The sequence below is a fragment of the Lytechinus variegatus genome, chromosome 18 (assembly GCF_018143015.1).
Source record: "Lytechinus variegatus isolate NC3 chromosome 18, Lvar_3.0, whole genome shotgun sequence".
Classification (NCBI taxonomy): Eukaryota; Metazoa; Echinodermata; class Echinoidea; order Temnopleuroida; family Toxopneustidae; genus Lytechinus; species Lytechinus variegatus.
Genome location: NC_054757.1, coordinates 19,674,925 through 19,778,795, shown reverse-complemented (window position 1 = coordinate 19,778,795; position 103,871 = coordinate 19,674,925). Strand labels below are relative to the sequence as shown.

The following is a 103,871-nucleotide window of genomic DNA, read 5'->3' as shown; positions in this document are numbered from 1 at the left end:
ATCCGCCGCTCGAAAATGTTTTACCACGTCGCTCGCTGACTTTTTACTTTCAAGTATCGAGCAACTTTTGAGACCAAAATTGTCACCCCCGGGTACGCGGTTCCAAAATTGCGCAACATTTCGTAAGTGCTTGCCAAATTACTCAAAAACGTGAATTTGTGTACAAATCCAATGCAAATAGTGTTTTTAGCCAAAATTCATAAATGTATCATTGTTTTTCTTTTCACTGCTTAAAATCAATTAATTTTATCTTGATTATGGCCAAGATAAAGTCCCCAATAATTTCCATTGAAAAAACAATAAAAAACAAAGAAATACATAAGAAGTTCAGAAAACAATAGAATACATAAGAAAATAAATGTTTTTTGAATTGTTTGAAAAGTAAATTTGATCAAATGCCTATCTAGAGTATGTGGAACAAAAATTAGCATTTTAGAGGCATTATTTTATTAATTAGAGCAAACTTGTGGTTTTACGCATAAATTAGCACAATTAATAGTCCAGGATAGGCCCCATAAAAAATTGACCAAACCTTGTTTTTTATATATACATATTTTTTATGGTTTCTTGTCAATTCGAGGGTGCTGATTACGAATCTGGATGATGCCACTCGTGTAACCTTGAGCATTTTCCGCAAATTGGCAAAATCCAATATGGCCGCCAAAATATGCAAATTACCCATGAAAATCATAAAATTGTCCGCACATTGGCTGTGAAATGCATGAAATTGTGTGGCAGGAGTGAAATACAATCTTAAAATATAATTTTTGACAAAATATTTCTTTTCCTGATATTTAAAATGGCCGCCATAGGCCACTGTATACACTATCATGTACAATGCCGGTGGAATAGGAAAAACTAATTTTCACAAAAATGAGCACTAAACTGCAAAAATCGCGATGTATGAACGAAGTAATATATGCAAATCATCATTACTAATGAGATATATTATTTATTATGTCAAATATGGGAACATTGCTGTATTTTGATATCTAAAATAGCCGCCACTGACCCAAAGAGTATTATGTACTGTGGCAATGGCCGGGGCCCCAAAAAATGACAAGATTGAGCATTAAATTGCATATTATTAAGATAAACGAGTGAAATAATGACTAAAAACATCATTGTATATATGCCATTTATGTGATAAATGCTGTATTTTGAAATTCAAAATGGCCGCCAAAGCCCCTACATTCATCATGTACAATGCAAATGGAGAAACCAATTTTCACACGAGTAAGAAACATAAAATGCATGTAATTGTGATCTATGAGTAAAATATTGTCTGACAACATGTTTTATAGCAACACATATCATTTCTTTTGTCATGCATGAGATAAATACTGTATTACGAAATTCAAAATGGCCCCTATAAGCCCTCACAGTATTAGCTACAAGGTGAATTGGGACATATAATTTTGTAAGAATTTGGATATGCTTGACTATGACATCCATATAATCCTGTTGTATGAGTGAAACGTTATTTGAAAACATTTTTTTAATCATCGCATTTCTTCTTCCAAAAAGGTGATAAATTTTACTGTATTTTGACATTCAAAATAACATCTACAAGCCCTAACTAAATTATGTAACATGCAAACAGGAAACTAATTTTCACAAGAGTGAGAATCATAAAATGCATATAACTGTGATGTACGAGTAAAGATATTGTCTTAAACATTATTTCTAAATAAATACATCACATATTGGTCGTGGACATGGTGGAGGTAATCAATGCTGTACTTTGAAATCCAAAATGGCTGCCATACGTCCTAAAATTATTGTGTACATTGTAATATGGGACATATAATTTTGACAGAATTTGGTTTTACTTGACTCTAAATATTGCATATAATTATGAATTGTGATGTAAGTGTGAATTATTGTCTAAAACCATGGTTTCTAAAGAGATATTATCACAATGTTGTGTAATTAAAGTGATAAATGCTTTTTTAATTTAAAATGGCCACCATAGGCACTTATCGTATAATATACAGTTTGGGTGGAGACAAATAATGTTCACAAAAAGGGCATATGGCAGTCATTTTGAATATTGAAATACAGTATTTATCACCTAAATTACATAAAATATGACATATTTTGTTATAAATCATGTTTTCAAACAACATTCCACTCTAACCAAGCAAAGCCAAATTCTGTTGAAATGATTTGCTCCCATTCATATTGTGCATAATACTGTAAGGGACTGTAGCGGCAATTTTGACTTTAAAATAACCGTATTTCTCACCTAACTGGCAGAATAAATGATACACCTTAATAGAAATTATGCTTTCAGACAATATTTTACTAATAGATCACTATTACGTGCATTTATGGTGCTCACTCCTGTGAATATTGGTTTCCCACTTTGCATTGTACATAATACAGTTAATGTCGATGGCGGCCATTTTGAAAGTCGAAATACAGTATTTAACACAAACTTGAAACCTGAATGATATATTTCGTTAGAAAATATGTTTTTAGACAGTATCCAATTAATTAATCACATAATTATATGCATTTTAGCGCTCACTCTTGTGATTTCTCTCCTCCCATTTCTCTTCGTGCATAATACTTTTAGGGTATTTGGCAGCCATTTTGAATATAAAAATACAACATTCACCACATACATGGCATATTGATAATATTTCGTTAATAATTATGTTTATAGTCAGTATTCCACCTGTTTAATCTTCATAATAAGCATTTTAGGGATCACTCTTGTGAATTTTTTGGCCCCCATTGCCAATGTACGCAATACTGTTTGGGCAAGTGGCGGCTATTTTAGATATCAAAATACAGCAATGTTTCCATATTTGACATTATAAATGATATATCTCTTTAATAATGATGATTTGTATATATTACTTCGTTCATACATCGCGATTTTTTGTGAAAATTAGTTTTCCTTATTCATATTGTACATGATAGTGTATACAATGGCCTATGGCGGCCATTTTGAATATCAGGAAAAAAGATATTTTGTCAAAAAATTATTTTTTAAGATTGTATTTCACTCCTGCCACACAATTTCATGCATTTCACAGCCAATGTGCGGACAATTTTATGATTTTCATGGGTAATTTGCATATTTTGGCGGCCATATTGGATTTTGCCAATTTGCGGAAATTGCTCAAGGTTACACGAGTGGCATCATCCAGATACGTAATCAGCACCCTCGAATTGACAAGAAACCGTCAAAAAATATTGTGTATATAAAAAAAACAAGGTTATGCCTCTTCTATCCTGGACTATAAGGAGCAATGAGATTTTTCGCAGAATTTGATATTATAGTTTTGTAAATAATGCCATGGGTAACGCGCATGCCAATTTTCGTCACGATCGCGCGATCGACAGCCGAGATCATAAGGGGGGCTGAATCAGCCCCCCCCCCCCCCCCATCTTCTTAGGCATCAAAATAGCCCAGTCTATTCAGGGTTAACGGATACTATCTCTTAGTCCAGAAAGAAACATATGACCGATCAATTTATTTTTTTGTTTTCTTACTGGTAAGATTAGCAACATTCTTCTGCTCCACAAAATATCATAATCTACTAATGATCAAGAACCACCTCAACGACTGATTTATGGGTACGCATTATGAAACTTTGTTTGCCAATTTTGAAACTTTGAATAAACTTGAGCCATAGAATTAACCACAATAAGGTAATACGTAACTCGACTTATTTGTGAACTTGGTTTTAGTACCACTAGTATAAAACATGACGGTAATGAAATGCAAATACAAGCATCAATCAAATGTATGCATTTTATGCCTAATAAAACGATCTTTTGGAAAAAAAAAATAATATGAAAGCCAGGCATGTGGTTTATTATCCGTATGAGGCATACGCATGCCTATTAACCTCTGCTCACAAACCAAGATAAAAAAAATCCGATATTTATCTTAAAAGATCTTTGCTCGTATTAATTTCATCCTGAAATTGTATTTGCATTTTTTGGTGTATGCTTACACTGGATTTCGTTATCACTTTTATCATATTATGGTACACATCTCGGTTTTATTTGTTTAAAGAATGGCAAAAGTATATCATTAAAAGGGACAAGTTGGGACACCTTCAGCCTGCTCGTCAGTATTTCCGGTTTCCAGGGTAAACAGTATTTAATACCAACAAACTTATACACAAGAGAAAATTCATACTGTCTTACTTGAGGAGCATAAGTTTCGGTTTAGTCATAAGTGAAGATAAAGGCAAATAAATAGGCAGGGAGATACAATAAGTACCAAGAACGGTTAGGGTACTAAAATAAGCAAACTGACAAGAAATACAATACGGAATCTGAAGTGACTGATGTGAACAACATTGCGATCGGGTTTTTCGGGAGACGTTATTGGGAACCATGAATCGGTATCAGCTCGCTACTTTCTTCTTTTTAGCAACTATCTCTGCCGTCATCAAGCAATCAGGTAAGGTTGCATCCTCTACAGGTACATAATTTCAATTAATGTGAAATGAAAGAAAACGACAAAATCCCCGTTGTTAATTTAATACGAGCAGCCAGGTATCTGTAACGGGAAAAACTACAATCTTTAAACAGTAACAGTTTAGATTCATGCCGATGTTTAGCTGAAGCTAAATGGAGCTGTTTAATCGTCTAATGTTTAATAGCCCAAAGCCAAATTCGTGGTGTTTCAAAACTTCTCTCTTATTTTATTCCTAATTTCCTATACATGTATATATGATGGGCTGGTATTCACGTAATACCTCATTTTTGCAGCATTGGTTTATGATGGGCTTTTAAATGGTGTTACTGAATATGTTTGAATGTGTAAGTTCTTGCCTTCATAGACAAAGGAATCAAAATTTGACAAATTTACTCGCCCTTACAATGACTAAAACTCCTGGTTTCCGCTCAGCATTGCCCCAATATACTAATCTTAATCCTAGATAATATTGTTAACATCTCGTTTTGTTGATTTCATTTCAATTTTGAACTATATAAAATGCTTTATCCTTTTTTTACCTCAGATTTTGATTTTTTTCTTGTAAATTTTATTCTTCTTTTTTTTTCAAATATATTTTCCGTCAGAAAAGATGTAAGGTACGTTAGTATTATCAATGTATCATTCTAGTTAGTTTTATGATTACTACTAGAAGAAGAAAAAAATAGTAGCAGTAGTAGCAGTAGTAGTAATAAAGTAGTAGTAGTTGTAGTAGTAGTAGTAGTAATAGTAGTAGTAGTAGTAGTAGTAGTAGTAGTAGTAGTAGTAGTAGTAGTAGTAGTAGTAGTAGTACTAGTAGTAGAATAAGTAGTATGGAAATAAGTTTTATCATCATTTATATTATTTCATTTTTATATTCTATTATCATTATCATTTGTTTTATCATAAGTAATACATTATAATAAAATCATCACTAATTATACGATATCTATCAGTAGTACTAGAAGAAAAAGGAGTAGTAGTAGCAGTAAAATTAGTAGTGGTATTAATAGAAGTAATAATAGTAGTAGTAGTTGCATTGGTATCAGTGGTAGTAGTTGCTGTAGTAGTAGTAGTAGTAGTAGTAGTATTAGTAGTAGTAGTAGTAGTAGTAGTAGTAGTAGTAGTAGTAGTAGTAGTAGTAGTAGTAGTAGTAATATTAGTTTTATAATTACCTTTTAAATTATTTTCATTATTGTTATTTACTTTTATTATCATTACTATTACTTATTTGTAGGTAGTAGTAGTAGTAGTAGTATAGTCAACAAAAAAAAGTAGTAGGCATTGTAGTAGTAGTATTGGAAATAGCTTTATCAGTTCATTTACTAGTTCATTACTAGCATTATTTAAATTTATTTTTATTACTATTATTCGTTTTTTGTAAGAAGTGCTAGGAATATTAGTAGTAGTGGTAGTAGTAGTAGTTCTTGTTGTAGTAGTAGTAGTATTGAAATTAGTTTTAACATTATTGTTTAAATTACTTTCATTGTTGATATTTTATTGCTATCATCATTACTATTAGTTTTGGGGAAGTGGTAGTAGAAGAAGTAATAGTGATAGACGCCCAAAACATTAGTAGTCGGAGTTGTAGTAGTATTGGAAATAGCTTCATCATTGTCATTTCTATTATTTTCATTACTGATATCTGTTTTTATTTTTACTATTATTATTATTCTCATTATTATCGTCGTTATTACTATCATTTCTATTATTATTATCATGATATTATCTATTACCATTTTGTAATTGTCGTTTTTAGAATTATTTGATACCAAGGTAATTATACTTTCTGAAAGCGTGTCGTTTATATATTTGTGACCTTTCGCAATCCTCACGGACGCTAATATTAGGGTCCCCTAACGCAAAAGCTAACACTTAATCATACACTTGATTTTTAAGATTGACTGTACATTTAATGTGAATTATTGGTGGATCACTTTCGATTGATTTCATGGGTCAGATCAACCTCTCCAGCCGAACATTTCGCATACGTTGATATGTATACAGCCTATGCAATACGTTTGTACTCATACACAAACGATATGCCTCTAGCACACGATGTAATGGGCATTATGTTTTACTTTCCCAAGAAATGGGGGATTAGATTCAAATTCCGGGGGGACCACTTCCATCGATGAGTGGATACCAATCGAATCTAGGTCTTTATTGTCTGCTGTCACGCGCCTGAGATCAGTTGGCACTTACCCCACCCCCACTCACACACGCTCTCTTAATATGTCTTGTTTTCTCTCAATTTCTTTGCAGATGGAAACACATGCACCACTGACACGGATCCACCGGTTGTGACATGTCAAAATGTCAGCACCCTTCCGGTTTTCCCAAATTCTTTCTTTAGTCTGACGCCGGGGTCTACCTACACCTACACAGATGCGAACTACGACCCGAGTGGGGTTTCGTATGATGTCCCGACTGGCGTTAGTGGATATCTATATCTTCCAGGAGACACGGCTGTGACGTTGATAGCTAGAGATTTGTGTAACAACGTGGAAACCTGTGTGTTCTACGTCACGAACCCACGTGATTAAAATTCCTTTACTTTATCTCCTCATTACTCGTATGTACAATCCTGAAACTTCTGAAGGTTTCCATAGCGAAGAAGAACTAGTGTAGTAGGTTTCACGGTACAACATGTATCTTTCATGGGCAAGTGTTGGTCCTGAAAATGACCCCCCTGGTATGGAAATAATAGTTCTTTGATTTTATTCCGGAGTTTTCATTTTGAAACCTTCCAGTTTCATATTTATGTTTGAATTACTTGTTTCCTTCCTTCCTTGTACCAAATATATTCATAAATACTGACAACGATTCCTATATGCAAACATTAGGTGGTCCTTTTCTGAATCAGGACCAACACTTGCCCAAGAAAGATGCATGGTGTACCGTGAAACCTACTACACTATGTACATATCATCATGTCATGAATGTGATCTACGGAAGTAGGCCACCACATAACATTTTGGTAAAACAAGCCATTTGCGTTACTATTCTTAAAGGGGAAGTTCACCCTGACAAAAAGTTTATTGTAAAAATAGCAGAAAAAATAATAACAAATATTGCCGAAGGTTTGCGAAAAATTCATCAAATAATTAAAAAGTTATCAGAATTTCAATTATTTGATTTGTGACGTCATATGCGAGCACCATTCCTACATGATAGCGAATGGTAAAAAATCAATGAAATGTCATTTTCTCAGAAAATTGAAAATGGTTTTCACTGGAACTTTTGTATATCAATAGACAAATCATTTCACACCCGATCATGAAAAGAAAACAAAATTAAGTCATCAGGAACCATACAAAATTTGAAATTCATACATTTTATATTACATAACACATGGGACAGCTGCTCGTTTATGACGTCACAAATCCAAAATTTTGAACTCTAATAACTTTCTTACTCTTTAACGGATTTTCCTCAAACCTTCACCAATATTTTTTACTATTTTTTCTGCTATTTTTACAACAAAGTTTTCTTCAGGGTGAACTTCCCCTTTAATAAAGGGAAGCCCCCAAAAGAGCAGGCGCGCTCGATATGGGAACAGACATCTCGGGGGCTCAACTTTAGGGGTGGTCCTGGGGAACGGGGGTGTTGGGGGTTCGCAACTTCGCAGCAACCCCTAAAAATCATTTTGTGCTTCTCAATTTTTCCTTGACCAAAACACTTCATGTTGAGTAAAATTCGTTTGTTGCTCGCATGATTATTTAAAATGAAAATCACCTTTTACTTTTCTTTTTTAGGGGACAGGCTTGTCAAATATTTCTTCAAAGAAACTAGCACCACCTTTAAAAAATCGTTTTCAGGCCGCTGGGGGAGGCAATTCGTGCCACAAATTTTCGGCAGCAAAATTTCCCCGGGGTGGGGGAGAGTGTGTTACTTTAAGAACTTGAAAAGGATGGCCCGGGGTGATGCGATCGTGTCGAAGCGGGTGATTTTAACCTTGAAATTTTTTTCTGGTAAAATTGGTGAAACCTATTACTCCTACTACGATTTATATCAAGCATTCTTTTTTTTCATTTCCTGTTTAAGTATTGCAGCTTATTGTCCTTGTATCTGCATTTAATTTATATGTAGTCCAGTTTACCTGACATAGTTACGCTTGGTCAAATTTTAGTTTAAAACAAATGAAATCAGAAGAATATACATCTAGTTCAAAAACTATGGGGTTTCCTCACAATTTAATCATCGAATCATTAAAAGTTATTATTTTTCTATGCGACTTTGATTTTAAAATTTGAATTAGTAATTTTAGAAGAAATAAATCAAACAATACTTTAATATAAACAAATGCGTGTATTAACAACTCCATTCAAAATGACGTCGTATAGATTCTTGGTCGTTGTGTATATTTTGCAATTGTAAAAGCCCATGCATTTTCGAGGAATAAGAGTTCGAATGCTTCTGAAACGAAATACTTAGCTGATGAAATGAAAAAAGTGCATATGTTATTTTTCCACTGAGTATGACTTATCAATGTCATTACTTGTTCCGATCAATTTTGCAAGTACAAAATACTGTGATATCATTGTCTATTGATTTCCAGTGACCGAGCTACCAGTGAACTGCCCAGACCTAGACAGTGATGTCCTGGTAAGCCCTGGACAACAGTCGTACACTTTCACCCAGTATATCTTGCCTGGTGACATCACCAAGACGGTGGGAGGCTATCGGTACTATGGAGGGGGAATCCAGGTACACCTAACAGCTGGAGGCATCGAAGCTGGAGGCACGCTCTCTTTAGGGACCCACGATGTGGTGGCAGTCATCAGTGACGACGTTTTGAACAAGACGTGTACAGGAGTCTTGAGCATTCGTGGTAAGGCTACATAGCAAAAACTGTGGTGTTAACCGTTGTACATAGAGGACCACACCAATTATTTTACACCGGTGTTAAATTGGTGGTGTTAGTTTTACATTTATAGGTGTTATTACAACACCACCTTTTGTTGTTACATTTACACTCTCTGGTGTTACGTTTAATCTCTAGGGTGCAATTTTTACAGTGTACAGCCTCACCAACGGAACCGCTTCCAGACCGATCAAAAATATTTCGGCATTTTCAGTGATATACCATTGGTCGATTTAGATTTGGTTTCGTTTGTGTAACTGTGTCATAATTCTTTGCTGCAGTCAACGGTTTTAATAGTCATGAGGTTACTTGCACATCTACGAAAATTGATGATGACCCCAGACAAAATCACTTTGTTTACCAATAATAAAAGTAATAAAATAATAAAAACACTCAGTACATAGGTGGGTTTATGTCAGTCAATTTGTGAAAGGAGTGTCAAGTCCAAAGTTTAGCTGTAATATTTTCAAAAATGGCGATGAAAAGACGTCAACATAAGGAATCATGGTTCGACCAGTGACTGTTTCAATCTTTGAAAAGGCTGTCATTCGCGAGGGGTTTGCGCTTGAGAAAAGAGAACTGTCAGTATACTCGTTTGCGGATCATTCCTTCCGATTTGCCTGTATTAAATGTAGAATTGCCCTATTTAGGGCTGTGCGCTTTTATTGCTTCATGGGAATATATGCATACAGATTTTCAACAAAGCTAGCAAACGAACAACAGCCATGCACAAATAAATTTGAGCGACGAATCATTTACGTTAAAGGCTGCAGGATTACTCATTTGGTCGTGTAGGCCAAATAAATAGGATAAATGGACCAATATACACTCTTAATACCAAAAAATAGTTAACATGACTAGATTGGTAGTGAGCTACAACTGATATGACTAATCATATTTCTTTCTATATTTTTGTGCGAAATATATGTTTTTAGTCAAATGTGTCGAGAAATCAGTCAAATATGACTAGAATATCAATAACAGTGGTCGAGAAATTAGTTAAATTGTATTTTTGTAATCACATTGCACAATTCTTGTATGTTATTATGGCCAAATGAATAATAATTATAAATGATACGACTATAGAATACCAATAACAGTAAGATGAGTCGAGAAAATAGTCAAATATGACTAGAATGCCAATAACACATCTGACCCTTGCATATAGTCATTGTCACAATTTGAGTTTGGTAGCGTAATGCCATTCATTCCGTCTTTGAATAGGTGTTTTCTTCCCGTTCGGATCGGACGAAGGGGACGATTTCCTACCCGCAAACGATGATGGTTTCACAGACGAGCTACCAATCGCAGTGGTGTTCCCATTCTTTGATCATGACCATACCAGTCTCTTTGTAAGTTCCTCCTATCGTTTAGCCGGTTGAAATTATATCTTGCGCATCAATGAAATACATCAAGAAAAACACGAGGAATTGTAATTTTGGCACCATTAGATTACTCAACCATGAAGTATCCAAGCTAATTCACTCCTAATTCACTTCCTTAAGCCATGGGATCCGTTACGTATGTTTTCAGTGACCAGTGCATCATATCTTGAGATCAGGTCAAATGGACCTAAAAATTCGTTCCCTCTCTCGATCAGTATACATGTAGTTGCTCCCTGACCTTGATATCAAACTTGTACGTTTGTCAGATACTTGAAGAATTTGAAATATCTTACCACCAAGTGATAATTCTTAATTTCAATGTTGTTTGACCCACATCACACTGTTCTATTGGCACCTCTTGTTTTCAATATCTGGTAAATTTCTTTTTTGTCAATTTTTAGCAAATTATCCCAAAATCTTAATGGCGTGTTAAGTATTACTTGTCTGAGCTTACTCTTAGGTTTCTCTAAACCCTGATTAACGAATTTATCTGTCATATTATATTATTTTCCACCATCACGACCAAACTTCCGATCTCTTTTAAACAATCGATGCAGGTTAACAACAATGGCGTAATCTCCTTCTTGATTAGTGTTTCTCAGTACACACCCGATCCATTTCCTCTTGCTGATGGGCGACGGCTACTGACACCGTTCTGGGGAGATGTGGACACCACGAATGGCGGAACTCTGTCCTATCGAGAAGTCCTAAGATTTACACAGGACGAAGGTATATTCATCGAAGCTGATGACATCATCAGATCATCTTTCGTCGAAATGAGAGACTTTGTATCATCATGGATGTACATTGCAACTTGGGACAGAGTTGCCTTCTTCGGTGCATCTGATACCTCAATTGTAATTACATTTAGATCTGAATTGTGTAATAACTTAAAACACTGACAGATTGAACATTGACTGTCTATTTCAGAAAGTAAAGCAACGTAATTACTTGATAATTTATTACTGATGTGTTAATCTAGCATAGAATTCAAACCTTGATATTAATATATTTTAAAGGCCACATTTAAGGGGCACATTGACTAAATGGGATAACTTAAATGGGTACAAGAATTGTCCAAGGTTAGCGAAAGGGTTTTTGTGACCAATTCAATAGGGAAGCCATGACCTTGGATGGCCTTAGATTAGTTCAAGTCCTAAAGTATCTTCGTGACCAAACTTTAAAAAATTAGTTCCATTTCTCTGTACATGTTTTACTTTTGGGCAATATAGTTCTGTTCTAGTCCAGATTACGTTCATGATAAAGACATTTTAGATGTAAACTTCTGGGTATTAATACTTTGATGCATTACCACTCGAATATAATATGTTAAACCCATATAAAACTGACAGTTTACGTATTGGTAGAGTGTGTTGTGCTGGAAAAGAGTGAATGTATAAATCTGAATTCTGATGTTTTGTACAGAGGAATTCTTTCCAGGCTGTGCTGGTTACCGATGGCCGCTATTCTTTCGCCATCTTTAACTACGGTGACATCAACTGGACCACTGGAACTGCCAGTGGTGGTAATAGCTCGACCGGTCTTGGTGGCATACCAGCTCAGGTGAGTCGAAATGGCTTAAATATAAATTCGATGCCCTCATTTTTTTATGGGCTCTGATACTACATTATCTGATTCGTGAATCAATGACTAGAATATGCCTCAACAAATTTATATTAACTTAATAAAAAAAAGTTAATTGTTCATCCACCAAATACCAAATCTCACTCTCAGGACTGATATCATCCCAAATATTTATGGTGCATTTATTAATGATTCTTTCAGTTACTGATGAGTGTTGATTTAAGACTGTCCTTTTCATTTCCAATGCCTTCCACTTAAAGTATCAAAAACGTGTCGAAAAGGCATAATGTGGCAACAGAAAATAGCCAAACTTCATCAGGAAGCGTTCAACATTCCATGCCCACGATGTTTCCCTCTCTTGACAAATACAATAAAGGCTACGACAAAGCCTGAATACATGAACGAATAAAACACACAAATCTCCCGATTCAAAAATAATTCCAATATCATTTTCCAAACCATCATCTGCATACCAGGTGGGATTTAACGCTGGTGACGGGGTGACCCACTACAATGTCCCTGCATCTCGAACAGCGGACGTCGTTGACATCGAAACGACATCGAACATCGGTGTTCCAGGAAGATGGGTTTTCAGGACTGATAACTCTAACATCCAGGGACAAGAATGTACAACCTCAGGTGAATGTTATCCTTTTTTCATAGCAGCATTAGTGGAACATCCTCATTATTCTTTTATACCCAATGCAACGAGCCCTCGGTTTTACTTGTGAAACGACCGTTTAAATCCTCCAAATACCAATATTGCACTCTAATTTTTGCCCAAATGGTTTTCCTTTTTTCATCCTCATAGGCGACATTTCCCTGTTCCCTCTGGTCGGCTCCATGCTCGGAGCAACCCAGGTGCTCATTAGTGGACCCTGCTTCAACTCGACCGTTGTATGTGATTTTGACGGAATCGTGACTTCCGGAAGACTTTTGACCGAGAAGATTGCCCTCTGCGTGTCCCCGACGTTCTACAAAGTCGGTCGAATTCCGTTGCGTGTATCTCTCAACGACGGAGACAGTTTCGACTTCTCCGGCATTTTTACAATAAGTAAGTAAATGCAAGAGAGGGAAAGAATCTTCTTCCTTTGTTGCCCAAAAACGGCCAATCCTACGAGATATGAGCCAGTCGATAGTATGTCTTCTTAGTACGTATTATGAAACCATATTCGAAGGAAGAAAATAAATAGTGCGACAACAATTTTAAGAGGGATGTCTTTGTCAACTTTTCAAAATTTTCATTTTCTAAAATAAAGAATGATGGTTATTTGATCTTGCACCTACACCTATAATTAGCTTTAGCTGATTACAAAATGTAGAGGGTTTTACTAAAACTAGCCTTATTTTATTAATGATGTGTCCTATATTTGACCAGAGGGTGTTTCCTCTAGTTGCGTGCCTAGTTGCGTGCGGTAATAAAATGCCTAGTTGCGTGCGGTATAATGCATGACCGCATTGGTAAGATTATGCCAAGAGAACGCGCACTACTGCTTATCGATCAATAAGATAGCACGCTGCATAATTATGTACGCGACAGCATTTAAGTGCGACTCTAACCCCCCCTCCCCCCGTAGATATTACATGGTTATTATGTACGAGGATTTATCTAAGAGTTTGTGAATAAAAGTTGACGAAATAATGTTGACCATTTGACCTTATGTATAGGACGTCATATATATCATAGCCCTCAGAACTTGTCAAAAATACGCCAGTTGCATATCACCTGTCGAACGCATGCAAGGCAGTGGCTTCATTCTCTCAGATGGCGGCGCTATGACGTCAATACATAAGGTCTGTGACCACTTATTTCCATTTCAGTCAGCGTCGAGGACGTCCCTGATAACGTGTACTCCTCTGTAACGGAAAGCAACCAACGGGAATCCGATTTCGGGGTCATATGGAACACAGATGTCTTCGAAAGCGTGGATGAAGTCGATATCGTTGTATATGGCTACAGAGAGGACCACGGCGGTGTCCAGTTCGCTGGACCGCTGGTAACCCTGGCACAGGGGGTCGAATATGACTTGGGTAACCACATCATATCGGTGTTACAGAACACTGAAATCGAATTCGACGTCGGTGTTATTGGCGTCATTGAGTCCGAAGGGCAAAATGGAAAGTAAGATAATAGTACTAAAATTATGATACACATAAACTTTGCCCAGTATAATTCATCAGGCTTATTGGGACCGCAGAGATCTGCACGACTTAGACAAAATTCACCTTAATTGGGGTACATGACTATTAAGGCTAACACTCGACGTATTGATGGTCGAAAGTACAGTGATGATTATAAGATTATAATAATGATAACCAATGATAACAAGAAATTACAAGAATGCTGATGAAAATTATTTTAATCTTGTGTCAGAAACTAACATTTCTCTCCAACTTTTCTCGACCTCTTAATTCATGACAATGATTGTCAATCACGACGTACCCCCTCCCCACCCAACAAAAAGAAATATAATAAAATTATACGAACAGTATGTCCAGTTCTAATCCATTAGTTTAACAACCTGTGTTTGCTATCATCTATATTATTTCGGTGTCAATTTTTCCATCATCTCCAAGTTCAGCAAATGGCCGTGCTGCCATCTGGAGCGAGGTCCATGTTCTCTGGTGGCTCAATGGTGACGAACTGTTCTCCTGCCTGCGTTGGACTGCGGCAGAAATTCTGGCGGGTCTTTTCTTTCAGTCCGTGACTCCTTCGTGTCCCTGTACTCTTGACCAAGCCCGGGTCGACGTAGGAAGGTTCAGTCCGGATCCGCTGTGTGATATAAGTGTTTGGTCACCAAGCAACTGCATCAGTAAACCGGGAGCTATTCATTGCGTTCGAGCGGATATGCCAAGGTAATGATGTGCAGTCACAGAAACCAGATCCAGATAACCAGATACCTATTAAACGTATTATGTTATATCAATCGACATGCCGTCGCGACGCGTCAGTCGGTTTTGAGTCAATATCAGGGGCGGAAATCTCTCCCAAAAGGTAGGGGGGACAAGGCTCTGGAAAATTTGACAAGCAAAAAAAAAAGGGTATTACCTAAAATTTAAGGTCATTTCGACGAAAATATATTTGACAAGCAAAAAAAAAAAGGTCATCTCGTCCCAAAACGTACGTTTTATTCCCATTTTCAGTGATATATTTCTTAGCATCAACAAAGACCCAAAATAGTAGGGGGACATTTGATATTGCATCCCCCTACTATTTTGAGTAGGGGGGACACGACCCCCCTTTCCCCCCTGGGATTTCCGCCCATGGTCAATATCGTTGGTGTGACTAGCTTAAACTGTCACAGTTCTTATGTCGTCAATGTTCGTGATATGACTAAATCTATAAGACAATGATATAGGGCATACAGTTCAAACAGAGAGGTTGCAGGTTTCATTGGAGAAAATCTCTGGAGAAGGTTCATACATTTTAATCCGTTTACGGACAGCCAAATTAATTTCCGCAGCAAAATCTTGTCTTTAAAAAGAAAAAACCTAACGTGTGTAACAAATTTAAAAAAAAATCACATTTACATCATTCTTCAGTACTCAAACGCTTAAACATGATAGACTAGCTAAATCCATTGCAATTAACAAAGACTAGTCTATAGAGACATTCATCATGTGAATAACATCCTCATACTATAATGGTCGTATAGCGTCCAAGATTTGAAATTGCAGTATGCATCTAAATTATGTATTGGCGTCTATATTTTTACCCAGTGCCATGGGAGGTGGACAAGAGTGTTGCTATGATCATGGTGGCATGATCATTAATGTCTTCAATAGTCTTGGAGGAGGCTACAGTCACCGTTACCATCACGGGGGCGTCGCCCCATATGAAGAACCTGGGAAGGTATGTCCCCTTATACGTTTAACAGAGCACATCCGATGCGCACCCAAAATGGTCATCACGCACCCACATCAATGCATGGTGGTGCATCCTTCCTACCAACGCCATAAAGAAACTTCTGAACTATGAAATATGTTGGCAAAACTATGTACGTTCAAAAAAAAAGAATGAAAGATAGGAATGAAAAGTAGACCTGGTGGGTGTTTCATAAAGCTGTTCGTAAAGTTACGAACAACTTTACGCACGACTGGAACCTGTTTTAGGTCATAAATCAACTACATAGGGATATCACATAGCACAAGATAGGATCACCAGTCCTGCGTAAAGTCATTCGTATCTTACGAACAGCTTTATGAAATACCCACCAGGGCACCGTAACACAAAGATTAGCGATCAATCGCTAAATGAACTGACCTATCAATATCAATGTTATATGCGCGTTAAGTTTAAAATAATGACCTGGGACAAATCAGGGGAGCGTTTCATGAAAGGACTTGTCGGACGTTTTATCCGACAAGTCCCATTTTATCCGACAGTTACCATAGTAACAGTACATTTCAGCCAATCAACATCAGAGAAAGATGTCAGATCTGATAAAAATGTTGATGAAACACTCCCCAGTTCGGTTCTTTCATACTTGCAAGATAGCCACAGGGATGTGTAACCAAGAGATATCGTCAAAGATTCCACCAATGTCTAAATCAAACTTAGTATTACCATGGTTACAAGATACCCTTTGCCATGTTTGCTTAATCCGAGATCTTTCAAATTTCATTGGTATAAATATACCTAATGAATACATTATTTTATAGAAAACAGGGCAATTCTCTATGTTATGTCGCATTTTCGTCACTATAGTACAGAGTAGGCCGACACTTTCTTGGTTCATGTAATGGTTTTAAAATTTGGTTATGAAAATTGGTTGTTACATGTAATTGAGTTGTTGATCAGAACTTTAAAACTTCTTACCAAAGTCGGCGCAGCGATGATATCCTCTGTTTTATAATCTTTGTTCATTCTTTGGACTGAATCCAGACAATGGACTCTAAACGACGAACTGTGATTGGCTGTCGAGGCATACAAATTAGGCTTAGCAACAGCCTTTAATAAGAGAAAAGCAACTAAAATACGCAAGGGTTCATAGGAACTCCTAACGGTACAAAATGGGGTCTGTAAGCTGAATATATTTATGCAGCCTCGAGCATGCGCAGGTGAGTGAAAACTCCTTGCTTGGGTGAGCACCTTAAACCAAGATGAACAGTTTTGTTCCACGCATGCGATTTTATTCTGATTTTTGCATGCTTTAGAGCTTAAGTATGTCCGTTTTAAGGCTATTTTATGTCTTTGAAGTCAGTATTATACATGTTCTCTTAAATCCCGGCCATCGACTTCCAGGTCCCTTACCTGTCGCACTATCTCGCCGACATCTTACCCTGGAGATACTGTTGTGCTTCAGGTGTTCTGCACGATCCTGCATGTTTCCTTTATGGATTGCTGAGACGGTCCCAAACTTGTAACGGATATCAACCTCCTCCTCCAGGTAAATGGCCTCTATTCTACGTAGTGGGTATCCAAGATGAGAGAAACCAAACAATAAAAATAACAGTATTTGCCAAAAAGTCACAAAGATCATGAAGACCACCTTCCCAACGCATGGCCTAAATTCTGTATAGTGGAGAATATCCTTCCAAAGAAAGAAAATGGCCGGATTTCTTGAAAGTCAGAAAGATCATGAAAATGTATCAGCCATCTCTCCCTGGGTAATTATCTTAAATTCTGTTAAGTGGATATCCTTAAGATACAACTCAAACATTGAAAATGACCGCATTTCTTAAAAGTCATAAAGATATCAACCTCCTTCCCCTGGTAGTTTGCTTCCATCCTACAAAGTTCAGACCCTAAAACTCAAACAAAAATGACTGGATTTCTTAAATCTAACTCAATCATCTCCTCCTTAGAATCCCCCCCCCCCTTTCTACATTGTAGAGATCCTTAAGAGAGAACCCAAAGAACTCTTTAACAGTCACCAAGATATCAACAATCTATCCAACATGTCCGAGGTAGTTGGTATCCATTCAACATTGTAGGGATTTCTAAGAAATACGAAAACTATGGTAGGATCTCTCAATCGCCTTCAAGATCAGAAAAATAGTGTCTCTGTTATTGTCTTTGGAAATGGCTCTGAATAAAAATGATTATAGAAACCAACAAAAACACAAATTACAGTATTATATCAATTCTATTGATATCCTCCCGAGAGAGAACTATGAAATCAAATTGAATTGAATTGAATTGAATTTATTTTCATACTTCACAAGATAACAAAATAATAAAATAATACAAGAAATACATTTGGTTACAAAGGAAATACAAAGATAATGGCAGTAAATAAAGTGAAATATGAAGGTCCCTGCATGAAAAGCAGAGCTTGTAATGTCTGCAGGTTCCTTAAAGTAATTATAAAGTTCCTAAGGAGATCGGACACTAAAGAAAAATTAGACTACAAAGGAAAAGACAAACAGCGCAAAATCAAGGGGTAAAGAAATAGAGGAAAAGTGGAAAATGTGAAACATAGGAGGGGGATGAGCGAAGAATGGAAAAAATTAAGAACTATACCACATTATACCTTATAAAAGGTACAAATCAAATACATTATATATATTCAGCCAGTGCGTCTTAACGGTGTCGATAACTGGACAAAAGAAATGATTTCAGTTTACATTTAAACATACTTAGGGATAAACAGCTAATTATTTCGTTTGGAAGATTATTCCAAAGCCTTGGTCCTTCAAATACAATTGTTCTTTGAGCAAATAACGTACGAGTACGTGGAAGGTGAAATGAGTCCCTTTGGCGGGTAGGGTAAGAATGGATGAGGTTGTTTCTTTGAAACAAGGAAGAAAAAATTCCGGTAGAAAATACTGGCAATTTTTTTTTTTTATGAAAAAAACTTACGTTTTGTAATTCCATCTCCATCTCTTTCTATCTCTATTTCTTCCTTCTCTCACTATTATACAGCATTGGGTAATGGAGATCCTCATATTTCAACTACTGACTCGACTACGTACACTTTCAACGGTTACGGCGAATTCACTATGATGACGGCTTTGAATGGCACCTTCATATTACAAGCAAGAACGGCTCCACTCGAAGGTTGGAAAGTGATAACCTATCTTATCAGTTCAATTTTATATGTTTCCACTGACATTAGCATAATGTAGGCTTATAATCATGAAATCAGTTGCATTTCAGAAAAAGGTAAACTGACCCTCGCAAATGTGACCCTAAACACGTAGCTTTCCTAGCGAAATAGATACCCTTTTTTCATTATTTTAGTGTTTTGACACCCTTTTACGTTACGTACGTAACATGCCCTATCTTGAAAAAGACACCCTTTTAACGTGCTTTTTGGTCACGCATGGTATCCACTCGTCAATGTAAGTGCCCCCCCCCCCTCCCCGGGTCGAAATGATCACGTGATGATCAGAATATACATATTACCACACTACATTCACTTCATGCCACTAATAGCGTACCCGACTCGAGGGGGTGCAACTTTGATGATTGTTTTGTTTTCTGAAGTTGTCAGGTGCTTTTCTTTAATGGTGGTGATCTTTGACCTCTTTTCTTGTCTGAAAAAGGTTGCTCCGTACGAGGTCTTCAAGGTACGCCACTGTTACTTTCCCGTTCACCTTTTAAGTCCACATCAACTCTCTGTAAAAAAGATTAGTTACCTAACAACTTGTTTTCTTACTTTAACTTTTTTATCGTAGGAGTGTCTGGCGCAACAGTGTTTGTTGCCATGGCAGCACGCTTCGGCGATAGTGACGTCATCCATGTTCAGACCAATGAGCGAAGGGTTCTTGATGCGTATGTGCGAGTGGCTGGAGATGGTCAAAACTTTACGAGAATCGATTTTGATCAAGCTGCTAGATGGTCATACTCAGGTAGATATTAGCATGAAGAATTTATTTTTTGAAAATCTAAAATATTTGGAAAGCCGATATTCTTTCTTACAATATTCCCGTCATGCAGTAAAATGAATTAAGAGTGATTCAGGTAGGAACTATGTTATTGACAGTGCAGATACATTTTAGCATTTAATTGGTAGACTATTCAATTCTGCGCTACCAGTGAGAATGAACTTAATGAATGTGAAATGTTAGCGTTATTGAATAAGAAAACATGTGGTGAAAAACCTTTAGATTATTTCTGGCCGTTTATCAAATCTCACTTGAATCTTGAGTAAAGAGACCATGCAGTAGCTGTATAAGCCTGTCACAAAGATCTAAAATCATTTGTAAGACTTGAAGCATGAATTCTGTTTGGTTCATGATCAGGATTTTGCAGTGGCGCAATGAGCCAAACCTTTTGAGAGGCTAGATATGGCGTTTCGGGGCCAAATTCATAAAAATCATTATTATACAAATTTGCGAGCGAGCAAACATTTTGACATATTTATTGCAGTCCAATTTTGTGATAGATTTTTACATAATATTCAGAAAATAATATCACATTTCTTCCTTCAGTTTTTCCTTTTATATTGTTTTCTTTGTCGTGATTTTTTTACGCCACTTGGATTTTTAAACAAATGTGTGTGAAGCAATGACCCTGAGTGGGCCGTCAATTTTTCCGATTGATCAATAACTTTGTACGTCAGGCCCTATCCGTTTCATTTTTGCCTTTCTAGGTGTCTCCGTAACCGGTCGCAACATCACATCAGATGGGATTGTTGTAACTTTTGACCAAGGGGTGGGACTGACTATGAAAGCTTCGGAAGGGGCCATGAGCATTCTTCTTGTAGCTCCGGAATCCTTCCAAGGACAAACGCAAGGATTGATGGGTACTTGGAATGGCAATTCCAGCGATGATTTTCTAACTCCTAATGGAACTTTACTGTCACCCGATTCGACAACGGAAGAGTTGCACTACCAGTTTGGAATGTTGTGTAAGGATCACTTACTCAATCTATCATTAAATTTCAATAGTGCAATTACGCAGACGAAATAGAGTTTTCCAAACCTGACAGCGTTTTAATAGATTATTACACCCTACTTATATATATCCTAATTTGTTCGAATTTTTTACTCGTTGATCAAGAAATTCTAGGCTTCTAGAAGATCCAGACAGATGTTTAGAAAAGTGTAGCCCAAAGAAAATTTGGTAAATTTGATAATATACATGGTTTCCTCACTTTTTGGATATCCAATTCCAGAGAGTTGCCCTTATCATAATTGTGGAACGCTCTATAAATGCATATCGGTGTGATGTTGTAAAGCCGTTTAATTTATCCTCCGATTTATATCATAGATTAACAAACTCTTATTTTAAGATCGGCATAATTACATGATTGTCTAAATCACCTTTGTATCGTTACATCTGATAACCATAACAGGGGAAATCGACTCGGCAGAATCTTTGTTCTATTACGAACCGGGCAAGGACCACGAATCTCACACCGACCGAGGATACATTCCTGTCTTCGAGCCTGTCGCCAACCCTTCGGTCAACCAGAGTCTCGTGGAAGAGGTCTGCGGTACGAACCGGGTTTGTATCTTCGATTTTCAGACGACTGGGTCGCAAAGCTTCGCTCAGAATTCGGTGGCGTCACTTTCACAGTATGAGCAGGCAGTCCATAACAGAGCAGTATTCGGTATGTAATTTTTTTTTCATATATATTTCATGTCATGCTGTACCTTGTGTCCATTCATTGTAGCAAATAACATCACCTTAGCAGGAATGGACTTCTAAAATGCACAGGTTAACTGAAAGACTAGCTCTCAATTGAGTCTTCTTTGCTTCTACGTTGGTTGGTTTTATTTATGTATTGAGCAAGTTTGATTACTATTTCTTAATACATTTTTCGTAAGGTGGCCTGATTGGTCCAATTCATAAACCTTCTCCAAAACTCCAAAGAAGAAACGCCAGACACACAGCGTACTATCTTGAATAAAAGTGTGTTTTACTGTGTATTGTAAAGGCTGGAAATGCATTCTGCTTACTATCGTTATCGTGTAGCACACGTGAAAACAAGGAGTTGTCGTTTTTAAACTTCATACCCCATGATTTGTTTTCAGTGAATTCATGCATGTGTCTCTTAATTACTATTTATTAGTTTCATACTGGGATTTACAAGAAACAAAATGACAAATGCCATCACTTCCTCCGAGATCCTCAGCTTTCCGAAACGAAGCTGCGGAGATTGTAGTTTATCAAGATTACCTTTGAAATTCTAACACGCCCTATTACCTTATATTATTAGATTATATCGTATTGGTCTGGTTTATCGAACTCCTTGTCTTGGGAGCTAAGTATATATATTTTCTTCTTATACTTAGTGGGTTGCCCATCTCTTCCCGACCCTCTGAATGGTAGTGCTATCGTTACTGCCTACATCCCTGGAGGTGTGGCCAGATTCGTGTGTAATGAGGGCTTCGAATTGAGTCACGAGGTCAACTTAACCTGCCAATCAAATGGTTCATGGAGTGATGGCGAAATCCCAACATGCGATGAAATGTTGGCATCCACGCAGACAGAGGTTATGACCACTGACGTAACAAAGGAGCATGTCACAGGAACCGTCCATTCCTCCCCGAAGCTGACTGTGACTGCTGACGTCACATTGGAGATGACGACAAAAGAATACAGCCCCACCGACGGAGCGCCAATCGGACCTAGTGAGTAGGACCTCGACCAGAGTCTGGTCGTATCTTAAACGTAGGCCTACCCTTGACTCTTTTTAAAGTTTCTAGTGTTGCTGTTGAATGTCTGTGGTCTATATTATGGTTGTTCCACTTTATATGTTCGTCATTTCGCCTCCGATGAAGATTCTGCAAGGAGCGAAAGCTTAGGCCCCTTTTGACTCTCTTTTTAAAGTTAACTAATACGGATAATGTTTTCGACAATAATAATGATGATGATGGTACAGCAGTCTTACATATCTGCGAAATCTTCCCACCCATTTCCACTTGTTAAAAAAAAATAAAGTTAATACACCATTCTCATCAAGGAGTACACGGAGACATTTTCGTAAATAACTAATGTATTTAGGTTTTCATCACTAAGGACAGGGTTCAAGAAGTTGTTTTATCATCATCTGTGGTTGGATACCAGAGAAAAACGTGGTTATTCTCTTATAGCTACGGCTATAGTTTATTTCCTTCCAATTTTGGACACCAAATCTTTTAACATAGCTAAGTGTTATCAGCCCACAAGCATGATTTTGTTTCTAGACCCAATTCCCTTGATTATAAAGCACCACATCAGAGTAGCCATGCTGTGTTCCCGAGAGAAGTAGAACGAAAATTATTGGACCGAGGACTGATACTTGCGTAACGCCGTAAAGTTCAGGAAAGCCTCCATCGCCACGTTCACAGAATGTTCCAAAACGGAAGTTCTACCACCATGATAACATCATCATTTTTGTTCTCAATTAAAGTAATATGCCAGTTACAAATGATCATTTTTGGAGGAGAGTTAGTCCATTAAATTGAGTCATTACCTTAATCAACAAATATACCAACATAACATATGGGTTGTCGTAAGCTCTTCAAAACCTTTAAAAAATGGTTGGCGTTTTTTAATGAAATACTATTCTGTACCTTGATATTTATTGAAAACATTTTCGAAATGTTTAAAATATTCAACTACGTTACATGAAAATCAACATTCATAATCATGGTAACGATATTCGAATGTCAAAATGTCAAAATGTTTCCTTTCAAATGGGCCTGTCATTCTGCTTGATTATAATAAGTGGTGGATTTTATCTTTTGTGCAGGTCTTTCGAGGTTCGCCATCATCGGGATCAGTGTAGGGTCAGTAGTCCTGATCGTTGTTGTAGTGGTCACCGTTAGTCTTATCTGCAAGCCAAAGAGGCCAACAAGCAGGTGCGTTATTGTATAGTGAATGTGATTGGAAGAATCATGGGCCTACCACGTCTAATGGTCTAGACGAGGCCATACGCAACATTCTGTCCTTTTCTTGCATATGGGGAAATGTTCATGCTCGAGAGGGCGCCGGGCCACCAAGGTTGGCTTGATGTTAATGCGTAACCCCAACAGTGTACTGTCTGAAGACGGTCGTGTCGAGGTCCCCGGGGAAAGGCTTGATGAAGCTTTTCTTTTATTTTTAAAGTTGACACTATTTTGAATGAACTCTTAGATATACATTTTTTTCAAATGTAGTGTTGATGATTCAGGGACGCCTGCCACCCCCAGTGCCGTAAGATATATGCACTACTATAAATGACGCAAAAATTACTTTTCTATAGGATTGTGACGAAATTGCCCTATTCTATTTCATTTTTCGCATTAACAAGGCTATTTTGTTATTCTAATGTATTTGTTTTCCGTTTCTCTTCTCAAGCCCCTTTTCGTGTATGTGCATTATTTCTCACGTTTCGTTCTTATATTTGTATTTTTATTAGGAAGGTGATCACTGCGCCACGGCCCAAGCAGGTAGAAGTCCACAGGAATCCGGCCTTTATTCAGACTTCTATGGAGTTATGAAGCATCCTTGTAATATTGAAGAGACTTGATTTGATGATAATTACGACAAAGCAGTATTCCAGATGATTCAAGTCAAACAATGATCACGAAAGATTATGAAACCTGAATTACCAGATTCAAAACCCCGTAATAAAGTCATTTTTCATCACCCCTATTGAGGAATAATAAAATATTAAATCGTGTTTTCCGTTGCCTAAAGGGAAAATTAGCCTAAAAATTAGCTCTTTTTTAGAAAGACATATCATGAATAAGCCTATTTTATTTAGTGCGAATTTCTGTGTAATCGAATACGCACTCTCTTTCCTGCCTCCAACATTCCAAATACTTATGATTTTTAGAATCTAGTTTTGATTATTCTCTTCAAATCCTAACGCATTTGTAATTTTGTGTTAACTGTTATGGTAATTTATGTGGTGCCTTGAATCTATCAAGCCCATTAGTTACTGATTTTTAACACCTTACAGTCATGTACATTATCAGTAATAAACCATATTCAATACATCATTTTTTAACTGGCCTTCTTTTCTTTTGTCACCAAATAAACATAAAATGCATTTTATGTTTATGCATTATCAATTTAATGTGATTTGATTAATGTGATTGCATGTTCTTAATTTTCGATCTATGGTAACATATTCCTGTCAATCTAGTGAATCATTGTTGTAAAACATTCCTATACTTTATGTTATACTTGTATAAAGATATATTTTAAATGTGGATTGGATGAAATGGGAAAAAAAGCAGTATTATGTATTGGTGGTGGGTAATAAATTCGAATTATTTGTATTAATCAAGAGGAAAACATCTCTTCAGAAAGAAATCCCTGATCCAGTTACTCTGTTTCAGATTCCATAACAGCGCCATCTTACTGAGTTTTCCCTCTGCATTTATATGTAATCATCTTTTTAAAAACTGTTTATTGACACAATAAAATATTCACGGCCACTAAGCAAATACTTTCACAGGACATAGTTCAAAAATGATAAACATATTCAGAAAGTACGTACGTGGAATTTCACATCGAAATACCAACGGGGATGCAATTCCACATGTACTCGTGTTTGCCCATGAAAATAGTGTAACGAATTAAAAAAAAACATATATTTCGAGAGATAATATAAGAAATGAGCAGATGAAAGAAGAGAAAAGAGACGGGTAGAAAAAGAGGGAGAGAGAGCGAAAAGGAAAAGAGTGAATTGAGTCATGATGTCCAGGAATCTGCCTAATTAGGTCATATGCTCATCAAAACAATTCAAAGAAATTATTGATCATATACTGACATGGCCATAGGAAGCGAATGCACCCCCCCCCAAAAAAAAAAAGAAATCATTGGGGGTGCTGGCAGCATCCCAGGTATTCTGAAGGATGTGTAAAAATTGAGAAATGTAGCCCAAATGACCTTAACTTTGTCGTGAAACCGCCCCCCCCCCCCCCCTCTTTTACTTTTCACATTTCTCTGGACAGATTTGATCTCCATCAATTTGTAGTGACAACCTTTTTTTTTCTTTTTTCTTTTTTTTTTACTTCTCAAATTTCTCGAGACCAATTTGAGTTCCATTTTGAACTGAAAACCTTTTTTTTTTGCTTTAATTTAAAAAAATCGCTCCCAGGGCCCTGTTTATTGATTATTAAAATTTATAGCTGTCACCCATCTTAACCCTCCTCTTCCAACTTTCTCTTAGCCTCACCTCTCGATCTGTTCTGAGCCTACTCTTAGTACACTGTAAAAAATGAAGTGCTAATTTAGCACTTACAGTGCTTGTATAGTGACTGCACTACGAGTGCTGATTTTCTAGTTCAAATTTAAACTAGAAAATCAGCACTCGTATAGTGCAGTCACTACAAGCACCGTAAGTGATAAATTAGCACTTCATTTTTTACAGTGTAATTTTCATTAAATATAATTGGTACGTCATTCTTTTTACTCGTGGAAAGTTATAAAATGTATTTAACCTGACGGAGAATGTTAGACAAGCCTGGCTTCTTAAAGGACAAGTTCAGCCCAACATAAAGTTCATTTGAATAAAAAGAGAAAAATCCAACAAGCATTACACTGAAGATATGCAAATGAGGAGACTGATGACGTCATCCACTCACTATTATTTTTGTATTTTATTATATGGAATATGACATATCCTAATATTATCCTCATTGTCAAGTGAAACAACGATTAATTCTTCCCTGAACATGCGGAATTTTTTAACATTGTATAATTCTATATGGTTCGGTCAACTTGGTCCTTATTGTCAAATCTGTAAAAAATGAAATATTGTATAATTCAAACCATAAAAAACAAAAGAAATAGTTAGTGATGGACATCATCGACTGACTCATTCGCATGAAACTGAGTAGTGCATATCAATATCACTGTTTTCTGAAAATATAAGCGAAAAATTAAAATGCCATATCTTTCTTATTTTACATATGATTTTGATGAAATTTTCAGTGTTAATGCTTGTCTGTTTTTTTTATTCATTCAAATCAACATCTTTTTGGAATGGACTTGACCTTTAAAGGACAAGTCCATCCGAAAAAAAGTTCATATTCTCTTTCTATTGCTTACAGTGTATATCCATTTGTATTGATTTGTATGGTTATCATTTTATATCTTTGTAATCATTTCCTGTACTGCATAATTGAGTCGAGGAATGAAATAAACCAAACTTGAAACCACATCAACATTGCTCTATGCCTTGCATCGTCGAAAGTCAAAAAGGGTAGCAGCAATTAACATCGATTTTAAGTCTGCAGCCGGGGTTTGAACCCCCGACCTCCCGCCGGTATATAGTGAGACGGACACTCTACCAACTGAGACAACACGTTTGAGGCAATAAAATCAACCTTTCGTACCTCAGGTCAGTGCATGGCGGATCCAGGGGGAGGGGTACATCTGGCCCGTGCCCCCCCCCCTTAAGAGCCATATTAATAACAAAAAATTAATTTAAATATATGCCGTTCTTACACAAGTGTACCCCCCCCCCCCCCCTTGAAAGTCACAGAAAAAGTGAGAACGAATTAATCGGACAGACTGGGGTTGATAAAAATAGTCTTCGAACGAAATAGCATAACTATGAATCGGTTGATTACGTAACACGCCTTTTCTTTTGCAAAGTCATTTTTGCCACTGGCGTGGAACCATGAATTGAATAGGGGAAGGCGGGGTAAGTTGTGACAGTTTTAGCTTTTTGCATGTTAGAATTGATATGAGTAATAAACTTGTCGAAATAAGTACCTTGCCTTGAAATTTAATTCTTCTGAAATATTTTCCACCTATATATAACTTTCTATCCCCACACTGAAAGTCACCGCGACCTTTGAAAAAAAACGATGTCAAATGGCTCAACTTGCCCCATATATGGGGTAAGTTTGAGCCACCTTCTGGGGTAAGTTGAGCCACAAAAACTATGTACAAAATGTATGAGGGGAGAACCAGCATGTCAATTTTTTGTTTAAAGTTTTTTCACTTGCTAATTCTCTATAAATACTAACATCCTTTAAAAGGAAAAGAGCAGTCATGTAAATTTGCTCCTTTCAGCAAGCATTTCAATCAATTTTTAAGGTGTGTTTGTTTTTTAAGATACATTACCATAGGAATTACCATGGCTCAACTTGCCCCATGCTGTTTGGCTCAACTTACCCCAGTCCGAACTTAGTGCGATAATTTTGTATCCACACATTTATTATGCATCCATCATATAAAAGACTATGACAAGAATGAAGATCCATACCTGGACTAATAATGTTGTTATCATGTCTTTATTATATTTAAAGACGTGTGTGTTTATTAAGCACTTATCTATTTCACACTCTTTTTTACTTTTTTGGCTGAAATTCATATTTTTCCCTCTAAAAAACTACTTTTTGTTTCAAAGTTGAAAACAATGTGGTGGGGTTAGGGGTTATGCTATGGGTCATCAATACATGACACCACCACAATGTCTGACTCATTCATTATTGACCTGGGGCTGGTGGCTCAACTTGCCCCTATGCTCAACTTACCCCGCCTTCCCCTACTACAATTCAGACGTTCTGTGTATTTACTCACGTGTTGTGAAACCGCAGCCACGTCCAATACGATCAATCCAACTGCTCTCATGCTGATAAGAGCCTGCATTTGTCCCTTATACACTGGTCCTCAACTGCAGCATTCGATCTTTGGGAAGTTAATTTTACCCAGCTAGCAGCAGAATTTCTCCGGTTCCGAGAATAGTCGACGGAATAAGTAAAAACAAGGTAAGAAAATCTACTTTTTATGCTCTCATGATATAGCACTGGTGACCAAGACTTTTAGAATATTGCTGCCGCAATATATTCTTATTTGGGCAATGTTGTACAGTATCATTTCTCGTGTATCCATAAGGCTATAGAATCGTTTTTTCATCACGTCTAAGTTGCATTGGTCTTTATCAGGGACGGAATTAGCATTTTACAAAATGAAGGTTATTTTGACATTCGGTCCGTGAAATTTGTAAAGCACAAAAAAGGGGAAAAAGTGTTCCTTTTTTAATTAACTTTTAAGTTGAAGTAATAAGTATACACAACTCTTATTGGTATACCGAGGGCGAAAGATGGGGGTGCTCGTGCACTCTCCCGCTGAGGCAGAGGTGTTCCGACACTGGCAAGCAAAACGAAATTTTTACCCCTTCTTCTGCCTTCAACAGCTGATTTTCCAAACTTAAGTTTCACCTCCCCAAGATGTGCACCCCACCTCGCACCAAATAAGTCCACGTATACCTCACCGTGCTCAGTCCAGCCTACGCTTGACTATTATAGTTCCCCTATAGTTAGCCAGCAGTCTCGATCTCTTGAACATATTGACTTAAGAATGAAACACACCGATAGCAGACCGAGGCCACCTCACATAAAGCTTTATAGTGATCGATCGTGGGCCTGATTTCTACGAATAATCGCATTGATTATTGTGTATGATTAATCATAAATATATAACCCACATTTAATCGCTACGCTGTATGTGACGGGGGCCCAAGAATACATAATTTATGAATGGAAGACCGGGGTCGAAGTCTGAACTTGGCTTCATTCAATAAAATGATATAGCACTTTATTTTATGCCTGCGGCGCAGATACATAAAAGGGGTCGGTTTGCGGCACGAATGTAGTTCCCTTGGTAGTTCCCATATATGGCCCTAGAAAACGGGGATGCACCCCCCCCCCTATTTTTTTTTCTTGGGGTGCTCTATAGGTGAGCTACTATATTATAGTAGGTCCCTAAGTCATTGCAGGCAGTTATGGGGGAAGAGAAAATATTAGAAAGAGAGCAGGGAAATATTTAACTGTAAAAATTCGGAATAGAATAACATGAGGTTTGGTATTTATCGTATGTAATTCAAATGATAAAATACGTCGCCTGTTGGTCGTCTTGTCTCCTATCAAATACCATTCCTTTATATTCTTCCAAGAACGATGGTACGGGGATATGGGCCCATCCGGCACCCCCCCCCCCCATCCTCCTTCCATCATGGATTACAAAAGAGGATAGAGAAATAAATGTAACTCATCAAAATTTCTCAAAAGCTTCCTAGCAATTGATGTTTTTTTTTTATTCGAGTTCTGATTTTTGTTTAATTGATGACCACTTACTTTTATTGATAAGTAATCTGTTATTACCTTTTTTTTTCTTTTCACCCAGCCCAGGCGCTATTATGATATATAAGATTAACAGGGAAATCCTGAACGGATCTTCCACTTTCAGTCGAGTCAATGCCAACGATGAAGATGTTATCTATATTGTTTAACTAGTTTCATATTACATAGCTTCAGATTTATTTTTTAATTCAGGGGGAGCTTAGCGGCCCTTGGACACCCCCCCCCCCCCCCTCCCATAAAAAAAAGGTTCCGCGACAAAGGAAAACATGAAAAAGAAAAGGATGAGAAAAAAGGGGTTAAATATTATATGATTTTCTGAGTATCATGTCGAATTCTACCAAAACATTAGATTTTCAAAATATTTTTTAGAAATTGAAGGTTTGTACCTGGGGAATCTCGTCACGACGGGCATCGAAGTTTGTCGACAACTAAAAAAAAATAAAACGTCAAATATCACCAACATTTCCGAAACCAACACCACTCCATAACACTTTGACAAGCAAAAGCACAAATCTGACAAGCAAAAGCAAAGAAAGATAAAATAACAAATGTCAAAGGGACCATAATTATGCATAATTTATGCCCAACCCCAAAAGTATGTTAGTGTTGTACACCCTATAACCAAATGAAGGAACTTCGATCTAACATAGCTTGTTTGTCTGGTGTCAACACACACTATACATGATATACATTGGGTTTTCATTGAAGTAGTCACGGGCTAAAGTACAGATGAATATAACAGATCAAATCCAGATAATTAAAGGTAAAGTTAACACTGACAATATTTCGGTTCTAATAAAAACAGAAGAAAGATAGTGATTAGGGTTTGATGAAAATCATTAGTCATGCGATTTTACCGTGTTTTTATAATTATTTGTGACGCCGTATGCGAGCAGCTCCCCCACTAGCAGGCATGTAAGGCCTAACATAAATTCGATGAATTCCATTTGTTTAATTGAAAATGACGAGCAAAAAAAAAATCTCGTCGAAGGGGGTATAAATCATATCTAAAGTTTAATTGATATTTATGTGTGTTTTTGTTTTCGTGAAGGAAGTACAGCTAGTTATTATTCAAGAATTTACAGCTTGTATGAATCCGAAAAAAAGTAAAATCATTTCAGAATTCTTAAAAATGCATGACAACAAAATGGATTTATATATATTTGATATATTGTTAACACAGAAATTACACACGTAGGCCTATCCAATTTTTTTGCTGTCAATCAGATATTTTTATGAAAGAGCATCCATTACCAACCGGCATAACATGTTTTGGGGGTATTTAAGGCACACATCTTGGTCTCACTGCCTATGGCCAGGAGTATCCAAATATTAGCATTCTCTAAAAATTCAAATGCTTATGTCCAGTAGCGGACCGTGACCCGGAGGAGACAAAGCATTGGGGAGGGGGGGCACTGCATTGTTTGTGAACAATGCCGTGCCCCCCCCCCACATGGTCTTGGGAAGCAGCTATAGGGGTGCTGAAGCATCCCTAAGATTTTCCGTCGAGGCGCTGCCCCCGCGGGTGGGGGCAGTCAAATATGTAGCTGTAAACATGCATGAACCCCCCCCCCCAAAAAAAAACGTATTAAGGGGTGCTTTTCTCGGTTTTTGACGCGGGCCGCGCGTGCAATCGGGTATCAAAAACTCCGATTTTCAAGAAAAAGGCGGGGGGGTCCTGCGTTCATTATTTTCCAGAGGCAACACATGGAACTGCGGGAGGTGTTACAAAATGAAAAAACGTAAGCAAATATGTAGCGTTTGCAGGGGGTGGTTACAGGAGTTCAACTCCCCTCCCCCTTATTTTTTGTGATACCCACCCCCTAAAATTGTTGTTTTGCGCTTGTTTTTTTTCTTTAGGATGTCAACATTTCATTAGAACCCCCCCCCCCCTCCCTTTCAAAAATCCTGCGTGGGCCTACGCTATACTGAAGCGAATTGACCCATATTTTGTAGTGAAAACTTTTTTGGAGGGAGAGGGGCTTGTCAAATGTACGTCAGCAACCCCAGTTTAAAATAAAATCGTTCCAATGCCCTGTATACCCGACTGTATCTGTCCCTATTGACACCATGCATTACACAGCTAATTTGTGTTTTAAAAAAGTATACCAATATTGTCCTCCTCCCCTCCCCCTATAGTTTTGTCCAAATGCCGATTGGTCTGAACCCACTTCGTCTTCTTTCCGTTTCGTCTTGCCCCACATCACTCAATATCCTAGATCGACAACTAGTTCACCTAATTTACCCAATTTATCATTTTGTTTCTAATTTCTAATTTCCAGGAAGGTTGAAACGATTTCGTTCAATATCCACTTGTTCTGACACCAGTTAAAAAGAATTATACTAAGATCACTAGCGTGACGAGTCACAACTCGTGCAAGGGACGTACCCCTGCCCCCCCCCCCCTGACGAGTCACAACTGTTCCCTGACGAGCCACAAGTGGCCCCCTCTATTGAACTTGAAGACCTTTTTTCTTTTTTGCTTGTTTTTTCTGGTACGAAATCCTTTATTTGTGGTTGAAGACTTTATTTTTTGCTTGTTAAATTTTTGGGCAGACGAATTTGCCCCTCCCCTCCCCCCTTTGAAAATCCTGGGTACGCCACTGACTAAGACTGAAACGGACTCCTTAGCATTTAAAAGGTATTCAAGCCTCTTTTGTAATGTAACATGCTTTTTTTCTCCCATTCTTTTCAAGATGTCTGATTCAAAACCATTCCGGGTCATCATGTGGTGTGTACCACGTTCGATATCGACTGCCATCGCTAAGTGTTTCAGTTTTATTGATAACACGGAGGTAAATATTAATATAATGAAGCTTGTGGGGAAGATGAGAATAATAATAATGATAAAGGTATATAATGGTGGTGGTGATGGTGATGGTAATGATGATGGTGATGTGATGATGATGATGATGGTGATGATGATGGTGATGATGAAGATGATGGTGATGATGATGATGATGGTGGTGGTGATGATGATGGTGATGATGGTGGTGGTGGTGATGATGGTGATGATGATGATGGTGATGATGATGGTGATGATGTTGATGGTGATGATGATGGTGATGATGGTGATGATGATGGTGATGATGGTGATGATGATGATGGTGATGATGGTGATGATGATGATGATGGTGATGATGGTGATGATGGTGATGATGATGATGGTGGTGATGATGATGATGGTGATGATGATGGTGATGATGGTGATGATGGTGATGATGATGGTGATGATGGTGATGATGATGGTGATGATGATGATGGTGATGATGATGGTGATGATGATGGTGATGATGATGGTGATGATGATGATGATGGTGATGATGATGATGGTGGTGATGATGATGGTGATGATGATGATGATGGTGATGATGATGGTGATGATGATGGTGATGATGATGATGCTGGTGATGATGATGATTATGATGATGGTGATGATGGTGATGATGATGCTGACAGCGATGATGGTGATGATGTTGACAATGATGGTGACGATGTTGATGATGGCGTTGATGACAATATGATGACCAGGATGATAATGACGATAATACCATGGTCACATTTGCTCTACGGCGGCCGTACGGCGAGTCGAAAACAGCCGTTTTATTCATTCTTATTCAAACCACCTATATTTAGCTGGCACAAAAATGTTAAAACGGCTGTTTTCGACTCGCCGTACGGCCGCCGTAGAACAAATGTGACCATGGTATTAATGATTGATAAAATTATCTAAAAATTAAAATTTCGACATTCGGCGAGTCTGACATAAAGGACACTTCATTAGAAACAAGAAGCTGTGGTAGATGCAAGGATATTATGTATATCAAAATTTTAAATATAAATATCCTTCTAATTGATAATATTAATTAATGGTGTAATGTTATCCATGGAAATCTTATCTCTCAAAATAATGCCCGATATGGTCAATTCCAGCGTAACGGACATGACGTTCAGACAAATTTTTGTAATTCAAAGGTTTATACAGTAGAATTAGCAGTCTTTTGATAATTGTTACTGAGCTTATCAGACACATTTAAGTATCAGTTACATAAACATGAAATTTCAAATTGTTTCATTGAACAGTTGTTAAGATATTGCACTCTTTGTGAGCGTAACGGACATGACACGAAATGGACGAAGCATTTTTACCTCCAATTGCTTATCAAAATTCCTGTGAATTCTTAGATTACATGCACCTGACATTGGTGTTAATTTAACCTTAAGATCATGCTCTATCCATAAAATGGTGTTTAACAACAGTTTTGCAGTGCATTCTGTATTCATAGCTCAAAATGTAGCGTAACGGACATGACACACGAAGCGTAACGGACATGACAGTTTCGTCCACTTTTTGTAAGCGAATATAATCATTTTATTACAAGATATGGTACAAGTCTAATTGTTTACATGTTAAGGCTAGAGGTTAGAGACACACATCATAACTGGTAATCTGTAATATCTCCCATTATTTTGCAATTTAAGAGGGGGGCTTTTCATACAATATTTATAAAACAAAGAAATATTTAGAAAAATTTATTTTACCTAGTTAACAACAGATAGAGAGTATTTTCCAGTTACTACCATCCTCTACACCTTATTAAAAGAGAAAAAGTTGATAGTAAAGATTATTTTTTATTCATGGCTTACTATCTGATAATATACACTAGCGTAACGGACATGACACCCTTACGAAGTGAACTTCATTGGCACTTCTTAGTTTCAAAATGAAAGAAATATGAATAATGAATGTAATTATCTAACAGCAAAGTACCTTTACTAACAGTTTTAAGAAAAATATGTAGATATTATTGGCAGGTATCATTAATTTAATAGCTATAACCTACATGATATTTTTATATAGAATACGATGTTTATCGTACCACTACGGCACACTGAGAAGACTAAATCTCTTTTTTTGTGGGAAGAAAACAAATGTACCAGACCTGTATAAATCCAAGATGAACATATCATGAAATGTATTTTATGATAAAGAATATGTAGTAGTATTAATGTCAGTTTTAAGATTAAAAAAATGACATTAAAAAGTATTTTAAAATTTAATAGCAGTACCTGGAAACCAATCTTTCATCATCGATTATGTATGAGTTGAAAGGCAATCGGAATGTTTGTAAATTGCTTCTGAAATTATTTTTCATTCGAATTAAATATCATCCTGAGTATAATCATCCTTTCATCAAATCTTGGATGTTCTAAATCTTACGATCTTACTTGCTGACAAATGTGGCTGTATCTAAGTTTGTTGCATTGTCCGTGCTGCTTGTGTACAAATGAAGATACATCATTCAAATCGTGATTATGGCTGACCAAAATACTATGATGACATACTGTAATTTATTGATCGCGACATTCCTTCCACAGCCCCTTTGCTTTGTGATATTGCAAAGAAGTGCCACTGTAGGTTCATGGATTCATAGAGCTACACCATGTAACACAGATATCTGATTCTAAATACAAACTTGTTTTTTTTTATTTGAGCCCGTGCCATCACTGAAGAAGTAGATGTTGGTGAAAGTCAGATAGTTTGAAGCAATACATGTATCATTAATGATCTCATGAATTCACAAGTTGAAGTTTTATCATGCTCCAAACTGTCAGTGCAAGCACCTAAGACAATCAATTGTATTGTTCAAACACAAATGATGCAGATTGTGATCTAAGTATGTTGCCAGATCTAGCTGCATCTTTCCTAAAATTATGTGGCATACCGTTAATTCTCAGAAAAATATACCAGAACAAGAGCTGAACTTTCATCATTCACTAACTTCTAAAAATGGCTTGAATGCATGCAGCTTCTAGGAGTTATTACATCCAGCTATCCTCAAGCAATTGAGACTGACCTCAGTCTGTGACACTGAGCCTAATATTTTGTTTTTGTGAATGCTGCCTTTTGTCATATATAAGGCGTCATGTCCGTTACGCAAATTGTCATGTCCGTTACGCCATTTTTATGAAAATGAGAAGTGGTTAGGGAAAATGATTGCTACACTTGGTAGGGGGTTTAATTCTAACATAGAATCTGAATCTGCAGTACCTTTAGACAAATTTCCTGTGAGCTATGAAAACTTTAAGTGAAAAACGTAACGGACATGACACTGATAATGGTAAAGAAATCACACAAATCTGAAGGCAGATTTTTCTAAAATTGATGAATGGCATAAAATTTAACGATGATATTCTGTTGATTTAAACATTAATCAACTATTCAAAAGTTAAAAGAGACCTCTGGGACCTTGTTTGCTTTTAGTAGAGACAGGAAAGATGAATTGTTTAAAAATAGCCACATTTTTTACATTTTGCAATTTACTATTCTATTTTTTCGATGATGGAAAAAACTACAAAATTTTATCAATATTGCGATTATTCTATTGGAAATTGGTACTTTATAGATTACTTTTTAAGAAAATTTGACTGCTTAAGTGAACTCTGAAACTTCATTTTTTCTCTAAAGTGAACATTTTCCATGGAATTGCCCATATGGAGTTGGATGTCGTTTTTATAACCTTATTGCAATTCTTGGCTTTGCATTGATTTGGACGACTATTTTATTATTTTCCTACTGATTTTTTTTTACCTGATTACTAAGAAAGCATGAATGCTTATAAAGCAAGCAACCAGAGTACCGACAGCTTATAAGTCCTCTTCGAGGGATCTGAGGATCAATGCCTATTCCAAAGGGGAAGCGCACAAAGTGAGTCACAGTGGGGTCACCAGAATCTGAATACCCCGCTCTACCGACTGAGCTATCGCGCCTATTGATAATGCACAGACAAAAAGATGGAAAGCTCATTTAATACACAAATTTGTCAATTATTTTCCTGTAGACATACCATAACCATGATGGTGATTATGCTTGCTTCTGTTATTTTATAAGTATGGAATTCCATGTTGGCGCAGGGAATTTTCATACTTACGACAATTAAGGGCAGGGGGAGACAACCTACATTTTCTCTCGCTTTAATTTCAAGGGGAATGTGGAATAAAATGACCATTATATCCCTTTTGGGATCCTCCTTTTTTCTTCTCTTTCATTTCTTCATTTTTCTGTCTCTATTTCTTTCTTTCTTTGAACTTCAAGAATTGTACGAGGGCGGTTGCCGCTTCCCCGCAGCTCTCTTCCCTCGTAGCGCTGTCCCTGATTGTTTTAAAGTATGTATTCTACAGAAATGTGTCCTCAGCAAATTAGCTTTCTCATGGCAGTATGTCACTGAAAAGTTAAGGTTTAATGCCATCAGTGTGATTCGGCCCGTATCATTCTGTGATAACAGGTATATTTCGAGCCGTACTGCCTGGCCTTCTTTCAAGACTTTACTCTGAAAATGATGGGCATGCCTCTACCAAAGAGCTCTAGTGACTTTCAACCGGAAGCGGCGTTGGCTAGGATAGGAGCGATGGTCAAAGGAACTCCAATGGAGGCAATGTTCATGCCAGAAAAGATCAATATGTCACTATTCATGTAAGTAATGTAGAGGCCCACAGCCTCAATGGTTCCATTAGTAACAGGTTTAATCATCCAAAAGGTCATATTGACTCTATATGAAAGTGATATTATCAGGTATTGAATAAAACAGAGTAATCATAATAACAATGATAAAGATGATTATGATTGTGGTGGTGTTCATGACAGGGACCACGGAACGTTTTCAGAGTGGGAGGGGGATGAATATGCAAGAAATTACAATCATATGGTCATTTTTATGTTTTTGTAACACGGTTTTTGAAAAAAGTGAGTGGTGGGCTGAAGCCCCCCTGCTTCCGCGGCCCCAGCGAAGATGATCAAAGTCTTGGGGCTTCAGAAAGACAATGAATACATTGTACTGATAGTATTAGTAATGCAGGAGTATATTTTTCTTAAATAAGTGATGCCCCAAAATTGGGATTTTAAAATCAGTAGTTCTAGATATATTACTATCCATCTCCACCTTGTGGCAATCTGATAAACCAACAATCATATCCAAACTTATATTGGGGGTTTTCCCGTGTTCTTTTCTAGTCGCGATGGTGTAAGGCAAAAGCTTGATGATCAACCGGCCGACAAACCCACATTCATCAAGGACATGGCGTATGGCATCACAGGGTACCTAGATCTCTTACCCAAGAAAGAAGCAGGTTACAAACACACGTTTCTGATCCGTGATCCTGAGCGGATGTTCCCTTCCTGGAGAACCCTTCTGATGGCTCAGGTCGCCCAGATGCCACAACCTGGACAGAAACCCATCGATCCTGCCACCTTCGACATGACCACAGATGTGCCGTTTATGATGCCAGGCTACACCTACAAATGCCAGTATGACCTCTGGAAGCATGTCAAGGAGAACTTTGATCCTAACCCTGTGGTAATTGATGTCGACGAATTGTTAGCCAATCCTGCAGAGATGCTTCCGAAGTACTTCGAAGCTTGCGGAATGCCCTGGGATGCTAAGTATCTGCAGTGGGATGCTAGTCCAGAGATCGTGAAGTCGTGGCAGTGTCTGTTCCCCATGACAGGGACCAGAGCGGATGATATAGTTGGCGTCACCCACGTGAAGGCCCTCCAGAGTTCCGAGTTTCGAGCATCCAAGCCAAAGATTCCGCGATCAGAGATGACCCCCGACACAATCAAGGCTATAGATGCAACAGCAGACTACTACAAGGAAATGGCTGAAGCACGGATCAAATTATAAATGAGTGAAGATATAGAGGAAATATAATTTTATCCTAATTATGGTACTTTGACAATGAAGTTGAACTTTTTTAATTCCCAATTTAAATATTGGGATCTTCATTGATAAATCTTAGACCGATTCCAAACAGAACAATAATTATACTTGTTACCACAAAATCTAAAAGTAGATTCATGCTAACACCATTTCTGCCCATTTTATTGCTAAAAGATTGAAATTTGCAACTTTTTTTATGGCAGGATGACAATTATTTGTACAGGGTAAATGTGGACAGTAGAAAGAAAAAAAAATACATATAGCAAATAAAATCATAAAAGAAAGGCTAAAGAGCGATTAAGAATTTGCAATAATGAATAGGATGCATCAAATAGGCTATCCATAGAAATGAACATGTGTCAGCTGCATTTTTTAAGACACTTTCATGAAATGGGCTCCAGGGCCTGGTGACACAAAAGTTGGCGATTTATCACTAATATGGAAGAGCGATTCTGATTGGTTCCTGATCAGTCTACTGGGCAAAATGTGCATGCATCAATGATCTTGATAGGCCATTGGGGCCTAGGGTTCTTTAGTTGAAATGAGCGGTTGAATGCTGTGAACTCACCTTCATATACCAAATAATAAAGATCAAGCTGTGTATGTATATGATTCCATAATTAAATGCTGCTACATAAATCATCCTCTCTTCTAAACTTACATGTGCAACACACATTTACGATCATATTGTAATTTGGTAATAGCACACGGACTTCAATATTTTTGTTCATCAATTTGAAATAATTATGTATGTTACATATAAAAGTTTTGTGCATTTTTTATAGGAAAAGTCACTCGAGTAAAAAGTAATTCAATCATTTTAATTCCCTATCGATTGCAATGCTGGCTCAAGTAATTGTAGATCAGTTACTCTGCAGGTTTGTTTATGAAAACCTAGATTATTTTTTATATGTTATAGCACTTGATGATTCATAAACTTAGATAGATATGCTCAGTAAAACTAAAGATGATTGCATATTGGATTGATTTGTGTTTTTTTAAGGCAAGAAGTACAAAAAGTAGATTTTGTACGCACATGCAACATGAGAACTGTTTCTGGACTTCTTATCCAAAGAGGAAACAAGAGAGAGAGAGAGAGAGGGGAGGAGGGGGGCAAAGAGAGAGAGAGAGGGATAGGGGGGGGGCAAAGAGAGAGAGGGTTAGTCTTCAGGCACAGACCCTGCTTGGAACACAATCAAACAGGGAGTCTTCAGACAAGAAAATCATTAAACTTATGCACCCAGCCGTTTCAGTTTCCTCAATGAGAGCATAGACCTAGGTCCACAATGAGAGGGACCTTCTGTACACAAAATCATCACCAGGGACTTTAAACTGCATTAAAAGCTTAGCACAGAAAACAGTTGGGAGAGAAAAGGGATGGGAAAGAGAGAGGAAGAGAGGGGGATTAGATGAGAGAAAATAGGACAGTATTATACATGTACATGTAGGCAGATAAGATACAGAGTAAAAAGAAAAGTCCCATCAGTTTGAATTTGTCTTGAAGTACAATTTTAATAACAGTAAAAATACAGCTTCTAATACACAACTGCTATTTCAAGGTGGCTTACACATTTAGAAAACTGAATCAGGCCTATATTCAAATTGTATAATGCCTCATTTACTATCATGATGTCTCAAAGTGCTTTCATCAGCTAATACAAAAAGTAAAAGACTGTCAAGCATCAATTTTCATCGGAAATTTGAATCTTTAAGTTAGCATGTTTACCATCATTAACAGGGGAACATTGCAGGAGACATAGAGATTTTCACTAGCAATTTTGCCCTCAGCCAATAAAGATTTAAGGATTTCAGTAGTTTATAACACATAGGCATATCAATATATTCATATACATAGTACACCGTAAAAATACTGTTTATTTCACTGAATACTCAGCTGCCCTCAGCTACCCAGCTGGCCTTCCTCAACCTAATCAATAATGGGGGAGGGGAGAAGGCAGATCACTAACCCCTTAAGCATGTAAAATAATGGAGGAAGAAAGATAAATAGAGGTTGCTTGCACGACTCCCCCAACAAATCACCTACATCGGTGCAGTTTTCTGTATTCCATGACATATATAATAGAATTTTTCACAACAGAGGCAATGGAGCGTCAGGCTCATACGATGGAGGTGGAGGGGCACCTATTGTTTGGCAGACAAAAGGTGCCCCTCCACTTTCTTTGTCCAAGCCTGATGATCCGCCGCCTCTGTTTCATAAGTAATTTTTTATACAGCCTCTTGTGGTTTTTCAAAGTTATGGAGACCTTACAATTTTTTCACTTGTATTACATATTTTCACATATTTGCAACTTCTATGCTGAAGGAAATAAGTGGCAAGAATAATGTGGCTAATATGAATCTATTCTTTGAATGCACTGAGTGCTATTAGAGTGGTAGCTTTCTCATCTTTCCTGCATTTGACTTTATTGTGACATACCGGTATGTTGACATTAAATTTGGATAGTACCTGTACATGAGAGATGGTACAAATATTGCATGATCAGACGCTCTTGGTGTTGCATACAACCAGCACAGTACACATTCTATATACTGTATATGTGATGATGCAGTTCCAAGCACTGCACATGCATCAAGATGTCTCGGTGTCTCCCTGCGTCTTGCCTTGCTCTACCAAACAAATGCAATCCATGACATTGCACAGCATTTCCTGTTCAATGTGAACAAGGTCCACATCCAAATAGCTCAAAGCAGCTACTGGCTTAGCACCATTCACTCTTGAATGTTATTCTCTGTTCCTTGCTCCAACAAAAAAGAGCAATCAATGACACTGTGCAGCACTTCCTGTCAATGTGAACAAGGTCCACATCCAAACAGCTCAAAGCAGCTACTGGCTTAGCACCATTCACTCTTGAATGTCATTCTCTGTGCCTTGCTCCAACAAAAAAGAGCAATCAATGACATTGTGCACCACTTCCTGTCAATGTGAACAAGGTCCAAATCCAAACAGCTCAAAGCAGCCGATAGCTCAGGAATATTCACACCGAATTTTCACCCACCGCGCCTTGTTCCAACAAAACATTATTTTCCCTAGGAGGTTCCTCTCTACAACTGCCTCCTCTGGTTGGTTCATATCTTGGTTGGGTTTCTTCTTCTGCCTCTGGGATGTCTCTCGTTGGGTTTGCCTGGGTTGGAGGGGCACACCTGAGAAGGCGAGGACCGGTCAGTGAGATCAGGACAGCTCCGAGAGGTGCAGTGAAGAGAATGGAGAGGACGGCCACCGTGAGCAACTAGAAATCAAAGATTGGAAATGGCAAAGAATTGTGAAGGTGGTAGAATGATTGTTATAAAATGGTGACGTGGATTCTAATTAAATTATTGGCTGTGATCTATAGTGTGACCAGTCGGTATAAGAAGGTATAAGAAAAAAAAATTCTCTAATGACAATCATGGTTTTGAGATGAGGATGACCTATGGAATAATAATAAGATAGCACTCAATATTTCCAAGCAATGCCATGAGATACCTCTATTCATTACTATCAGTTCAGTTCAGTTTCAGTTTGGTTTATCTTTCATATCTGACAAAATATCAAATACAATGTAACGTCCATCAAAAGAGAGTAAAATCATTAATGACCAAATAATGACAATACATCACAATATTTCATTATAAACAAGACAAAGATTATACACTTGAACATTAAAAAAGCAGAGCTTGTAACTTATAGCTTCCCTATTAATAAAATTAGAATTGTCAACTTGTTTTGATATCAATATGGTACCCCCCCCCAAAAAAAAAAAAAGAGAGAGAGAGGATAAAATAATTGCCAAAAAAAAGATAAAGAAGAAAAAAAAGTTGTCACAATCTTTGACAAATATATTTAAGATGCAGCCCTTAATTCAAGCCAAACACAGAATTCCTGATAAGCAAATACCGGTACTCACCTGTATTCCATATATTTCTAACTCCTCTTCATTTCCTCTGTCTCTCGCTGTATCCAGAGCAACAGAACCTATGGCAGCCTAGTATAGCAAAAATAGAGAAAATAACTAAATATGATAAAATAAAGGACAAGTTCATCCAACCAAAGAGTTGATTTGAATAAAAAGAGAAATATCCAACGAGCATAACACTGAAAATTTCATCAAAATCAGATGTAAAATAAGAAAGTTACGGCATTTTTAAGTTTCGCTTAAAAATGCCATAATGTAATAGTTACATGCACATCCCGGTCGGTATGCAAATGAGGGAACTGATAACATCACTCACTCACTTTTTCTTTTGTACTTTATTATATGAAATATGAAATATTATAATTTTCTCTTAATTGTCCTGTGAAACAATATTTTGTTTCTCCCTGAACATGTGGAACTACCATTGTTTAACATTATATGGTTCAGTCAAGTTGGTCCTTATTGTCAAATCTGTAAAAAATGAAATATTGTATAATTCAAACTATACAAAAAAAGAAATGGTGTGACTTAAGATTGGAAGAAATCATGTAACTGGTGAACACTTTACTAACATGAATATGAGTATGTGGGACTAGAGTGAAATTTCATGGTATCTTTGGAAGAGTTTTAAAAGGTGAAAAAATAAAATATCATCATTGGTTTAACATATTTTGTCAATATCATACAAATAATTGACATACACGAAAATCAAGTTAAAAAATTATTTGTCCGGAGGTCAAACTCAAGGTCAAAGTAAAGGTCAAAGGACACAACCTTATAAATCGCTCCAATACATTATTTGATGCATGTTTTGTACCAGTTTCGTGAAAATTGGTCAACACGTTACGACGCAATGCCATTGAAAGTTGAAGGTCACACCCATTTTTGTCAAAACAAGGAGAAAAGGGCGGGCCGTAGCGCGAGAACCAAGGGACCGATTCAACTAATTTTTTCTGTTATGTGCGTGGGCCATGGTGAATTTTATGTGTACCAATTTACAACGAATTCCGAGAGGGTCGGGTGCAAAATTGCACATTCATTGGGTGAATTGGCATGGAATGACCCGTTGATGGATTTCCATATAATTGAGGTTCATTGGATCAATTGTAACTCTTTGTAAGACGAGGCCCAGGGGACCGTGACACAAAGATTAGCGATCAATCGCTTAATGAAACGACCAATCAAGATCATTTTTACACACATTTGCCTAAAAATACTGACCAACAACCAATCAGAAGTATTCTTTCATATTTGCTATTCATCGCAAAGGTTTGTGTTAAGGGGCTTTAATTCATTTTGAAATCCACAGGTATTGTAATGACACGTCTACTACTATGATCATACCTGTACTGTTGCTTTAGGTAACCAAGCAAGGGAGATGAACAACTTTTCCTTCCACGTCAGACCGGCCCTGGTAACAGCCAACGCTGAAACTATCATTCTAACACACAGTCCTATGATGAGGGTAGCAAAGCCCAAACCTGTATAAAAGAAAAGTAATGGGAACAATTATTCATCATTCATCCACCTTCATAATATGGTGTAGTGGTGTTGAGGTTCAGTCACATGACTCTCAATCAAAAAGGTTTGGGGTTCATATCCCAGTCAGAATTAATTATTATATTAGACACTTCGCCACATTTCCAGATGTCCATCATCAAATATACATTGGGAAGTAAACCATCTGAGAGACACTTAGTTTCTTTGATTTATTCAGTTTCTCTTGCTACATGCACGCTCTGTGGTATTTTTCATAGGTTGTGCCATAACAACTGGTAAATGAGTGATTTCTGAATATTCAACAATTTCTTTTTTTCTAGAGTCAACCTGCGAGTAATACAAAACATATATGATTTGTGTAGATGTTGACAAAGTAATTTTATATTGTAATACATGTACAACATCTGTTCTTTGTTCTCGTTTCAAGAGTAAATTATGCCTCTTGTCAATATGATGTAACAAGAACTAGATCTAATAAGTTGGAATGATAATGACAATTTATTTCTGAATCTTGATTCCAATCACATAAACTTCTTTATGTGAAATGGGCAGGTATTGCTATGGAGTATGTAATTAACGTCCTGTTATAATCCTTTCAGTCATTCACCTTCACTTGTTTACAAACTCCCCCAATGTCATCTAAGAATCCCAAAACCCCCTATACTATTTAACTCCTAAACACTGACCATGAAAGACAGACCCTCAGTGACATCAGCTAACTTCAAGACATAAGTTCTAAGAAGTATGACTCATATGTCCAGCCCTAGTCACTCGCACAGAGCAACACCACACCCCTTATACCAGAGAGAGTTTGATAGACAGTTACCTGAAGACCAATCAGGGGCCCGTTGCAGAAAGATTTGCGTTTAAACGCAAGCAAAAAATCAATCTTAAGTCCCAAATGCGCGCTGTTGATTGGTTGAAAATCAAGTTGCGCATGATTTTTAGAGTTGCGATTGATTGCAACTCTTTCTGCAACGGGCCCCAGAACAAGTTTAGATAATTCCCACCTGAAATTGTTACACCCCAAAACTAATGATATAAATAAGACTACTTGGTTACATTTCTTTAAATACTGTAGCAATACCTATATATGAGTGAAGATGACTAATTCATTTCTGTATCTTGATTCAAATTAAAATAACTTATGTTTTTGAACTGGACCCGTCCTTACCTACTGTAGCGGGATCAAGATATGAAATAGATACCTCGGCACCAATCAAACCAAAGAGTAGGGGCTCAAACAGAAGCCACAGATAGGACAGCAATTTATCTACTGCTTCCTATAAGAAAAGACAAGATAAAATAAGTTAGACTACAGGTCTCTAAAATAACATAAAAATGAAAAGATACATATATTTTTTAAATGTAATTATCAATATATGAATAAAAATTTAGCTTCACAATGTAAGTCAACTAAGAATAATAATTATGAATTGATAAAATGCAATGAAACTGTCAAAACAATATTTGCCCAAGTCAAAGCAGTTATGTAGAAATAATTATGATGAAAGCACAACATGCAATGAATGATATTATCAGAAGGGCAAAGGACAGAGCCATGTCCTATCTTTTACACAGAAAACCAACAAGCTAGGCCGCAACTTCATAGTACATGTAGACAAACGATGAGGAATGCAAGAAAGCCACTCTGATGGATAGTACCTTTGAATATTTCTATATTCTGCTTACATGGTGTTCAATGAACACCATGGTCAGACACCCTAAAACACTGGCACCAGGATAGTGCGCAACACCGCAAACCACAGTCAAGGATTCCATCAAATACATGTATCATAGGCACTTCAAAACATTCACTCTACTTAAAGTATAAGCACAACCAGACTCACCATTTCCTCTTTCCATCTGTGTCTGGCAATGAATGCCATGGTCAGACAGCCAAGAGCACCGGCACCAAGATATTGAGTAGCACCGCTATCAAAGATAGCAAAGGTTCCACCATTTACATGCATCATGCGCATTCTACCCTCTATCATATACACACCCAGACTCACCTTTCCCTCTTTCCATCTGTGTCCGGCAATGAACGCCATGGTCAGACAGCCGAGAGCACCAGCACCGGGATAGTGAGCAGCACCGCTACCGAAGACGGCAAAGATACCACCATAGACCAACAGGATGAAACGCTTCTTTGATAACCAGGTCTAAATTTATCAATCATAAATGAGAAATAATTAAATCATAATTCATATACAGGTATTAGTAATCCAAACTTGCTGTAAAACTTGATGCTGCAATGGAGTCCATTACCAATCTCTTTAAGATGAAGATGGGGGCGAAGAAAAATTGTAGAATCCAAATAAGATTATAATAAGGACTTTCATTCAATCTCATCATAGAGCAATGTTCATGAAGAAAAGCTTATCAATAACTATGTTCATGATAAAATGCTTAATGATAACAAAAATCAGGATGATAGATTGAATAATAACAGAATTCAAGACAAAAGCTAATCAATCGTAAACATGGTGCAAGAACTTGAATTTTGTTTCAACCTACTTAACTTTAATTAACTTTCTAAGCAGACGGTTTTCACTTCCCCTTTTCATATTTTAAAAAAATTATTTATTGATTTAATACATATCAATGTACGTGAATCTATCTTTTTAAACTTGGTAATATTCAATTTCTATCACTTTCAGAAATATCTATTCATTAAATCTATAAATTCAAAGGAATACGCATCTATGGCTGAAATTTTAGAGTTAATTCAGCAGTAAGTCAGAGGGACAATTTGGGGGAAGCACTTTATAGAATAATAGAACATAAAAATGTGCTAACCTGGTTTTGATCAGGGATATACCAAAGAAGAAGTCCTGCCAAACAGCCAAAGGTTACCCCCATTATCAGCTCCAGAGGACCCCTGAAAATACTGTAAATGATATCACCTTTACAGAACAGGAACAAGGTACATATCGACACACATAGAAAAAGGAAACAGTGGTTGAAAGAACAAGACAGAAAGACACACGCAAAAATACATACACAAACGACAGAAGAAAAGAAAGAGTGAAAGAGATAGAGAAAAAAAAACACAAAAATGAAAATTTAAAAAATCTAATTAATTTCTCATACACATTAATTCTTTAAGTCATCATATTTACTAAACTGTACAGGGAGTGTTTTTGTAGTGATGTATAGTTCCTCAGGGACATAATAAGCCCAACACGATTCCCCTTTATTTACCCTCAAAACAGTGTTTGTCTAAAACAGTCTTCATCATGAAAGTAAGATAAGAAATTTGCAAGGTTGTTGAAAACTGGAGGAAAAATTAAATGAATGAAAGACAGAGAAAAAGTGGGATCAGAAGATAAGCAGGTTAATACATGTAGATGTATATGAAAAAAAATAGGGAACAGGGAGGATGGCCAGTAACATGGAAGTATTAAACCAAGTGTATAAAAATATATGTAGACCAACTGCTAGTAGACAAAGTGACTATAATCCAAATACTATATCTGAAATTTACCTTTTGCAAATGCGATTCCCAGGATCACTCCGAAAGCACCGATGGCAAGGACATCGTCACAGCTAGCTGCGGCTATAACGAGGGTTGGTATGCCTTGCCTTACCCCATAACCTCTGGCTTGCAACCCCAGTAAAGAAGGTACAATCACAGCTGGGGTGACAGCTCCAAGGACGAATCTGAACAAGAAAAATGCATCGAGTTATATTTTACAATTAAACCTTCTGCCTGCTTCAGACAAGACAAAGATTTGCATTATTCCGGTGAAACAGTTCTAGGCATGTCTTCATGAATATTCATGAGGTGGGCTAATGATGTCACATCCCCACTTTCCTTTTTCTTAAGTAATTACATGAAATCATATATGTTTCAATTTTTAATACATATGTAAATTATGTCTCCATTATGATAAATAAGTTTCAGCAATAAATATCTAATGCACTTAATCAGTTGTCAATCCAATTGTCTTAGTTCTTGGTAGAAAATTTTTGAATAAACCTAATTTCATATCATAAAATACAAAAGTACAAGTGGGGATATGACATCATCAGCCCACCTAATGAATATTCCTAAAGACATTGCCTAGAAGTGTTTCACCGGAATAATACAAATCTTTCAAATTCAACAACTTTGTTATTTGTTACCCGATTTTGATGAAATTTTCAGCATTTTGCTCTGTAAATTTCACTCTATTAAATTGAGATATAAATATCTCCAGTCTGGACTGTCCCTTTACAGAGACTGAGCCCCCATAATTGCGGGCTAGAGTCTATGGAAAACACGTGTTACAGCAAAATCATACAGTTACCAATAGGTTAAAATATGCCATTTTAGATGACCTACCCCAGCATGAAGCCCCAGGGCCAAGGGAAGCCCAGCAGAAAGTGTGAGACGATTGCGGCCGTACAGGCCTCCGCTATGCACGGCATACAGCACAGACGAACACAAACCATACTCAGCCTCTTGAGGGCGCTAGCATCTAACCCAATACCAGCCTGAAGGAGTATGATGACAAGAGCCATGTCTCGAAGAGACGATGACCATGACGGATGGATGTCCGATGCTACGTTGATAACTGGTATATTTCGAAGCATGAAACCAACGATAAGCATTCCTGCAGCAAAGTATTAAAAGGAGACAATTTTTATAAGTTCGAAACAAGAGAAAGACATTTTATAGAGGATGGTGATTAAGAGCAAAAAACACATGTACAATGATTTTTTTTTCCTCTCTCTCTCTCTCCCTCTCTTTCTCCCTTGTTAGATTTTGTTGGGGGGATTTCGGTTTTCTTTATCCCTGTACTTATAAGTTATATTACCTTTGTTTAAGAATATTGCACACTACTTGGTTTACTTTGCAAAATATACAGTGGATTCAAAAAGACTACAGCTTTATCCATGATGGAGTAATGAGGTAGAAACTCATATATTTTGAGGAATAGTTCATCGTTACAAAAACTTTCTTGTAAATATAGCAGGAAAAGTAATAAAAATATTGGTGACAGTTTGAGTAAAAACCCGTCAAACATTGAAGAAGTTATTAAATTTAAAAATTTGGGGGGTTTGTGACATCATATATGTGAGCAGCTTCCCCATATATTCTGTAGTAAAAAATTTGAAAATGTAAATTTCTCAGAAAATTGAAAATGGAATTTGTTGTACTTTCAGTATATCAACAAGTTATCTAACACCCATTTTTCAAATCATTTTTTTTTACTCATCATGAGCAATTAAAAAATTGAAATTTATGCATTGTATATTACACAACATATTGGGCAGCTGCGTGTACCAGTATATGACGTAACAAATAAAAAACTTAAAGCTCTAATAACTCTCTCAATCTTTGATTGATTTTCTTCAAACCTTCACCAAAATTTCTATTGTTTTTTCTCTGGCATTTTTACAGCAAACTTTTCTTCCGGGTAAAATTCCGTTTAAAGAAAAAGTAAGACTCAATTTTAAAGAAAGTCACCAATGTTCACAAACTCACCCAGCAAAGCCGGTAATTTGATGACCTCGATAGCTAATCCACCAGCCTTGCAAGCCACGACCAGGATGAAAAGAGCAAAGAGATTCCCACCAGGCAAGGCTTCACTCCCAGTCACAGCCCACAACACAACCCAAGTCAGAACTACGAGGAGAAGAATTGTCAACCACCTTGCGAGGTCACCATGCGGAGGGCACATCAGGAAGTATCGAAACCTTTGGCAGCGTGTCGGCTCCGAGGGCAAAGGATGAAAATCCACCAGGCAGGGTCTGCAGAGCTGAAGGCAGCAGGAACTGCATCTCGCGGGGCATCCTTCGGATTTCTCCTGTTTTGCATCTCCGGATTCCTTGCCACGGAGCTGGTCACCCGGGTTGCTACCTACAGCATCGAACTCTAGAGTGCGCTGCTGAGACACAAGCACATCATGAGGGGACAGGCCATCTTCATTACATGCCTGGGCTGGAGAAGGATGTCTGTTGCTCCATGGGTTGATGGTTTCTGGCATTTTGTATTCTTCAAAAACCTACAATGTAATGTTAGAATCAAGGTTGAATACTACTGAAAAAAAAAGTCTGAAAGGACAAAGTAAGAATTGTACATTCAGATTGATGTCTCCTAGTTGTTTCTTTAATTACATGTTGGATGGATCCCAATGGTTAAATATGCCAATGTGTCCTATCTTTGCCTTTGTGTGTCCATACTTTGCGAACGGTAATTTATCCCCCCAAAATTCAATTTCTTAAAAATCTGACATAATCATCAATTCATCATAAATAGCAGCATACAATCACCAAAGTAAGTTTCTAAGGATGAGTCGATGAGATCAGTCAGTATTCATGAATATATGACAAAATGTAGGCAAATTTGTCACCGTTTGCATCCACTCAAAAAAAAATCAGAACTTCTCAACAAGCATCAGAAAAACAACATTTTGCAAGCAAAAATCATCCAAAAAAAATGTGAGTTAACCATTATGACCACTTACTGTACATGTATTAAAGTAAATTTCTTTAGGACGAGATCAGTAATGGTATTCATGAAAATATTGACAAAATATCTGCAAATTTTTAAATGCTTGCGCCCACTCTGAAAAAATCTGAACATCATTTGATTTTACCTTGATGTTGGGCATAAAGTATAGAAGACTTATTTGCCCCTCTGCATCTTCTTTAAACTTGTCCTCACTCCTCAGTTGAACGCAACAATTTTACTATGTATGTGTGGGTTTGGCAAGCAGAAATCATTAAAAGTGTAAGTGAAACGTGATACTGACCACTCCCAGTGACAAATTCTTTAACATTATCCTGTCCATCTGATGTAAATATCTTACATTTTGAGAGCTCTACACTTTGTTTTTAAAGTCTCCACAAAACTTTTGTCTGGGAAGTTACATGTTGGCCTAGATCACACTTTATCAGAACATTTTCCAGCACAGCGTGCACTTGTAAATCCGAATAGAATTTTGAGATCGCAACACTCCAGCAAATCCATTCAACCTACTTCACATTGTCGTCAATGATTTCATAGTTTGCGATTTTGCCATCAATTTGGTGTATGAAGCTTTTTTCAAAAAATGGTTTTGTATGAATTTTGAATATTTTGTAAACGAACTTAAATTAAGCCTGATGAATATTTTTTTGAAATGTCCGCAAAGTTTTTGAACACCCCATCGAACTTGGTTCCCATTCCTAAGTTCTAACACTTGGCCATTCAATGATCTCAGATAACCTGAGGAAGTAATATTAGAAGGGCTTAATGTTAATAATTGATTGAATTTTTTGAAGTCACATTTATTTCACCAAACAGTTCATTACCATCCTGCCTGTGGGGAATCTACAGACCAGGACTATGGTATGCCAATGCTGTACACAGCACACAATTTAAAATATCATTAAAATATCACTTTTGTGACCAAAAATACTAATTTCTGTACAGTTGCAATTTATTTTTCATTAGTAACTTGGGGGTAATTTTTGTATTTACCAGAGTGCTCGAAAACTTGAATTTTGGGCATATTTTGTGTACGCCCTCTATTGGTGGAAAGTAATATGGCAAGACAATTGTAGATTTTCAATCTCTTATTTTAATTAAGAAAAAAATCATTTAAAGAATCAAATTTACTTTATAGCCAAATTATATGATGAATAGCTGTAATTGAACCTGACAGTGTAAATAAATCTAGCATTTGTCCCAAAGAAAATAGAAAATAAGCCAAACATTGTCAAACTTATTTCACCACACAGGGAGGAGTAACAGAGAACAAGGTTATATCATAACCTTGTTCATAGAATGAGTGCATTTATTTCGACAAATAAAAAATGAAATTCAGAGTCCTGCTTAAATTCTTCTCTTATTCTTTCTAGACCTATTCTTTCTTTCATATTTTAAGCATGTTCTCCTCCTTTTCCCTTTCCCTCTCCTTAAGTATTCTTAAACATTATTGTCTGAGGTTAAGTTTCTAAAGTAACGTTTGAACGCAGAAGTTTAGAACGAATATTTAGTACTGGCATACTACAGTGCGTATCACAAAAAAACAGGACAGATTTGAAAAGTCTATAAAAATTTTGTTTTTAATAATGATCTCTATATTTTGGTGTCAATAGGTGCTCTGAAGTCTTATCAATCAAATGCCATCAAAATAATTTAGTTTCGTTCATGCTTGAGCAAACAAGTAATGCTTTTGTCTGGGGTAATAAAGGAGGCTTGCGCCAAAATGGCATAAAATGAGAATATGATCCTTGGACTTCTTGCTAATCAGCAGACTTCCTCTTAACCTTTTCAGTATCTTTGCCATTTCCAAATATACTTATTTGCTTGAATAGTTATGTTGTTCCTTTTTAATATGTTCTCTTTAGTCTTTTAGCTTTGAAATTGAATATTTATATTGGTTTAGGCAAGAACATTTTTTTAAACCGACGTATGGGAGAGCGTTTTTTTTTTCTTCAATCCTTTGTCGTGATTTGTGTGCTACAAAGGTTATGGTTTCTTTGAACAGTGGCATACTGATGGGTGGGGGCTTCTTGTGCTCAATGCAAATCTTCTTACTTGGGTTGACAAAAAGTCTTCTTTTCTTACTTATGAAGGAAAATTCAAAGGTAAAAGAAGTTTAAATGAAAAACAAAATAATTCAGGTAAATGCGTGTCAATTTGTAAATGAAATTTGACAGCATAATTCGAAAGTATGGCAAAGACAATGAAAAGATTAAGAGGAAGTCTGTTGATTAGCCAAAAGTCTAATCATCAAATTTCTCATTTCTGCCAAGTGCCATTTTGGCGCAAGCCTCTTTTTGAACCCCCGACAATGTTCGCTCAAGCATGAACAATTTTTTTTTAATGGAATTTCAATGAAAACATCTCAGAGCATCTATTAACATCAAAATATAGATATAATAATTTGAAACAATTTTTTTATAGACTTTTCAAAACTGTCCCGTTTTTTTTTTTTATACGCACTGTACTATTACTAACACAAATCTTGATGCATGGGACTGCATTAATAATAGCTCTAGAACAAAATTGAAGAATGTAAGTTTTGATCCGTTAGATAAAAATGCTAAATTATCTTACCCAACCTCACGTTGTATTTTATCACGGAAATTTTGGAACTATCGTCGTGAAAGTGGAGTGAATCGCCTTGTGATGACACCGCCGGCAGTCAGTGACGATCGGTACTGTGACGATCTCATTCTCAAGCTGAGCTGCACTGCTGCTCTCTGCTCTAGCTAGCTCTGCGCGCAGGCGATCGCGATCGGGGCGCCGCGCGGAGCTGGAGGTACGGTACTAATCGGCGGCTCTTTTACCCACCGATATTAGTTCTGAATTTTGTTGTGTGAATAGATGCGATCGTCATTGTCTATTTGTTCCAATTACGCGTCCCCCCCCCCCCCCCCCCCAATATTTTTCGTCTTTTATGATGAAGAAAATATAAATCACTCACAATCGAAATACTTCATGTTTTATTAGAACTAAATGACCTTACATTTTGGGTGAAAACCTTTACTTTTTCTTATTTCTCTCAATTATTCTTCCTTCCTTCCTTAATTCTTCCCCCCCCCCCTCCTTCCTTCCTTAATTCTTTCATTTGATCTTTCTTTCATCGTTCTTTTTCTTTCTTTCTTTCATCTTTCTTTCGATCTTTCTATATTAATATAAGCTAGCTTTCTCCTGCTCTTGCCCCTTTTGTCTTCTCATTTGTGTTTTCTAATTCCCCTTTCTCCTTCACTTGCCCTTATTGGCTCCCTTCTGTTTCTTCTCAAAGTTTATTTTCTTTAATTTTTTTTTCTTTTTTCTTTCTTTCATTTTCTTTCTTTCTTTCTTTCCTTTCTTTCTTTCTTTCTTCCTTCCTTCCTTTCTTTCTTTCTTCCTTTCTTTCTTTCTCTTTCTTTCTTTCTTTCCTTTCTTTCATCACCATCACAAAAATTGTCATAAATATCATGAATATAAGTCCATTCAACATTCAAATTGGTATTGTAAAAGCAATTTGGTATTTATTTTTTCTTATTTATTCTTTTTATTATTATATATGTTTTTTTTTTTCTAATGATGTTATGATCACTTGTAAATATTTTAATTATGTTTGATTTGTTATTTTTGTTTATTTTTGGTCAGTGTGGACCCAATAAAACATAAATACAAAAAAAATTGGGGGCATTGTACTGGTAGTGCCTATAGGGATATGTATGCCATGAGAACAGAATACTTCAATTAAACATGGTGTCATGACAAATAACACTGAAATTTTTATTTCAATCAAATTTTACATTTCATCAATATTCAGAATATGAGTGGAAGAAAAACATGAAGTCTTCTAACATACACCAATATACAGCTTGAAGTGCACTTAACATACTGGGTGATTTCAAGTCCGGTGTTGGTGTTGAAATTTGGATTGCCTACCCTAGCTCCAAAACTTATTCAGAGTATGTAAAACTGATCCAGATCACATTATTGACATCTCAACAACTAGTGAGTGACTTTTCAGGACCATCTTCTTTGTTTGGTGTTATAATCGTGTTTAAAAAATTACCTAACACCAAGGTCAACACTGAACTTGAAATCACCCACCGAGTAGGAAAAATATCTCCATAATACAACTGTAGGTAGGACGGATAGTTTCAATATTTGAATAGATAGACTTGCGAGAAAAATACTGAATTTTCGGTTGGTATGGAAATATATATAGATGCATATGGTATGTTATCAACAAAAAGGCATCCACATATTATATTAAACATCTTTCTATACACTGACAATAAAATTGCATATAGATATTGGTGATTCCATTGAATATTTGCATAGCTAAGCTTCTACCACAAATCAGAATGGAATCTTTAAAATGACTTGCTACCACATGAGATGGCAAGATATTTTATCTTTTCAAGTCATTTAAACCATCATGGTAACTAATCAAATTATCAAGTCGACAAGGTGACTAGAGGTATCTTGTCAAGTTCATTTCTAAAAAAAATATATTTTGGCGATGACATGTTATTTTTGAGAAATCACCTTGACAAGCTATCCCAAGTGGCCATGTTGACTCACAGGGTTATAAGGACGACTTGATAAAATATTAAGTAGATTTGACACGATAAAATATCTTTACAATAAATAAAGTAGAAAACACTTTAAAGTTTCCTTAATAGGTGAGCTGACATAGGCACTAGGTAATGTCTTGCGGTGGAAAATGCAGCTGAAACAATCGAAATACAGTGAATATTTATATATTACACAATAAATATGAGACATAAATATAAAAACTTTTTTATCATTATTTACTAGTCAATATTTTTCTCTATGACGGTAGAATTACGCACAAATATGAATTTCCAATATAATATATTCTGCATAGTACAGACTATAAGCTGCTGACATGTCATGTATATTCATGTATATACAGTAATTAAATTATCCACCTATCCGAAGGTGTCATTTTACAGTAAAATGTCATATCATATTTTCATGCACTTCTGCATGTATAGTTCAGTTGTGTATGTACACAGATATTTCACACTTCTTTATAGATTTTTTGTACAGGTCACCAACACAACACAGGAATGAGTTTCAAAGTTCAGGAGTACATGTATGTACACTCAGAATTGACACTGTAAAAATAATTACAGAAATGAACATTAAAAAAAATGTTTGAGAATGTAATTAGAATACAAGGATTTTTTTTTTCTCAATGACAGAAAGAAGTATTACCAAGACTTCTTTAAGAAATTTTTTTTTCCTGTATTTCTCATTTTGATTATAAGTCTTGCAGATTGTCTGAATCATGAAATAATCCAGACAGAGAATTTTCTTAGCTTTAACGATTAACTGAAATTGCAAACACAGTAATATCTCCATGGTTTCGAACAAGTACAGGGCATCTAAAAAAACATAACCCTTTCTCCCTATGAATATTCAAATGTTATTAAGATCTATTTAGCAAGAAACCATTCATGGTCTGAAGAGTTCAATATTTGCTTTCTTGTAGATTAAATCACAGAAGGAGCAATAGTCCACATCAGTCTTCAAACCAATCACGATCTCAAATTTTTTCCAAAGGACGTCGAGTTCAACTTCGTTGACCAGGGATCCGAGCTCGAGTTCGCTAAGGACGCGACGGAACTGTGACTGGGAGACGGTGCCGTTGTGGACTCTGTCATAGTCCTCAAACAGTGGATAAAGCTGAATGCGTCCCTTGTGGACCTGAAAGTAATAAATTTGATTTACAGTTTTAATCTATTTCACAGAAGTATTTCAAACATGATACGAATACATTGACAAATATATAGCATAAAGATAATTATTGCATTTACAATCTCCAAATTGGGAGATAACCATGACTTTTGCAAGTAGACCTATTGCGCCAATGAATTCTGTGCTATTTATGTTGCTTGTTAAATGTGACGGCAAAGAAAAAAATTATGCAGGAATATGATCAGGTTGGATTTTCCTAGCCCTAACCGGTAAGAACCGACGAATACATTAACCCATCGCCTGCTGGAACCAGGTGATCCGTGTACAAAGACCAGATGGGAATCGCATATGGTAGCAGTCAAAGGATTAAGGTAGAGTTTTCCACCCAGAATATTACGTTAAAGGATTCCACAGAACACTGAATCGGCATTCAAGAAAGCAGTCACACCAACGAAACTGTCCCCGCACTGGCCAAAGCTATCACATTAATACCAATGACATACCATCAGTCGGTTTGGAGTCAGTTGTGTTAGTGTGACAGTGGCAGAGCATGAAATGGGGGTGGGGTTAGGTGTTTTTACCTTTTGTGCGAGTCTTTCGACAGTGTTTGCAAGAATCTTCTCTTCTCCTGGAGTGAGTACGTTCTTCTCCACCTGAACGGCTGGTTTGAACTGCTCCGGCGTGATGAGAGGATCCTTCTCCAGGTTCTTCAACGTGAAGATACTCTCTACGTGATCACTGAATAGAAGCCATTCCACGAACTTGGGATCGCTTGGTGACTGGAACCTGTTAAAGATATAAACACACAGAATAAAATCCTTATTTAATTTAATATTGATTCAATTCTAAAGTTAAAAAGGAATTTTACAAGAACATGAACAAGTACAATGTTCAAGGAAGTCTTTCAAACTGCCCTTTAAAAAAAGTTCATTGTGATCCAATTGTGCATGCAACATCATCCCTCAAGTGTTGCATTGTCATGATGAAAAACTGCTATACTCAAGAAATGCTTAAAAATTCCCTAATTTTGTTAATTCTTTTCTGCTGGTGATGAAATTTCAGGCAATGTGCTGGTTTTACTTTCCTCTAAATAAATCTATCAAATTCAGGCTCAAGTATATATAAGGGAAACTCAATTTTTTTTTTAAAGACTAAAAAAAAATCATGATGGATAATTTCTGGGGTGATAACTGAAAACTTACGTTCTGATAAGGATGTCTACTTCTGAGGGTTGCAGACCAAGACCGGCATTGTCCAAGGAGCGTCTGAAATTCTCAGTTAGCATACGACCCGTACGAAGCTTGTCATAGTTGCGCATGAACTCATGCACTCTCATTCTTTCCTTCATTACCTGAAGAAAACAAGCAGAGAACAATGCTCAATACAGAAAATCAAATAAAATCAGAATGGTGTGTATTCCAAAAGAATGATTAAGCCACAATGAGTGATATATTTGAATATTTAAACATAGATCACCATACTCTAAAGCTAGAATTCTATACCTCACTTCTATGAAATGCTGGGTTTCATAAAAAATCTTCCATATTCATGGCAAAGATAATGTGCTGGTTTTTCACAAAAATTCATTTATATTCTTGTCATTTTCCAATTTTTCTCATTTCACAACACAATTATTTTTTTTACAACAGGATTAGAATAATTTCTACTTGGGAAATGTTGACAATTGGCATCCCACAAAAGTGTTATCTAAGTTGACCCAGGGTTAGATAAACCATGCATGGTTATCAGACCACAAACCAACAAGATAGATGTTTCAATTTTATAAGAAAATTTATTTTCATTGGCACCTGATCAAAACGAAACATCAGATTTTTTTCTTTCTTGTTATATGAAACCTATTCGGGGGTATCTCCACCCCTGAACAACAATTGTAGAAACAACAGTGATTTTCCATTTCAAATAATTGTCTTTTCTGTTCTGGAAATTTAAAGTACTGTTTCAAACTTGATCTAAAATGGAAATTATGTTTATAATATATACAGCAAAAACATGGATTCCATTTTTAAAAGGTAGATTCAATCAATTTTTACCCGACAAGTGAAGAACAGAGTTTTCACTTTGATTTACCAGTAAACGAAAAATCACTGCCCCTGCAATTTCTCTCATCAACCTACCTTAGTCTTAACCTTCTCCATGATACTCTCTGCATCCTTGAGAGGGTTCTTCTCAAGGGATACCGTCCTGTTGTTCACCAACTCAAGCTCCTGCAGACGTTGGACATACTTCAGTTCCTGTTGAGGTTTCGGCTGGAGTTCCTCCAGGAACCTCGTGTAGTTGAACCCCATGTTGTTGGTATACTTGGCCTCCAGTACGAGCATCTCGTCTTCGGAAGCATTCAGGCCGAGGTAGAACAGGCACTGACGGAACTGGTTCTTGGTGACAATCCCCATGTTGTGATTGTCGAAATCCTCGAAGCAAGGCTTGAGCAGGACGCGCCTTTGCTCCACGCGCTCCCTCATGCGGTTCATGGCCTCCTCGAAGGTGACGTGCACCTCGCCCGGTGCCGAGCTCCAGTCGGTTGTGCCTGGTTTGTCCATCAAGAACTGTTCGGTGGGGATCACGGTGCTGGTCGGGGTTTTCTCCAGATTCGGAACCACTTGAGTGAAAACTGCATGCCAAGTGAAAAGGGACAAAAGTAAGGCCATGTGTGGTTGCACAATGGTAGAATATAATTAATCAAGAAATGAAGTGCTCTTATGGTTACCAGCGCTACTTCATGAACCAACATGTAATAATCCTTCCCATCAATGGTATCTTCAATGGTATTCATGATTTATGTTTGGCTGTTACATAGGGCACATTACCATACCCAGTTATCACTACCTTCGATGGTAGAGTGATGATTACTGGTCAAGTTTAAAACAATGGGGTCATGATGATGCATTTTCATGTAACAGAATCAGTGTTTCAAGCAAGTGTACTCTGCTCTTGGTCATGAGAGCAGAGCTCTTTCAAAGTTCAAAATCTAAGGTGTTTTACAAAACAAACAAATTTGTACTTTGGTTTCATGTTCTGTGAATATTTGATTCAACTCAACTAATTTCATTAAATAGACAGATCACTTTACACATTCAATATTTCATACTAATGCACTCATGCCTCAGTCACTAGTTTTGTAAATTGACCAAACCATACCTGTTTCAATATCCTTCTCAAAGTTCTGCCAAAGAACAGCATCTGGGTTAGTGGGGTCTGCATAGGTCTCACTGAGAGCTTTGAACTGGGGCTCAGTCATGTTGAACTGACCTAGAGCACTCAGTCCCATGGCACTGAGACCCATGCGGAACTTGCTACGTGGAATGGACCTCTCCCTTAGGGGGTCAAAGTCCTGGAAGTATTCACAAACCTGTTACGAAACATCAGAAATTAATTTTAGTTACTTATCTTGGGACACAGTAAATACTGTTAATATCATCATTATCATAACATTATCATCATATTCATCATCATCATTATCGTCATCATAGTCACCATCATCATCACCATCATCATCATACCATCATTATCATCATCATAACATCATCATCAGCATAGTCATCATCATCATCGTTCACACTCTCCACTTGTCCCATTAGGTCCAGAGTGCCTGAAATAAGTTAAATTGTGTGCAATTAGGTAATCTTAACACTATAAATACTACATAGATTGGGGTTTTAATTCCTTTCTGAATATAAATTTGTGATGAAGACATCTGTGTGAGTGAGCCAGTATTTTAAAGCTAAAACAGTAAATGATCTATCACCAGCTAATGTACAAGTTACTGAATATGCGAGATGGAAAAATCAGCCAACCTAAAGTGCTCTGTTGGGTTGATATTGACATTGGAAGAAACATGTTTCTGACTGCAGGGGTGGATCCAGTAAGGCTAGTTAATTACTATTTAAATATTATTTAATGAAGACAATATATATTATTTGTGATGTGCACTATATAAGAATTGCTTATTGATTATATCATTATCATATTGTTTGTACACAACTGTAGGCCTGTCCTAACCATGGTGTCTGACTGACTGCAAGTCAATAATTTCTTTTGTAGAATTGAAATTCTCATTTCAATTGCAATCAAGTTTTTGAAAACACTCCTCTTTAAATACACACATACAAAATAATTGAAATGGATTCTTACTCGTATTCTGTTTGCGAGAATATGATGTCTGATACGAGCCACGAGCTCTGCGACATCAACGTTGCTTGAATCAATTGGTTTGTCAGCTGTTGGAGTCTTGGGCCTTCTCTTAGGTTTATCACCGCTCTTATCAGTCGTAAAGCCAATGTATTCTGAAATGAAAGATAAAGCAAGTTAGGGTCAATGTACCCGGAAATGCCAAATTCTCACTTGTAGAAGTGAACATAGTTATTCATGTAACACTCATCTGATTTATTATACATACATGGCATATTTATAGCCATTTTTTTTTAAATCATAGAATATAATTGCAAATATTTCTAGCTTCTGTAAAAAAAATGTACTGATGAATCAGTGCCCCATCTTACAATTATAAGTGATTGATTGATCCAATCAATCACAACTATGGAAAGCAAGCAATGTCAACATATAAAATGCAATTTTGTTCAAAATATTTTCTAGATATGATGTATATTTATACATCCATCATTTCCTTGAAAATTCAGTGTGCTTCTCATTGTTTACAAAGGACATTGTGCAAATTTCTTGTAGAAAGATTTAGGACAGTGATGGATTTCCATTATAGTTGAGGTTGATCAGAATTATCAGATTGATCGTAACCCTTTGTAAGAAGGGGCCCAGATCTCTACTGTTTATGATTTGTCACATTTGGCTTTCAAAAGTTCAACTTCAATTGTATGCCACAGTTTGCCAAACAAACCTTTATCGACAGCCTGCACAAAGGCTGGGTAGTTGATTGTATCCTTGCTGGTGGGATCTTCAAACTTCCGACAGAGAATCTCAAAATCTTCCTTGCCGACGTTTAGAGACAAGAAGTGAAGCATCCTTCCAAACTGAATTTTTGTCATGTTGCGGGTGTAGGCTTTGCTCTGCATGTAGGAAAGTGCACAATAAAGCAATGTGATTAGAGCAATGTTGAGGATCTCTCTAAGCTATGATTTTTGCTTCACATCATTATATGGTAGATCATATAACTTGATGCCTAGTACTATTTAAATGAAAACTGAGGCCTATTTCATAAATGACTTATGATTATTAAAACTCTATTACAATTGTTACTACTAAGGTGACAGTTAAGGCTCAGGAGCCAACCACGGTAAACTCATCTATGTAAATCAAAGCTCATAAAATCTGAAGCAAATATGTGTACAATGCCTCACCTACATGCTTGAATAAGGAGCAATGAATACCATACAGTAAACTCCAAATTATAAAGACCATACGGGACAATAATGAGTAACGCATAAGAGAAAGTGAACCAAATCATAAAGATCACATGGGGAGATAAGAAAAGGGGTCTTTATGAGCATGTAGTCCGGACAGACAGGTTCATTCATTAAATTTTTGTGGTCTTTGAGGATTAAGTGCTCGATTATGGTAGCCACAATAAAGCCAGGGATAGAAGCATGCAGGAACATCGTATTAAGCACTATATAGATGCAGGCCTTGAAATAATCGACGGCCATCGACGGCCATGGCCGTCGATGCCCCCATTACTGGCCGTCATGCCCTTCTTCTTTTTGCTAAAAGTTACGGCCACTAAAAATGTGCCCTTTTTTATATGGCCGTGGTGCCCTTTTTTCTCATAAATGTGCCCTTTTTCTGATATATAATGTACCCCTTTTGAAAGTCTGCACCTTTTTTTCTGAGCGAGGAAAACTTCTCCGATCTCAAAAAGTATTCAATACCTTAGCTTTACCAGCGACGTCCAGTGCATGTATGCAGTCTAGTCCGAAGCCGCGCCGAACGATGAGCTAGCTAGCTATACACAGCTGGCCGGCCGGCCGCTAGCGCGCTTTACATATGCTATGTAAGCTGCAGCATAAGAATGGACAAGCGCGAGCTCCGTATGTGTACTACACAAATGTCGCGCGCGCTGTACTGTCCTGGCGAGCGCGCGCGATGCGTAAGTACAGTACTTTGAATGGGAGTGTTTCATAAAGCTGTTCGTCAGTTACGAACAACTTACGAACGTACCGGTGACACTTTCTTGGGGTGCTAATCAGATTCACATTTAATTACATGTAGCTCAAGAAGGTATCACCAGTCGTGCGTAAAGTTCATTTTTTCTTAAGTAAATAATGTGGTTTGGTAATGAATCTGATGTATAACATCGACTATGGAAAGCCCCCCCCCCACGCCGCGAAACTGTAACACGGTACACCTACAAATAATTTATTACATGCCCCTTAAAAAGTGGCCTTGGTGCCCCTCTGTATGGCCTTGGTGCCCTCTGCTGCCTGGCCTCAGTGAAAAAGTGCCCCTCAAAAAAGTGGCCTTGCCCCCCAAAAATCCCATTTCGAGGCCTGTAGATGAAGCAGATATCATTATTATTATTATAATTATCACTGCTAACATCTAAAGTGGTTAATATATTTTACCCTGTCATAATCTTGGAAGTACTGTATCATCATCAGCCTCCTTTTCTTCACATCGGCGGAGAGCCTGTCCAAGATGAAGTTCAACCTTTCTTCTTCCTTTGGCGAGTTCAACGTGTTTAGGGTTCTCGAGAGCTCTCCTCGTCGCGGGCGATAAACCTCGGTGGTTGGCTTCTTCTCAAGATTAGGGTCGTTGAAAGCTGGAATAATTGATTTAGATGGTCATTAAAATATAAATTGTATTAATGTTTTTATGACATACAATTCAATTATAATTGAAGAAGAAAAAGAAGAGCTGGATTTATACAGCACCTTGTGCCACAGGGTATAAAGCAAAACCATTATTATCAGGGCTTTAGCTTGAGCAACCCCTTTATCACCGGTGCTCAGTGCATTCAAGGAATTTATCCTACCAGGTACCCATTCCCCCAACTACGTTGAGTGCGGCACAATGTGTATAAATTTCTTGCTGAACACACCAGTGAACCTGATCCGATCACACTTAGACATTATTGAAAGAAATGCTGAGCCATCCCTATATTTCCTTTAACAGATCGTGAACAATTTTTTGTGTACAATTCTGTTTAGACCTCACACCTGACCATTGGCCAACCTCATGCTGATTCCAACTCCTGTCTACATGTACCCCCTGCAAACTTTGTTATAACAACAATACACTGATACCTATACACGCATACCCCATTCCATCTTTGTTTGATGGTTCGGTGGTGGGTACGGTATAATGATTTGGTATTATTATCTTGTCCTAAATATCGATGAAGGAAGATGTAACCTAAAACAATTTCTGTATTCTGAAGTCAAACCTTGCTTTATAGGTACCAGAATACCTCCTGATATTTCTTTACAAAACCCCATCTTACCATTTTCCATGAGATCACAGAATTCCTTGTAGTGCACCCTGCCGTCGGGTCTCTTGTAGTAATCCACAAGCTTCTGCACCTCGTCCCTCGTCAAGGTGACCTTGTTGCCCACGCACAGCAGCAGACCGCACTTGAACTGGTTCTCGGTGATGATGTAGCTTCGGAGCTTGTCGTGATCGCGGAAGAACTCCGGCGTACGGATGCCGTACTTGTGGATGGCTACTTGGATCTTGGCGAAGATTTGACTGAGTTCGTTGTCAGCTTCAATCTGTAAGTGAGGGTATGATTACATTTGTAAGCCATTAAATCAGGGAGATCAAACAAAGAATGACAATAAGACTGCATTTGTACTTAATTTTGAAAGCAAATAAAGCATTTACACACTCACTCTGTTGAATTTGTGTGTAACTACTTTAGAGTTACAGGTTTTAGGCCTAGTTGCAATTAATCACATGACTCAACTCAATCATTGGAACTTAACTTTTTGTGTCATTTTTAAAGCAAATTTGTGACTCAAAAAAAGTGAATTCTTATCCTTTTATAAGGTAAAAATGCAACTTTATCAAAACAAATCCTCATGATTTCCACAATTTAAAGGAAAACAATAGATACTATGGTTTAAACAGCATTACATTAAATACAGGATGTAATTTACCTCTTTAGGAATGTTGTAATTTGCAGGGGGTTTGCCTTCGAATAGCTTCTCTTCCATTCCCTCTTTAGCCTTTTCCACATCATTGTGAAAATTGAGATAGTTGCAGATGCCTTCTTTGGTTGGATCGCGATATCGTTTGGCCAAGAGCTTCACGTCATCTTCGCTGATTCCAGGTGGATATGGAAAACTACGGAAGAACTGTCACAATGAAAGATAGAGGATGATTTATTTATTTCAATGTTTCCTTTTGACTTCCTTGGCAGTATCACAATAGCATTTAGCTAAGAACTTGTATAAAAGACGGATACAGAAAAACTGACAATAAAATATAGAGGATGGGAAATATAAGTTCTATTTTTTTTTTTTTGCTGAGATCTTTACAGCAATTAGTCATGAACCAACAAGAAGGTAAAAAAAACTAAATATGATCAATATACATGTACCAAGTAATGAATATGATTTTTTTTAAGAAACGTTCAAAATAGTTTTGTTTTCATACATTTGTTGTATGTTAAAACATTTTCAAAGATTGGAATCAGACTTTCTGCATTCACATTTTTCCCTTGATGTATAATTATATCGTGCAATTAAATCTATACTAGCGAAATCAAAACCTCAAAAACAACTGGTTAAATTCCCATAAAGACAATTCTGAAATTCATGGTTAACTTGTTCATTGCTTTGAACTAAATATCAAAGTACACATTCATAGTAAGAATTAAAGTAAAATGTGATTCAAATCTTAGTGCAGAATTCTGTCCCTACCAGAGAAAAGTTTACCTATGACCAAGCGCAGATATTCAAATTGTTTGCTGTTGTGATCAACGCATATACACTGTACTATACCTGAGGTTCTGTTATGATGCCTTTGTTATGCTTGTCAAAATCCTCATAACAGCTCCGAATGGTAATCTCATGGTATTTGTAATAAGGGGCAATTTGTTGAATCATGGCCGTAATGCGGTTCTGTGAAGCAGGGCTTAGTGGTCGGATGGTCCGAGACGTCCCAAGACTGTAGTGTAAAGTATTATTGGTAGAAACATGACGTTTTAATTGTGTAAAGAAATGCACTACATACATCTTCAAGTTTAACAACATGAATATTAATCAGCCCATTCCCAGTACAGCTTCCTGTATGAGCTCCAAAAGATTACAACAATTAAGAACATGCAAGTCCTTAACAATTGGTTTAATTCGCAAATTATCTAATATACCATCTATGACAAACTAAATTAGAGGCTATTACATTAAGAGTTTTAATAAAACCATCATCATTAAACTTCCACTGATTAATGTAACACTGCAATTTCAAGTTTAAAAGAAAAAAACACAAATACGATAACTTACATTTCTGGTGCCTTGATAATTTGTGTCTCTGGTCTTTCCTGTAGTTTATCTGGTTGAAATGCTGTAAAATAATAATTAAAATTTAAAATAACAGGAGACATAACATGACTATTTTCACTCAAGATGTCAGGGGAATATATTAAAAAAGTGCTCTACAACATTAAGTCAAAGCAGGACTAAAATTTTGATAATTTCATGGCAAGTCCAATTTTCTACAGCATGTTTCTACATGTAAATCACAGGACAAGTAGAGAGGGGAAAAAATGGTACAAAAAATATTTAGGCTATAAATGAGAGGGCTATTGATGCATATCAGAAGACCTTGGATAAATCTAATCCCTAAGAAAGCTTTATGTTACAATGTATGGATTAAACAGGATTAAAAAAATGATTTAGTGAGGGTTGTACTTAATGACAAAATTAACTTACTTCTTTCAATGACATCTGCAAACCTCTGGTAATTGACAAGATCGGTGCCATCCTTCCTAGATGCATATTTAGCAATGAGTGCTTCCTGAATATCTTCTGATAAGTTTAGATTGAATCCTTGGTCGAGACATCTTCGGAACTGAGCACCTATAATTTAGTTTCCAAAGAAGTATTTCATTATTACCAAAAACATCAATGTCATTATGATAATCATCATCATTATCCTTATCATTTATCATATAGGCCTACTTGCTATCATTATTTCTAGTTTTAATAACCTAAGAAAAAAAGTCATGAAAAATATGTAGGCTATACATGTATTTGTACATGTACACACACACTAAGGCTTTTTTTGTGGGGAGGGGAGTTCTTTCCAACTTACATCTTCAGTTATTTTAGTAAAGACATTTATATGATGAGGAATCTACAATGTAGATGTTTCCTACTTGCTCTTCAAGAAAAAAAATGGTATAAATGTATCTCTGATAATGCCTGGTTGGTTGTACCAATACTTAAATTAAAAAATACATTCAATCTTTCCATCTTTCAGTCATCCAATTAAACAATAATAATCATTCAAACTTTCCAACTTTGAATCATTCATTCTTTTCATCAATAAATCATACGGTTATTCATCCTTTAACCATCAAATCTATTCAAGCATTCATTGTTTTCATTTTCCTTTTTGATTGAAATATGGTTTCATTTTTCATCTTGTTAATGAGCATGGATGGATAAGTCAAATATTCAGTCAAGAATCTTTGCCTTTACTCCTTAAAGACAAACCTAGTCTAATTTAAAATGATTATTTACAAAATACTGAACAAGAAAAATGCAAAAAAAATAGACTTACGTGTTACAAAGCCAGATCTTAAACTGTCAAAATCTTTGAAGAACTCTGCGACTCGGACCATCTTAGAGAGGACGTAAGTCCGGATGTGGTCCTCCACCATTTCAGCAGCACCATTCTCGGGCATGTTGACGTCTAGCTTGCAATTAATGAGGAGCCAATTCCTAAAAAGAGGAAATGGCATAAGAAAAGGTTTAATAAAGCCATCAAGCCTAAGGGTCTATCGTATGGTGGTGTGACCTTCTTCTTCTTCAGGGTAGACCTGTGTGTCCTTCTGAAGAATAATACAGGCGATTTGTGTGTCTGGTGCTTGTGATGGGTGGTGCAGTTGAGCAAAAATAAAATCACAGGTGCAAGTAAAAACAGTGGCTAGCATTTTAGGCTGCCTGCATCACCATCAGTCGCTGCCGGAAGGACTTGACTGATGGGGGGAAATCACCTTAATTCCCGCGTTACCTAATTTTGCGCATGGTCAAATAACTCGAGGCCAATATATCTAACCGAAAAAAGTTACCACAACATTGGTAATTTTCCTGAAGGTAAGCCAAGGTCTCAATTTGTGAAAGTATTGGAAAAACATCGGCAAATTTTGTTACCTTTTGAGTCCACTACAAGAAAATCTGATCTTCTCAACAAGCATAAAGAAATCGCCAGTTAGCAATCAGGTCTCCAAATAAGTAAAATGTGGTACCAACCAAATTTATGGCATTTTAACCTCCATCTGATATCTTGCCTTTGCTTGAAGCCTTGATTTCATTCCTAAAGCTTTGCAAAATGATCATGTGCAAATTAATAGGTCACACTTTTTTCAGCCAAGCACTCACTTGTCGATTGCCATGCCATGGAATTTTGAGATCACGATAACAGCGAAACCCTTGACCTACTTTTTCTGTCAAGCGAATTTTACTTTCTTTGGATCTTGCCTTCTGTATGATTCAATTATTTTGTGTAAACTCTGAGAAATTTTTGATTGAAAATCAACTTCATCATTACGTTCATCATATTCATAATTTTAAAATGTGCGCAAATTACAGTAATGAATTGATGGTCACCCATTTTCTCTTGAGTAAATTGAAAATCAATTAGTTTAATTGTTTTCCTCAACAAAATTTCGTGACCGTGATTCGTGACACGGCTATCTCAATGATGATCCTGACGGTTCTCCCTCATAACTCCAGTGCAGTGCAAATCCAAATAAGGGACGACGACCCGGCCGCGCCGGATCGCTACCTGTTGCCACCCCGCTAGTGAAGGCGCTTATCTACCTGAAATCGCGCTTACACTTTCGCCGGCCTTCGCTCGTCACAAAACGTACGGTAAATTCTTTCGACTATATCGTTTATGATTTCATTTTAATGAAATACTGTGCAATTTCAGTATCTATTTGCATGCATATATAAAATATTTAATCGGCACATACCTGTTTTTCCCGTTCTAATTGTATCAAATTGGTTCCCGTTTTTGTTTACTCGCGTTCGTTCTGAGCTGCATGCAGAATTTTCGATGAACAGAGTTTTTAAGTTGTTTGCACGAGTTTCCCATAACAACTTCACAGCTGCCTTGCGCGCATGCGCATCGGATGCTCGTAAGATAAACTCTGTCTCTGAGACCTCTGAATGTGATATGAACATCCTCTGTTGACTTTTCCTATAAAAATCCTGTAGGCCATTAATTCATACTTGTTTGTTTTGTTATTATACTTTTAGACTGTAAACAATGTTTTACCTGGGATGATTATAGGGAACAATAAGAGAGAGAGAGAGAGAAATTATAAAGCATAGGCGCAGCTGCGTACCCAAGATTTTCCAAGGGGGGGGGCAAATTTTTTGGAGGATATTTCGTCCGCGAAAAAAATTGACAAGCAAAAAAAAAGGTCTTCAACCGCAAATAGAGGATTTCGTACCAGAAAAAAATTGACAAGCAAAAAAAAGTCTTCAAGTTCAAAAGAGGGGCACGCGTCTATTTTCATTGCACAGTTATTCACTTTGCTTCTTAAAGGGGGGCACGTCCCCTGCATTAGTTGTGACTCGTCAGGGGGCAGTCTACCCACCTCTCCTAGGTACGCTTGTGCATAGGCGGATCCAGGCTCGAAAGACCAGCCCCCCCCCCCCCAGCCCCCGATATTTGCGGGGGGGGGGGGAAAGAAAAAGGGGAAAGAAAGAACAAAAAAGGAGGGGAACTAAAGAATGGAGGGGGGAAAAGGAAAAGGAAAATAAGTGGAGGAAAACGAGTGAATAAAATAAGGTCAGGCCGGGACTTAATGGAAGATATTGAAAACAAAATCACGTCACTGAAATATTTCGCTCGCACTCTGTTTGATAAGATACATATCTTGCTCAATAGGCTATTGAGCTTAAAATATCAAGTTTTAAAGTCAATATACAAACCATATTCAGCTGGGACATCGAGCTTTCATTCAATTTTATTTACAAATTGACTTTTTTTTTAGTGCTCTGTAAAATAACCGTTATCACATTTTGAGCTAACGCGATGTGTGTTCGCATTTTGATTGGTGAGTTAATTATGCCTATATAACAAACTATACTTAAAATACCCTTTTATATGACAGTTTATCAATAATTTTGGCTCGCGATTTGTGCTCTCATTTAAGGACTAGTCCATCCCAACAAAAAGTTAATTTGAATCAAAAGAGAAAAATCCCAAAAGCATAACACTGAAAATTTCATCAAAATCGGATGTAAAATAAGAAAGTTGTGACATTTTAAAGTTTTGCTTAATTTCACGAAACGGTTATATTCACATCCTGGAGGATGATGAGGAGGCTGATGACAGGCACTCACTATTTCTTTTGTATTTTATCATATTTGAAATATTCTAATTTTCTCCTCATTGTCAAGTGAAACAACGATTAATTCCTCCCTGAACACGTGTTCGTTTAATACTTGATCAGTCAACTTGGTCCTTTCCTTATTGTCAAATCTGTAAAAAAAATGAAAGTTGTATAATTCAAAAAAATAATTTAAAAAAATAAAAGAAATAGTGAATGATGGACATTATCGACTGGCTCATTTGCATGTCACTGAGTTTGGCACATCACTGTTTTGTGAATAATAATCAAAACTTTAAAATTCCATGTAACTTTCTTATTTTACATCCGATTTTGATTAAATTTTCAGTGTTATATTTTGATTTTTCTTTATTTATTCAAATCAACATTTTTATGGGGTGGACTTGACCTAGAATTTTTAAAAATATATCAACTCATGCATCCTATCCATAATAAAAAAAGTGCTTAAAATGTCCAGCTTTCATGCCCAATAAATCAACAGTTTTCATTTCATTAGGCTCATTTATAGATCTTGGCAAGTCCCTCCGTTCAGTTAATTTTACCTTCAATATTTGTTATGAAATGTTATAAAACTGTATGTATTATTTTGTAGATGTATTATACACTGTACTTGGTTTATATCTTTTGTTTGAACGGAAATAAATAAATAAATAAGATGATAAGATAACATTTTCATGAATTCCTAATAACGATCGAAGTTACTAATTTTAATTATACATGTTATGGTCGCGATGTTTCATCTCGCCGCTTATAGAAAGATAAATAGGAAGATAGTCATCATTTTCATATGATGGTCCCGGTCCTAGGTCAAAATAATGATGATAAATTATCCCGGGGGGCCACTTCCATTCACGAGTGGATACCATGCGCGACCATGGGGTCTCGAAAAGCACCCTAAACACGTAATTTCCATATTCTGAAAATGCACCCCTTAACAAGTATTGGCGTGTGAAACCCTACCCTTAACAAGTATTGGAAACAAAACGATACTATTGGCAAATAGTCCCTGAAATGAACCCCTAAACAAGTACAGGAATGTTTTATTGTTACGGGTCCTTCGGTCGTCGGCTTTACCTTATTTGGTTTAGTACGACCCCACCTTCTACACCTCGCGCAAATCGGACTCTTAACACGAAGTGTTGGGACAAAAAGGACATCCTTTATAAAACATTTTAATTTTGTTTTATCATCCCCGCAAATTCGACCCTAAACACGTAATTTTCCTAGCGAAATAGATACCCTTTTTTCATTATTTTTGCGTTTTTGACACCCTTATCACGTTACGTACGTAACGTGCCCTATCGTGAAAAGGACATCCTTTTTACGTGTTTTTTTGGTCGCGCATGGTATCCACTCGTCAATGTAAGTGCCCCCCCCCCCCGGGTAAATTATTTGCTATAGCTCTCGTGCTCGCATCATTAATCGTTCTTAATATGATCTCTGATCCCATCTTCTCCCCATTGTGAATAAGTCCTAACATCAACTTCGTTTTGATGCTAATTTACTCGTTTTATTATCACACATTTTATATTCCCGTTTTTGAAGTGTAATTTCGATATCAACTTAAGTATCCCATTATTTTATTCCAAAATTTATGCACTTTAATTCAACCAAAGCTCGATCATTAACTCTCATGTATCGCAAGATACAATACGTACATGTTAAAGGCCCTGACTTCTGAAAATGTGCAAGATCGCTACTCTATAGCACAAGTAATGGCAGTAGCGGACCGTGACCCGGAGTAGACAAAAGCATGGGGGGGGGGGCACTGCATTGTTCGTGAACAATGCCGTGCCCCCCAATGCTTTGTCTCCTCGGGGTCACGGTCCGCCACTGAGTAATGGTCCACCAAACTCAAACTCAAAATTAAAAGACAGTCACTGAGAAATACAATCCGTAACAGGCTTTAGAGTCCCCATTCCTCGATTGCTCCCGCCCCCCCCCCCCAAAAAAAAATGCTCAGATCAGATTTGTGTCACTGAACACTTTTATAGTCTTCCTTTTTTCATTTCAATATTCGTTGAAAAACAAAGTGAGAGAATTCGAAAAATTCAAAACTTCAAATAATATCCCGGTATATATTACAAACTATAATAGAATTTTGTTGTTGCCGCGGCAGTGTTCCTTGAAGTTTGCGCTTTTGCAGCTCTCGACAAAAGAGGGCGTCATATCAAAATCAAAACAAAATAGAAAATTTTATTCTTAAACTTGTAATCTGAAGTTACACCCTTTGTTATTAAAATGGGTTCAACTTTGTCTGGTTACGCTCATTCCCCTGGTGCTTCTGGTAAGAAAGGAAGGAAAAGAGCACTCAATGAAGACGAGAGTGATGACGAAAGTGAGGCAAATCAAGTTCTGCACACTCCGCAACGGTAAAGTTTATGTCTGTATCACAGTCGCAGATAGGAAGTAATTTCTGATACAGTCCCACACCATATAAAACGGTGGTGTTTTCCGCACTGTCCTGGGGCGGTATTCTGGGGCCGATTGCACGAAAGGGTCTTTCCAAGGACCGTCTTTCGTGTCGCCCATCTTTTATGATACGCTATGGGCGGGGTGTTTCTGAAATTTATGATAAAGAATAAGATTTGTTAGTTTGCTTTTAAATCAAATTTTATACAATTTCATGATATATCACATCATTTCATAAACAAATACCGTAATTTGTTTAATTTAACGGATGAATGAAATGTTTGCAGATGATTTATTTAAAATGCGTTTCACATGGCGCATCATAAAAGATGGGTGACACGAAAGACGGTCCTTGCAAAGACCCTTTCGTGCAATCGGCCCCTGACATTAGTGAAAATGTTATCTCAAATGTTCTTATCTACGTCACGATCTCAAATTAATTGGTATTCTGAAATCGTCCTTATCTTTTGTTCTTATCCTTTTTTATCTTGCTTTCTATCCTAGTCTTGAGGACGCAATGATGATGATTTTTTTAGATACGTCATATATTTCTTCATCATTGACATCTTGACACTCTCTCCATAGTGTCTTCAGCGAAGGACCAAAACAAAGATGGATTCCCCCCAAAAATCCATCTTTTTAAACCGAAGTCAAGAGAATTCATTTAATTTTATTAATTCTTACACCTTTTAAATATTACTATTTAAAAATGTAAAAAAATTAAGATTTCTTACCTAACTGATGCCGCGTAGACCCCTCGTTCCACATGTAAACAACGGAAATACAATAGCGTCGACCCTTGAACCGCTTATGTATGACGTACTTCCGGAAAGCAATACCGTCTTAACGAACAATTTAGAGATAAAAAATCTTATTTAACAAATATTAAAATTTATTTTGTGATCATAAATAATTTAATATATTGATATGAATTATTTATGATCACAAAATAAATTTTAATATTTGTTAAATAAGATTTTTTATCTCTAAATTGTTCGTTAAGACGGCATTGCTTTCCGGAAGTACGTCATACATAAGCGGTTCAAGGGTCGACGCTGTTGTATTTCCATTGTTTACATGTGGAACGAGGGGTCTACGCGGCATCAGTTAGGTAAGAAATCTTAATTTTTTTACATTTTTTAATAGTAATATTTAAAACCTTCCTACGCATTAGGCGTAGGAAGGTGTAAGAATTAATAAAATTAAATGAATTCTCTTGACTTCGGTTTAAAAAGATGGATTTTTGGGGGAATCCATCTTTGTTTTGGTCCTTCGCTGAAGACACTATGGAGAGAGTGTCAAGACGTCAATGATTAAGAAATATATGACGTATCTAAAAAAATCATCATCATTGCGTCCTCAAGACTATTTCTATCCTATATGCTGAGCATGTAAATTTATTAGTACTTTGGCATAAAACAGTCAAACTCAAAGCACGCTAACAGTAACACGTTAAAAACTTTAAAAAAAGTAAAAAGATACCGGGTAATAAAATGAAGATAAGTAGCCTAAGGCTAGGGCCTGGCCTAAGTGGTAATTCTGAAAACGTTCTTAATCTTATCTTTTTTTATCTTTCACGATATTTATAATAGCTAGATCTAGTATAGGGTTATCACTGACATCACACGATGTCCTTGTTCTTTCTTGCTCAAAATCGATGGGCATTGCCACTGGTAACAAGTATTCCTCCCACCCATGAGCGGAAATCCCAGGGGGGGACATGTCCCCCCTACTCGAAATAGTAGGGGGGACACAATATCAAATGCCGCCCCCCCCCCCCACTATTTTAGTTCTTGTATGATGGAAAGAAATGCATCATTCAAAAACATGCATTTTGGACCGCTCATTCTATGAACAAGGTTATGATTTTAGACGAGATGACATTACTTAAATTGGAGGATAACCTTTTTTTAATTATGAGATAAAAAGACTTGCCACGCCCATTGGTCTTTGGTGTGAACACGTGCAAGGTGTGTCAGAAACTGCATTGCCTATGCTTACCCAGCAGTCCAGGATAGTTCAGGAAGCTTCTTGACCAACTTAACCGAAGTTAGTTAGACTTAGAGTTCACGTTAGATCTAGTCCAGTAACGTTAGAGGTGCACAGCCAATATGGGAGACTGTCTCCCATGAGAGAGAGAGAGTCACCGATATTGGCCGTGCACCTTTACTGTAGACAGCTGGCAGCCGGCTGTATCGAGGATTATTAAAACATTTTTATTTATTACTTTTTATTTCTCCTTGTACACAGACAACTCACTATTGTGCAGCCACCATTAGGGGGTTAACAATGCAAACCCCCAACGGGGCTCATCAATTTTTTTCTTTCATAAAAATATATAAAAAGATCTGGATCAACATAAAGATTATTATTCTGTTTTGGCCTGAAACGCGCCAGAACAGGAAAAAATTAACTTAAAAGGAGAAAAAAAAGTGACTTACTTCGGCTGTCGCGCAACTCCCACTTCTCTGGTTGATCCGAACTTAATACATAAACATATGGCCATTGAGTCCCTGTACAGACCGAGTTAGAACTTCGGTCTCTGTAATTGGTGAGTGGAGCCAACGGAGTTCAGCGGAACAACCAACATAACAGAGACCAAAGCTTTTGGTCTATGTTAGATTTAGATCAAACTGTTACTATTATGTAAGTTAGATTCTTTAAGTTGGAGTCACAAGTTGGACGTGGAGAGAGAGAAGTTTGCGAATCGATCAGTTTCCAACTCCTGTCTCTAACAGTTAGTTAGATACTAGTAATATGTCATTTGGTAATAAAAAAAGAACTCTAACTTAGGGACAGTGATTTTCTGTTTGAAAATTCATTTTCCGTTTCAAAAGGCCGATTTCGTGAATTCCATTTGTTTTCCATGATCACGGAAAATCACTGTCCCTACTAACTGTATTATTCACTTGCCAAATTCTTAAAGCAGTGACATGTCACCAATGATGTAAGCAAGCATGGTGGGGGTATGGAGAACAATTTCTTGCTCAGTCGCTGACAGATGAAAATTGAAATTGTAAAAATATGATGATCTTCATTTCTTTTTTAAAATGATTACTATGATTAAATGATAAACCATCAAATTTTCATAGACCCATGATTACAGTAGATATTGCCAAAAATAATCTTGAATTCCTTTGTCATTTGTTTCTTCATTCCCTTTCTTGTTTTTAAAGGAAAAAGATGAAGTCAACCTCCAAGTACATCTACAATGCATTGTTTGTGAATGGAGAGAACTCTGATATTACAATACATGCTCTCGGGAAGGATTGGCCCCTGCACAAGATATATCTGTGTCAGGTAAGTGTGGTGTGTTTCCCTGTCTGTGCACTGCACGTTGCATGCACACCTGTGCAATTCCTATCCAAGGAGACAGGCTGGTGCAAAAAATATGATCTATGTATGTGCAATACAGATATTAAAAAATCCCAGTCAGAATGGTGAAAAATATTTCAGACATTCCTTGTAAAATGTAGTGACCTCAGAATGTGTCCCTTATCAACCCCCCTATCATGTGTAGAACAAATTTTATGCGGTACTATTTTGTTTCAAAAAATAAACGGGCTGAAGTTAGGGAGTAGGAATTCATATATTTTTGTCATTTGCTGATGAGATTTTTTTGCCACAATTACTCTTGAGAATAAAATGAATTACATGTAGGCCTCAACAAGTAAAATTGAGGAGTTCTCGAGAAAGTTATTATTATGTAGTGTATGGTTCACATTCTAGATGTGCAGATGTTCAAATGGTGTGATGTAAAACAGTTATCGTGAGTTTTCTAATAATTTCCTAATCATTTTAAAAGGAAGAATGTAAGTTCAGGAATTCACATAATTTAGGATGTAAACAGTTTAAATCTCCAAGTTTAAAGCTAATTTTTAGTCTATGTATAAAATCCCTCAAAAAGCAAATTTTACTATTTATTAACTTCAAATATCCAGATTTTTTTCATATATATAAATCCTCTTCTCAAACCTGGGCGTTGTGGTGTGCGCCTGTAATCCAAGCTATGTGGGGAAGTTACAAGTTGATGCAGAGGTTCGAGCCCTGGTCACGTCTTTCGGATGGTGGCGTTAAAGGTCGGTCCCAGACGTAAATAATCATACCTGATTGATACGCGTCTGTCAAAAACTCAAAATACACACTGGAATGGGCTAAAGATTTCAGGATACAATCTTCATCTGAAACCCATTAGATGCTCTCTCTCTCTCTCTCTCTCTCTCTCTATATATATATATATATATATATGTTAATCTTTTCTTTGATTTTCACACAGTCAAGTTACTTTGCGAGTATGTTCAGTGGGTCCTGGCGAGAATCTAAACTCACAGAGATAGACATTGATGTACCAGATACTAACATTGATATAGAAGGTGAGTGCTTACTTGGTCAGGAATTTGTTTCAAATCAAATTATTATGTATAATTTGTACTATTTATTATATATTTCATTGTTTTATGAATTTCTTACTTATTTCATGTTTTATGAATTACCTATATTTTTCTTTGTTTTTAATCTTTTTTTGGGGGGGAGTGGGGCTTATTTTATTGCAGAACCTTTATGTAGCATAAATATGGTAACAAAAAAATGGAAAATGGAAACTAATAATTTTTCAGGAATCAGGTGAGAAAAATCCATAAGCATTAAATTTATAGACAAAATCTTTTTTTTTTCATACCTTTAATTGACAGCTTTACAGATAGCCCTTGGTTCACTCTACAGAGATGACGTGCTCTTAGAACCGGTCAAAGTAGTTTCTGTTCTTGCCGCTGCTTCGCTACTTCAATTAGTAAGTTCACCTTAGTCCCCATTCATAAAGTTTAAATGATGATATTAGTTACACCAAAATATCTACATTCTGGTTCCATGTTCCATATTCCATATCTGTATTTTGTAAGAACAAGCAGGGTGCAATGATTTTATCTCTTTGAGTGTATCCTTATTTTATTGCAGAATAGGGGAAATGAATAGAATAGAACTAAAAGAAAATGCAAAACACTGCATTTTGAGAGTGATTTTGGAAAGAAAGTCATTCAAGTACTTGAACATATATTTTTGTTCTATAATTCAGTCAAGATTGGTATTGATTTCACAAGGTTTATCATCCAAAATTGCCAAAAAATATGCTGCTGTACTGTGGCGGCTCATGTGGCAATACACTTTGTAATAGGACGTGAGTCACCCGTTGGCTAAATTCAAGTTTCTGTAAATGTAATTTGTCTGGGTTCTACATGTATCCATGGATGAGAATAAATCCCCATCGGGCATGTATCACATAGGAAATAAAGGAGACATCTTTTCTGAAGAATGTATGAATGTATTGGTACATGTAGTCAGCATGTTGGGGATTAATTTCCAAAGCAGCCATTCAATATATATCTGATTTTGAAACACTTCTAGACTTAAATTCACTAGGAAATCACGAGTTAATCTAAATATGCAATTGAATATATGGAGTAATGTTGCTATTTGGCAGTGGTACAATTATTGAAACTGACTGAATACTATAATTGAGCAAATTAAATTTTGATACAACCTGCACAAGAAAAAAAAAAGGAAACAGGTATACTGATTGTGTGAATATTGATATTTGTATCAAAACCAGGAAGGTCTGATCCAACAGTGCGCTGACATTATGACTGAAACAATAAGTCCCAAGACAGTATGCAGCTACCACTCGGCAGCAACATCTTATGGCTTACAACAAGTTGCTAAGAGGTTAGTAGGAGAGATGTCATGGTGTTGTCATGGAGACTTGTTATGATAACAAATAAACAATTTATATAATGAATGTACTGTCAACCAATCAGATTTAAGGATTTCAGTAGCATTAAACTGTTATTGCAAATTTTTTATGATGACAAGTTTTATGAAACAGGCCCTGAACTCAAGATCCGTGCATTCCAACTTGGTAGCGTACCGAAGTGGGTTGTAGTGCGGCAAGGGTGAGGGGGACAGTCAGAGCTGCCAAGTAGTACTGATTTTCAGTATTTAGTACTGAAAAATGAGAAGAATACTGATGGTTTCATGCAAAATACTGATTTCTATAGTTTCAGTTGTATGTGTGGTCCTATGGTATTTTTTGAAAATATTGATTTCCTCACCGAAATACTGATTTTCAGATTAAAAAATACTGAAATGTTCCTTTTCGGGTTGGCAGCTCTGGGGACTATTCATTGGCCCAATTAGCTTTCATCTCATATTGATTATTGTGTGTGTTCATGGGGAGTTTGAAACCATTTGGATATAAATCACCCAGATTTGAGCAAGATTTATGACCAGCAGATGTTATGTAACACCGCTTGACTTTGCCTTATGGCTAAAGCCATCATCTCACTATTCCCTGGCCTGACCATTGTCCGAGGCTGAGAAGGCTTGGGCAAAGAATTTCTCACTGATACACCGAGTTTGCTTTCCCCTGAATATATCTCTGTTACAGGCATTTTCAATGCTATTCATAAAGTCTGGGATCAGCAAAATAATAATCCACGCCCCATGAAAGCTGACACCCATCTGATTTAATAAGAAAGTCATGGGCTAAAAAAAAGTTGTCTATTTTCTCCTGCAAGAAATTTATCTCAATTTTGTTGCACTCAACACAGGTGAGGTTAATCGGGACATTGCAGGATTTTGTTCCTTGAAAAACAGTGCGCTTAGCAGCTGCTTTGCTAAAACAAGGGTAATTATGCATTGTAGAGTGCATAGATGTGTCTTATAAAGTATGTGTAAGGCAACATAAAAAGCTGCTTCTTAAAGGACAAGTCCACACCAACAAAAAGTTTATTTGAATAAAAAGAGAAAAATCCAACAAGTATAACAATGAAAATTTTATCAAAATCGGATGTAAAATAAGAAAGTTATGACATTTTAAAGTTTCGCTTAATTTCACAAAACAATTATATGCACATCCTGTTGGGTATGTAAATGAGGAGACTGATGACGTCATCCACTCACTATTTCTTTTGTAATTTATGATATAAAATAGGGAATATCCTATTTTTTTCCTCATTGTCAAGTGAAACAACGATTAATTCCTCCCTGAACAATTGGAATGAACATTGTTTAATACTATATGATTCAGTGCAGTTGGTCCTTATTGTTAATTCTATAAAAAATGAAATATTGTATAATTCAAACAAAAAACAAAAGAAATAGTGAGTGAGGGACACCATCGAATGTCTCATTTGAGTTGTGCATATCACTGTTTTGTGAAAAATAAGCAAAACTTTAAAGCCTGTGTATAGCTTTGGTAAAGGGTCAATAATGTGATTGATAATCGAATATCATCTAATATGACAGTCTTACTGAAGCGTAGAGACCGTTAGATATTTTTCCAACTGCACTTCTCTGAGAAAATTTCAAATATTCAAATCTTGGATATATAGCGCCCTCTCTCGGCGATGCTTGTTTTAAATAAAAAAAGGGCATTCAAGCACTTATCTTATAAATTTAGTGATTAGATATCCAAAAGTTACAGACAAAGAACATATCTTGAAAGTTTCAGCCCATTCCATGATTTGGAATAGGATTTAATTGAAAGACAAAAAACACACAAATATTTTAATTTGATCGGGTGACCCGATCAAGTTAAATTTCCATGTAAAATCGCAAAATTTATCCTGTAAAACACATTTTCATTTCATATCCTCCACATCATAACTGTTATAGGGCATATCCATTCATATTAGCTAGCAATGAATTGGAATAGTGATAGGTGCATTTTGGTGGATTTACCAAAACTATACACAAGCTTTAAAATGTCATAACTTTCTTATTTTACATCCGATTTGATGAAATTTTCAGCATTTTGCTAGTTTGATTTTTCTCTATTTGTTCATATCAAAATTTTTTGTGAGGTGGACTTGACCTTTAAACAGACATACAAACAGAAGAACATAAATCAGAGGAAAGATAATTGAATTCTTTATGAACTCATTATGTAAGAATTTGCATCATCATAACTCAAACACAGAATAGTTTTCATTATTTCCTTACTTTGATTCTTGTTTCAAATTTATATTATTTCCAAACATCTAAGGGTAAGCTATAGAAATCATTTAGATTTACCTTTAAAATGTTTAATCCTTTTTTTCTTCTTTTTTTTGGATGCAGTTGCTTTGAGTGGCTGGAGCTGAATCTGATGGTTGCACAGAAACCAACATTACTTAGGGAATTGAGGTGAGCTATTGCTTGAATCTCTATGGCTGGGGTTATTTATGAAGCTGTTAGAAAGTTACACAAATTTTACGCACAGTTGGTGATGGGATCTTGTGTTGAAACTAGATACCGCATTTTTTTTCCCATTTTCACAGAGTGGGAGTGAATTTCCTATAACCCTAATCTTATTTTGACAGATATGCTTTGTATTCAGGAGCCTGATTTTAACAAGAATTTTATCATTCAAAGATTGGATTTTATCCTTAGTGTACCAAACAAAAATGATTGCGATTCTGGTTTGACGAAGCACATGTCACCAGCCATTACAAGCAACTTTATGTAACACCTCTTCGGATATAGATTTTGTATGTGTGTATTGATATTCCTCGATCATTCTGTATTCACAGCAAATGTTGAAAATGTTTTCTAAATGGTGATGATCTTATTAGTTTTGCAACTTGTTATATAGTGGCATAAGGAGCACCCAAACTTAATTTTTTTTATTTTTAAAATTTTTTGAAGATTTGAAATTGACTTATCATTCGGTATCATTTTTTTTCTCTCTCTCATTTTCCTTTTCAAAATGTCTGTTCTCTTTTACGTTTATATCTACTTGTATTCATGCTTCCGTCACTTACACTCTCCTATCCTCTCTCCCTCTTTTACTGCGTTCACAAATTCTACAGCTGTGAATTATTTGAGAAAGTAATTCAATCTCCAAACCTCTTTGTGCTACAAGTTGAGATGGATGTCTATTCTATGGTAAAAAAGGTAAGATTTAAATGTGCTGATCTGGATGTATACAGATCATTGTGGACCTGTTGATTTATTCTCTAGACTTGATACAAAGGGTTCAAATCCCTGCCATTGCATAATTTCCTTCAGCAAGAAATTCGTCGCACGCACCATGAACCGTCCTCTCTGCTCACTTTGATGCGAAAGTTAAGCGCACTGTATCTATTCCATGAACCGTCCTCTCTGTTACATTGCCTACTGTGGCATAAATAATTAACTTCAAGAAAATATAAAGATACGGGATGAAACTTTGGAACCAGAACTTTTTAACGAAGACACTGGTAAATAATTTGCTCTCCTAGCAGGTGCACTTATTGCTGGTTTAAAAAAAATTTCTTTAAATGCGTTTTCTGCAAAAGTAACTTTCGCATAGAAGTGCGCAGAGAGGACGGTTCGTGGTGCGTGCGACGAATTGATGCACATTCGACCCAGATGAGGTGAATGGGTACCTGCTAGGATTCATTTCTTGGAATGCCTGTATGCTGTAAAAGATAATGCCGGGTTGTTAACATCCAAGTCCCTTGGTAGCGCATACAGATCTGTATCATAATGTGATTTGCTATAAACAAGAACCGGTTATTTTTATTATCATTATTATCACATTGGCAATTCTAGTGGACTCAGATTTTTAGTTATTTTTGTATTACACTTATATTGGTTTATTAGCTTACATGTACATGTACTTCCTAGATCATCATTTATAGTAACAATTAACTGTGATTTAGCCAATAAATATTTTGCTCACTCTGTGTCGTTTAATTGTACAACAGTAACAGTTACATCAGTTGGTAAATGGTAACTAGGATTTGGTAACATGAAGAAGACCATTTTCAGAACATTCATTGCTGTTTTTTGTCCTTTTATCAGTATGTGTTTTTAAAGCTCACACCATCCTGGCAAGGCGATACAAAGATGCTTGGAAGAGAAGCTGATAAATTCTTCAGGAGATATGGTAAGAACACATTTAAAGAGGTTGGGGAGGGAAAAGATGGAGACAAAAAAAGAAGAGAAAGAAAGAAAGAAAGAAAGAAAGAAGAAGAGAAAGAAAGAAAGAAGGAAGGAAAAGAAAGAAAGCATACAAGTAGAAGAAAGGGGAAAAAAGACAGAAAGAACGAAAGATAAATATAAAAGGAAGGAAATAAATCATTTTTTCATCTGTAAATTCTTCAGGAGATATGGTAAGAACACATTTAAAGAGGTTGGGGAGGGAGTAGATGGAGAAAAAGAGAAGAGAAAGAAAGAAGGAAAGAAAGAAAGAAGGAAAAGATAGAAAGCATACAAATGGAAGAAAGGTGGAAAAAGACAGAAAGAAAGAAAAATATAAAAGAAAGGAACGAAGGAAGGAAATAAATTATTTTTTCATCTGTATATGCTTCTCAGATGCGGGTGCTTTTCTAAAGTCTGATTTGGGGGCGCCGTACGCACGTCTCTTTGCGGTGTTGAGGTTAGGAAGCATCATCAATGAGCCGAGTTCTTGTAGACATGTTGAAGACGATAAAATTATTATGCAAGGTAAGCTTGGAAAATCTTCAAAACAAATATCTGTTTGTTCAGACACATTGGTTTTTTTTTGTCATTTTAATTATATATGTTTACCTTTTAACTGTGTATTCAAGTACAATAATTACCACAAGCAACCAATAGATTTTTTCAACAAATTTGATCTTGGACTGCACTTGTGACTGTTTATCTTTGAATAATATGGATGGGCTATAAGTGAAGTAAGGCAAATCTATTTTTTCACGCAGTGTTATTTGTGTGCCTGTTTTGTATCTTGCTTTCCTTTATCATTCATTTTGTCAGCTCTTCCACTCTGAACTCTTTTTCCAACCATGGTAACAGAACAACCAGAAAGCAGTCATATTCAAAGAACAAAAATGTAAAAAAAAATGCATTTCTAGTATACTTATAATGGGTCTCATGGCCCATTTCTCTATGCATAAGCTTCATTTTATACAACTTTTTCTGGATGTATACTGGTCTCAAAAAATAAAGCAAAGTGATTGATTTTTTTTATCTGGAATTGTCCAAATGCATATGAGAAAGGAGTTGCAGAGCCAGTTGTAAATTATAATTTCTGGGGGTTTTTTTTCTTCAGATTTTCTTCTACCAGTGTATAGGCAACAATGGCAGCACATGTTGGCAGTGGAGCACGGCCAGGACTTGGGGTGAGTAGGGTATCTGATGAACTGCTACTTTGTCAAATACTAACTTTATTTCAAAGCCAAGGCTCCACCCCCCAACGACCACACAGAGCTGCCAAGTAGTACAGATTTTCAGTATTTAGTACTGAAAAATAAGAAGAATACTGATGGTTTCATGCCAAATACTGATTTCTAATGTTTCAGTTTTATATCTTGTCCAATGGTGTTTCATTAAAAATACTGATTTCCTCACCAAATACTGATTTTCTGCTTTAGAAATACTGAAATGTTCGTATTCAGGTTGGCAGCTCTGAACCACATGATTTGAAGAAAAATCAGACAAGCAGAGCACTGAGAGTTTATTTCTAACTAGGATGGCGAAAGTTTTGACATTTCCAAGGCCTGTTTAATATCACCAATCAATTATGCATTACATGGATACAAATGAGGAACTGATGATGTCACACGCTCACTGTAGTTGAATGTTTGTAGGTTTGTTGGTATAGAGGCTCTTGATTGATTCATATATCATAATGAATGGAGTATTGCTACGTACATTATATGTCAGACAATCCTTTCATAGTTTTAAGAGCATTATGTCAGATAGTTTAAGATTTTAATTCAAGTGACTTTTCTATGCACATGCTCAGATTGTATATGTGAAATGAGTAATGAAGGGTCCGCAATTGCTCTCTTCATAGACATAGAGGATGAGACATTTTCTATGAATTGTTTAAAAGCTACAGTCCTTTCATCTCATTGTCTTAGGCTAATTGGTCATTGAAAATCAGGGATAAGTCACTTCATAAAACATGTCCCAGATAATAGCAACTGAATAGTGAACGGGTCATTATCTCCTCTTTCACAGAACTAAGAGTCATTTTGATCAGCTAAAATTGTTATGTCTAATTGACTAGGAGCAAAGTTCGATAAAGATTGGTGATAAGCCACTTCACAATAATATATTGGGAATAGCAATGGGTTCATTATTTTGTCTTTCACAGGCCTAAGGAAGAGACGGTATCCACAGATCAGTTCGATCAGCTCAGTATGAGGTGTGGAAGAATTATAAAAAAAGATGCAGAGGTATGGTTCTATTCCTACTTTACAATATCCACCAGTTTCTGTATGAATGATAATAATCATCATAATAGTTCTTGTCTAGTAGTGCATATCATGTGCCACTTAACATCTCAAGGCGATTCCAATGAACTTGGATATCATTACCCTGATTTTTCCTTGGCAAAGAAAGTGGAGGGGCACCTTTTATCTGCCAAACAATAGGTGCCCCTCCACTTTCATTGTATGAGCCTGACATTCCACTGCCTCTGTTTAACAGTAAAGGCCACACACAGCAGACAAGAAAAGTTATCTGAACATTATGAGCAGTTGGTCTTTATGGACATTTTCCTGTAATATTTCAATGGGAACAACTATTTAAGTGAAAGCAGACTTGTGGTTTTTACATAAGACAGTTGGTCCTTCTATAAAAGCTGTTGTTTTATGTACATGTAGTGTTTTGGCACCATGACATTTGCTCTGTCGACAATTGCTCCGATGCAAAATCTGCTTGTTATAAAGCCATAGATAAAACCTAAGCTCAAAAACTGAATAAACCCTTTATCCTTATTTTTACATCAACCAAAAAATCTATTACAACCGTAACTAACTACCCTATGCCCTCTGAAATATCAAGACCATGGCCCGGTCTTATAAAGAGTTAGGATTGATCCAATCATCGTAACTCTACGGAAATCCATCAGTGTCATAATTTTTCTACAGGAGATTTGCAAAATGTCCTTTTTGTCTCACCTGCGAAGCAAAGTGAGACTATAGGCGCCGCTTTTCCGACGGCGGCGGCGGCGTCAACATCAAATCTTAACCTGAGGTTAAGTTTTTGAAATGATGTCATAACTTAGAAAGTATATGGACCTAGTTAATAAAACTTGGCCATAAGGTTAATCAAGTATTACTGAACATCCATTAGAGTTTCATGTCACATGACCAAGGTCAAAGGTCATTTAGGGTCAATGAACTTAGACCATGTTGGAGGAATCAACATCGAAATCTTAACCTGAGGTTAAGTTTTTGAAATGTCATCATAACTTAGAAAATATATGGACCTAGTTCACGAAACTTGGACATAAGGTTAATCAAGTATCACTGAACATCCTGCATGAGTTTTATGTCACATGACCAAGGTCAAAGGTCATTTAGGGTCAATGAACTTTGGCCGAATTGGGGATATCTGTTGAAATCCCATCATAACTTTGAAAGTTTATGGATCTGATTCATGAAACTTGGACATGATAGTAATCAAGCATCACTGAAAATTTTGTGCAAGTTTCAGGTCTCATGATTAAGGTCAAAGGTCATTTAGGGTCAATGAACTTTGGCCGAATCGGGGGTATCTGTTGAATTACCATCATAACTTTGAAAGTTTATTGGTCTAGTTCATTAAACTTGGACATTAGAGTAATCAAGTATCACTAAACATCCTGTGCGCGTTTCAGGTCACATGACCAAGGTCAAAGGTCATGTAAGGTCAATGAACTTTGGCCATGTTGGGTTTTTTTGTTGAATAACCATCATATCTCTGTAAGTTTATTGGTCTAGTTCATAAAAAGTGGACATAAGAGTAACCATGTATCACTGAACATCTTGTGCAAGTTAGAGTAGTATTCAAAGTCAGCACTGCTGCTATATTGAACCGCGTGATGCAGGTGAGACGGCCAGAGGCATTCCACTTGTTAAACAAAAGAGATCACACTAAATTGTCAAGAAATCAATGAATTTATGGATATACATATCTAGAATTTAAAAAAAATAAACATGCATTTTATATGTTGACTTTCCTGGCTTTCCATAGTTGCGATTTATTGGATCAATCGCAACTCTTTGTTAGATGGGGCCCAGAGCAAATGTCTCAGGAGCATACGTCTTGTCAGCTTACATACATGTACGCATAGCATTATTTGTAAGTTATTGTATTCAATTTATTTTCACTTGATTTGTTTTATACATTGGGATAGTCCAAGCTTATGAGCAAAAGGAGGCTCATCTCGACCAAATCATTATTTTTTTTCTCTTTATGACATGAGCACTGTAAAAGTAAACATATTCTTCCTCTCTTTTATATTCTTGTCTGTAGTATTGTTGGAGATGGACGGGGTTTAACTTTGGAGTCGACCTTCTTGTTACATTTACAAATAGGTAAGATTGATATTTTTGTGACAAGTGCTAAACATAGCTGCAATCGAGACATGCGTAACGAATCTTAATGGAGTTTTGGAAGAAATGATATGGGTTTGGTAATAATTATTTGAACTAACATCCATATATTTTGGGGGATGATTTTGCAGAGAGTGATACTATTGTAGCAATTCACATTCTTGTGGTTGAAAATTATTATCTGATAGGTGATGTGACCTTAGACAATGTTTGTTTTTTCTCACAAAAATTGCCTGAAAAAAATTAGAGCATCTAACATGTTCAAGCAGTATGACAAATTGTTAATAGTATTGTATTTTCTCTTTGATCATAGGTTGATTATTCTGAGACGGAATACGGGTACCCATCCTGTTACAGCCAGTGTCAGTCTACAGAATAGTAGGAATATCATGTTTAGGTAGGTCTGAATTTGTTACTTCCAAGGCCCTGCCTATCAAAGAGTTGCCATTGATTTGATCATTGTCAACTGATTTTGCAATTGAACACAGTGTCCCTGTAAAACCACAATGAGCAAAGTGATTGGTCAAGCAATTATTCATGAATGAGTGTGTATCATATATAGAAAATAGTTTGAACTGATATATCATTCTAAGTGTTTGTTTCCATAAGTTGCAATTGATCGGATCAGTCACAACTCACGGTAAGATGAGGCCCAGAATATGTTCTAAAGCTAGAAATGAAATGTGTGAAAGTAAATTGAACCTTTTTTTAATTTCAAACTCTTTAAACTAGATTTGTTTTGATAAATATAAGAATAATTTGTAAAGTTTTGTGAGTGATGAAATCGATCAATCTTTTTAGAAATCAAAAGGGATACTTTGAAGCTATCCCAGTTGAATTAAAAATGAATGGATAAGTAAATGAATAAATACCTTCTTTCTTTCTTTTCTTCCTTCAGAATAAGAGTGATATCTTATGACAGTCAGGGTCAGATCTTGTACCAAAAGCTGAGCGATCTCACTCCATTATCATTACACAAAGATGAGGTAAGTAACATCCACAGGCTTTCATCAGGGGGTGTTCCACAGGGATGTGATTGTTTACCTTTTTTGTTTTGACTTTTAGCTTACAATCTTTTTTGTTTTGACTTTTAGTTTATTTTCATTTTTTTTATCTGTGGACACTCCCATGTCATTGAAGTATAAAGGATCAACTCCAAACTTTATTCATGTTATCATATAAGAGGGACAATTATCTGATTACATTTTAAGGTCATTGAGATCATGTACATGTATCATCACATTCTTACAATAATTGAATAAACTTTTGAAGATTCAACTTTTAAGCCAGGCAGAGTATATGAATTATGATGATCAGATGAGATTTGGGGTCCCAAAGTCAAAAGTCATTGATGTCATTATTTTAGACTGTTAGATGTGTATGCTTATTCTTTTTCTGACAATCAACTGCATGCAGTCAAGAATCCGCCTATTACATGCATAGTTGGGAAATAGTTAATGTACATAACATTCGTTTGATCTTTTCTCTTTTCTATTTAGGAGATTGTGGTATTGAACATTGACAGACACGCCCCTTTCCCAATGCAAATAGGGGTGAATGTGATGTGTGTGACTCCGCCCCAACCGGTCGTGGAGACGGCAGAGAGTTTAACACTTCAGCCACCAACCCCGAGGCAACAGCAACTCTCGGGCCAAGATGAATGAGTCCCAGGACTCCATGTCTTAAGAATCAGCTAGACTTCTGTGAACTTACCTGAGCCGATATCTGGAGAAGATAATGGACCTGTAGAATCTTCTGCATCAGTCGGGTTGATGGGAAGGTACCATAGCAGTAATCAAGCCAAGGTATTAACCAGCGTTCAGTTGTGGACTCCAGGTGTAACACCTCATAAAACGAAAAGTGATTTGCACTGGCTTGTTATAAGCTACTGAGTTCCTTGCATCTGATTGGCTCAGAGCAAATTTGTTGGTGAAAGTCACTGACAAGATGCTCCATGAAACAGTCCCTGAGTGTAGCAATTAAACTAATGTGGATCAAGAAGTTGAGTAGGCTCTAATTCTATTTTAGACGTCTAGCATTTGAATCTTATGAAACATGGTGCATGTGAACTATAGAGCAAACACCCTGGAACTATACCTTAGCCGATATCTCGCCAAGAAGATCGACCTGCAGTTATGGACTTCAAGTTATTCAGATCAAGATTACATTAGACTGATTTTATTGTAGACACCTAACAGGCGAGTCTCATGAATCAGTTGGGCTGTTAACGTTCTGGAGTGGATATCTAGCAAAGGCGATTGACCTTCTGTTATGGACTCTCAGGTGTAGCAATCAACATGTTGCCTACCCGAGCCAGGGAAGCCTTCCATGAAAGGATACTTCAGACGTTTTATCAGACAAGTCTGTTTTAACCAATAGTTACAGTTGTAACGGTGCTTCCCATCAAATCAGAGCCGAGGAAAGTTGTCAGATGTGACAACTTGTTGGACAAAAGTATTGAAATACCCCCCTGAGACCCGTTGGATAAAACTTTTGCCATAAAAAACTGGTAATTTTTTTTGCAAGAGTTTATTTATGTGGAAGTTTCATTAGCATAATTTTGTTTGCCAGAGTTTTTTATTTACGGCAAAGTTTTATGCAACAAGTCCCTGATGTTTCCTCTGCAAAACATATTGCAATTACAGAATGATAGTCACACTTTACCTGTAGTGTGAAATTCACAATTCTTTTCAAGGAACATATATATATTATACTGTATGTTCTGACTGTTCAAACTCATACTTAATTTGTTAATCAGACCGCTCACATAATTATCTCTTGCATCGCAGGGAGAGTAATATTCTTTTTGGTTTGGCCTTTGAAATAAATCTGTCACACTTGGAATTTGTTACGGCCTCTGACAACCATTACAATTTCAACTCCATGGTTGTATACTCTGTAATTGTCACTCGATAATATGTTTGTTCCAGGGTGTTTGCTCTGGCGACAATTGCTCCACTGTAAATTTGTTATAGCCATTAGAATTTCAACTCCATACTTGTAAACTCTGTAATTGTCACTCAATAATATGTTGGTTCTATGATGTTTACTCTGGCGACAATTGACCCAAGGTAAATTTCACACACTTATGCAATGACCAACTTTGACCCTGGATCTAACATTATACCCTACCCTAAACCTACTGTAACCATTAACCCAACTTAAAACCCTATTGCAACCCTAACCCTACATCATAGAGGAAATAAAGCCTGGAGCAATTGTCGCCAGAGCAAATATCGTGTCACCTTAAAGTTAAATCTATGGTTTTGTGGCTTAGTGTTTTCTCTACGATGTTTAATTTATGGGGACAACTACATGTTTAATTCTACTTTGATTTGAAACAGACTTTGGAATTTCTTACAAAATTTTGTTTCTTAAGTGAATTACTACATCCAATATATGCAAGTTCCATTTTTTTTTTAAATAACTTATTGCTACACACTACAGCATTTGAATAATACCAAAATGTAATAAATGTACATTTAGAGGTGGGTGCTATTAATGAGGTGTAAATATATATTATATAATTTCTACTCACATGAAACAGATACCAAGATGTCTGTCTTAATTTATTATTGTTAGGTGCAATATGAATTAGTCTACAGGAATAAGTACAGTGTATCTTTTCTTCAGGTTCTTTCTTTGATTTTTTCCCCTTCCTTTTTTTTTGAGTTACTATTTTCTTGTTATTTTATTTACCGGGTATGTTTTCTTTTATTCATACACCTTTCCTTTTCAAATAAAAAAATTGCCATTAGTTGATGCTGTGCATGTGCCTGTATTTCTGCACACTTTGCGACCAATAATGGGTCCTGTTTAAGTGGAATCAGATTTCTTTTTGTACGATTTTGTTTTTTTACATGAATTGATAGCAAATCTAGCATTCCCAAATGAAATTTCTCAGAAAATGAAATGCTGTTTCTTTTGATCCCGCTTCCTAATGTGGAAGAATATGATTCTCAAAGCTTTCTTTTTTGTTTTTTTTTAAGGATTGATGGGAATAATTGCATTTTCATAAGCAAATACTGAGAAGGGGGAAAATGGAACAGGCAAACATTTGTAAGGAGAAAGAAATGAAACATGTCACACAAATTTCAAAGTGTGCTCATTTTTCATTTTCTTCCCTAAAAGTTTGACTTTCAAGTATGACTCTACATAAACTTTCTGTAAACCTTCAGGATTTTTATACCCTTCGCCTGAAACGCATTTGAATATTTACTTATGTTCTGTTGATATTAAATTTATTGGCCCATTCTGTACTCGGTTTAATCTTTAAAACTGTGGTCTAAAGTTGTGGCTAAAATATGGACAGCAAATTATGTCACTTATCTTAACAACGGGGATTCTGTTTGTGAGCATATTTGGTGTCCAATTTATTCACAATTTTCCGTTAATAATATCTTGAATCATTTCTCATGGGGAAAAACTTTAAAACACATGAAAAACATTTGTGTAAACAAAATTTTGATATTTTTGACTTGCCATAATTTTATCAAAGATTTAGTCCATGACTTAAAAGTTAAAATTTCTGAATACAGGCCATTTTATACGTGAATTTAGATTTGTAAATGTATATAATGCTTACTGATATGTATATTTTGCTTGATTTTTCAACTTGCACATTTCTTCAAAGAATATCCAAACAAAGTTTGATTTTATTTTGAAACAGGCTATTGAGATAAACATATCCCAGTTTCACGCATCTTCTCATCAATTTCAGGGAACAGGCAATGATATGACAATACTGATTTGGTGCCATTGGTTGGTTGAGAACAAATTTTTTAATTGATTTCTAACATGTGTTTACTGATAACAAGGTCTTATGAAATTACAAGGCCCAGAATGGTAAACGTTTGAGTCTTTTTCATTTCATTTTAGGAAGAAAAAAAATTACATGTACAAGGGTTGGATGTGTAATATTCTCTTACTGGTTATATGCTCACAATGTTACTGTAAGTCTTAAATACGGGCATTAGAGTTATACTTTGATTATCTTTGTTGAAGTAAATTCATATATTCAATGGGTTGTGACCAAACCGGTTACCATCTTACAAACAGTTATAATTGAGCCAGTCTATTTCAAATGTGGAAATCCCTGAATGTCCTAATTCTTCAAACTGAGAATACTCACAGCATTTATTTGGGAAAAAAAGTAGATTTGTCAAGAAGATGAGGCATGCATGAGTATTCACTATTACACTCTGTAGATGTCTGCATTTTAGATAATGGTGTTACTTGTTTCCCATAGTTTTGATTGATCAGGGCACTGTCTTACAAAGAGTTACGATTGATCAAATCAATCGTAACTCTATGGAAATCCATCAGTGTCATAATTTTTTTCTACAAAAAATTTGCACAATGTCCTTTTGAAACAAAAAGCTCAGTGAATTTTCAAGAAAAAGCAATGAATGCATGAATATACATCATACATGTGTAGGTAGAAAATATTATGAACAAACATTCATAATAAATATTGACGTTGCTGGCTTTCCATGTGTGTGATTGATCGGATCAATTGCAACTCTTTGTAAGACGGGGCCCAGATATATATCAAACAGCCCTGAGCCCCTCAATGATATACATGTAAGATATTAGGTATTGAATCGGTGAAAAGTATGAGCCCCTTAATGATATACTTTTAAAATATAAGGTATTGAATCTGTGGATAGATATGAGAGTTCTGGTAGCGATAAAAATGTTCTCCAGAATCTTTTGTCGAAAAGTATGAAAATTTCTGTCTAAGGACTACAAAAGAAATGCACTTTGAAATGCCTTCCAAGAGCTGGAAACTAAATTATATGGAGTAACTAATGTCTCTGTTTTGTTATCTTATTTATAACGTCATAATTCTTTTTATTTCATTAATGATTTTTTTCTATTTTTTCCAGCGTTCACTTGATCTCAAAAAAAAATAAGGTTATCATATTTGGGATACTAATCATTGTTTATTTGGGGAATGAATTATTAATTATGTTATTACAGGTATTCATTTATATTCACAAGTCTTTAAGTTTATTCTTATTGCTATATGGGTTGCTTTGATAAAAAGAACGTTAAATTATTTGAATTGACATGGTAGATTTGGGATACTAATCATTTGTCATCCTGATTGTGTTATTCATTTCTATTCATAAGTTTTTCTTGTAGTTTCTATGAGGCTAACTTCTATTTTGTTATCTTGTATTTATATGACTTCACAATTACAAATTACTTGATCTTTTTGGATACTTGGTCCCTTCATCACAAAGCTTAGTAATTTATAATAGGATTGATTTGTTCTTATTGAACATATTAGTTGGTACAATCTATTGTAAAAATCAATCACATCGCTTTTGTGTTGAAGGGCCTGTGATGAAATGACACAAAACTTACTGTTCATACTAATTTTCCATCAATGGTAAACTACCATGGTAACAGGCATCTACAGCCAATATAAAAAGTAAAGGTTTCCATGGTTTGTTACGTGTACCATCAATTCTGTCATCGAGAGGTTATGCGAGCGGGCACAGCCCTACATTACTTCCGTGCAATGTACCCAATTCAGTCTAGGCCGTCACATCATTTATATTCAAGTTGAAACATAAATGATGCCATCTACAAGCTTTTGTAAATTATGTTATTTTGAAAAAACCTTTGATATTAGATGGAACTACTTATTTTTACAGGGTATTCAACTGTAAATATCTTCATTACACATTGAGACCATAAATTTCTTAGGCTGTGTCTTCTGTATAATTTGACATGTGTACTATGATAGCTAGGGTGCATAGGGACTTTGTGATATTGTGCCCTAAAAGAATATTTCATTATTTGTCATAATATTATTATTATTATCATTATTACTGTTGTGATAATTTAGAGGGGGGTTCTTTTTTCTATTTTTTTTTAGGTGTTATGGGTTTTTTCTGTATGTATTATTTGTTGGGGAGTTTTGAAAGCATAAAAACAGATAAATATTTTGATGCAAGAAATGAAATAGAGGAATCTTGACTTGCCATTTTAATTTACGGTAGCTTTAAAGCAAGGTTCAACTTCATCCCTGTACTGTAACTTACAGTGATAGCCTGTATATATAGTATTTCTGTTAACATATGTGTACAAAAGAAGAGAAAGAAAATGTGTATTTATTAAAGAATATTATATTTGAAAATGGTATATTGCTCGACTTTGTGATTATTTGTGATTGTTTTCGTGTGGAAACAATAAAATATTTAAATATTTATAAATATTTTTTATTATAACGCCTGTATAAGTAATACAAGCTCCACTCAACATTTTTCTATATTGAAATTAATAGATTAAACAAATTGCCAGTAAGGCCTTTTTCGTCTCTTCTTTCTTCCTCTTTGTATCTTCTTTTCTTCCCCCCTCTTCCTCTTTTTTTTCTTCTCTTCCTTTCCTCCAATACTTATTTGTCATGTAATATTCCCTAGATATTGTATATATTCCTATTTCTTTCATTTCATTTGCTAATAGCACTTTGAAGCTTCTGTTTAAAGCACATTATAGATTTTGTATATTATTATCGTTATCATTATTGTTATTATTGCTTTTATAATTATCATTAAGTCATATAGTGGTATAGTATACCAAGTGGATACAAGATTGAACAGGTACATTTATAGCCCAACTGGAAATTAGACAAAATGTATGGTTATTTTCATGCTGTGAAGCATTTGAAATAAAAATCATTGAAAGATATTTTTTTAGATGTGGTCAAAGTGACATTCAGACCAAACGGTCCCCTTGACAAGTATTGCCTCAATTGACCAACTAAACATAGAGCTATCTCTGTTAGCTCCATGCACTAAACAAGTACGCTATCTTGATTGTTATGTCACGGACGTACCCTCACACATCGCTCAAATCGGCCATGAACCCGCCATGAACACGTATAGTGTTGGGGCAAAAATACATCCTTTGTAAAGTATAGTTTTTTGTACCCTCTTAAATTGGACCGTAAACACATAGGCCCGAATTCACAAAGGAGGTTTAAACCACCAAAAACCAGGAGCTAGGTTTTTCGTGAATTCGGGCCATAGTTTTCCTAGAGAAATATATACATGTACTCTTTTTCATTATTTTAGTGTGCTTTACATCCTTATTTTTGCACGTAACGTGCCCATTCTTGAAAAGGAGATGATACTTTTAGCGTGTTATTAGTATTTATGTATTTATTTATTTATTCATTTTTATTCATTTATTCATTTTTTTTGGGGGGGAGAGGGGGTCACGCAAAATATGCACTTGTCAATGAGAGTGCCCCCCCCCCATCCTCGTTGTGGAATGAGTTAGCAAAATATTGTACCCACAAAATGATTTTCACGAATGGGTTCTTCAGTGTGGACATAACGACTATGGAAAATCATTATGTAAACAAGCACACAATAGAATAATCTTGTGATAATACTGTCCGTTTGATACTGCAAGCTTCAGGGGCCAGAAACGTGCAAGAAATGTAAAAATACTCCCAGCAGTTTGATTTTTTTTTTGTTCATATTTTCACACGAGTTCTTGCATGTGCACCATTTTGCTGATTCACTATTGTCCAAAAATGATGTGTCTGGTTTATCTGCATCTAAATTATTTTGCTAGCTGTATGATCATATTCAGGAACCCGGCCAATACCAGGGTGATTTCTCAACTGTGTTAGGTGAACACAATCTTGACTAGATATATCTTAATTTAGAGAAATGTGTACAATCTGTTATATTTAAAAAATACAGTAATTGGCATAGACCTGCTATTATTTATCAAGGTAATGTTCACTCCAGCAATAACTTGATTATTGATAAAGGGGGGTCAAATCACGTTCATAATATTCCAGAAGCGGATCTAGAGGGGGGTTGGGGGGTTGCACCCCCAAAAAAAAAAAAAAAAAAAAATCTGGGGACCATTTTTTAAAGTCTTATCTTTTTTTTAAACTTGTAATTTCATTTTATTCTATTTCTATGTATTTATTTTATTTCATTTATTATAATTCCAAGGTCCCCAATTCTTTGTATCTATGTTGTTAACTGGCCTTACATTGCAGGGAAATGCAACTTAATTTTTACAAATTTTCATGGGGGTTAATTTGGCAACGACCTCTATACCAAAAATAGTGGTGTTTTAGATGCAAGAAAACGCCATTTTCACACACAGATTTTCAAAAATTTCCCTACTGTGGGAGGGGGGTGTCCCCCTCCCACAGTAGGGAAAATTTTTGAAAATTTGAAACCCTCCCCCTCGCTCGCTCCGCTCCCTTGGAGTCGGTCGCTACGCTCCCTCGCATACCACCCCAACCCCCCCCCTTTATAAAAAGCTGGATCCGTCCCTATATTCTCCGTTCCTCTCTCTTAATTCTCTTTTTCCCTTCATATCTCTTCCCCTCTTTGTACTTGTACCTCTCCCTCAGAGCAGTTAAATAATGGTTATAAAATTTGTAAAGCGCTTTATAGTTTAAGTAAATAAATGAGGTAGATCTAACATACTTTTGAGAAAGACTCTTCAATAATTTAGAAAATTTGCTAGGGAGGATTTTCAGTTTATTAATGATCCATTCTTCAAACTTTTCTAAGTTTTTTTTTCTTCTTTACATTGCTTTTTCTTTCTTTCTTTAAGCATTTCTGATGCATTATAATATTATTTCTATCAAGTCTAATTTAGAGTGGAGTGACTTTCCTCGTCTTGAGATAAGACGACAGTGGTGAATCAGATTTGATGGACTGGTAATACTTGACGAGCAATGGGTAAGGATCCAGATAACCGTCGACTTTCAGAGCCGAGTCGAGGAAGGCATCGAGCAAGTTGAAGACCACCAGATCAGCCAGGCTTATCTATGAGAAAATATTTTTATATTTTTATATTGGCCCATTTATCATGTTCGTTGAAATCGCTATCAGAACCTTTCAAATATTTGCTTAAATATGAATGATTTGGTATTGCAGTATAAAACTTTTTTAATATAAATTAAAGAGTAAATCACATGTATTGGTTGTTTTCTCCTTTAGTAAGTAGTACTTTAAGCTAAAAAAAATTCATTCAAATTTTTATATATTTGCTCCAGGGCGGCGTAAGGGTATTTTGATGGGGAAAAAATAAAGATCTGTTTTTTTTATATTTTCTTAGCTAGAATAGTTCAAATTATCATATATTTGCTAAGGGACGGCGTAAGGGTATAATGATGGGGTGCAGGTGAATTTAAAAGGACGATTTCTATCAATTAAACCGGGTCATTTAGAAACACACGACCCAGACTTCTTTTTCCTTCTATATTCTTCCTCTTCTTAATTTCCTCCTGTTTTCATTATCAAAAACAATCATAGAGGGTCGCCTGTAGCGCCTCCCGAGCTGCTGTCACGCCGCACCCATAACTTTAGTTATATGACTACCCCCCCCCCAAAAAATGATAATGATAATAATAATAATAACAGCAACATTTACATAAAGTTTTGGCTGAAATAAAGTATCAATATAAATTAAAAGCATATAGGCCTACAGTGAAGAAATAAAAGAAATAACAAGACAAAAATACTTCATGCGTTGCTTATAAATTTATAGATATATCGACGTTGTTCTTACCTTATTTCCAACAAAGTACTTTCCACCCCCTTTCTGAAGCTTCTCCACAAAGAATTCAAAGAATGGTTTTAGAGTTGTGTCCCTTGACTTGAGTAAATCAGCCGTCTAAAAAAAATGAAATCAGAAATCCTGGGCCCCGTCTTACAAAGAGGTACGATTGCTCCAATCAATCTCAAGTATATGGAAATCCATCGATGTCATAATTTTTTCTTTAGGAATTTGCCCAATGTCCATTAAAAACAACGAGAAACATACTGCATTGTCAAGTCAACAGTGAATGTATGAATATGCGTCATTTCTAGAAATTATTTTGAACAAACATGCAGATACAGGTTGACGTTGCTGGCTTTCCATAGTTGCGATCGGTCGGATTAATTAAATCGTAACTCTTTGTAAGATGGGCCCCTGGTGGACTTATCCTTTTTATATCCCAATACAACTGATTTGAAATATTCGTTAAAAACAATTATAGACCAATATAGGGGAGGCGGAACGGTTTTCAAAGAAAGGGTGGCCTGCATTCACAAAATAACAACCACATATATTTTCAAGTTTCAAGTATCCTTTATTCATTTCGATTCAACATAATACACAAATATGAAATAATAAACATACAAATCAATACATAAAATACCTGTGCACACGTTTGTTTTTTTTAAGTGGGGAATTAAGCCCCCCCCCCCCCGTTCCGCGGCCGCTGAAAATAATCAGAGAAACATTAAGAAATTTTCTTAAACCCCCTTGGAAACAAGAGAAGAATATAGATATTAGACCAAAACTGACCGCCTTTGAACTCCCTCAGCCTCCCAATTAACAAACTGATCCACTAAGAATTTATAGAATAAACATGTATACGTTAATTTATTAATTATTGTATTGATGGAATAGTAATTATAAAGGAATTTATTCAATAAAGCTACTCTTGTTTGATACCCTTTGACACGGACCAGCTTCTCATTAGTATTCACTTCTCGAGTATGGCTCTCATAACGGTTCTTTTTTGACGTTTTAGATACCTTGATTATTTACAGTTTGATTTTTTTTTCATTTCAATTTGATCAGGGGACCGTTTCATGAAAGCTGTCAGCACTGACAAGTTGTCTTTCTCCGACAGTTACCATAGTAACAGTCAAAGGCCAGTGCCTTTCAGCCAATCAAAACCAATTTAGTCAGTGCTGACATCTTTCATGAAACACCCAGATACTTACTCTTTTCGCTGCATCCTTTTCTAAATAGGCTGGCCCAATCGCAGTCTCAAAGTCGGACATTATCCCAAGAAACTCGTCAATTTCCGTAGATTCCCAGTTGTTACTTCCATAAAACCCTTTTCAAAGAAGAGAAAACATCAATACTGCAGAATTAGAACATTGTACGAGAAGGATCGTGTACACTTTTTGCGTGAAATGATTTTTTTTAAACTTTGAAAATTAAGATCAGGGCCGGGGAGGGGATGAAGAGCACACCCATGCCTATTTTTACAAATGTGTCTTTCCCTTATTTTGTGTGATATAATAATCTTTTATTAGCTTTTCAACGCAGCTAGATGAAATGGCAATTTTTACTTACAGGTCTATATAAGTAGATATTAAAGGGGAATGAAACCTTTGGAACAAATAGGCTTGTGTAGAAACAGAAAAATCAAAGAATAAGAATAAAGAAAGTTTGAGAAAAATCGGACAAATAGTGAGAAAGTTGTGAGCATTTGAATATTGCAATCACTAATGCTATGGAGATCCTCAAATTGGCAATGCGACAAGGATGTGTGATGTCACTGATGAACAACTTTCCCTTTGGTGGACTATAAAATACCCTCAAAATGTCTCTTTTTGCTTTTTCTTATGATGATACAAACTCTTTATCCATGATGTATTCTTAAAAAAATATGTATTATATGCCCTCATGTAGACAGAACACATGATTTAAAGATAGATGTGACAAAAGAGGCAATTCTAGTGAAATATATACTAAAGTAATGGGGAGAGTTGTTCACAAGTGACATCACACATCTTTGTCGCATTGCCAATTTGCTATGTCCATAGCATTAGTGATCGCAATATTCAAATGCTCATAACTTTCTCATTATTTGTCCGATTTTTCTCAAACTTTCGTTGATCTTTTTCTTTGATTTTTCTGTTTTCACACAAGCTTTCTTGTTCCAATGGTTTCATTCTCCTTTAAAATCTAAAATGTGTACGAGAGTGACATCAGTTTTTACAGGGAAAAAAGAAAAGAAAATGGAGGTGGTGGTTATCGCTTTTGGAGGGGCACCAATTTGGAAACATTGACATTGCTTTTTTTCATTTTCTTCTTCTCCGTTTTTTCGACTTAAGGGCCCGGGGTATATAGAATGATCCAGCCAAAATCTGGAAAACTAACAAAAGATCGTCGTGTGGCCCTTTAATTAAATTGGCATTCATATTCAGTTTACACCTCCCCCCTTTCTCTCTCTCCCTCTCTCTCTCTCATTTCAAACAAACAATTTCAAAACATTTGATAATTGAAATATCTCTTTCTCTATATTGATAGTTGAATTATTTTTTCTATATCGATGGCCAGAGACTATTCTATTCTCCTAAGAGCGGATATCGACTTACCGAATTCTCGGGCGAGATAGCGATATATGGCACGACTCTGGGCAATAAGACGACCTGAAACATCCAATACCGGTATAGCACTAAACGGGAACCCTGTGCAATGAAATTGCATATATACAAGAAATGATATGAAGATCATCATCATCATCATCGTCATCATCATCATCATCACCATCATCATCACCACCATCATCATTACCATCAATATCATCATCATCATCATCAATCATCATCATTACCATCAATGTCATCATCATCATCATCATCATCATCATCGTCGTCGTCATCGTCACCACCACTATCATCATCATCATCATCATCATCATCATCATCATCATCGCACATGTGATAATCAAAATTAATTTTGTCATCTTTATCTCCATTATAATCGCAAACATCTCCATCATCACTATCGCCACCATCACCATTAAATTCATCATCATCATCATCACCACCATCACCACCAACAACAACAACATCATCATACAGAAATGAACACGAGGTTCTAAGTTCGAATCTTGAATAGAATTATCTTACGTTTCTTATCACTCTTTGCTTTCTTCCATTCTTCTCCTTCTACCTGAAAACGGACATCTTCAAACTTCTGATTCGCCAGAGCAAAAAGCATCCTCGTCGGCTCTCCCCGAGCCCGACCGTCGTAGTAGAAAAACTTATAGGTGGGCATCTTATAAAAAAAACTTAAATTCTAATCCGAAATTGAGTATAATGCTAACTCTTAACAAACTGGTACAGTCGAAGGTTGTCGATTGAAGCCGAGTCGAAGACTATCTCATTAACTATCTCCCAACCTCGAGAGGGATTATTTCTCGGTCACGTGCAGGGGCCCGTTTCACAATGACTTACAACAATAATAAGTTTTCCATTATTGTAACTTCCATGGATTACTTGGTCGTGATTGGCTACTGAGAACTGTTAGGTTGCAATTCTTCATGAAACGGACCTTTAATATTAAAAAGGGTATGTTTGCCAAAGGTATGTATGGCGTAGTTTCTATTTTTTGGTTCATGCTCTTGGACCTGGTCCGTACTCCGGAGGAGTTGGCAAATAAAATGGTCTGATATTCATTATTTAAAGATCTTGTCCAAATATTTACTGACTGATGGTGAAAAAATATATTTCCATTGTGAATAATTCCAGCATGTCAATATGAACACGTCTGAAATTTCTTGCTCTCTTCCCTTGTCAATATTATTAGGGTGAGTAAATCGCCGTAACGTTATTAATTTGGAGGATATTGAAACTTCTCTTTTTTCTTTCCTCCACCTCCTCCTCCTCACATCTGTCTTCTCTATATCTCCCCCTATAACTGCTCCAATCTGATCCCCTTCATTTTGCCCCCCCGCCCATTCTTTTTTTGGTGTCTCTCCCCTCTTTCAATAATAATACAAACATCTCTTCATCTCACTCTCACCCCCCCCCCCCTCTCTCTGTTTCAACCATTTAGTAAAAATTGCAAGAAATATAGTTTATATATAATTAAATTAATATTTTAATCATATATAATTCATATATGTTACATGATAATAATAAGTTATATCAATATCACACTGTACCTGTACACTGATTCAAATTCAATTATAATAAACATTCTCATAAAGCATATCTACAGAGCCCAGGAGGGGGGTGTTTCACAAAGATTTAGGTATGACTTGGAGTCGCACTTAAATGTTGATGCATACATGATTTGCAACATGTAAATCTTATTGATCAAAATGCGTTAGTGTGCGTCCGCTTGGAATGATCTGACCAACGCTGTCATGCCTTTTATACCGTACGCAACCAGGCATTTAAGTGCGACTTTAAGTCATACTTAAATCTTTGTGAAACACCCCCAGAAGGTTCAGTGTGACTAAAAAATGCCTTTGGAATGTAACATACATCTTAAAAAGGGGAAGTTCCCCTCAATTATTACCTGATTAGCAGAAAAACAAGAGAAACATATCAATGCAGATTTGATAAAAAATCCATCAAAAATAACAGAATGAGTACTTCTTTTTAAATAGTTTGAACTTTGCGATGACATAAGCAAGCAGCTAAAAATATGTCATGTAACATTTTTTCATAAATCCCTTGAATTGTGTAATTGTTCATGATGACTGAAAATATTTTCTTCTGTCTGTATGAAAAACTAGTCTGATGATATATTGAATGAAACAGTATAATCTTTTTCATTTTCTATGAGAAAATTTCATTTTATGGGAAGGTCTATTTATATCACCCAAAATATATATATGAGGAGCTACTTACATGTGATATATACAAATATAAAGAATATATTACTCTGTCATACTCTGTTGGACATTTGTCAAATCTTTGTTGATGTGTTTCTCTCTTTTTTTCCGGTTATCAAAAACATGACATCAGAGTGAACTCCCCCTTTAATAGTCATTTAATCTCTTTCAAAACATAATTTCAAATATACTAATTTCATTTCTATATTTCTCACATCTACAAGCTGAATTTATCAATGAGCATTATAGAGATATTTGTCAGAACTCTATTGTAAATATGATTTTCAATTCTGCATCTTTTAGCAACACCATATTTTCCAGTACTCCCTCAAATAAAATTTGTTCACTTTCCTCAATGGCAAGAATAAATAGACCCATTTTAAAAAGCACAATTACTGTATTAACATGACCATGAGTTGAACCCGGTGGGTGTTTCATAAAGCTGTTCGTAAGTTAAGAGCAACTTTAAGAACGACTGGTGATCATTTCTTGTGGTAAGTGATATGCACCAAAATGTTCATTGACAATAACTTAGCGCGTAAGACAGGTTCACCGGTCGTTCTTAAAGTCGCTCTGAACTTACGAACAGCTTTATGAAACAGCCACCAGGAATTTCAAACTCTTAATTAGCATGTAGATCACAGAGAAGTGAGCTATAAATTATGTGGGCCGTTTCTTAAAGCTGTTTGTAAGTTAATGAGTGACTTAAAGAACAACTGGTAATTCTTTCTTGTGGTAGATGATATTCATCATTAAATGTTCACTGGCGATTATCTAGCGCATAAGAATGCTTCACCAGTCGTTCTTAAAATTGCTCTTAAAGGTATTGTTTGACTTTGTGAGCAGCCGATTTAAAAAATTCTCAAACCAAGATGAAACATGTGTACAAGTGCATGTATTTGAACTAGTAAACAATGAAAACAACCATTATTGAGAATGAAAAGCTAAAACTACAAGGTAAACCCTGATTTTGTAAATAGGTGTCTTATAGACGCCTAAATAGTACACATAAGTGTATGGGATGAAATTAAGATGGTGTTTCCGGTCACTTTATATTTTAATTTTTGAAGCACTAAATAATTATTTTTGAACGTAATTTTTTCTGGGCTTCATTTTTGTAACATATCACAGACACAGGTGGCAAGTGCGACCTTCTGGCTCAGATTTTTTAAAAGTCAAACCAATGTTAACCAATCACTTTAACTTACGAACAGCTTTATGAAACACCCAGCTGGAGATTTTTTGTCACCAATGCCAGGCATGGCACACTCTCCTTGATAACAGTACATAACATGTAGCCACCAGAAATATTATGTCTAATATACAGAAGAAAATTAAGAAGAGCTTAGCATATTATTTGCACAAGTTAAAAAGTACAATTGAACAACAGGTAATCGTCTTCACCAAATGCTATTTCCTTCAAGTTGTTGTGAATAACTAAAAATAATTTAATATAAAATATAATCATCAAACTGAAGGAAAGACAAAAATGGAATTCAAATTAATCCATCTACGATAGGTGGTCTGTATTTTGATTTTCCTTTTTATTTAGTCATTCATTTTTTCATGCAAGAAACTTAAATGCAGGGCCTGTATTGAATGAATACATAGGTCATAGAATTAGTAATTTCCTTCCTCAGTAAAAGTATTTTGGCTTACTTATTCTTGC

General features: G+C 36.3%; 6 protein-coding genes across 10 annotated transcripts; 3 read left to right on the top strand and 3 right to left on the bottom strand.

The window, feature by feature from the left end:
- The first annotated feature begins 4,174 nt into the window (after window positions 1-4,174).
- LOC121432096 (sushi domain-containing protein 2-like) lies at window positions 4,175-25,139 on the top strand. 2 transcript variants are annotated; one of them, XM_041629946.1, is made up of 19 exons: window positions 4,175-4,429; window positions 6,710-6,982; window positions 9,006-9,278; window positions 10,536-10,663; window positions 11,254-11,553; window positions 12,122-12,259; window positions 12,757-12,919; window positions 13,092-13,334; window positions 14,102-14,402; window positions 14,858-15,136; window positions 16,001-16,133; window positions 17,526-17,670; window positions 19,149-19,283; window positions 19,904-20,077; window positions 20,821-21,078; window positions 21,526-21,783; window positions 22,469-22,807; window positions 23,911-24,019; window positions 24,559-25,139. In XM_041629946.1, the coding sequence occupies exons 1-19, from the start codon at window positions 4,363-4,365 to the stop codon at window positions 24,638-24,640; spliced, it is 3,798 nt and encodes a 1,265-aa protein (XP_041485880.1). In that variant the 5' UTR covers window positions 4,175-4,362; the 3' UTR covers window positions 24,641-25,139. The 2 variants fall into 2 exon arrangements, with proteins under 2 accessions (XP_041485880.1, XP_041485881.1); XM_041629947.1 differs by lacking the exon at window positions 19,904-20,077.
- A 3,542-nt stretch (window positions 25,140-28,681) lies between these two features.
- Window positions 28,682-39,170, top strand: LOC121431868. Its single transcript, XM_041629639.1, has 4 exons — window positions 28,682-28,873; window positions 32,944-33,042; window positions 37,534-37,721; window positions 38,259-39,170. The coding sequence occupies exons 2-4, from the start codon at window positions 32,944-32,946 to the stop codon at window positions 38,926-38,928; spliced, it is 957 nt and encodes a 318-aa protein (XP_041485573.1). The 5' UTR covers window positions 28,682-28,873; the 3' UTR covers window positions 38,929-39,170.
- Window positions 39,171-41,410: 2,240 nt separating this feature from the next.
- Window positions 41,411-53,558, bottom strand: LOC121431847 (sodium/hydrogen exchanger 9B2-like). 4 transcript variants are annotated; one of them, XM_041629610.1, is made up of 10 exons: window positions 53,419-53,558; window positions 49,855-50,374; window positions 48,709-48,979; window positions 47,869-48,044; window positions 47,181-47,287; window positions 46,394-46,543; window positions 45,553-45,661; window positions 44,223-44,359; window positions 42,870-42,947; window positions 41,411-42,212 (listed from the first exon to the last, which is right to left on the bottom strand). In XM_041629610.1, exons 2-10 carry the CDS (start codon window positions 50,354-50,356, stop codon window positions 41,961-41,963), a joined length of 1,782 nt encoding a protein of 593 aa, XP_041485544.1. In that variant the 5' UTR covers window positions 50,357-50,374; window positions 53,419-53,558; the 3' UTR covers window positions 41,411-41,960. The 4 variants fall into 4 exon arrangements, with proteins under 4 accessions (XP_041485544.1, XP_041485545.1, XP_041485546.1 ...); XM_041629611.1 differs by having other exon boundaries at window positions 53,424-53,558; XM_041629612.1 differs by having other exon boundaries at window positions 53,429-53,558.
- Window positions 53,559-54,578: 1,020 nt separating this feature from the next.
- LOC121431637 lies at window positions 54,579-68,773 on the bottom strand. The gene is made up of 15 exons (XM_041629235.1): window positions 68,666-68,773; window positions 67,249-67,409; window positions 66,396-66,542; window positions 65,967-66,027; window positions 65,466-65,631; window positions 64,620-64,817; window positions 63,965-64,232; window positions 63,087-63,283; window positions 61,406-61,574; window positions 60,685-60,836; window positions 59,692-59,902; window positions 58,671-59,164; window positions 57,738-57,886; window positions 57,117-57,321; window positions 54,579-56,544 (listed from the first exon to the last, which is right to left on the bottom strand). Exons 2-15 carry the CDS (start codon window positions 67,370-67,372, stop codon window positions 56,293-56,295), a joined length of 2,793 nt encoding a protein of 930 aa, XP_041485169.1. The 5' UTR covers window positions 67,373-67,409; window positions 68,666-68,773; the 3' UTR covers window positions 54,579-56,292.
- A 3,462-nt stretch (window positions 68,774-72,235) lies between these two features.
- Window positions 72,236-88,843, top strand: LOC121432154 (germ cell-less protein-like 1). Its single transcript, XM_041630010.1, has 15 exons — window positions 72,236-72,426; window positions 75,643-75,766; window positions 76,743-76,839; window positions 77,158-77,255; window positions 78,072-78,184; window positions 80,579-80,644; window positions 81,310-81,394; window positions 82,286-82,370; window positions 82,799-82,930; window positions 83,517-83,586; window positions 84,567-84,648; window positions 86,714-86,775; window positions 87,107-87,190; window positions 87,692-87,779; window positions 88,293-88,843. The coding sequence occupies exons 1-15, from the start codon at window positions 72,296-72,298 to the stop codon at window positions 88,455-88,457; spliced, it is 1,482 nt and encodes a 493-aa protein (XP_041485944.1). The 5' UTR covers window positions 72,236-72,295; the 3' UTR covers window positions 88,458-88,843.
- Window positions 88,844-96,395: 7,552 nt separating this feature from the next.
- LOC121432126 (S-crystallin SL11-like) lies at window positions 96,396-100,765 on the bottom strand. The gene is made up of 5 exons (XM_041629980.1): window positions 100,488-100,765; window positions 99,951-100,043; window positions 98,565-98,680; window positions 97,357-97,461; window positions 96,396-96,611 (listed from the first exon to the last, which is right to left on the bottom strand). The coding sequence occupies exons 1-5, from the start codon at window positions 100,633-100,635 to the stop codon at window positions 96,438-96,440; spliced, it is 636 nt and encodes a 211-aa protein (XP_041485914.1). The 5' UTR covers window positions 100,636-100,765; the 3' UTR covers window positions 96,396-96,437.
- Window positions 100,766-103,871: the final 3,106 nt, after the last annotated feature.

Excerpts from the sequence above, each read along its gene's own strand:
- LOC121431847 (XM_041629609.1), bottom strand. Across the intron at positions 48,045-48,708 it reads CCCTGGGGCTTCATGCTGGG|ATTCGTCCTTGGAGCTGTCA; the intron begins GTAGGTCATCTA and ends TTTCTTGTTCAG. Across the intron at positions 45,662-46,393 it reads ACAGATGGAAAGAGGGAAAG|GAAGCAGTAGATAAATTGCT; the intron begins GTGAGTCTGGGT and ends CTTTTCTTATAG.
- LOC121431868 (XM_041629639.1), top strand. The coding sequence starts at position 32,944 with ATGTCTGATTCAAAACCATTCCGGGTCATCATGTGGTGTGTACCACGT. Across the intron at positions 33,043-37,533 it reads GTTTTATTGATAACACGGAG|GTATATTTCGAGCCGTACTG; the intron begins GTAAATATTAAT and ends CTGTGATAACAG. Across the intron at positions 37,722-38,258 it reads ATCAATATGTCACTATTCAT|TCGCGATGGTGTAAGGCAAA; the intron begins GTAAGTAATGTA and ends GTTCTTTTCTAG.
- LOC121432126 (XM_041629980.1), bottom strand. The coding sequence starts at position 100,635 with ATGCCCACCTATAAGTTTTTCTACTACGACGGTCGGGCTCGGGGAGAG. Across the intron at positions 100,044-100,487 it reads AGCAAAGAGTGATAAGAAAC|GGTTCCCGTTTAGTGCTATA; the intron begins GTAAGATAATTC and ends TTCATTGCACAG. Across the intron at positions 97,462-98,564 it reads AAAAGGATGCAGCGAAAAGA|ACGGCTGATTTACTCAAGTC; the intron begins GTAAGTATCTGG and ends CATTTTTTTTAG.
- LOC121432154 (XM_041630010.1), top strand. The coding sequence starts at position 72,296 with ATGGGTTCAACTTTGTCTGGTTACGCTCATTCCCCTGGTGCTTCTGGT. Across the intron at positions 72,427-75,642 it reads GTTCTGCACACTCCGCAACG|GAAAAAGATGAAGTCAACCT; the intron begins GTAAAGTTTATG and ends TTGTTTTTAAAG. Across the intron at positions 82,371-82,798 it reads TAAATTCTTCAGGAGATATG|ATGCGGGTGCTTTTCTAAAG; the intron begins GTAAGAACACAT and ends TATGCTTCTCAG.
- LOC121432096 (XM_041629946.1), top strand. The coding sequence starts at position 4,363 with ATGAATCGGTATCAGCTCGCTACTTTCTTCTTTTTAGCAACTATCTCT. Across the intron at positions 10,664-11,253 it reads ATGACCATACCAGTCTCTTT|GTTAACAACAATGGCGTAAT; the intron begins GTAAGTTCCTCC and ends CAATCGATGCAG. Across the intron at positions 20,078-20,820 it reads TGCTAGATGGTCATACTCAG|GTGTCTCCGTAACCGGTCGC; the intron begins GTAGATATTAGC and ends TTGCCTTTCTAG.
- LOC121431637 (XM_041629235.1), bottom strand. The coding sequence starts at position 67,372 with ATGCCCGAGAATGGTGCTGCTGAAATGGTGGAGGACCACATCCGGACT. Across the intron at positions 66,543-67,248 it reads AAGATCTGGCTTTGTAACAC|GTGCTCAGTTCCGAAGATGT; the intron begins GTAAGTCTATTT and ends ACTAAATTATAG. Across the intron at positions 64,233-64,619 it reads ATTACAACATTCCTAAAGAG|ATTGAAGCTGACAACGAACT; the intron begins GTAAATTACATC and ends CCTCACTTACAG.